At 40.8% G+C, this 144,179-nt stretch overlaps 1 protein-coding gene across 3 annotated transcripts; it reads right to left on the bottom strand.

Moving 5' to 3' along the window:
• Positions 1 to 26,466: 26,466 nt before the first annotated feature.
• Positions 26,467 to 130,331, bottom strand: Gng2 (G protein subunit gamma 2). 3 transcript variants are annotated; one of them, XM_004835539.4, is made up of 4 exons: positions 129,835 to 130,320; positions 111,888 to 111,928; positions 42,103 to 42,218; positions 26,467 to 29,858 (listed from the first exon to the last, which is right to left on the bottom strand). In XM_004835539.4, the coding sequence occupies exons 3-4, from the start codon at positions 42,187 to 42,189 to the stop codon at positions 29,730 to 29,732; spliced, it is 216 nt and encodes a 71-aa protein (XP_004835596.1). In that variant the 5' UTR covers positions 42,190 to 42,218; positions 111,888 to 111,928; positions 129,835 to 130,320; the 3' UTR covers positions 26,467 to 29,729. The 3 variants fall into 3 exon arrangements, with proteins under 3 accessions (XP_004835596.1, XP_087064224.1, XP_021117928.1); XM_087208098.1 differs by lacking the exon at positions 129,835 to 130,320 and adding an exon at positions 129,452 to 129,471; XM_021262269.2 differs by lacking the exon at positions 111,888 to 111,928 and having other exon boundaries at positions 129,835 to 130,331.
• Positions 130,332 to 144,179: the final 13,848 nt, after the last annotated feature.

Genomic DNA, 144,179 nt, shown 5'->3' with positions numbered 1-144,179 from the left:
AGAACGTGTCCTTCCATATTTTATGCCTTTGCATCAAAACTCTTGCACTTTGGGACCATTATTAAGTAAAACAAGAGCTTCTTGAACACAAGCCCTGCAATTCCGGATAGTTGATCTGATAACTGAGCAGCGACTGAGTGACAAAAAGGCAGGTAGAATATACAGAACGGATAGGCTCGACAAAGGGATGAATTGTATCCCATGAAGGTCAGAGGAGAATGGTCTGAGATTTCATCACGCTACTCAGCGCAACATACACCTTAAAACCCACACATTATTTATTTTTGGAACGTTCGCTGTAGTATTTCCAGACCACGGTTGACTGTGGGTAATTGACCCTGTGGAAAGTGACACAGAAGGGGGACAACGGTACAATGATAATGTCCACCAACTGATGTGGGTTTTTTAAATATAGTGGAGTAGTAATCAACCATAAAGAAGGATAAACTTGAGACATTTCTAGGTAAATGGATGCAACTTCAAACCCTACTCTTAAGTGAAAGAAATTGAACGCACATGGGTAAATACCGCATTGTTCCTCCGGTGTGAAAAACTGAAAGTGTAAATAGAGACCGTGTATAAGAGCACAGGTTCTAGAGTTCTAAGGCTGGGGCTCAGCTCACAGCTCTGCCGCATCCTAGCTATGTATGCTTGGTGGATTATTAAAGCCTTCTGTGTGTCAAGTCAGTTTTTGCCTGTGTTAAATGAGAATAATAATACTCCCTGCCTCTAGGATTATGAAAACTAAAGATTAAATTCACGTATGCATCATATATACCCTACATATTTTGGCTGCTATATACGTAATATGTGCATATGAATTCATGTGCAGTGGAGTTATGTGTGTTAGAGTATGTATGTGTTCAGAGTGCACGTGGAACAGTTCCTGGCACACAGTGCACAAAGTTATTTTCCTATCACTTCTCTCTCATCCTCAGAGCTTGAACCACACTGAACCCACTTGGTTTCCTCAGGGTACTGTGACCTCTCTCCTCTGCCCTTCACACTTGCTCCTCTCAGTCTAGAGCAGCCCTATTCTCCCCTCGCTGTGCCGACATGCTTCCTGGCTTCAGAGGGACATCAGGTCTCCATCTGGGGGCACCCTGGACCACCCCCTCACCAGCTTCCCTCGCTGCCTCACACTACGTGATTGTTTCTTCCTTGTCCTCACTCAGAGACCAGGAACTCCTGTAGGGAGGGGCTGATGCCTGACTGCTTTTGTACCCTGCTTTAGCACTTTCCTGCTGCAGAGCCATGCTCAGCAAGTGTTTGTAGAACGAATGCAAACAAGCAACATGACTGATGTGCGCAGCTCATTTCTGCTTGTGGACGATGACCTCAGTGGAAGGCCAAGTCATCTGTAGGAGAGGCAGGAGGCCCAGGTGGAGCTGCGTGGGATGATAGAGGAAGCCTTTCAGTTGCCACGGTTCAGAGGATGGCACCCACTTCCCATGCAAGTGTCTTTCTTGTCCCCGCAAAGCTCTGTAAGTTCTAGTCATAGCTTTGCTCCTGGCTGACTGTGATCCTGGAAGACAATTTCTTTTAACTTCAGTTTCTTCATCTATGAAACAAGGACATGATTCATTACCCTAATTGGGACCATTTTCAGCTGTACTTACTGCTGCAGCATTCTTGTTATTTCTATGTCCTTTCTGACTAACCAGTGTCCATGAGCCTCCCGCTGGTTAGTTTTGAATATCCACCTTGATTCTTACCTACCTAACATAACCATAAAGTGTCTTTCTTCTTTTTTGTTTTGCTTTTTTTGGTACTGGGAGCAAACCCAGGGCCTTGTGCATACTCAGCAGGCACTCTTCTACTGAGCTATACTCCCAGCCCTTCTTATTCTTTTTTCATTCTTTTTCTATTGTAATATTTACTAAATATTAGTCATTTACATACCTCTGATATTTCCCATACTCACATTTTACCTACATGAATTTTTTACTTAATGTTTTTATTTAAATGAGCTCATTTTTTACTTATACCCACTTTGGATGTGTTCTGAACAATATTCTTAAAAGTCATGAATTTGATATGCAACTCTAGTAGTGCATTGTACACACACACATGCAAATGCACGGATGACTGTTACAAAGTGTAAGCTTCCCCTGTGTCCTATCTAAAACCCCCTCCAGGAATGGTATGTGACCCTCCCTGTGGGGATTCCATAGACCTGTGCTGAACCTGGCAGAAGCACACGTTCTCCACCCCCATTTAGACTTACTGACTCTGAAGCCCTGAGAGTGGGCCCAGCGCACTGTGTTTTAATGAACCCCTGGAGCCATCTTGGTGTGCCCAAGACTGCAAACAGCGGTCAGGGAGCCATGTGGGCTTCCTGGGAGCTGACCTCTCCTGCACAGGCATCCCTAAGTCTCTGCTCCGCCTGCCTCTTTCAGGACCATTCCTTCCTTCCTGTTCAGACACTGAGCCCCAGGAACACACCAGCTTTTCCCGCAGTGTGCATAGCTGGATCCCTGGAGAGGCAGCCTTCATTTATAACAATTTCTTCTTTTCCTTCTCTATTGTTTTCCAACCTTGCAGGCATTGAGTTGATTAAATTCAGAGTAAGAAATAGGCCAAATCCTCTGTTGCACAGACTAATTACCTTCGCTGTCCTCCTCTGCTCTACCCAGTGAGGTGGGGGGAGTCCTTTTCCTTCTATTTTCCCCGAGCACATTCCTCTATGTTGTCATGGACCTTTCCACTGGGTCTCCCAGATGGGCGAGGCCCCCAGATGTTGGTGCAGCCACATGTTTTAAAATGCTTTTCTGGATCCTCTGACAAGAACCTCCATCCCTGGAGGGAGAAGCATAGGAACTTCTAAGCCGGTCAGTTGGCTTCAGCTTTTATGTTGCAGTGTAAGTACAACAGCTTCCTTTAGGCTTTTTATCTTTGCTCATGATTTACACTCACTTCTTTGGTGTTTTTAGCTATCCCAGGGCTTCTTACCTGGCAGGGAAGCTAAACCCCACTGTTCAATCCCCACCTCTCAAAGGAGCTTCTACTTTGCATGTCTTAGCCCCATCCTTTGGCCTCAGCCAACATGTCCAAAACTGAGTGTATCCCAATAAAGCCCCTCATTCTCTTGCAGTGCCCTTCTCAGCTAACTGTCCTAAAGTCTAGTGTACCATGCTGGAGGCCCTTTTCCTTCTCTCCACATTCACTGGGTCACCACGGCATGACAGTGACTCTTCCCTCTCCATAAAGCCACTTTCTTAGTGAAGGCCCTTGGTCTCTGTTATTGCAACCACAGCTTCCTGGCTGCTAGTCTTTTTGCATCCACTTACTACTCTCCAGCTGGAGGAGAATTCTAAATAGTAAATCAAATCATGGCACTTGGCTGCTAATCCTTTTTTAGGGGCTCTGTGCCAGCTCTGGGAGAAAGCCCCAAACCCTTTGCAAACAAAGTCCTTGACAACCTGGCCTCAAACTTCCTTTCTTGTCGTTTCCAAAACCCACTGGCTCCAGGGACAAGGAACCGCTCACTTGCCATTCCCAAAGCATGTGGGGGAGTTTTCCTGCATCCATGGCTGGAAAGTTTCCTCCATCTGAGAGCCCCTCACCTTGTCCTTTCCCAGCCTGATGAGTTCCTGTCTCCCTTTGGATCGCAGCTGTGTTCGACTCTGCGTGTTCCCTGACTTTCCCCCACAGCCAGCCAAACCTGGATGCTGCCCTCTATGACCTTCTGCAGCTCATCGATGAGGGCCTCTGCAGAGCTTCCCCCAGGAGAGGCAGGTTGCAAGGGGCTGTTTTCCTGCATGTTGGCCCCTTGTGGCCTAATGCAGATCCTCATGTCAAACCAGCATTGCTGTTGCCTAGAAAGGGCAACCATTTCCTGGCAGGCTCCCCGATGGCCGTACGCTCCCCACACCCATACACACTCTCAGATTCATAAACATAGTTCCATTTACCCCCTACAAAGCTGAAAGCCCACAGCAGGCTTGGAATTTTGTTCCAAATCCCCAGGGCACTGGCTATGCCCATGCTGCATCTACACTGGGTCTTCTAGATAGTACTCACCATCTTTCAAGGCTCAGAGCCAAAACCAACTGTTTACTGTTCCAGCCCCTTAGTTAGAATAACTTTATTAGTGCAGAGCCTCTTGCCTTGGAAGAGCAAAATTGTGTACATAAAGATATTTAATTATAGACATTTCTGGAAAGTTTCATGTCATCAATAGATAATTTATACCTGTAGATTAATGGAGATTACCTTGTGTCCTAAACTATTATATCACAATCCTCACTGCCTCCCCCATGAAAAGATCTCCCTAAATCTGACCGGAGGTTTAATAAATCAGACCTTGCTCTGCTCCTAGGGCAGTGGTGGCAAACCTATGGCAGGAGTGCCACAGTTGGCTGTTTCTTATCATTGAAAGATCTAAAAGCTTCGCCATCACTGTTCTAGGGAGACACCACCACTCTTCGTTAGGGTGTCAGCAATACACTCGGCTGTGTATCATTAGCAGGTTGTTTGGGAGCCAATGTTCAACAAGGTCTGGCTTCCCCAGGCCTCTCCTGCTTACCTTGGGGATTGTTCATTTGCATTCACAGATATTTTATTTTCTTATTAAATTCTACTTCGAAGTCGCACAGCCTCCGATGCCAATGCTGATGTACTGTGAAAAACTCCACCAGGCCTGAAGACAATACCTAAAATGACTTTGTGTCTAGATAAAATCGGCCTCTGATTTCTTCCTGGTGGCAAAGCCCGTGGCAGCGGGAGACAACGTGGTGCCTTCTGATAACTGATCAGCAGAGGGCGCTCTTGAGAAAAGAAGAACGACAATATTTGGAAGCCTCTTCCTGTCAGGGAACTAGAAAATTCCCACAGGAGGCACTGTTTAATTTTAATTATTGTAATTAATGGTAAATTCAAGCAGACTTCCACAGGACATAAGCCAGCACAGCCACGGAGTGAGGTGCCAACTGCGGGAATCCCAGCAGAGAATCTTCCCAAAATGTTTTTCAGGCTAGGATTCCAGGCCCTGGTGGTTTTGGCCTTCTTGCTGGACTCCTGAAGTAAAAGAATCCCCTGTCCCCCAGTTCTGAAATCCGTGGGATTTGTCACGCTGAAGTTCTTCAGAAATATTCACTCTGGGGTTTCTGAGAAATTGTTCCCAAACAGAAAGTTTCTGTAAGCCGGGCACTGGCAACATTTTTCTGTCCAGGGCCAGATAATAGATATTTTCATCTCTGCAGTTCTTAGGGTTTCTGTCACAATTTCTCCAATCTGTCTCCAATAGCTTGAAGGCAGGCACAGAAAATAAGACACTCATGTGTGTAGCTGTATTCTAATGGGGACTTAAGGACCCTGAAATTTAAATCCATGCAGTTTTCACATGTCACAAAATATTCTTTTGGGTTTTTTGAATCATTAATAAAGGTAAAATGTATTCTTAACTTGTAGGACATAAAAACCCCCAGCTGGATTTGGCCTGAGGGCTGTGGTTTGCCAACTCTTGCTCTAAGCCAAGCCTCAGCTCTGTCTCCAAACCTCACCGGTAACGTCTACACTTCTCTGAGACAATCTGTAAAAGCTCTTCTCAGGGACCCTCTAGAAATAGTCATTGTCCAAGAAAGATGAAGGAAGCACAATGTCTCCTTGAGGTGCTCCATAGTCTGTTACTGAACAGAGAGAGCTGTGATTCCCCAGGGTCCACTAAATTGACCGCTCTTTCCTAGAGGACAAAAATGCATTTCGTGCTGAGGGTGCCCCCCTGCTGGATTGGCACTGAGTTAGGGGCGAAAGAGGAGGCAGAGCCAGATGCAGTGGGATTTGAACCCAAACAACCTTACTGGTTGCGATTTTGCATATGTGACTTAACTTCTCTAGTTTCTGTTTTCCCCATATGTAATACAAAGGAATATTATTACGATGGGGCTTTAGGGATCTTGTCAAGAACCTGAAACATAGGGAAAAGCGTATGCCTCCATGGAAAACTATGCATTGTTTAGCACACCCTCTTTAAGATGATCTAATTCTGACTGTGGGAGCGCTGTGCCTTTCTTTGCTTTGAATTATTTTATAATTCTGAAAGCTATAGACAACTGAAAAAATGCAAAATAATTACTGCTTTAGACATCAACTAACTTCTGTCTTGTGGAAGCTCCACTGATTGTCCTGTCCTTGTGAAGGAAGCCAGTCTCGAATTCGTTTGCAAATTCACCCGTGTTTTTAATCTATAACTGTCTCTGGATTTTGACTTTTGTTTGGAATCAGTTGTACCATCTGCCAAATGAATTAAGTAAAATCTTTTTTTTTTTTCACTGATGTTTAAAAAATATTATTTTATTGGTACATTTTAGGTATACAATATAATGACATTCATCATTAGAAATCTGCACCTTTACATAATCCATCTTGGTTCTTATTTTTCCCCTTCCCCTGCCCTCCCTTCAACCCCTCCATTCCTCCCTATTTATAAAGACTTTGTTTCCATTTTTTCTTTTTCTCATATTAATTCCATTCCCTGCTTTCCTTTCCCCTACCCCTCCCACTTCCCCTTCCCCCTTGCCCCTTTTTTTCCTATTTCATATTATCTATTATACCTTTTAGTCCTTATTTACACCTTCAGTTTCTCACACTAGAGAAACTATTTGGTATTTACACGTGTGTCCTGTTTATTTCACTCAACAGTATCCCATCAATGTGCACCATTCATCCATTTAGAGACATCCATAAATGTCTCTAATGTATCATTTTTTATGGCTGAGAAGTACTCCATTTTATAAAAAAACCCACATTTTCTTTATCCAGTCTCCAGTTGATGGACATTTGGGCTGCTTCCAAGTTTTAGCTATTACAAATTGTGCCACTATGAACATGGGTGCACATATATCACTGTGGTGTGATGCTTTTAATTCTTTGAGGAAGATACCCAGCAGGGGAATAGCGGGGTCAAATGGGACTTCCAGTCCTAGTTCTTTGAGGTATCTCCATACTGATTTCCACAGTGCTTGCACCAGTCTACACTCCCACCAGCAGTGGAGCAGGGTTCCTCTTTCCCCACAGCCCTGCCAGCATTTGTTATTGGTTGATTTCATGATAGCAGCCATTCTTTCTGGAGTGAAGTGGAATCTCAGCATTGTTTTCATTTGCATCTCTCGAATGACCAGTGATGTTGATAATTTTTTCATATGTTTATTTGTTATTTCTACCTCTTTGTCTGAGAAATGTCTGTTCATTTCAGATGCCCATTTTTGGATTGGGTCTTTAAATTTGGGAGATCTGATTTTTTTAAAGTTCTTTATAGATTTTAGATAGTAGATCTTTGTCTGAGGAACAGCAGGTGAAGATTTTTTCCCACATTGTGGGTTGTCTCTTCACACTGCTGGTGGTTTCTCTTGCAGTGCAGAAGCTTTTTAGTCAGAAGAGATCCCACTTGTTGATTGTGCTAGTTCATGAGCAACTGAGGTTTTGTTCATAAAATCTTTTCCAACACCAGTGTCTTCAAGAGTTCTACCTAACCTCTGTTCCAGCTGATTCAGCGTTTCTATTTTAATATTTAGATCTTTAATCCATTTCAATTTTAGTTTAGTGCATGGCGAGAGAGAATTAAGTAAAATCTTTGACAGGAGCTCATTTAACAACTGTACGAGTCAAGTTTTTACTTTTTTGCATGAGAAAACTATCTTTTAACACACCATTTAATTGTGAAGTTGAATTCAGGAATATTTTCTGAAACCATCTGAACAGCATCTTTGGGGTCAACATAAAACATTTCCGTTTTGTCCTGTTTATCATCGACACTTTCCACTTACGTCTTTTCTAGCTATTTTGAATGATGCTCAAATTTTCCCATTCAAAAAATGCAGAGTTGAGCTAGAAGACATATTGAATTTCTTTTTTTTTTTTTTGGTACCAGGGATCGAACTCAGGACCTTGCACTTCCGAGGCAGGCAGCAGAACCACTGAGCTAAATCCCCAGCCCCAGAAGACATATTTAAAGACAGAAGTTCTCAAACTTTTTGGCCTGAGAATCCCTTTACATTTTTAAAAATTCTTGAGGACTTTCTCAAGTTAGTAGGGGTTTGGGTTATATGGGTGGTATCTATTGCCATTTGGTATAATAAAGACTAAAACAGAAAACAACTTTCAATATAAATTTTTGTTTATTTGTTTTTCTTGGTACTGGGAATCAAACTCAGGGCCTTGTGCTTACGAGGCAGGTGTGGCTCCACTGAGCTAAATCCCTGGCCCTAAATATGAATTTTTTAATTCATTGAAAATCACAATAACAGGCCTGCCCAGAGAGGAGTTGCATGGGCAGAAGGACTCCTGCCAGAGGCCCGCCATTCCATCCCTAAGTGAGTGCAGATCCTGGGGAGCAGTTGTGTAGCCCGGACCAGTGCAGCTGTGGGCAGATCCCTGCTGGGGCTCTGCCCCAACCCCAGAAGCTCGGGCACACCCGCCAAGCCAAAGGCCTGCCCAGAAAGGGGCTGCACGGGCACGTGGGCATCAGCCAGATGCTTACCATACCATTGGCCACAGCCAAGGACCCACTCGGAGAAGGGCTGTACAGGCACACAAGCAATACCCAGAGGCTCATCCTGATAACATTGATAAGTGTGAGGAGACCCTAGCCAAAGCCTGTGCAGACAACAGAAACTGGGGTGCACAACCCCCAACCAAAGGTCCTCCCAGACAATAGCTACATAGTGGCCCCAGGGAGAGGCATGCCTAGATACCATCCCAAGTGTGCTCAGGCCCCAGCCAGAAGCCCTCCTAGACAACAGGTCAGCTCAGGGGTCTAGAAGGCTACCACTCATAGAACCCAGGAATTGGTGTACTGGTGAGCAGTAGAGTAAAGGCTGCTCTGTGGTTTGCTGAGAATTCAAGACAACTGGGTGAGCAAAAAATTGCCTCAACAAAGACACAGCAGGCTGCATCTGTTGAAATGACAAGACATGCAAATAAGTCCAAACTAGACTTCCAGATCACCTAAGGGAAACTCCAAAGGGCAATGAAATGGAACAATCTGATACTCAACCACCTGGACTCCCTGAACAGGCAACTAAAGGGTAGAAAACATGAAATCAGAAATAATTTCTCAGATAACAGCAGAGATTGTGCCCATAGTACAAGACATGATTAATGAATCTAGAGTGGACACAGATAAAAAAATAGAGGAGCTGAGGAATATGATGGAATCCTAACATAGGAAACAAATGAAATCCATAAAACAGATGCAAACAGATTTCCAGGAGATTAAAAACTCCATTGAAAGTTTATGCAACAGAATGAGCCAATACAAGGATAGAATTTCAGATATAGAAGATAGGATTGCAGTTAGTGATCAGGAAAAGAAAAATTTCTTTAAAATAGTAAGGGAGGCTGGGGATTTAGCTCAGTGGTTTTGCCGCCTGCTCCATAAGTGCAAGGACCTGAGTTTGATCCCTGCTACCAAAAAAAAAAAAAAAAAAAAAAAAAAAAATAGTAAGGGACCACGAGAAATTGATCCAGCAGCTGCTAGATGATGCAAAGAAGAATAACATCAGAGTGATTGGGGTCAAGGAGACAGTGCAGATGACATAAAAAAAAATTGTTCACAGAAGTAATGGCAGAAAACTTCCCAAATAGGGGAAAAGAACTTGACATAGAGATAAGTGAGGCATATAGGACTCCAACTAGCCATGATAAAAAAAAAAAATTTACACATAGGCATATAATAGTTAAAAATTCCAGAAACCCAACAGAAAAACAAAGTTCTACAAGCAGTTAGAGAAAAGAAACAAATCACATACAACAGAAAGCCCATCAGAATCACAGCAGACTTCTCAACACAAACCTACAAGGCAAGAAGAGTATGGAGTGATGTATTTCAAGCCCTAAAGAAAAACAACCTCCAATCCAGATTGGTGTACCCAGAAAAACTATCTTTCAAAATTGATGGAGAAATAAGATAATTTCATGACAAAGAGCACCTTAGGAACTTCAAGAATACCAAACCAGCACTCCAAAAAATTTTACACAATATCCTAGGAAAAGACAATGAGGATCACAACCCCAGGAACCCCTGCAGAATGAATTCATCAGGTACAACAAGAAATTAAATGCAAAGGGGGAGAATCCAACAGAAAGAAAAAGTCGTAACAAAGATAAGTCAATACGTTTCAATTATAACCATCAATTTTTTATTTTTAGTACTGGGGATCGAACTCATGTCCTTGCACTTGCAAAGCAGGCAGCGGATCCACTGAGCTAAATCCCCGGCCCTATAACCATCAATGTTAAAGGTCTCAATTCACCATCAAAAGAAATAAACTGGCAGGCAGAATGGGTCAAGAAGCCAGACCCAACAATATGCTGCACACAAGAAACACACTTAATTCAAAAAGAAACTCATAGACTAAAAGTTAAAGGGTGGAAAACAATACTCCAAGCAACAGGAACCCAAATAAAAGAAGGAGTAGCTACCCTCTTTGCAGATCAAGTGGATTTCAAACCAACACTGATTAAGAGAGACAAAGAAGGATACTACATCCTTGTAAAGGGAACAATCAAAGAGGAAGAGATGACAATCATTAATATATATGCACCAAATACTAGTGCTCCCAACTATACAAAATAAATACTGATGGACATGAAAAACCATATAAGCACCAATACAATAGTAGTGGGGGACCTTAATATGCCACTGACACAAATACATAGATCAACTAGACAAAAAATAAACAACAAAATGTTAGAACTCAATCATACTCTTGAACAATTGAACTTAACAGATGTTTACAGAGTGTTCCACCCCACAAAATCAGAATACACATTCTTTTCAGCTGCACGTGGGTCATTCTCCAAAATAGACCACATACTTGCTCATAGAACATGTTTAAATAAGTGCAAAGGAATTGAAGTTATCTCCTGTATATTGTCAGACCATAGTGCAATGAAATTGGAAATCCATAGCAAAAGAAACTGCAAGAATTTCATAAACACATGGAAACTGCAAAACACACTTCTAAATAGCCAGTGGATCACAGAGAAAACTAAAGAAGAAATCAGACAGTTCCTACAACTAAATGACAATGACAATACAACATATCAGAATCTATGGGACACAATGAAAGCAGTCTTAGGAGGGAAATTCATAGCAGTGAATACGCATATTAGGAAAACAGAGTGTGCTCAATTACACAACCTGACGCTGAACCTCAAGCTTCTAGAAAAAGAGAAGCAGGACAAATCCAAAGCCCATAGAAGGGAGGAAATTTATAAAGATCAGGGCAGAAATCAATGCAGTGGAGACTAAGTGACCAATACAAAAAATCAATGAAGCCAAAAGTTGGTTTTTCAAAAGAATATTAAAATTGACAAACTCTTAGCCAACCTTATCAGAAAAAGGAAAGAAAAGGCCCAAATCCATCCAATTAGGAATGAAAAGGATGAAATTGCAAGTGACCCAGCAGAAATCCAGAGGATCACCAATACCTACTTTGAGCACCTATATGCCAATAAGATGGAAAACACAGAAGAAATGGACAGATTCCTAGATAAGTATGAATCACCAAAGTTGAATGAAGATGACTTAAAAATTCTAAATAACCCAACATCAATCAATGAAATTGAAAACATAATTAAAAATTTACCAACTAAGAAAAGCCCAGGTTCTGATGGCTTCACTGCTGAATTCTACAAGACATTTAGAGAGGAACTACTGCCACTACTGTTTAAACTCTTCAGTGAAATTGAAAGGGAAGCAATACTCCCAAATTCATTCCTGGAGGCAAGCATCACCTTGATCCCCAAAGCAGAGAAAGACTCAACTGAAAAAGAGAACTGTAGGCCAATCTCACTAATGAACATAGATGCAAAAATCCTTAATAAGATACTGGCAAATAGAATGCAGATGATCCGCAAGAAGATCATACACCTTGACGAAGTGGGATTCATCCCAGGGATGCAAGGATGATTCAACATATGCAAATCAATCAATGTAATACACTATATTAATAGAACTAAGGACCAAAACCATATGATCATCTCAATAGATGCAGAGAAAGCATTTGACAAAATCCAACATGCATTTATCATAAAAACCCTACAAAAAATTGGCATAGATGGACTCCTTCAATCTGATAAAAGCCATCTATGAAAAACCAACAGCCAATATCATACTAAATGGTCAAAAACTGAAATTGTTCACACTAAAATAAGGAACAAGACAAGGATGTCCACTATCACCGCTCCTGTTCAATACAGTTTTGGAAATATTAGCCACTGCAATTAGACAAGAGAAAGAAATAAAAGGAATAAAGACAGGAAATGAAGAAGTCAAGTTGTCATTATTTGCAGATGACATGATACTCTACATAGAAGACCCCAAGAACTCCACCAAAAGTCTTCTAGACTTAATAACCAAATTCAGTAAAGTAGCTGGATACAAAGTCAACACACAAAAATCAATAGCTTTCCTCTATATGAACAAAAGACTCACTGAGAGAAATAGGGCAAACAATTCCCTTCACAATAGCATCCAAAAAACTGAAATACCTAGGAATCAACCTAACAAAAGAAATCAAAGATGTCTTCTCTGAAAACTATAGCACTCTGAAAAGAGAGATTGAAGAGGATATTAGAAAATAGAAAGACATTCCTTGCTCCTGGGTAGGAAGAATCAACATAGTGAAAATGGCCATACTTCCAAAACTGCTATATAGATTCAATGTAATCCCAGTTGAAATCCCAGCAGCATACTTTATGGACCTCGAGAAAATAATCCAAAAATTCATTTGGAATAAGAAGAGACCTAGAATAGCAAAAGCAATCCTAGGCAACAGAGACATGGCAGGGGATATCACAACCTCCAACTTGAAACTATACTACAAAGCTACTGTGATAAAAACAACATGGTACTGGCAAAGAAACAGACCAGAGAACCAGTGGAACAGATTAGAAGATGCAAGAACAGCTCCAGACACACTCAGCCACCTCATCTTCAACAAAGGAGCCAAACACCCTCACTGGAGGAAACATAGCCTGTTTAATAAATAGTGCTGGAAAAATTAGGTTTCAACTTGCCAAAGATTAAAACTAGACCTATATCTCTCACCATGCACTAAACTAAAATCAGAATGGATTAAAGATCTAAATATTAAAACAGAAACACTAAACCAACTGGAAGAGAGGTTAGGAAGAACTCTTGAAGACATTGGTGTAGGAAAGGATTTTATGAACAAAACCTCAGTTGCCCATGAACTAGCTCAAACAATCAACAAGTGGGATCTCTTCTGACTAAAAAGCTTCTGCACAGCAAGAGAAACCACCAGCAGTGTGAAGAGACAACCTACAATGTAGGAAAATATTTTCACCAGCTGTCCCTCAGATAAAGGTCTATTATCTAGAATGTATAAAGAACTTAAAAAAAATCAGACCTCCCAAATTGAAAGACCCAATCCGAAAATGGGCATCTGAAATGAGCAGACATTTCTCAGACAAAGAAGTACAAATAGCAAATAAATACATGAAAAAATGTTCAACATCACTGGTCATTCCAAGAGATGCAGATGAAAACAATGCTGAGATTCCACCTCACCCCAGAAAGAATGGCTGCCATCATGAAATCAACCAATAACAAATGCTGGCGGGGCTGTTGAGAAAGAGGAACCCTGCTCCACTGCTGGTGGGAGTGTAGACTGGTGCAAGCACTGTGGAAATCAGTATGGAGATACCTCAAAGAACTAGGACTGGAAGTCCCATTTGACCTAGCTATTCCCCTGCTGGGTATCTTCCTCAAAGAATTAAAAGAATCATACCATAGTGTTATATGTGCACCCATGTTTATAGCAGCACAATTCGTGATAGCTAAAACTTGGAAACAGCCCAATTGCCCATCAACTGGAGACTGGATAAAGAAAATGTGGTTTTGTAACAAAATGGAATATTACTCAGCCATAAAGAATGAGAAACTAGAGACATGTATAGCTAAATGGATGTACATTGACGGGATACTGTTGAGTGAAATAAATAGGACACACATGTGTAAATACCAAATAGTTTCTCTACTGTGAGAAACTGAAAGTGTAAATAAGGACTAAAAGATGTAATAGATAATGTGAAATAGGAAGAAAAGGTGCAAAGGGGAAATTGGAGGGGTAGGGGAAAGGAAAGCAGGGAATGGAATTAATATGAGAAAAAGAAAAAATGGAAACAAAGTCTTTGTAGAAAGGGAGGGGTGGAGGGGCTGAAGGGAAGGCAGGGGAATGGGAAAAAATAAGAACCAAAATGGATTATGTAAAGGTGCAAATTTCTAATGATGAATTTCATTATACTGTATACCCTAAATGTACCAATGTAATTAATAAAAAACAAAAAACAAAACAAAACAAAATCACAATAACAAACCCATTATATGTTAAATTATTTTTTATGAAGAATAATTATATTTTAAAAAGAAAAAAATATATGGCAAGAAGAGTAGTCTTGTTTTATAAATTTTTGGAAAATCTTTTAAATACCTGGCTTAATAAAAGACAGCTGGATTCTTGTATTTATGTTTGCATTCAATATTATATAGCCACTAATTCCAAGAAAACTCTTTTGAGAACTGCTGTTGTGAAGTTAACTGAGATGACCTACAGATGGAAGGTGCGCTCTTTCGATGATGGATGTGCTGCTACCATTCTTAGAAGGACAGTTTGGTTTCATGAACCTTCTGGAACAGCTTTTCTGTGTGTGTGTGTGTGTGTGTGCGTGCGTGCGTGCGTGCGTGCATATGTGTGCCACAGCGACTGTTGGTCTGTGTGGGATTCCTTTGCAAGCCTGAGTGGGATTTCCGCATGTTCCTGGAGCAGGGACAGGAAATCGGTAGGGGAAGAAAATGAACAATATCTTACCTTTTCCCATGGCCCACTGGTGAGACCTTGAAACTTCATCTGCAAGGGCTTCTGTCCTGATCTTTTTCTCCGATCATGGCTTGAAGAGCAGAGCTCCTGGATGCCAGCACTGTCACTCAGATGAAACTGCTTCTGACCAGGGAGGGTTTTTGGTCTCTGAGGTGACAGAAAGTACCTTGTTAGAACAGTAGTTGGAAAACAAAAAAAATTTTTCCCTCTTGAAAGTCCTGAAAGAAATGAATACTGAATGTTCCCTGTTATAACTGCCCTTCTTGGTTTTTCTTGCACAAGACACCAGGAAATTCATGTGTGTGTCCAAGGCCAACCTGAACTTTTCCAGGTACCGAAGAACTACAGTGAAGAAAAGGTAAATATTGATGAGAAAGAGCTCACTGATTGCTTCATACCAGAGAAGTAATTCTGAGGTTTGAATTTCACAAACAATCAGCTTATTCTGTAAGAACAGATTCAGAACTTCTCCTATAACCTCCCTTGTATGTACTTGGATTCCAATTTACACTTTAAGCTAGTAAGTAAGAGGTAAGCCTTTGTAATCAAGAGAAATCTAGATTTGTGTCTTTAACCTGCCACATTGCATTCAAAATTTAGGAGAAATACCAATCTTTTAAAAACCTCAAATTTCTCATCTACAAAGTGGGCTGAATTAGTTTGAGTTTCTCTGAAAGCTGAGACTGAGTTGAGGTTCTGGATGCAAGTAGCTTATTGGAGAGAGGTGGTGAGAGTGATTCAGGAGGCAGAAATTTAGGAAGAGAGACAGCGAGGTAGATTTAAGGAGTAAAAATCAATAGAGCATATTATTGGGCTGGGTACGGTTTGACAATTGAGGCTCAGTCCTGCTAGTGTCTTTCAGAGAGACTACACGAAATGCACCTGGAGTTATTCCTCTGCAGGGTGAAGCTGAGACGTTTCTCCAGACTCCAGCCCCTCACTGGCTGAGGGCTGTCCCAGGGGCCCCACTTCCTCTGAATGAGGAGCCTGCCAGAACTCTCCACTGCAGCTGTGGCTGCCCTCAGAAGTGGGTCATGGATATGTCAGGAGGCACCAGATGTATCTGCGTCAGGAAACAAATAATGTTGATGTCCCAGAGTTGTGGTAAGAATTAAACAGGATGCTGTCTACACAACACTTAACATCGCACATGGCACACTGTTAAGTGCTCACTACATTTTTACTTTGTTGTTGCTATTATTATTATCATCGTGGTTATTTTCATTGTCTTTTCGCAACAGATGGACTACGTGCATGGCTTAGAGGTCTCCAGGAATGATATACAATCCACAGCCTGCCTCTTATTATGTTTGTTGTGATTTTTATGGGTTTTACAGGATAGCCATCTCCTGAAGTTGGGGGCAATTATTCCAGAACCCCCTGCAGATGTCTAAATTCCTGGTTACTCAAGTCCCTTGTATAAAAGTGGCACTGAATTTGGTGATGACCCACAAATATCCTTTCTTACATTTTAAATCATCTCTAGATTATTTATAGTATCTAACACAGTGTAAACACTAAGCGGATAGTTGTTATACTGTGCTATTCAGGAAATAATGGCAAGGGAAAAGTTTGTACATGTTTAGAACAGATGCAATATTTTTCCAAATACTTTAGATCTGCCATTGGTTGGATTTACAGATTTGGAACCCCTGGATAGGGAAGGCTGTCTGTACTTTTAGTTTTCCTTCCATCTGTTTTTGGTGTTTTATCAACATTTGGGGACAAGGAGAAGGTGCATTCAGTCCACTGTTCAGGGTAGAAAGTAAGTTGCTGACCATTGCTCTGGAGCAGCACTGTCCAGCTGAACTTCCTGCCAGGTTGGCAATGTGCTGGTCCTGTGCTCTTTGATACAGTTGCCTCCAGCCGCATCTCCTTCAGCCCCTCCACCTGCCAGGGCCAGTGAGATCTCCCTCCTGGGTTGAGGTGTGGCACTATCACAGAGGCCAAGGGATTTCTGGCATAAGAGAATGCCCATATCACCATGTGGGAATGTGGAGCTGCATAAGTCAGGGAGGAGAGGCTGCAGCCTTGTCCATTGTCCTGGGCATAGCCAACAGCGGAGCACTGCAAGACGCAGGGAAGGCTTCATCCTCAACTGCGTTAAGATTGGAGGAAGAGGGCCAGGGATTTAGCTCAGTGGTTTTGCCGCCTGCTGCACAAGTGCAAGAACCCGAGTTCGATCCCCGGTACCAAAAAAACCCCAAAAAACTAAAGGACACCCTACCGAGCTCCCCCGTCGCGCGGAACACACGCCAAATCAGCCCGCTACAGACAGGCAGGTCTGTGCACGCCCTACCGAGGTCCTGAGTCGCGTGAAAGACGCCGAATCACCCTGCTGCAGACAGGCAGGTCTGCCCGTGTCCTGCCGAGGTCCTGGGTCGCACAGAACACGCTGAATCATCCCGCTGCAGACAGGCAGGTCTGCGCCCACCCTACCGAGGTCCCCAGTCCTGCGGAACACACGCCGAATCAGCCCACTGCAGACAGGCAGGTCTGTGCATGCCCTACCGAGGTCCTGAGTCGCACGGAAGACACGGAATCACCCCGCTACAGACAGGCAGCCACCTGATTCCACACTACAAAGACGCAGAGGACACCAGAGCACCGGACCAAGGTACTGAGTCCCACTGTTCCCGGCCCAGAGGTAGGGGCTTCTGAGCCGTCGTCCCACTGCTCCTGGTCCAGAGGAAGGGGCTTCCCGGTCACCATCACTCCCGCTGCTCCCAGCCCAGAGAAAAGGGCTTTTGGGCCACCTTCTGTCCCGCTGCTCCTGGCCCAGAGGAAGGGGCTTCCGGGCCACCATCCCTCCCACCACTCCCGGCCCAGAGGTAGGGGCTTCTGAGCCACCATCCCACTGCTCCTGGTCCAGAGGAAGGGGTTTCCCGGCCACCAACCCTCCGGCTGCTCCCAGCCCACAGGAAAGGGCTTTTCGGTCACCATCCCTACCACTGCTCCCGGCCCCTGTCCCACCTCTCCCAGCTCAGAGGAGGTAATCCGTGCAGGCGCTAACAGCCCCCCACCCCAGTCGAAATGAGAAAACATGTAAATAAGTCTCAAAACCAGACTTCCAGATCACCTACAGCAACCCCAAAGGGAAATGACATGGAACACTCTGATACTCAACCACCTGGACCCACTGAACTGGCAACAAAAGGGGATCTGGAAAAAATGAAATCAGAAATAATTTCTTAGACAACAGGAGAAATTGTGCCCCTAGTGCAAGACACGATTAATAAATCTAGAGAGGAGCTGAGGAACATGATGGAATCCCAACATAAGAAACAAATGGAATCCATAAAACAGATGCAAATACATTTCCAGGACATGAAAACCTCCATTGAAAGTCTACACAGCAGAATGAGCCAATGTGAGGACAGAATTTCAGATATAGAAGATAAGATTGCAATTAGTGACCAGGAAAAGAAAAATTGCTTCAAAATTATAAGGGAAGATGAGAAATCAATCCAGCAGCTGCTAGATGATGCAAAAAAGAATAACATAAGACTGATTGGGCTCAATGAAGAAACAGGAGAGACTGCAGATGATGTAAAAAATCTCTTCACAGAAATAATGGCAGATAACTTCCCAAGCAGGGGAAAAGAGCTTGACATACAGATAAGTGAGGCATATAGGACTCCAAATAGCCTTCATCAAAAAAAATCTACACATAGGCATATAATTGTTAAGATTCCAGAAACACAACAGAAGAACAAAGTTCTCCAAGCAGTCAGAGAAAAGAAACAAATCACATACAAAGGAAAGCCCATCAGAATTACAGCAGACTTCTCAACACAAACCATCAAGGCAAGAAGACCTTGGAGTGATATATTCCAAGCCCTAAAAGAAAACAGCCTCCAACCCAGATTGATGTACCCTGCAAAACTATCTTTCAAAATGGATGGAGAAATAAGATACTTTCATGACAAAGAGCACCTTAGGAACCTTGTGAATACCAAACCAGCACTCCAAAGAATTTTACACAATATCCTAGGAACAGACATTGAGAATCACAACCCCAGGAAGCAAAGCAGAATGAACCCATCTGGCATGACAAGAAATTAAATGGAAAGGGGGAGAACCCAACAAAAAGAAAAACTCATGGCAATGACAAGTCAATATGTTTCAGTTATAACCATCAACTTTAATGGTCTCAATTCACCAATCAAAAGAAATAGACTGGCAGAATGGGTCAAGAAGCAAAATCCAACAATATGCTGCATACAAGAAACACATTTAATTCAAAAGGAAACTCACAGACTGAAAGTTAAAGGGTGGAAAACAATACTGCATGAGACAGGAACCCGAAAAAAAGCAGTAGTAGCTATCCTCTTGGCAGATCAAGTAGATTTCAAACCAACACTGATTAAGAGAGATGAAGAAGGACACTACATCCTTGTAAAGGGAAGAATCCAAGAGGAAGAGATGACAATCATAAATATCTATGCACCAAACACTAGTGCACCCAACTATATAAAACAAATACTAATGGACATGAAAAGTCATATATGCACTAATACAATTGTAGTGGGTAACCTCAACACCCCACTGTCACAAATAGATAGATCAGCTAGACAAAAAATAAGTAATGAAATACTAGAACTCAATCGAACTCTTGAACAAATGAACTTAATAGATGTTTACAGAGTCTTCCACCCCACAAAATCAGAATACACATTCTTCTCAGCTGCACATGGGTCATTCTCCAAAATAGACCACATACTCACACATAGAACATGTTTAAGTAAGTGCAAAGGAATTGAAGTTATCCCCTGCATATTATCAGACCATAGTGTGATCAAATTGGAGATCCATAGCAAAAGAAACTCAAAAAATTTCATGAACACATGGAAATTGAACAACATACTTCTGAATAACCAATGGGTCACAGAGGAAATTAAAGAAGAAATCAGACAGTTCCTTCAATTAAATGACAATGACAATACAACATATCAGAATCTATGGGACACAATGAAAGCAGTCTTATGAGGGAAATTCATAGCAGTGAATATGCATATTAGGAAAACAGAATGAGCCCAATTAAACAACCTGATGCTGAACCTCAAGCTTCTAGAAAAAGAAGAACAGGACAACCCCAGAGCTCATACAAGGGAGGAAATTATAAAGATCAGAGGAGAAATCAATGCAATGGAGACTAAGAGAACGATAGAAAAACTTAATGAAGCCAAGAGTTGGTTCTTTGAAAGAATCAACAAAATTGACCAACCCTTAGCCAACCTTATCAGAAAAAGGAAAGAAAAGGCCCAAATCCATGCAATTAGAAATGAAAAGGGTGAAATTACAACAGACCCAGCAGAAATCCAGAGGATCATCAATACCTACTTCCAGAACCTATATGCCAATAAGATGGACAACACAGAAGAAATGGACAGATTCCTAGATACATATGAATTACCAAAGTTGAACGAAGAAGACCTAAAAATTCTGAACAACCCAATATCAACCAATGAAATTGAAAATGTAATTAAATACTTATCAACTAAGAAAAGCCCGGGCCCTGATGGCTTCACTGCTGAATTCTACAAGACATTTAGAGAGGAACTGCTGCCACTACTGTTTAAACTTTTCAGTGAAATTGAAAGGGAAGCAATACTCCCAAATTCATTCCTGGAAGCAAGCATCACCTTGATCCCCAAAGCAGAGAAAGACTCAACTGAAAAAGAGAGCTATAGGCCAATCTCACTAATGAACATAGATGCAAAAATCCTTAATAAGATACTGGCAAACAGAATGCAGAAGATCATCAAGAAGATCATACACCCTGATCAAGTGGGATTCATCCCATGGATGCAGGGATGGTTCAATATACACAAATCAATCAATGTAATACACTATATCAATAGAGCCAAGGACAAAAACCATATGATCATCTCAATAGATGCAGAGAAAGCATTTGACAAAATCCAACATGCATTTATGATAAAAACCCTACCAAAAATTGGAATAGATGGTCTCTACCTCAAACTGAAGAAGCCATCTATGAAAAACCAACAGCCAATATCATACTAAAGGGTCAAAAACTGAAATCCTTCACACTAAAATCAGGAACAAGACAAGGATGTCCACTATCACCACTCTTGTTCAATATAGTTCTGGAAACATTAGCCACTGCAATTAGACAAGAGAAAGAAAGAAAAGGAATAAAGATAGGTAATGAAGAAGTCAAATTGTCATTATTTGCAGATGACATGATACTCTATATAGAAGACCCCAAGAACTCCACCAAAAGTCTTCTAGACTTAATAACCAAATTCAGTCAAGTAGCTGGTTACAAGGTCAACACACAAAAATCAATAGCTTTCCTCTACACCAATGACAGACTCACTGAGAGAGAAATAGGGCAAATAATTCCTTTCACAATAGCATCCAAAAAACTGAAATACCTAGGAATCAACCTAATGAAAGAAATCAAAGACCTCATCTCTGAAAACTATGGCACTCTGAAAAGAGAGATTGAAGGTGATATCAGAAAATGGACAGACATCCCCTGCTCCTGGGTAGGAAGGATTAATATAGTGAAAATGGCCATACTTCCAAAAGTGCTATATAGATTTAATGCAATTCCAATTGAGATCCCATCAGCATATTTCATAGACCTCGAGAAAACAATCCAAAAATTCATTTGGAGCAAGAAGAGACCCAGAATAGCAAAAGCAATTCTAGGTAGCAGAGACATGACAGGAGGTATCACAATCCCCAACTTGCAACTATATTACAAAGCTACTGTGATAAAAACAGCATGGTACTGGCAAAGAAACAGACTTGAGGACCAGTGGAACAGATTAGAAGATGCAGAAATGCCAGACACACTCAGCCATCTCATCTTCGACAGAGGAGCCAAACACCCTCACTGGAGGAAAGATAGCCTCTTTAATAAATGGTGCTGGAAAAATTGGGCTTCAACTTGCTAAAGATTAAAACTCTCACCATGCACTAAACTAAAATCAGAATGGATTAAAGATCTAAATATTAAAATAGAAACTCTGAACCAGTTGGAACAGAGGTTAGGTAGAACCCTTGAAGACATCGGTGTAGGAAAAGATTTTATGAACAAAACCTCAGTTGCTCATGAACTAGCACAAATAATCAACAAATGGGATCTCTTCTTATTAAAAAGCTTCTGCACAGCAAGAGAAACCACCAGCAGTGTGAAGAGACAACCCACAATGTGGGAAAAAATCTTCACCTGCTCTTCCTCAGACAAAGGTCTACTATCTTGAATCTATAAAGAACTTAAAAAGATCAGACCTCCCAAATTTAAAGACCCAATCCAAAAATGGGCATCTGAAATGAACAGACATTTCTCAGACAAAGAAGTAGAAATAGCAAATAAATACATGAAAAAATGTTCAACATCACTGGTCATTCAAGAGATGCAAATGAAAACAATGCTGAGATTCCACTCCACTCCAGAAAGAATGGCTGCTATCATGAAATCAACCAATAACAAATGCTGGTGGGGCTGTGGGGAAAGAGGAACCCTGCTCCACTGCTGGTGGGAGTGTAGACTGGTGCAAACACTGTGGAAATCAGTATGGAGATACCTCAAAGAACTAGGACTGGAAGTCCCATTTGACCTAGCTATTCCCCTGCTGAGTATCTTCCTCAAAGAATTAAAAGAATCATACCATAGTGTTATATGCACACCCATGTTCATAGCAGCACAGTTTGTAATAGCTAAAACTTGGAAACAGCCCAAATGCCCATCAACTGGAGACGGGATAAAGAAAATATGTTTTTTTAATAAAATGGAGTACTACTCAGCCATAAAAAATGAGAAATTAGAGACATTTATAGCTAAGTGGATACACATTGAGGCAACACTCTTAAGTGAAATAAAAAAGGACACACATGTGTAAATACGGAATAGTTTCTCTGGTGTGAGAAACTGAAAGTGTAAATAAGGACTAAAATGTATAATAGGTAATGTGAAATAGGAAGAAAAGGGGCAAATGGGAAGGAAGTGGGAGGGCTAGGGGAAAGGATAGAAGGGAATGGGATTAATATGAGAAAATGGAAAAATAGGAAGAAAATCTTTGTAAATAGGGAGGACTGGAGGGGTTGAAGGGAGGGCTGGTCAAGGGTGAAAAATAAGAACCAAGAGAGACTATGTAAAGGTGCAAATTTCCAATGATGAATGCCATTATATTGTATACCTAAAATGTACCAATTATTAGAATGAATAATTGATAATGTAAAATAGAAAGAAAAGGTCCAAAGGGGTAGGGGCAGTGGGAGGGGCAGGGGAAAGGAAAGACGGGAAAGGAAAAAATGATGAGAAATGGAAAAAATGGAAATAAAGTCTTTGTAAATAGGGAAGGGTAGAGGGCGTGAAGGGAGGGCTAGGAATGGGGAAAAAATAAGAACCAAGATGCATTATGTAAAGGTACAATTCCCAATGAGAAATGTAATTGTGTTGTATACCTACAATGTACCAATAAAAGAATTTAATACAAAAAAAAAAAAGATTGGAGGAAGACTAAAGGGAACCCTACCCAACTGGTGCTTTCAGTGCCTGAGGAGGTTACAGTTTCCCTGAGAGACAAACATCTCTAGTGGGCTATTATTAACTCCAGTATCACTTCCTCAGTCTGGTGACCCACCTTTGACCTCCTCTCAGCTTCCTGTGTCCTAGAACCTTATCCCTGGTAACTCCCAATGTACTTGTCCACTTTGATCATTAAGCTCTATGAAGGGAGGTGCCATGCTGTCTGCCCTCACACAAGGCCTCCAGCACAGTAGAATACCTCTGTGGGGAGGAGGTAACAGGGCCAAAGAGTTGAGAGAGGAAAGAGATTCATATTCCCTGAAGCCACTCATAGATAGCATGGAATCCAAACTGGGCCTTGAAAGATGAGCAAAACTGAGCTGTCCCATGAGAAGGGGGGTAACCTTATAAGGGCTGGAATGGGATATACTCACAGGGCAGTGAGGGAAATCTATGAGCCAGAAGAAAGGGTTTGGGAAACAGGAGAGGATTACAGGGTGGCACCTGGCTCCCCAAGGCCTTGAGAGCCAGGCAGCTGGGTGAGGACCCAATGCATCTGACAGGAGCACTGTAAAGCAGAATCCCCTGGGCCTGGGAGGGTGGTAGTACCATGATAAGTCTGGCAAAGACTTCAGTTTCCTTACTGTGAGACTGAACAAAAGTTACTCCATTTTGTAATAAGGCCCCATCTTGTCTGCTTCTGTTACACTTCACCATGGGGACGTTGAGTTCCCAGAATGTACTTGTTGCTGTTCCAAGGAAACTGCAAGTTAGCCTTATGCCTGTTATGTAAAGATTGGTTGCTACACTACCCCAACCACCAACGTCTCGCTTCTGTACTTTTGCTTGCCGAGTTCCCTCTTGTGACCCCTATAAAAAGACCTCAGTCCCTGAGCCGGGAGCCTCTCTAAGCTTGGTGCTTGGAGGGTGCTGTCTGACCAGACTAATATAGGTCTGTTTTACTTTCACAACTTGTCCGGTGTGTTCCCTCCTGGGTGATCTTTGCTGTAGTCAGCTCCTCGTAGCATTTGGTGAGGCCCATGGTCTTACACTTATGATGGCTGTTCTGCCCACATGATAGCAGTGACTCTGTCCTCAAGTCCAGGCACAGGTAAGCATGTAAGAATCTTAAGGAGTGTTCCAGCAATGCATTTAAGTTACTTTCTTGTTGCAGGAACAAAATGCCCAATACCCACAAGTTAAAGGAGGAAAGATTTCTTTAGCTCACAGTTTTATAGAGGTTTCAGTCCATGGTTGGCTGGCTGCAAGGCAGGGTGGCATGGCAGAGGAGAAACAGTCCCTGGCAGGGTAGGCAGGAAGCAGCAAGCAATGGCACACCTCCTTTTCCCTTTGTATTCTGTCCAGGTTGCAAGCCTGTTGGTTGGTGCCACCCACACCTAGGGTGGGAGTTCTGTCTTCAGTAAATCCATTCAGCCACACCCAGAACTATTAAACAAATTAATGGGCTAATCCAATACTACTCACCTTTAATCCACGTATCACACACCCATGACCTAGCCACCTCCCAAAAGCCCCACCTATGAGTGCATGAGGCTTTGGGGAGACATCTAGACAGAAGCCCTTGCACCTCTTCCTGCATGATATCCTTTTATCTGCTCTCATTTGTTTGATTTTGACAATTCTGTGGGACAAGGGAATCAGAAATTCTTATTCCTGTTTTACAACATGGAGAGGTTGGAGGACTTGCACAAGGTCACACAGAACTCTGGGGCCTAGTTCTGATTCTCTGGCTCATGCCAAAGGCCTCTTACTTAAATTGAACCAAGGTCGCCAGGTGCCACCTTTCTGTACCTTAAGGTAGAGAGGAGCCTTCCTCAACCCAGCTTTTCCTACTGACCTGAAGAAATAGTAGGAGTTCTCACAGAGGAAAGGCCAGGAGCCCATGACCCCCTTCATTAAAATAAATTCTGCCTGACTCTCCTGATTCTAAATAGAAGAAAATGTAGATTTGGAGCAGAACCGAAGGGAAAGGGATTTCCCTTGGCAAATTGTTTGCAATTTGTGGATTGAAGCTGACCCAGCTCCAATTCCCTCTGTCATTGTAAAGCGCCGTTTAAAATGTGACCAGCTCATTAAAGAAGGAGAGCTTGAGGCAGGCATTCCCCAGGGCCTCAATGAAACAGAAGCAGAGCTTCCTCCTCATGGTGCCTCAGGCTGCCGATTTGTGCTCTGTGGGCACACAAGTAAGCATGTTTACAGTGGTTTATGTCTTTCCTTAGGCATTATGAAAAACTAGTTGTCCTAAGTACTTAAATTCCTGGTCCTCAGATCACTGCTGTGCAACAGAAGGCTTGTTCTTGTCATTGCCAGTGATTCAGAGTTAATGGAGGGCCCAGCTCTACCTTTTTGTTTTGTTTTTGTTGGTGCCAGAGACAGCCCCAGGCCTTAAACATGCTAGGCTAGAGCTCTACTATGAAGCCCCATTCCTGCCCAGGCTCTGCCTTAAGAGATACCAGGTGATTCTGAAGCACGTGGTGCATGGACCACTGCTGAGAAACTGACGTCCTTGGGGTGCTGGTGTATAAATTCCAACTGGCCACAACTCCATGGTTTAAAGTTCCTGCTGTTGCTGGCACAAGTCCTGGGAGCTTCAGTGTTTACCAAGAAGGTCTGCTACTCACTATATAACTTGAGGGACATTCGGAAGGCTTGCTGGACTAAGGAGATCTTTAAGAACTGGCAAATCTAGAGTTCCAAGGATTTACCTTCTCTCGTACTTCTTTTAAACCATGGACAGCTTATTCAGAACAGCACTTTCTATATTATCATTAGTAAAGAAAAAAGTCTCCTATGGCACACCCACACCAGGCTTCTAGAATTCAGTTCACCTGTCTTCATGGCCCAGCCTGCCAGAGGCCTGAAATCTCTCTGGCCCACCTTTCTTTGTTCCCAAAGGCTGTACCTGAAACTTAAGAGATCCAGGCAGAAAGACTTGTAAAGTCTCAGGTGACTTTTCCTTTCTGTGGGACCTAAAGAAAATCAATAGATTCCTGTTTCCCCATCAATCTGAGTCATCACTTCCTCCTCGGTTAGCCATGGAACACATGGGGAAAGTGGCCTACAGGCCTTCACAATGAAATTGACTCTGTATGAAATGAATCTGAAAATTCCATTTATTAAAACAAATACATTGTCCATGTGGGATGAAAATGTGCACATCACATTCAGGTTTTTCTGCTTTAACATTTCTGCAATTCCTTTTCTTTAGAAGACACATTCCATAGATCTTTTATAGGAAAAATGTGAACAATCCTTGGGCTGAGAAACAGTAATGTATATGTAGCAATTCGTCATTGCCAGGAGCAACTAGAAGCAAATGTTAAGAAAGAAAGAAAAGTTTAAAAATCACCTAAGACAGGATGCTTGATTTTCTCAAAACTTCTTCTTCTTCTTTTTTTTTTTTGGTACCGGGGATCAAACTCGGGTCCTTGCGCTTGCGCAGCCAGCAACGAAACCACTGAGCTAAAGCCCCGGCCCTTCTCAAAACTTCTTATGTGAGCATAAGAGTATAGAGAAATGGTTTTTATTGTTTCATTTTTCCTTGGCAGACAGTCTCTTCCAAATATTATTAGCCAAATCAGATTCAGAACCAAATTCTTATTTTAAGTTCTGATTTAAGTAATACTTTATCCCAAATAAAAATAACAAATTTTAAACTGCAGTTAATATTGAGACTGTTGCAAATATTTTTTCTTTATAGAGTTGGCATTCTAAATATGTTTATTGTGTTTACTGACTAACTCCATGGCTGATTCTTCTTGTTATTATTCCACATTTTATATAGAAATTAGGGCCTTAACTAAATTGAATTTTCCTAATAGTCACCCTTAAGATAAAATTATGCTGGTGAAAATTATTGTTGATTTTCTAAAGAAGTTAGGCTCTTTTGAGCCTAAATAATATAATAAAAACTTTTCTGCTTTAATAAACACAAATACCAATAAGGTAAAACTCATATAAGGATTCTGGTATTATAACTCCATAGTGTAACACATGAAAAGGTACAAAAGCTAAAACATTTTCCCTAACTTCAGATGGGCTGTGTATTTTCTGTCCTTTCCTCCTTTTATAAGCACAACTTTTTTAACTTGTATTTGCCAAACCAGTATTGAAGGGCTTCCTGAAATTTTTAGTTCCATTTGAATTGCCCAAAAAATCTCAAGTGATGTGGAAATACAATGAGTCCTTCTGAGAGGAAGAAATGGTATGGATTGGAAATGAACTGGGCCTGGTGGTAGCTTTTGTGTAGTCATCACCGACAGTAGAGTGGCCACATACTCAGTTTATGTTTTAGCTTGCTTTAAAAATGGATTCTTAGGGGCCAGGGATTTAGCTCAGCGGTTTCACTGCCTGCTGCACAAGCGCAAGGACCCGAGTTCGATCCCTGGTACCAAAAAAAAAAAAAAAGGATTCTTAGTCGATTCCATAGCATTTCTGAGCTAACTGAACAAAACTGGGGCTCAATAAATACTCTGCCAGCTTCTGTCCACCCTCTAAGGATTGTCATCAGCAGCCCACTGGAACAAAATCCTAAGGTTTATTCAGAACAGAAGTCTTCTATTGCAGAAATGCGTTCATACATTTCAAAAATGCTCCAGTACCCTCTGTTCCCCGACCCTAGGTGTGAGCGAGCCTTAATTGGAGAAATTTGTTCTTTCATCAGCAAGTCCATAAAGAAACCGAGGAGAATATTTAGCAAGTCTGTTTCAAAATCTGTCCTTGGCATAGTAAATCTTTTTTTATTTTTTCTTTTCCTCCCTTTTAGTACTTTTTTTCTTTCATAGGAGGAAGAAAATGGTGAGGAAAGAGAGAAGAATAGAATTAATTGGGAGTTAATGGTCTTTTGGGGTTTGAAAGCAAACAGGATGTGAGAGAGGCCCTCCTTGAGTAGAAGAGACCCTGGAAAAGAGTGACACATGCTCGCGCGGGGCCACCATTTCTGAGGAGGCTCCAGCTAGAAGCAGTGAAGAATCGCTCTCAACCTCTCCTCATGGGAAGGGAGCACTCTGGATGCACGGAAGTTGTAAGTAAGGACTGAAAGACTCCAACAAGGTAGAGAAGAAAAGCAAAGATTTCTTTGAAAAACTGAGAAATGAAAAATGCAGGCCATCTCAGAGCCAGCCAGATACTTTTCCAGTGGAGCCAACTGCGGGGGCGGCACTGCTACCCAAAGAGTGGGCTCTGGGATCCTGATCCCTGGTGGGGGAGCAGCTGGTGCTCTGCACTTGGGCCACCTTCTCCGCGCTATGGGTTTGTTTCTTCTGTACTTGAACAAACGAGATTTGGGGAAAGAGGGAAGTCGCTCATACTCTCTGGCAAAGCACTTTTCAACTCATGTTGAATCTTAACTGTCCTGCTTGAGGGGGAGGTACTTGTGCTGCCCTGGATCTTGGATAAACCAAAATGCTTTGGATTCTGGAAACTAGAGAAGAGGCGCTTATGCCACGGTTAATTAGGAGGTATTTTAGGCATGGCTAAGGCTCTGAAATAATCTCAGTTTTCACACTACTGAGGTCTTTCCTCCCCAGTCTTTCTCTCTTTCTCTCATTTCTTTTCCTACTTTTATAGTAAAACAACATACTTCTGAATGGATGTAACATAGGGACATTTTCATGCAGTATTACTCAAAAATCATCACAAAGATATGAAAGCACCAGTCACAACACATGATTTACTTGCAGAATCAAAGCTATCATGTATAAATATTAGGAATAGTGATAAGAAAACACAGACAACCGGCAATTCGTTTTTGTTATTACCATGAGGAACATCTCCTTAAGCTTCTGGTGCTCATCCTTGGAGTTCAGTCTGACACAGAAGTCCACCTTATCTCCAAACTACTCTAATGAGGAGGGGCAGGGGAAGAGGGAAAAGGAAGAAAGAAAAAGAAAGGCACAAGGACTAAACATCGATGCCATTAAACCAAACTGCGGCTACACTGGACGACTCAAGCTTATCAAAGGGTATCTACAGACAATATTCATTCCGAGAAGGTCATACACATCTTAGCTCAGTACAGCTGTCTGTTTTAATGTTTATTTTTTAAATATGAAGCAGAAACGTAAGGTCTCGAGGGGGAGGGGGATAGCAGAAAAGAAGTGACACCAATTTTATTTTTATACATTCCCCTCCTCCAGGCAGGTCTGCAGAATCAGATCTCTTAAGTCAGGATGTGGCTTGGCTTTCGTTTTCAGAAAAGGGGCCAGTTCTTTAAACATGCACAGCCTGGAGTTTCACGATGTTTCTCCTTCCTCTCTTTAAATGCCGTGGACATGAGGAAGGTGCCCGCTTTGCTAGAAACTCTACGGCAATGTCCCGGGAGCCCGGAGGCTCTTCAGCCTCCTCCTGGAGACTTAAAGGATGGCGCAGAAGAACTTCTTCTCCCGAAACGGGTTTTCTGAGGCTGGGACAGGGGTCAGCAGGGGGTCCTCCTTGGCATGTGCCTCACAGTAGGCCATCAAGTCCGCAGCTGCCTTGGAGACCTGAAAAGGAGGACAGAAACAACCAGAGCTGTGGGCAGGCACAGACTCAGGAGTCTGGAGCACTCAGGTGAGGCCCAAGCTTTGGGGTCCAATAGCCTAGGCCGTCTCCTTACTCCACCACTGTGCGAGAGCATAGCAGGACACAACCACCTACACTGTCTTTCCTCACTTGCAGGGAATGAAGCCAATTATGTTGAGCTCACAGGATGCTGCCTGGAGGTCTAGAGTGAGGGTAGGGTGAGGGAGATACTCAGGGCCAAAGTCCAGGGAGACACTCCCGGTCAGCATCGTGGAAGTGTCAGTGCTGCCCTTGGACAGCCCAGAGAGTGGGATCTCCTCATTCTGGACCCCAGACACCTCACTTGCCCTACCCTAGTCCCAGCCCTGGTTGCAAGGGTGAAATAAATGAGATATAACCCCTGAAAATTATATAGGACCTGGCATGCAGGAAACTCTGCACATGGGCTAGTTACTGTGATCACTCTGTGGTTGGACCTCTCTGCTCCAGGGACTGTACTAGGGGATGCCTAAAGCCATATTGATTTTCCTCTTTAACCAAACAAATTAGGACTCATAAGTGTGTGTGTGTGTGTGTGTGTGTGTGTGTGTACAGATACACAAACTTAACCTTATATGGCACATATTTACATCTTTTTATTATATATATTCATAAATACACCAGTAAATCATAAAGTAAATCTAGTAATATATATGTCCAACCATTAATAGTAAATCTTAAAATGGATGTGCCTTTAATCACTATAATTATGACATAATATCATAACTATGACTCAAACAAAGCAGTTTACCTTTTAGGGATGCTTCACTGGAGGTTGCCAATAATTTTGGTAACACTGTCATTTCTTACAAAATTTATTCAGCTCATTATTAGGAATCACCATAGGACCTTTCTTTGATCAGCATCAACAGTGGCACATTTTCACTGCCTAAGGGGTTGACTTTAGTTTGAGAAATAAACTACCATGTCTGGGAACCAGGTGGAAGATCAATCAGAAGAATGTCACTTGGGGTCAGAAACCATAAAGTCAAGAGTCAGTTGCTTATTGACATAATACACTTGTTCTGATGGTCACTCCATTTGTTCTACATGGGAGCAACATCACTGTACTACTATCAACGTTTCTCAGAGTGACTACTGAAAACATCGTCCCCCATAAGAGTTGGATAGATTACATCATTGCTGAAACTATTCATCACCCCTCCCTAGAAGAATTGGATCTACACCGTGATATCAGACTTGACCATGTCACATGTGGCTTGCTCAGGCCAATGAAGTTCAAGCAGAGCTGACATGGATTGCATTTGAGTAGGAGAACCAGGGCCTAGTTTGTACTTCTCCCTCTACCACTTGGCCAGCTGAAATACTCATTAGAAATCCCTTCACTGACTCAGGTTTCAGCACATGGCATAGTGGCTCACCCTTGATGTGCTCCTTGCCCCAGTGCCAAGTTGATTAGACCCCAGTCACTTAAAGGTATGTTACTTTTATGATTTATTGGTTGGGCATGAAACTTGTTTCATCTTCCCTTTCCATAAACCCTTGGGCTTTTGGACTCTCTGTTCCCTTTGCCACAGACCTGATGGAGGCAATATTCCAGATGGATACTGTTCCCTCATTCAGGATTCCCAATGAATGTGACATGGTGTGGAATGGCAGCTGATCTGATTATATAAGACCACACAGTGGGTCTATAATCATAAACCTACTTTGTTCCAGACACTGAGTTAAATTTTCTCTTCTGATCTTCACAACAGTCCCAAAGTAGAAATTATTATCTGTCTTTTATAGATGAGAAATTGTCATACAGCACAGCACAATAGAGAAATGAGCTTGAAATCTCATGTTTTGCCATTAAGCCACAGCCATCTGCATATAAACTATTCAAATGTGGGGCTAGTTCCAGAGATTGAAGTTGAAATTCTTCACACAACTTTATGAAGTGCTACTATGACAAAATAAAAGGCAACAACCTGTTTTTGTCTTAGATTTCCTAAATGAAAGTGAAGGTCAGATTTCCAGACTGAATTATGACCACTTTTTTCATGCCTTTTACTTATTTCAGCAATAGTCATTATTGTACCAAACAGGAACTTAGCTGCTAAGCGGCGGAGACAGTAAGAGAGCAATATTGGAATCAATTATAGAGAAGAGCTACTGAACTGTCCATCCCTATGCATTTGCAATATTTATGTATAAATAAGTGGCATGAATTTTCTAAATCCTTTTTATGATACAGAAAGTACTATAGGGAGCAAAATTAATAACTTAGTCATTAATATCTTATATTGGAACTGATTTTGAATGGATTCCTTCTCAAGACATACTATGCATTTTATCTTTTTTCCTGAACTAGATTGCAATCTCCAGTGGATGACAGCCTAACACAATGTCAGAATCCCACTAGTAACTGGAATAACTGTTCATATTTGTTTTGCAGCACATCAGAACTGTGCAAACCATTTTACGTACAGCATACTGTTTAACCAAAACAACATTATGGGTCACAAGGCATTGTTATTTTCACCTCGAATATGTGAGTGGAGGCTTCAGCAGGTAAGTGTTTGCCCCAGGTCTCAGCTGAGGTGCAGCCAACTGTGAATCTCTGTTCCTGACTTAATCGTTATGGAGACTTTTCCTTTCTCACCCATGGTCATCTTTGTCTCTTCCTTTATAGTAAGTCACAGCAGTATTCTGCCTCGAAGATCTCTTGCTTACTCCTAAGACTTTGCACACAGCTTCTTTTATATTCCTGGGTCTCATTTTTCCATGGAGATCTCCCTAAAACTCTAGAAAATCTCTCTCTTTTCTGTCCTGTGGATTCTTCCTCCCAAATTTCAAATTCGGCCTCTTTTATTGTCACCTCTATTACAAATACCCAAGTTCAAACCTCCATCTTCTCCCTCCATTATTACTGAAATAACCACGTAGAAGTGATTAATTGGGTTTTTCAAGAGATGCACGGATAGAACTAGAGAATGGTCTGTCAACTTTGATGATAAAAAGATTATGTCTTTATTTTCACTGACTTTAAATGGAGATTTATCATTTCCTTTCACTATAAATATTGACAACCTTCTACAGTAACATGGACAGTACATGTGACTTAGTCACCAGTAGATATCAAATATAGTAATACCTTGGTTCACAAATGATTCTGTTTGTGAACAATTTGGTTGGCAAACAGAAGCATTTGGCAAAATTTTGCTTCTGTTCACAAACTCTGCATCAGGTGATGAACATGACAACGGCCATCTTCTCCCAAATTGTAGAACTAATTAAGTTCCTGAACTGAGGTACCACTGTATTTTCAACATTATAGTTATCTCATTGCATGTATGTTCATTCACTTTATTGATCTATTGTGAGACCATATGTAAGCTGTTAATAAAGGAGCATATGTAACTATATCAAATTTTATGAATAAATCGATACCTGAAATATTTACAAGATATTTAAAATATTTTTATGAACATATTCTGATGAGCTATATTTCAACACAGTTTTCTGTACAGTGTAAAAACATACTGTGTTTCCCTGAAAATGAGACCTACTCAGAAAATAATTAACCTTGAAAACTAGAGATCAAAAATGCCAGCCTCTATCCTCACCTTACCTGCCTTACAGAGTAGCCACCAAGCAAAAGAACAGTAATGGTCTTATTTTGGGGGAAACAGGGCATTATTCTGAGAAGCTTTCAGCAGACAGCTAGATGGGCCAAGAGCACAAAAAATTTAAGAATCTTAGTTCTATGTGATTTGCCTGCTTTTCCAACTGTGCCAGGAGTAGTCTCCCTACTGTAGTTAGAAAGATATTTTAAACACATATTTGAAACCCTCAATAACTTCCCATTACAGTACTAAGTAGAAAACTAAGAAAGGGCTGGGGATTTAGCTCAGTGGTTCCTCTGTCTGCCTCGCAAGTGCAAGGTCCTGAGTTCAATCCCTGGTACCACCCCCCCCCAAAAAAAACAAAAACAACAACAAAAACCTAAGACATCATAAAAAAGCCTATGGGTTCTGCCTGTGTTGTTCCTGCCCATCTCCAATTTGCTGTTGTACTATTTTTCCTTCTCAGGGTCTTCTTTAAGTTCTGAAAGCTCTAGGTTCTTTTCTGCCTGGGAGCTTCACATACCTGATCCTCCAGAACCTTCTTCTCACTTCCTCAACAGGCTGGCCTGTTCTTCCTCAGGCACTGGCAGAAAAGTCACCCGTATCACCAGCCCTCACTGATGACCTCATCCAAAGTGACTTTCCTCACTGCTCTCTCTCTGTACACCCTACTCTGTTCTCTCTGCATGATTATAATAGTGAACATTGTTAATTTGCTGTCTAATATTTCTTTTTCCCTTCAGACACTCTGCTCCACAAAATCAGGACCCTGAACTGCTTTATTCACCACTGTATCATCACTAGGAAGCAACAATTTGAAATCATGTCCCACTTATAAAAATGCAATGAATGACATTAATGCCAACATTCTATTACCTGAATTTAATCACTGAAAAATATCAAACTCAAATTGAATGAAATTCTATAAAATAAAGGGTCTGTAATCTTCCAAACTGTCCAGGTCATGAAAGTCTAGGAAGTATAAGGGACCATGTCAGATAGGACATCGGTGTGCAACACTTAATTCTGAACTGGGCCCTTTTGCTAATTTGCAGTACTTAAGTGGGGGACTCAGACTAGAATGTAGTAATGTATCACGGTTAATTTCCTATTGTGATTATGAAAAGGCAATTCCGTCCTTGTACAAAGTACATATAAGTTATTAAAAGGTGATAACTTATTCTCTAAGTATGTCTTTGATACTTACCGAAAATCTACCAAATTATTACAATTATATTAACTTTGAGCAAACTGGAGTATTATACTCAGTTTTCAATGTACACCAGAATTTAATTTTAAAATATTTTGCTTCATTTTCAACATATTAAATGAATTAGGACTGGTGCTCTTTGAACATATCCCTTTCCTCTTTAAGTCCTTTGGCATCCCTAGATATAGTCTCAACTGGCCTATAAAGAGGATTATTTCCCATTCTTCCCAATAAAATCGAACACAAGCATTTTACGGAAAAGATGCTAAAACTTTCAATTCAAATGCTGGAAAAATGTGTACTAAGTCTAAGATCAAGGATGTATGTCCTCTTTCCAGTACCAAGCATGATGTCTAACTGGCCCGTTTCTCAGTACATCATTCCCAAGTTCAATTCCAATGTATTATGTGTCAATTATCAGAAAGATAATTTAACCATTGGAAATGTTCATATTTGGTTCACTAATCCATATATATTTTTCAGTTTTGAAAATGAGCCTGTTCTTTTATTTTAAATTGTTTTAAAAAGAAAGTGAACTACGAATGCTAGCTACTTATGACCATACAATGACATAAAGCAATTGACTTTTCTTTAAAGTGATCAATTCTAGCTTTTTAAATATTACCTTTGAATTCTCATATTACAATAGTTTTATTTCACCAATCACATCCATCCTTAGAATCTCCAAATCCATATTGGGAATGTCAGGGGAATTTATGTTCCTGATGGCTTGTTATATGACACTTTTAATATAGAAATTTTAAGCTGTCTACTAAAGAGGAAGTATTTATTGAATGCCTGTGGACCCCTGCACCATGAAAGATGCAAAGTAGACAATATGATCTTTGCCTTTAAGGACTAGTATGCATGGGAAAGTTTATTGGATGAAGTTAAAATGAATTAGTAAATTTGGTCAGAATAGAAAAAGAGATTCATGAACAAAGGGGGACTGACCTGACTCTAAGGAAGGAATAGGATTTGGAAAGGCAAAAAAATAAGAGGAGGGTTGCTCCTAATGAAGAATGCAGAATAACCGGAGGGGTGGAAATGTGCACAGCACACTGTTAAAACAGTAATGAGAACCAGCTGAAACGGTCTACTGGAACTATTTGGAAGAATTGAGAAATGGTTTTGAGATTTCTATGTGGGGTCCATTTACAGAGCATCCAATGAGTTAAGAAGAAGCAATCATTTTATCTATACTCCTTAACTTTCTTTTGCTCTTATATCTACATTATTTTTCTTAATATGATCAGTGACCTTTGTCAAAGAGCATCTCTCTAGCTTCCAATAGTTCCTGGCTCCTTTCCTATCCATGTGGGTGAATTAATTCCAAGCTGTGAGTGCATACTGTGATTCATTTGAACATGAGTTGAGTCTAGTATCAGTCTCATTCTTGCTAGGACAGAGATGCCGCTCTGTGACTGTGGAATTGAGCTGAAAGGAATTCATTGAGCCTATCTGTCTCTGTCTTCATGGAGCCAGAACTGTGAGTGTTACACTGGGAGCAGTGGGGGCCATCTGCACTTGCCATATGGATCAGGCCGTTGAGAAATCCCTTCTTCTAGGGAAAAGAAAAATGTGACACACAGAGAGAAGCAGAGACATGTGCTGGAGCACTGGTGGTGACCTTCCAGTTCTCCATTCCACTGCTTCTCCAACTTCATTTCTGTTCTGGTTCTAAGACATCCTATACAAGGTATGATCAAACTGTATGGTGCAGGGTCGGGGATTTAGCTCAGTGGTTCCAGCACCTGCTGCACAAGCACAAGGTCCTGAGTTCAATCCCCAGTACCAAAACCAAAAAAACAAAATACATGGTGCATGTTTAAACTAAAATTATTACAGCAAAAGACACATTGTCATTAGTACCCTGAAAATACTGCCTCTTGACTTGAACATCATTCTTGCCACTTTCTGAAATAGTTTTGCCAGGTTCTCTTTCATGAGTGTCTTTATGAGATGTGATTAAAAAAAATACAGTGAATGCTGCTGAGTGCCATCCAGTGGAAAGGCAAGATTGTAAAAACATCACAGTGCATCCTCATCCACCTTATTCACTGAATCTGGTACCATGAAACTTCTGGGTCTTCCCAAACATCAAAATCACCATGAAAGACAAACATTTTGAATCAATTCAGGACATGGAGACGCCACAATGGTGCTACTAAAGACATGAAAGAGGACTTTCAGAACTGCTTCAGAAAGTGGCAAGAACCATGAAATAAGTGCATTCAAAGTCAGGGAGAGCATTTTGAGGGAAATTAATGGCAATGAGTTTTGTCCCGAAAAGAATGTAAATTTGAACACTCATTATAGTTTTTCAATCACACTTTGTATTTTGTATAATCAATCCTCTTTCTGCTTAAGCCAGCTTGACTTAGGTTGCTGTTATTAGATACCCAGAGAGTCCTAATGCAGTAGTGAATAAAAATGTTTGCTGAAGCCCTGCTGTCCTCTACTTCTATACATGTTCCCTGTGCTAGTGTTCTAAGGACAGCTGTCTTTTATTTCGTCATTGCTCATTGTTAGCGTGACAATTTTGCTATTTCATAAATCTAAGTGTCACAGTTCATTACCCCTTCTATTCCCCCCTGGTCTTCCTTCCCATTTTCCTTTTATTTCCCTTTACTCTCTGCCCTTGAATGAAATGCTGACAAAGAAATACAAAACAACTGGGGGCATAATTAGTATAAGGCTGGGGTTTCTCTCTCTGTGTGTGTGTGTGTGTGTGTGTGTGTGTGTGTGTGTGTTTTGGTACTGGGATCGAACTCAGGACCTTGTGCTTGCAAGGCAGGTGGTGGCACCACTGAGCTAAATCCCCAGCCCAAGCCTGAGGTTTATGAACAAATAATGGTTTCATTCGTCCAGATTTTCCAGGACTTGTGATGCAAAGGGATAAGAAACAGGAAAGTTTAAAACAAAAGCATTATTCTGATCCAGGAGGGCTACACTATATAACCTGAGTTCCTCTGGAGTTCACCTGAAGGATAGGCTATTGCTTGCTTAAAGGACCCTTAATGGCTCTACTGCCAACTGTTCCCCATTTCCTCTTATTAAAAATCCTACTCTAGGGCCAGGGATTTAGCTCAGTGGTTTTGCTGCCTGCTGCGCAAGCGCAAGGACCCGAAGTTCGATCCCTGGTACCAAAAAAAAAAAAAAGTCCTACTCTTTGTCAACTCAGACCCAGAAGATTTCCAGGTGTATGAGGTATGATAACAAATATGGTGAATGCTGCTGCTAAGTGCCACTCAATGGAAAGGCAGAGATCAGATGACCCTTAGTAACAGTGTAACAAGTTTCAACTATAATTCCATTCAAAGCATTTTAACAAGAGATGTGAACACCAGGTAAGTGACAGCTTTTTAACTGTCCAGATGTTTGTTAATTTCACTGGAGTTGGGTGATCATGCCATGTTAGGTTCTAGTTTTTTTTAAAGAAATGTCATCCTGGGAGATGAGACTTGGTTCTGTGGCTATAATCCTGAGACCAAGGTTCAAAATGCTCAATGGAAATCATCCAGTAGTCATGAAAAAAAGCACATGAATCAAGATCCAACATCAAGGTGATGTTGACTGTGCTTTTTGATGTGGGTGAAATTGTGTGAGCTGAGTTTGTACCCAGAAACACTATGGTGAATTATAAATATTTTATAAGGACTCATTAGAGCATTTAAGAAGTGATGTGTGTAGAAAACAGCCCAAGAAATGGGCAGTTTCCTCCTTCATCATGACAATGCTCTGTGTCACATACTGAACATCATTGGTTCAGCAATTTCTGTCAAATAAAAACATCATGGTGCATCCTCATCCACCTTATTCACCAAATCTGGCACTCTGGAACTTCTGGGTCTTTCCCAAAGTCAAAATGACCATAAAAGGCAAACTGTTTTAGTCGATTCAGGACATCAAGGCAGCCACAACAGCCCAAATAAAGACACTCGTGAAAGAGGACTGCCCGAACTGCTACAGAGAATGGCAAAAATGATGGGACAAGTGTGTCCTGAGCGAGGTGGGGGAGGTATTTTGAGGAAGATTAATGGCAATGTGTCTTTTTCTGGGAGAATTTAAAAAATGTAAACATTTGCTATATGTTTTAATCATACTTTGTGCACAAAGGTCTTGCTGTTTTTTGGAATAGCTCCAAGAGGTTGCCACTCTAACTGGAAAATCACAGACCTTGTACGGAAAGTAGGTGGAGAAGCTGGAATGCTCAGGAGGCTTGTGGGGGGTGGTGCTGAAGGCAGATAACCAAGCCCTAAACCAGCTTGCTGACAACTGTGTCAACACAATCACAGTTTTATCCAGAAGCTAAACTAAAAATAACCTGTCACTTTACCACCGCAGGCCTGCCTGGCTCTAAGGTGCAGAGCAAAGCTAAACACAGGCTTGCCGCTGCATTTCCAACAGTGGAAGGTGTAATGACGTCAAGGGACGATCACCTAGGAAGGCAACCACTCACCACGTCAATTTATTCAGCTAATGCATTTTATCTCTTTTAGTAGCGATTTATTTGTGTCTCTTCAAAGGGCAATCAGGATATGCTGTTGGCTTCTTTCTGATGCCTTTGGAAATTATGGTTTCTGGATATTTTATTTGTGTTGATGATATATCTGGTTCATGTTTTGGGGAAAGGTAACCATTTACTCAACTGCAGATCTTTGAGGGCAAGAATCAGGTCTATCCATCTTCATATCTCTAGAACCTAACAAGTTCTAGAAACTTAAAAAGCTCTCAATAAAATATTTTTTAGGTAAATAAATAAATGAACAGCTGAACAAACAGCAAAAACCCAATCTTGTGAGGAAGATCTTGGAAAGCTTATTCAAGGACCTAAAGAGTGGTCTGAATCTTCAAGGAGTGAGTGCTGTTAAGCGTTAGCAAGGCGGAAGGGTAGAGATGCGCAGGAGATAGAATGTTCCAGGCATTTGAAATTCCCATCAGAGGAATTAAAAGGGGTTTTATACAACCTGTAGGTGAGAGGAAGGGAGTGAAGCTGAAGAGGAGCCTTGGTGATTCTACTAGAGTTTGAATTTATTTTTTTTGGTACCTGGGATCGAACTCAGGACCTTGCACTTGTGAGGCAGGTGCGGTGCCACTGAGCCAAATCTCTGGCCCCAGAGTTTGAATTTTGTTGGGGAGGGGAGCACAGTGAGACTTCCTTTTGGGAAATTTTCTTTGGCAGCAATGTGACAGGTCATTGATAGCAGGGACAGAGTTGGGTTGAGATGGGATTGCAGAGATCAGGTAGAACACTGGACAGTCAGGAGTTCAGGTGAGGGGTGAGGAACGTGGGATCTATGACTGAAAGGTTCTTCAGTTCTCATCATCTTCCTGTCAGTTTTTATCATCCATCAAGATGTCACACCCTTTTTCGGGAACAGTAGCTGGGGCTGCTGAGGAGTAGCAGAAGATGGCAACTGCCGTGGAGTTTTGTGAACTTTTGTCTTAGCTGGGCCACCCCAAAAGGCAAGGTGGACCAAACCCTCTTTCTCCCATAAAATGAATGAATGTTCTTTTCTGATACCATAATCCTTTGACCACTTCACTTCTCTTGCCCACCTGTCACTTTGTATTTTTTTCAGCAAGATAATAAAAGGAAGAATCAAGAAAGGAGAAGATGCAGGAGGTGGCAAAGAAATAAGGTGGATGGTAGGGTGGTAAGGACTCTATGTATCCCATTCACTAATAAAGAGGAACTAAAGCTGTTGAAAGAAGAGCAGGAGTGGATTTTATCTTTTGACTCCTTTACCAGGAATCAAATTTTACAGAGGGAGTTTGGGATAGATGGAAACATGTCCCTGGATATTTGCTTGATTTATTTATGGAAAAGTAGATAAACTCTTTCTTCTCTTTCTAGGGCTTGTCTGAGGGGGGCCAGAAGGATCAAACCCCATCCCCTAGGACAGTGGTTCTCAACCTGTGCTCTACATCAAAATTAACTGAACCTTCCTGATGCTTGGCCATACCCCAGGAGATTCTAACTTAATTGGTTGGGGCATGGTTTGGGAATTGGTCCTTTTATAGAACCTTCTGGGTGATGCAAAAATACAGATGGGGTGAGAACCATTCCTGTAGATGAGGCAATAGGAAACTTTTTCTGTAAAGGACCGAAGAGTAAGTGTTTTAGGCTTTGTGGACTATGTGATCTCTGATACAACTGCTCTGCTCTGCTGTTGTAGTGTGAATGCAGCCATAAACAATATGTAGGTGAGAGTGTACAACTGTGTTTCAATAACACTTCATTAACAAAAATAGGCAATGAACCAGGCATGATGGTGCATGCCTATAATCCTAGAATTTGGGGAGGGTGAAGCAGGAGGAAAGTCTGAACCCAGCCTAGGCCACTCAGTGACTTAGGCACTGTCTCAAATGAAAAATAAAAAAAGGCTGGGGATATAGCTCAGTGCAAAGGTCCTGGGTTCTACCCCCAGTATCATGAATAAATAAATAAATGGAAACAAAAATTTTAAAAATAGGCAATGGGCTGGATTTGGTTCACGAGTTATGGTTTATGAATTCTTGCATACTCCGAAGGACAGCCGGATGGACCAGGTTGCTGAGTGAGGGATGGAGAAAGTAGGAAACATACTCTAGTTTTAAAAAAGGATTTGAAAAAATGTTTTAGTTTTATTTTAGTACAATGAGATATATTTTTGAGTTCCATTTCATAAAATGCTTCTGGGAGAGTAAAGGGATGACTGACAAAAAATTCATCTTAGCATCCTACATAGCCGTCTATTCACAATGACACTGTGGGGCCAACTTCACATTCAAAATCTGCTAACAGGGTTGGGATTTAAAGTCTTGGTTCAATATGAGTTAGCCTCAATTTATGGCAAAGCGGTCAGGTTATATCTTGGCAGTGAAAAAAAGAAGAAGTAGACTATTAACTTTCATTAAACCTCTATGTTGGTTGAATTCCTAGGGAGACCAAGTGTGACTTTTTGTATTTTGAGGGAAAAAATTTAATTAGGTACAAAGAAGAAAAGAAAAAATAATCTGCAATAGTAACTAGAAGGGTTAGACATGAAAGACAAAGAAACAGCCTTAGAGCCTGAACTTGGAGAAAAAAATGTTAGAACCCAAATAAGATGTGAGTCTCTGCAAGGTCAGGGAGATGAGCCGATGAACCAATAAGTCTCCTGCATTCTCCCATTTCCTCAGCTGGAATTTAGCCATGAACTTGTGTTTTGCTTTGTTTTTGTTTTTAATCTGATATGGAGAACTAGCTTTAATTTACACTACCACTTCACGCTAGAGAAATCTAGAGAAAGCAAAAACATACTAGAAAAATAAACATTTTTGCCTATTGCTATTTATTTCCTATCGCAACTAATCTCGTGGATACAGGGAGAGTAGTCACGTGACAGATGGCTGCGACTCACGTTTCACTGTCCTCACCTTTATCCTATCGATGTTGGCTTCCATCTTAAGCTGTTCTACCAGCTTCCTGGCTTGTGCTATGCTGGCTGTGTTGTTGCTGGCCATTGGAGCACTGGATGGGTCTTTCAGACACTCTGGGAGAGAAAACAAAGAGGAAGACTGCGTCAGAATTCATGAGCGGCCAAACATGCAAGTTTTTGAAACAGTGGTTGCAGGCAAACCCAGCTCCTCTTCCCTCTACATGTGGTTAGCACCACGTCCATCTGCCAGGCAGACTGGAAGACGAGGTCTGATTTTCCAATTCTCTATCCTTCACCCTCCTCTCTTCAGAGGAAAAAGAAAAGAAGAATGTTCATCAAATTAGGTAGAATAAGATGCACTGCTACATTAAGCAAAGAAGATATTTAAAGTATTTTAATTTATAAAATAAGTTCAAAATGGCAAGGGCGATGTTGTGTGTGGTTACAGTGGTGGCTGCCATGCTAATTGCTGTTACTGCTGTACACTGTTCTCAGAGGATGAAGCAGGAAAGAAGAGCAGAGGGATGCATGGTACATTCTACGCTTCAGGACTCAAGACACTCTTTTTGATGTTCTCTCAGTGGGCTTGAACCCCTCCCTGCTGGTTAACTGGGACATCTCAGTATTGTGCTGCAGAGGTGCTGTGACAGGAGCTTGGCTTTTCAGCGTCGCTTAATGCAGCATTGGAAATAGCTATTCCTCCCCATTGTTTTTGAAATATGGCTCAATTCACAGCTAACCTTTACTCACTATTCTTTAGGAACACATCTGCAATGTCGGGTTGGGGGGCATTGTGTAATTGTTAGGTACATCAATTAGCTTACTTGTTTTCCCAAATTAAGTACAAAAGGCTGATTCACTTTATGGACTTGGAAATGGAGCACACATGTTTTGAGAGTGGACTTCCATGCCTGTGTAAGATGATACTCAGGTTTCTTTGCTCTAACTGTGCCAAGACTACCGTCCCTGGTGTGCCTCCCACGCCTCCCAAGACTTATTCCTACTTAACTTCTCATCCTTTCTGGATACTTCATCTCACTTTAATAGTGATGTTCATCTTGGAAAGCATCCTGTTTCATTTCCCCCACATTCTGATTGGGTCTTGCTCCCGTCAAGTTGCCATAGGCAACTGCAGGACCATCTGCCCCTTAAAGTCACTGACACTCAATAGTGACGAAAAATCTGAGGACTTCAACTCAACAAGCACATGACCCGAGAAATGAGAAACATTAAAGGCGGCCTTAGTCAACACTAGCCAAATCTTGTTCTGAAGACATTATATTAAATGCTATGACTTTTGCTGGCCTTGGGACATCTTTATCTAGGGATGAAGCAGGGTCAGGGTACCTATCTCAAAAAGGAAAGAGGACATAGAGAAAACTCAAGGAAGAAAGAATAATCCATAATAAACTTTAAACATAGTTTAAGCCACCAAATTCAAGAAACAATTCTCTGTTACAATTACCAAGAAAGCAATAGCCTAGCTATACATTTTCTTCTTTCTTGATATAATTCTTCAAGACAAAAGAAGAAATTATGCACAATTTTCTGTAAACATACAAGCTTTCTCATAGAGTTACTTTATAGTGAATACTGCAAAATAAGCCAGCCAATGGCATTTGCAGGGTAAATTGGAAGATGATTAACTGTTCCCTCAACTTATTTTCAAAGGGATTGGGAACAATAAAGCGAGAGGGAAGATGGAAGGGATTTTTGAAGTCACGAAGATCCCCAAAGTGTACTTTCATGCACTTGAAGGTCAAGGGAGGGAGAAATAAATGTAAGAAAAAAAAATACGAAACTATGATTTCATCAGCATGATTAGGGACCAAATCATCTCAGTCCATAGGGAAATTATAGGCTCACAATCAAACAAACACATCTAACAGCCTAGCAGAAGTTCATAGGATCAATATAGAGTGTTGACTTAATCCAGTAGGGTAACCTAACTCTTCCATTCCTCCCAAGTTAGAGGCAGTCATGTTCTATCAGGCCCCGGCCACTGTAAAGACATTGTTTCTGCCCAACTGGAATTCAATCATCACACTAGAATGTAGATAATCAGAAGATTAGCAAGTCCTGATTGAGCCAGAGGGAGATTTGGGAGATTGGCCAGCTACTTTTCTGCCTTGGAGTCTAATCCAGACCATACAGTAACCTGTATCAGAGACCACCATTTGCCTCCTAATACTCCATTCTACTTTTTCATTAGTAATGAACTTTTTCCCCCTCTTCTTAACAGTGATCACAAAAATCCTGAACCTTAGCTGGGTTTAGTTTGCCAAAAGATACATTCGGCAACTTCCTTTGCAGCTAGATATAGTTTTCTGTGAGCTATAAGCAGAAGTGTCCTTAAGGGAAGGAGTTATAGCCCCTCTGTCCCCTCCTCCTTCTACTGACAATCTTGAGCACTCCTCAGTGAGCAGGAAGGACCGGAGTTCTCAGTGGTTGTACAAAGATGCCATACCAGCTGTGGACTTGCACCTTTTATGTGTGACCGAGAGATAAGGGCCTATCTTGTTCAAACCACTATTATTAAGAGTTTGTGCCACTGCCCAGTAGACCTACTATTACCTGATTAAATACCTCCTTATTTTCATTTGAGCATCTAGGGAAGTCTATGTCCTAATGTCTTTTCATGCTCCTTAAAAAAAAGCTGTGGGCGTCCTGAGGAGACTGAGACAGAGAGTGTGTTAGTTCTATTGCTGCTGTCACATATTTCTACAAATCTATGGCTTAAACAGTAGGAACTTCTCTTAGAGCTCTGGAGATGAGAGGTCTGAAATGGACCCAGTAGGCTAGAATCAGGTGGAAGAGGGCCTGTGTTCCTTTCGGAGGTAGAGTGTCTGAGGGGGAATCTGGTTCTTATCCTGTTCCAGTGGCTCGAGGCTGACAGCATTCCACAGGTTGTAACCCCTTCCTCCATCTTCAAAGCTGGCAAAGTGAGTTAGTCTCTCTCTGACTTGGACTGCACTTCAGCCCCCCTCTTCCACTTTGAGGAACACATCTAACTACACTGCACTCACCCACATAATCCCAGATAATCTCCCTCTCTCTCTTTAAATCACCTGATTAGCAACCTTACCTCCTCTTGGATCTGTGTTCTCCTTTGCCGTGTAATTTAATGTATGTATAGGTTCTGGAATTTGGGATGTGACCGACTTTGGGGAATGAGGTTATTTTTCCTACCATGGGAGGAGACTTCTGCATAAGCGGGGAAAAGAAGCAGGGAGGTAGAGAGGGAAAGAAGAGGGAAGGGAGAGGTGCCTAGAAATGCTGGGGACAGAAGACATCTGAAGCCTAACTGGACTTAAGAGAAAAGGTGAGCATAGGCATTGGCATCTAGTTTTAGGCAGATACATCATGAAAGTTGTTTTACTGAATGACCCAGAAAGAGTCTTGTGCCATTTTGAGAATCACTTGGTGCAAGGGTCCATAATCCTTGGGTCACAGACCAGTACCAGTTCCTGGCCTGTGAAGAACGAGGCCACAGAGCAGGAGGTGAGCATCAGGGGACTGAGCAAAGCTTCATCTGCTCCTACAGCTGCTCCCCATGGTCACATCACCACCCGAACTTCACTTCCTGTCAGATCAGCAGCGCCATTAGATTCCCATAGAAGCATAAACCCTGCTATGAACTGTGCCTGTGAGGGATCTAGGTTGCATGGTCCTTATGAGAATCTAATGCCTGATGATCTGAGGTGGAGCTGAGGTGGTGATGCTAGCACTTGAGAATGGCTGCAAATACAGATTAACATGAGCAAAGAGGTTCAACTGCAGAGACATTGTAATAAATCAATTGCTTGTAGACTCATATCAAACCCTACCAGTGAGTGGCAAGTGACAATTAAGCTGCATCTCGTGGCAGGATTTATAGTGACAAATGAATTGATGCACCTCAATTGTATAGCTGCACCTGGCACCAGCCTTTAAATCAGAATCTGTCACTTATTTTAGTCTACACATGACCACCCAATGTCTGATTTACCACTTCTAACTGTGCCTCTTTCCTGCACTACACACTTGTCTGAGTCACAGTTCTGGTAACCCTCAAGCTAACCCTAGCTAAAGTGAGTAAAAAACAATGTCATGGAGAGCTTTCTTTAAAAACAGGGAAGAACCCAATGATGACAGAGCAGAAGACCCTAGGACTGGCAACAAAAAGAAAGCCGCATTTAAAAGAAAATACCCAGAGTCCTACTTAAATCCCAGGTTCATTGCAACAGGTAATTCACATTCTCCAAGCCTGCTTTGTATAATATGTGGTCATCAGCTATTCAGTGAAGCCACACAACCGTTAAAACTGCTTCACCACAGGTAGGCCAAGCACCTACATTAAAAGACAAGTCTTTGGAGTTTTTTAAAAGAAAAACATGAACACGAAGAACAGAAGCAATTATTGAAGGCCACCACTTCATCAAATGGGTCGGCCCTCAGAGAGAGCATCATTCTTAGTAGTTGACCACATTGTTGAAGCTAAGAAGTTCTTTACCCTCTTTCCTCTAAAATGAGACCTAGTTAGAAAATAATCAGCCTTGAAAACTAGAGATCAAAAATGCCAGCCCAAATCAGCCTATCCTTGTCTTACCTGCTGTCACTATTCTCTTCCTCGGTGGCCACTCTGTAAGGCAGCATATGCGTTCACACACACACACACACACACACACACACACACACACAATTCTGAAAGGACAGCTCTAACATCACTGATTCTTTTTCTTCCATTTTTTTATTGTAGTAAAAGGCACAGCATAAAATTTATGATCTTAACCATTTTAAGGATATAGTGGAGTGGTATTAAGTATACTTATATTGCTATATAACCATCATCCACCTGCAGAACCCTTTTGATCTTGCAAATCAGATTCTGTACCTTTAAACAACATTTCGTCATTCTCCCCTCCCCACCAGCCCTTGACAGGCGCCATTCAACTTTCTGTCCCTGTGGTTTTGACTATTTTAAGTATCTCATATAAATGGAATGCTACACTCTTTCGGTATTTTTGTGTGTGTGTGTGTGTGAGACTGACTTATTAGTGTAATATCTTCAAGCTTCACCCATGCTGAAGCATATGTTGGAATATTCTTTCTTTTTAAGGTTGGATAATATTCCATTGTATACATCCACTGCATTTTAAAATTTATTCATCTTTGGTTGCTTCCACATGTTAGCCACTATGAAAATGCTGCTGTGAACATGGGTGTCTAAATATCTCTTGAAAAACTGCCACATGGTTTTTCACTGTGGTTGTACTATTTTACATTCCCAACCAACAATGCACATGCATTCCAATTTCTCTACATCCTTGCCAACACTTGGTATTTTCTGTTCTTTTTTTTTTGACAGTAGTCATCCTAGTGGGTGTGAGGTGTTATCTCATTGTGCTTTTTGCCTTGCATTTCCCTAATGACAGTGATGTCAGGCATTTTTTCATGTGCTATGGGCCATTCATATCTCTTCTTTGGAGAAATACTATTCAAGTCCACTGGGTTTTTATTGTTATTGGGGTATAGGAGTTTATATATTCAAGATGTTAACCTCTCATCAGACAAACAATTAGCAAATACTTTCTTCCCTAATGGGGTGCTTTTTCACTCTCTTGATACTGGCTTTTGGTGATACAAGCTTTGCATTTTTGTGGAGCCTGATTTGTCTATTTGCTGTGTCTTTAGTATCACACACAAGACATCATTGTGAAAGTCGGTGTTGTGAAGGTTTTGTCCTGTTTTCTTCTATGAGTTTTATAGTTTTAGCTCTTATACTTAGATCTTTGATCCTTTTTTGGGGTGACATGTGCCAAGGATTGAACCCAGGGCCTCTTGCATGCTAAGCATGGGCTTTACCACTGAATTTCATTAGATTCTGAGGCAGTTTCAACAAGAAGTATAGACACATATCAGATGTTCTTTGCTAATGTTCCCATTTCATTTTACATGTTACTCAAATTGGGGAAAGTTTATTTTTTTAAGACAGAAACAGTTTGAACCCACTAATCACTGAAACATCTCTAAAAGAAAAAAGCAAATTTCTGCTTAAAAGATCATGTAGACAAAACTTCAAGACACACATAGCTGTTATAAACAAATGACAAAAATCTTTTCAGTTAAAAAGACAAAGTGATGAATCGGCTTGTGTGTGTTGATGCACTGTGACTTGTGATACACTAGAGTTCTGCAAAGGCCAGCCTGGTCTTGAAGCCCACAGAAGACGACCCCCGAGATGCACCCAGCCCTGGGATTCACTCTTCTAGCAACTGCAGGGCAGAGGGAAATAAGGCAGATTCTAGTACTTTTGGGGAAACTCCAGATTCCAGAAGCCACTTCTCAAGTCACAGTTAGCTGCCTTAATGACCAAGGGGTGGGTACTGCTAGAGCAAGCTGCTCTGAGCCCAGCAATGGGCAGCAGCTGCCAAGTACTGGATCATCTGGCAACCAAACGATGGCACAGAACGTGTGGTTACATTGTCTGTATTTGAATCAGATGATTAGAGTGCTGAAGGTTTATGCTTTCAGAATGCTAAAAGTCTTAAAAAAAAAAAAAAAAGAAATTCTAATAATTTAATGACAATTCCAAATGGGATTCGGTCTGTTCTCCAGACTCCACATTTGACCCACCGGCCAGGCCACCCAACCAGGGGAGGTACCACCCGTCAGGGGGCATTTGGAAATGTGTGGGGGTGATTTGGGCTATCACAGTAACTGAGGGTGCTGTTGGCATTTAGTGTGCAGAGGTGAAGACTCTAATGGCCCACAGCATGCCAGACAACAGCGAATTCTATGTGTGGTTCCAAAAGCCCTCAGCACCCCCAGTGATAAATAGGAAGGACACTCCCAAAATAGCCACAAAGTCATGCATGAAAAAGTTGCTCCAAGAAAGTATTCCAGGCAGAAGGGTTCATTCTTATATTCTATAATCCTCATTCCCTTACTACTGATGAATAGTGCTATGTGCTTATAGTTCTCATCAGCATTGTTATGCTTTATGGATATTTGGATCCTGGTCATTTAAAATATAGCAGTCTCTTGTGCAATGCACTGGTAGAATGAGATTATGCTGGGTTATATTTGCCAGCAGGCAAAAAGAATACAAATAACAAAATTTCCTAGAACAATTATAGGGATTATATATGAGAGATTGGCAGAGCTATTCAAGAATGTCTTAATTATCCCACCTAAATTCCAAGGCCAAGAATAAAACAGAAGGCACTTTATTCTTTTCAACTTATGAGAGCCCCCGCCCCGAACATGAGAAATAGGCGCATTATGGAATAATAGCCATCAGATAACATTTCTATTTCTAAAAATACATTCAGTATTTTAATTTTCTTTAGGGGAAACTTTTCTGTTAAGAAACCATACATTTTCCTGTCATTTAGTTTTGTAATAAACACACAATCTCTTATTTCTGTGACACAAAGATAAATAAATGTTTTGATCATGAAATCTTTGCCTTAGAGAGTGTAGGTTAATTGTTTGGAGGATGTATTTTATTTTTTTTAATCCCTTAATGGTGTTTTTTTAAAAAACATCGGACAGACTTCCTGGGACCTTTAATTACAATTGCGTTCTGATATTTGCAGTAGCTGCTGATGAGTTTTATTTGTTTTGTGTATTTACTAGTGTTACATTTGCCATAAAATAATTTCTAGATCTAGAATTCAAAATAGAGGTTTATAGTATCCTAGTCACTTCAAAATATCTTCATTATTCTCATTTGTCAGTCATGTCCACTGGTGTTTGGTTGTTAGCTCTTTTGAAGTAGAGGACTAACCTCAAATGATTCCAATTTTGAATTTTTCAGAACTTCCGCAGTTATCTGGGTATCTTTATTAACTGCTCATACCGTAACCTAAGTTTAGTTTGTGCATTTTTGCCACTCACTTTGTTTGATCCCTACTTTAATTTATTCTGCAGTGCATAAGTGTACCATCATCAAATTAATTATATTATATATGTATGTACACTGATTAGATTAGGATATATACTAATAGTAAATTTTATGTACTAATAATACAGATTTTTATGTACTAATACAAATTTTATGAACTAAGAATAACAATATCCATCCCTTTGAAGAGTTTTAACAACCAGAACAATAGCAAATCTATGAACAGTGGCTGCAATACGAATCAAGCAGTTATAAAATCCCAGTTTGCTAGGTTTCAGGGTAGCTTTTTATCCTGCATCTCTTTCTTTCTATTACCAGTTGGTTACCTTGACCTGAAAAATACCAAAATAGCACATTGATCTCTTTCAATCAGCAAACACTAATTTCTTTCCATTCCCCAGCAACTAGGGACAGTTTAAATCAATAAGAGGTTTACTGTGAGTGCACTGCTTTTTTGTCAACACTTTCAAGCCCTGGAGCATCTGGGTCAGAATCCACTTTGCACACTTGTTCTTTCCCAATTTGGCTCATCGTAAGGATCTTTTGGGTGTCACAGTGTCAGGGTCTCCTCCCTTACCTTTGCTCATTTTAGAGCAGCAGTATAGGGGTTCGAGGTGGAGAAGGAGAAAGGGGACGAGAACTGATTGCGTGGGAAGGTGTTAGGGGATGTGTCACATCTGCAAGCATGGAAGAGCTGGGGGACAGAGGGTGTGGGTGATCCTGGACCCCAAGGTGTTTTAAAAAAAGAAAGAAAGCAAAGAAGCAGAGGGAGACAGGACTAGAGGAAGGGCAGGAGGGCACAGGAAGACAGCCACCTCTGGAATGCTTCAGGAAATTCACAGGAGGGCCAGAATGCAGAGGGCTAACAGCACGTGCTGGCTAAGTTAAAGGATGGTTTTGTGAGGAAAATAAAATGGGAACCTTTCGAGAGCTTCTGCCTCCCTCTCTCCCCTCTCCGACCTTCAGTACCTCTCATTTCTTAGAATTTGATTTTATAGGCCAGCAGCTCTGTTCTTTCACCCTAGAACCAGGAAGCCAGGAGAGTGTGAGTATTAGCATAGACTGAGAGTTCACCACGTGCTGGGAGCTGGACCACGGGCTCCAAAGCATTATCCTAGTGAATCCTCACTGTGACTCCAGAGAACCCAGAGCTATTTCCCTCACTGGAGAAAACCGAGGCTTAGATTCAGTTGGCACATCCGTGAGTAGGGTATCTCCGAAGCAAACTCCCCAGGGCAAGATTTTCCTTCAGCCTTTCTCAATTCACATTTTCAAAGGCACCAGCCAGATCCCACTCTGGGGTCTATAGCATATGCTTTGTGATTTCCACAAACATAATAGCCATGTCTCCTGGTCTGTGGATCTCTGTAGCTTCAGGGAAGACTAATGCAAATGAGAACCTGGATGGAAACTCTAAAAACCAAGGCCGCTATTGGCCAAGAGGGAAGAAAATGAACCAAGGAAACAATATATTGATTAAAATCCACTCTACTATTTTGATGCAGTTTTGCTGTGAAGTTGGCAGTCACTGAACGAGAGAGACCAAATCCAGTCTGAAGGTGCCATGTAGGTGGAGAACAGGCCGCAACATGGAGTCCCTGCCTCACTCCACTGCCAGAAACCCTGATTTGAAATGACAGCTCTCTGTGTTCCAGTAAACTGCTGTTTCGGAAAACATTAACCTCTGCAAGATTCAGCCTTCCTTTTGGAAAGAGGGTCACTGGTTAGTGGCTTTTAATGACCTTGCAGAAAAACATAGCCCTTGAAAAATGCTGACATCGAAGTCATGGATTTTGTAAAATGAAACAGAAATGAACAGGCTGAGTTGCAACTGTAAAATGACACTCAAGCTTTTGGCTTTTATCTGAGACTTGGATAAGGAATTGGTGTGAATCTGTAAATGGGAGCTGGCATTCTTAGGTGGGCTTTGTTCACTACAAGGAAAAAAGATTAGTATTTTGCAGGGGATGTGTTTGATTTTTCTTAAATATGGAAGCACATATCATGAATCAGTAGGGTTCCAATGAAAGAGAAATAATGAGCTAGTTTCCATAGAAATGGCAATGTTAACCTACTAATCGCCAACACTCGGCAACAGCAGGCAAGGGCGATCTGACAGGCAGCAGCTGTCTGCTTCCTTGTAGGCAATTACCTATTGGTTAATTAATTTCTTTGTGAGAAATCACTGCTCCAGTCCTAAATCCTTAGGAGGTCTTGCATGGTAAGCACCTCCTGGAGCTCAGGAGCCTCCCCTGGCAGCTCTTGCTTGTCACTGTGCCAATGTCCTGCCAGCTCCCAGAATGACACCGGAAGTCCACTGGCAAACAGAGAGATGCTGAGCTCCCTAACTCAGCCCTCCAAATACAAGTCGGATTTTTCCCATTCAGGTTTGGTTTTCACCCCTGCGTTTCTTGGGTATTCCCAGTGATGTGACTGACAGATGGTACAAAAGTGGAAAAACAAGCACCAGGAGACAAGAGAACTGGGTTCTAGTCTGGACAGTCACTCTTAGCTGTTTTACAATGGAAAAATCATCTACTCTTTCTGGGTACAGTTGCTCAGCTATAAAGCAGGCACTGCACACATGCTCCTGGTGTTTATGAGAGTGCACTGGGAATTATGCAATTCAGGCAGCAGAAAGAACAGGAAGAAGGACCACCACTCTTCACTGTGCAACATCTAAGTGCTGGGCCCTAGAAGTATTCCATACATAATCTGCATTCCTCACAACACAGAACATGGAAAACGAACTGTGGAGTAAAAAGGGCAAAGGGAAATATTTATAGATACGACCACTGTTGAGCAAGAACTTAAATAACAAACAAGAACTTAACAATCCAAACAATCTGTTTTGGAGGAGAGAGTAAGTAGATCCTTATATTCAATTACCCAATTTTGAAATTTCTAATTTTCTTGGGCGACCTATTCAGGAGATGGTGATTATTGGAAGATCAATTGCAATTTAAAATTAGCAAAGATTTATTGAGTGCTTAGTGTGCATGACCCAGAAACACCATGCACATGTTCCACTAAGTTTTTAAGGAGACCAGCTGTTGAGCAGATGCGACAGGGCTGCAGGCTTTCTCAATAATTCTAGGAAGGCACTTTCTTTCTACGTTATTTTCTGGAGGGAAAAGCCCACAATCCACATATGGTGTTTGCAAAGGTTTCCTGTAGCCACAAAATAAACCTGCAACCCTACCGGTAGCACCCGAGGCTCCCAGGATTGGCCGTCACCTCTTTCTCCTAGGGCTACAACCTGTATGCAAATGTCCCAGAGAGCACCCACAGTGAGCACTTCTGGAAGAGCAGTGCTACCTGCCATTACCCTTATCACCCTGGTCTTTGGCCAAACCGGCCTGTTGTCTGTCTCCAAACACAGCTCATGCCCACCCATGCTGGTGGGGATTTTGCCACATTTCTTTCACTCTCTCTTTCATACTATGTCTAGAGTCTGGCTCCAGCCTCTCATGTCCCTGAGAATCCTTTTCCAGCAGCCCCAGCAACCTTCTCAGCCTCTAGTCCACACCAGACCGGGAACCTGGGCCAGGATAACCCAAGCCATTTCTCTGGCTGCTTTTTGTCTTTTCAATTGCATGCTGACTGGTATTATTTTGTCCAGCCATTCATCTAATAGATACTTACTAAATCTACCATTTCTTCTCCAAAATAGTTGTGAATCTGTCTGTCTTCAAATAGCCCCAGTTAGGTTTCATCCCAGGGCCTTTGCACTTGGCATCTTCCCGCTCTCCAATGCTACATTGTTCCTCTGTGGTGCCACCCATGGCTGTCATTTTCTCTCCCTGGCCCTGGTTCAAAAGCCAAGTTCCCTGCTTGATTATGCTATCTAAAGTGCCCCCCTGCAGCTCCTATTATTTTCTGGCACAGCACCCTGATTACTTTCTTCAGTGCATTACAACAATCTTAAGTAGATTAGAATATACAATCAATTTTGTTTGTTTGTTTGTTTGTTTTTTGGTACCAGGGATCGAAGTCAGGACCTAGCGCTTGTGAGGCAAGCAGCAGAACCACTGAGCTAAATCCCCAGCCCTACAATCAATTTTGTTAGCATCAATCTCTCTCCTCCACTAACAGTAAGCTAAGAACAGTGACTTTGTAGTGCTCAGTAGGAACTCAGTAAATAACTTGTTAAATGACTCGGAAGGATGTAGAGAGTGTCACCCGTGCCTCCCACCCTACGCCACCCGATGCAGACTCCCACATGCAGACTGGCCACAGTGGCTCTTTTGGTAGCAAAAGGGCCAATGTAGCATGTTCCCTAAAAGTATATAGACTCTAACTCTGCCTCAGCTGGCCCTTGAGCACCCCTACATTCTTGGGGCAAAATATAGTCCAAGACTAGTGGACCATCTTCCTCCTCACCGTTTCCTGGTTACTGGGATTAGGTGCAATCTTGGTTGGTTTTTGGCGCCATACAAACCTCAGTGACTTTTCCCATCTGCAAATTTACACAGATACTCTGTTGGAAAGCGTGGATGACAATCTGGCGCTGAAAGCTCCCCTGTCCTGTTGGCCCCTCAGCCCATCCAGGCCCCAGTGGGAGGCCACAGCCCCTGAAAATGCAGCAGTGCAGGCCCTGTCTGCCTTTCTAAATTAGTGTTAGGGAGAGCAGGCAGCACAACTCCTCCTACTTCCCTTTTTCAAATGCTTTTTTTTCCATATAAGAGAAACACATGGCTATTTTTAGAAAACTGACAAGTACAGAGAGGCAAAAAACAAAAATGTCCTATAGTCCTACCACCTAGAGACAACAAAGGTAACCTCCATGGCAGTTTTTCAAATGTGCTCTCCCAAGCCAGGGGGATTGTATGGGGATTTTTCTGTGTGTATTGCCATGCTGGGAAAATGATATTATGAATACACACAATCATTCACTAGGTCCTGTGGAAATGCTGATCTTTGGGATGACTTCTCATTGTCTGCACAAGATTTATTCTCTCCACCCTCTACTTCTTTTAAAGAATAAAGCTATTTTAATTTTTTCCCATTACTTGAGTGTCAAATTTTATATTACATCTTTAAAGGTGACTATACACCTCTAGTGATAGATAGCATGCAGCCACCTTTTATTCTTTTAATCAATACTGTTTTAAAAATTCCTTCTCTAGGTACAAAATTGCCATGTCAATATCCTTTTATTTATAAAATAGGAGTAGAGAAAAAGGGTAAGAAATAAAAAACGAGAGGACAAGTGGTAGCTTCTTTCGCAGTGTCACTGAGTTACGGTGTAGATAACCACTGCACTCAATGACTCGGAAATGCTTGGGATTGGTGGCTGAAACACCAATAAAAGGATCCTCTCACCAGGACAGTTGTTTGTCTTCTCCAGAGGGTGAAAGAAATAGACTTGAAGTGCTAACTTGGGGACCAGATGTTGATCTTACACAAACAGGTTGAGCATTCCTAATGTGAAAATCGAAAATGCTCCCAAATCTGAAATTTTTTGAACTCTAAGAGGATATTGCAAGTGGAAAATTCCACATTCAGCCTCATGACACTGAAAACACAGGCTCCTCATAGATAGCATGCTACACTGACACCTGCACACCTGTAAAGTTTAGAGTGAATTCACAATGGCTGAGCTGTGGAAGTGGCTTTGATGCCTATCAACAGACAGAGAAAATGTGGTATATATGCACAATGGAATATTATTCAGCCATAAAGAAGAATCAAATCACGTTGTCTGCAGGAAAATGGATGGAACCAGAGACCATCATGTTAAGTGAAATAAGCCAGACTCAGGAAGTTAAATATTACATGTTTTCTCTTAATATGAGCAATCTATAAATAAATGAATGAATACATAAATAAAATGAGAGAGGGCCGGGGATTTAGCTCAGTGGTTTCGCTGCCTGCTGCGCAACTGCAAGGACCTGAGTTTGATCCCCGGTACCAAAAAAAAAAACCCACAAGATAAAATGAGAGATGATAGGAAACTAGAAGGTAGGCTTTCAGAGATGGAGACGGACATTAGGAGGAGAGGGAGCAAAGGGAAAGGAGGTAAAAATAATTGAAATATGTTAGGGTATGTGCCAATGTACCACATGAGTCTCATTATTCTGTATTATTAATAGTACCAATAAAAACAAACAAAAAACTGAGGCAGTGCTGGGGATTTAGCTCAGTGGTGCCGCTGCCTGCCTTGCAAGCACAAGGTCCCAAGTTCGATCCCTGGTACCAAACCAAACAAAACTGAGGCATACTAAAAATAATCTCTAATGTTATGTTCACACTAGGTATATAAAGTGTATATAAAACAAGTGAATTTTATATTTGGACTTGGGTCCCATATCCAAGATATCTCCCCCCACCACCACCAATATTCTACAATCTAAAATCCAAAAAAATACAAATTCTAACACACTTCTGGTCCCAGGGATTCTGGACATTCAGGATAAGGGATAGTCAACATGGACTATTTATATATTTATGTTCACCCCTTTATAGGGTGTAGCGGGAGGGTTTGACTCTTGGGTATATGTGGATCTGAGGCCACCACAACTGCAGACTGTTTAAGGAGCTCTTTAACCATCTTTCCTACTCACTCTCTCCTTTCCTCGCCTACCCTCATAGAGCAAGGTCCCCAGTACCAAGAGCCGTGCTGAGAAAGCCAAGCCAGTGGCCCTGACTGACCTTGCTTCATAGCCACAGAGTCGATGCAAGTACTTACATCCGAGTTTCACAGGCCCCAGAAGCTGTCTTGCTGGGCCATCTATCCATAAGAAGAATATCTCTTATAGCCACTGATTCAATACACTTTTAATCACATGTGACGCGGGTTTACAGAGTTCCTCCCAAAGTACAAAGCCCAGAGTGGTGCTGTGTTTGGTCCCATATTGGCGACTCCTGAGGGCTCATGAAAGGCGACCCTCTCCAGTATGGGGCGTGAAGATCTTTCTAGGCATGAGCAAGTTAGAAAAAAGCCTCTCTGCAAATTTATGCCATGGACCCCTGGACAGGGGTTAAACAGGGGTCAACTGTGAGACATTTGAAACCCACTGAATCACAACCCTTATTTCCCAGACCAAAACTAGGAGGGGTACAATGATTACATACATTAATTGCCTTAGAGATCCCAACTATAGCAGAGTCTGATCGAGGACTTCAGCCCAGGTTTAAGACACCTAGTTAGATGCACTTTTTTCTGTTTGCTGATTTTTTTGACATCTTGAAGCAACCCCCCGCCCCCCTCCAGAAGCAGTAACGAGGTTCAGACTCCTCACTAAATTGTCTTTTCTTTCCCTACAAATGTATGGCCAATACTAGAGAAGCCCCATTAGGAGAACAGAGGGGTGGGGTCAGTGAAATAAAGCTAAAACCCTACTTCCTCTGCTGTCTCCTTGCCTTCCAACAGTGATCACCATGCCACGGAGTGATATTCTGATGTACTGAGATGAAAAGAACTGGCCTGGGTTTTCCCACCTTAATTTTTGCACTGTTTTCCCAAGTCTGTAAAAAGCCAGCTAATTTGATTACAAAGGCTGCCTGATTAGTGTGTGCATAGTATTTGCTAAGCAGGTCTCTGCACTTCAATAAAATAGGCTTAATGTTACGTGCAGGGAGAAACAGATAATTGTGTGTGGCTCTCCAGGGAATTTTTTAGAGGACATTTCCTTTTTATAAATGTGGAGTCTTGTGATGGGAACTGAAAGGGAAAGACAGAGGGGTGTGGAAGCAGCAGAGCTATTCGAAGGATGCTTCAAGAGTGCACAGTCCTGGTGCCCCAAGGTACCAACCTGACGTTCAGGAGGAGGAAGAGCTTGTCCTGGCGCTGGAAGTCTGCACTTGAGTTTCAACTTTGCTGAACAGTCGTGGATAGATCACCCCCTCCCCCCGAGCTATAGATTCCCCCTCTGTCAAATGAGAGACTGAGGTAGACGTCTGCTGTTTCCTTTCTAGTTCTTTTTGCCATTTGTTCTGGAGAACTCATGCAAGTGTATTCCTCTCAGTGTGCCAGGGACTCTCTCAGAACGGGTAAGTTTCAGCTCACACTCAAAAATTAAAACTCCAGGAAGGACAGTGGATACAAGTGCAGAAAAAGTCAAAGACCAGGCCTAGCCACCTCTATTTCTGGCTTGAACATTTTAATAGCATCCTGTCCTCCCTGATTTTGCCTTTGCCTCTTTCAGTGCACACTTCATACAGCAACCAGAGCATTCTTTTTTAAAAAGCTATGTCAGAATGATGTCAGCACTCTGCTCGTAATCCTCAGATGCATCCGTCCTCACTCAGAGCAAAACTACAAATCCTTTAAGCGGCCCTCCAGTGCAGAATGCTAAGGTACTCGGGCATCCCCCTGACACCTCTTCTGCTATTCCCTTCTTGTGTTCTCTGGTACAGCTATGTCAGCTCGGTGTCCTTTGAACATGGCCAGTATACTGCTGTCCCAGGGCCTTTGCATCTCCTCAAGCCTCTGTCTGCAATATTCTTCTAGCTTGCTCCCTCATTTTTAGGCAGATGTCTAATCAAACATCCACTCAGTGGCTGCCCTGGCCTTTTTGTGTAAGAGAGTACCCTTCCTCCTTGCAGTTCTCATCCTATTTTGTGTTCTTTCGTGGCTCTTATCCCCACCTGACAAGCATTTTTTCTTTATTTTAATTGCCCGTACTGCCCACAAATATTAAAGCTTCATGAAAACAGAGAAGTAGTCTTTTTTCTTATGGTGCAACTGCTGGTGGCTAGAATTGGGCCTGGCTCCTGGTAGAAGGAAGCGATGAAGAACTATTCTAATAACTAGTTGTACTATGCATAAAAAAATGAATGAGTGAGGTACACATAATTCCTCTGTCTAAGTGTCATTGTTGTTTGCTTCTGTTACCCGTTTGTAGATGGGCCTTGAAATCTGGCACTCTGGAATATTTTTTTTTCTTTAAAAAAAAAAAAGCTTACTGGAATTAAATTTTAAAATAGGTTTCCTATTTGGTCTTTCCAAACATTGCTTGTACCTACAGGTTAGGGGATTTGATGCTAACTTTACATGATGATTCTGTGCTGATCTGTTCTACTTAATTCAGGCCACAAATACAGAATGATAAGGCTTAGCAGTGAAAGGTTACCATCAAGGACTCATATTATATTTTCCTCTGTTTTGGGGAAACACCTCTGAGGCAAAGCAGAAACAGATTTGCAGTTGAAGAAACAACAGAGAAGTCAGGTGACCCTAAAATCAGGTGACCCTCATGGTCAATGACGGTGAAGGAAGCTGATTCTCCGGTCCCTGAGAACTAGTACTTGCACTAGAAAACCTCAGGAAAAAAAGAATCCTTTTCCTGGCAAAGTCTTCCCTGGGAAAATGACTGATTTCCTTCTCAAGTATGGCCGGGGATGGAGCTCACATCTGGAATCATTTTGCTCATGCTGGCTACGAATTAGGCTCATAGTCACTGTGTCCCCTTATCACCAAAGAACAGGGCAGGATGCAGCAAGTCAAGCAAAGCTGACTCTGCTAAAAGAATAAGGATTCTGGCCAAATCTGTACAGTGGATTCACCAATTATACCAAAGGAAGCATCCACCGAAGGATCAGAAAACCAATTTACGCTCGGTTAGAGCATCGTTCACTTGGCTGTGAGCTATTCACTGTGTCATACATGCTGAGATGAAGATGAACAGTCACTTCACAGTGAGGGGGCAGCAGCTGCTGGTCTGTACAGTACTGCGTCCTGAACTTCTAGACAGATGTGTTCCTCCGAGTGAATTTAAAATTAGCACGATGCATTCTTTTCTGGCTGAAAAGAACAGATAGCATCCTCGTAGCAAATAGCTTTCCAGAGGCACTGCATCTTCAGTAAAATTTGCATTTCTGTCAAAGTGGCCCCAGAGCAGCCCACCTCATCACTGTCACCAGCCTCTTTTCTCAATGCCAGCCTGATATCCTCTTTGTGTTTTCTGCTCTACCAAGGACAAGGGAGCAAGGGATTTCCTGTGGTACATAGATTCACTCTTATTTCACCCTAGAGAATATTTCCATGAAATATTCTAAACCCTAACTGAGTAAGAAGGAGAGGTTCCTATTGCTTTTAGTTTTAACACTCGTATATTCACCAACCCCACCCACTGGCACTGCATCACTTTTGGCTTTAGGTATATAAGGCTCATATTTATGAGCATGGCCTGGTGTTCTTTCTTTATCTTTTGCCTTGGAGAAGCAAATACTGCTGCAGCTGTAGAGGATTCTGTAATTGATGGCGACTGGTTTTCAGAAGCCCTGTGTCCTGAAGGGCAGCTTAGGGCCTCTGGCTTCTCAGCAGCCTCACAGTGTTTTCATGTCTTCAGTAAATGTTCGGTGAGTCACACAGGTATGAAATGCAGCCATCATCTGGGTAGATGGGGATGGGGTGACCGGAGTCCATCCATGGCCTACAGCAGCAACTCTTTAAATGAGCTAGAGAGCAGCAATAATCAGCCCTGGAGCTCAGCCACGTTCATCCCCAGGCTTGTCCCTGCAGTGACTCCCAATTAAGCGATGAGCCTGCTTCATTTTACTGAGCTCTCACTCATACTTTTAGTATATGTGCTGCCGAAGGAAGCACCTCACTCATACTTTTACATTATGATATGATCTGCTAAATTTCAATTCCCAGGATTTGGTCTTAAAAACCTTAATGCCAGTAATACCTCTTTTCCCTATAATATTTCTTATTCCCTTTATTAACTTTCCCACCCTTTTTATTAGTATGTGTTTACAACACATAGTAAGTACATTCTTTGCAGGAAATTGGTGTGTCTACAAACCTCTTGGTCCTGCTTACTTCTTCCTCTTCCCACCACTCCCTCCTGTACTCCCCATGCTCGGATCCCCTTCCCATTCCCAGTACTTGTTATTCCTGAGCTCCACATCTACCCAAATGACAGAACAGGATAATTACTAAAAGCCTTTTGAAATTCCTACAATTTCTGGTGAGAACAAAAACATACACTGTATACAACAGGCTGTGATTCAGTTCACACCAGTTACTGCAGTGGTGCAAAGTCTGGGAAAAGGCCCACACCAGAGAGGGGCTTTAGAGGAGACTTGGTGTTTCCATTAGGCGTTTTGGGGTCAGGATAACCTAACCCTCAAGATTCTAAACACATGAGGAAACTGGCTGATCTTTTCTTCTCGCTCTTTGCAAAAGACTTCATTTTGAAAATTTTCAATCTTCCTTCACATAACGGACTATTCTTCCTAAACACCTTGATGGGCTCATTTCATCGAATTGGGTAACAGAATGAAAATCTTGCCAGGGTTACTCCCCTTTCAAGCTCAATGGAACTGAGAGATTTCAGGCTCACCTACTTCAAGTTTCAGGCATTGCTAGGAGCCAGGACAGAACAGGGAAAAGGACATGACTGTTTCTGAAGAGTCTGCTCTCTACAGAGAGAAAAGACAAAGACAAACCCAGAGACAGGTGACTTCAATGTGGTTCTGCTTGTACTAAGACAGAAGAAAGCCCAGGGCACTGTTGGAGCATGTAGGAGGTACACCCAGACATGCCCTTTTTCCATAGAGAAAGAAAAGTTTAGTTTGTGGCACTAGTGTGAAATATAGAGATGTAATGACATGTAGCTCACGGCACTCCCTCAGAACACAAGCATGTGATCCTTCAAGTCATACCGAAAGGCCAACAAAATGTTTCAAGAGACAGTGAGAAAGACCGATGAGCTTACTTTAAATATGTGGCAGGAGTTGACATTAGAAGCAGAAAATGAAGATATCCAATTTTCCAGCTTTGGACATGAATGGAAACTCGATCCTTGGCCACGTGACAGAGATGAAATGGAAAGTTAGAATCATAATTTAAGACAGTGATGAGATGAACGAGAGCTCCCTGGCTTCGGGTATAGAATGCTCACCACAGTAGCTGATCTCAATTGAACTACAGAATCCTACTTTTAAGAGCGAACCTGAGGGAAAGGAAAAATTATGAGAAAGAAAGAAAAAAATGGAAACAAAGTCTATATAAATAGGGAAGGGCGGAGAGGATGAAGGGCACATAGGTAATGGGGAAAAAAATAAGAACTAAGACACATCATGGACAGGTACAAACACCAATGATAAATGTAAATGTATTGTATACCTAAAATGTACCAATTAATATATAAATAAAAAAAAAGAGAAAACCTGAATTTGAGGAATTTCAGTACATTTAAATTGGGGAAAGGGAACAGAGTGAAGAAGCCTAGTGACTGCAATGTAAAATGACATCAGCTACAGATAAGCAATAGAAATTCCATCTCAAACAAAATTATTTTTCATGTTGCTGCTCTTTGGCTCCCATTTAAATGGAATTATCAGGGCCAGGGATTTAGCTCAGTGGTTTTGCTGCCTGCTGCGCAAGCGCAAGGACCCGAGTTCAATCCCTGGTACCAAAAAAAAAAAAATGGAATTATCTGACCAAACTAAAGATCAGGGGAAGCAAAAAAGAAGATAAGCACAGCTCCCCAAAGAAGAGAAAACTCTTAATTTTACTAATAAACTGTCTGGGTAAAGGAACTACTTGGAGCAGGGTTAGCAATTCCTTTCAATTAAGATAACAGAATCTGCCTGTGAGCAAACGGCATTCTCATGTGTCAGTGGTCACGGTGGACTGGACGAAATAGCTCAGCCAAAGTTGGTCCAAAGCTCATTTTAGAGGCAGATAAAAACCTTTTGTTTTTGCTATATATGGTTCGATCTTAGCCTGTAATTTCTATGGCTAGTTTAGAAAGGAGGAGAAGGAGTGTTTTTAAAAGTTAAAGTCGAAAACCCGCTATTTTTCTTTGCTCTTTATGGCTCCTTTCTAAAGAAACTTAAATGTGCCACTATGAAAGCTGGGTGTTAGAAGCAAACTTAATGCCACACTGATGATTTCAGGAAACTTAGAAGACAGGAAAATGACAGGATCAGATTGAGAACTCACTAAATACCACTTCTTCAGGAAAATGGACACTTCTGAAAACAAATGGACATTTAACCATGACACGGTTCAGATCTTTGTTCTGCTTAGAAAAGTGAAACAAGAACACCTTGGAGATCTCTTTGACCCTATGTCATCCTCATCTCTCCAAGTGCATTTAAAGCTCCCAAATCAAGCCTTGCACAAGAGAATTTGGGCGGTAGGCTCCAAAGAAGGGGTGTCCTGTGATTTTCAGATGAGCCACTTCTGAGAGCATTGTGATTAACTTCTCCTACGATGGCTAAGACATTGATGGGGAGAAAGTACACAAAGGAGGCCCAAGATCCACCCTGTTGTATAGCCACACTACTACTGGATCCCATGCCTCATGCTAATGGGCCACATTCCTGGAACATGCAGTCTCAGTGTTGTCAACTGTAAAATGGGAATATTAAAGTATGTGCTCCTTCGGGTTGTTGTAAGGATAAAACAGTCTATACACAGTGCTTGGTACCAGCTTAACAACTGCTGCCAGCCCTCAGGATGATGGACAGAAGAGATGTGGTGCTGCTGGAAGTGGAGCCAGGCCTCACATATTCTGAAAGCTAAGTGGGATCAGCATTACCTTCAGTTATTTCACACTGCTGACAGAGCCTTGCTGTATCCCCAGGACTCCATTTTCCTCAGGAGTCATCTGATAATTCAAAGTGAATCTCATGGACAGGCTTTCCGCTTCACCACAAGCCATGCCGGGAGGACCTGTTTCTACTATGGGGTTCCTTTGTTGGGCTCAGAGGAGCTTGTTCTCATGCCGACCCATTTCTTCCCTCTTTGTTCTCTGCTCTGACCTGTGGTGCCTTCAGGTACCAAAATGTTCTGCTGAGCTAACACGCGCAGGCCTGATCTTAAACGTATTGGATTTCAAAATTACTGCTCCCTCTGTTCTTCTTCTCCATCTGCTAACTGATCTCACTGAAACATATTAAAAAGCATGATTTGAACCACTTATCTCCACTACAATGATTAATAGTGACAATGGCTGGTATTTAAATGGTACTTCATAATTTAACAGGGTTCCTCCATGTGCATGATGTCATTTTGACTTGATGGCCATTCTACCATGTCTAGGCAGGTCTAATCATTCTTATTTTCACATTAGGAAACTGGAGTTCAAATGAACTTACTGGCTTATTCGAGATCACAGAAGTGGAAAGTGAACCTTGGTTAGGAATCCAATATTTCTGATTTGATCTCTGACGCCAATTCAAAAAGAAAGTTAACTCATAGTAAGATGTGAATAACAACAGCTTATACCTATCAAGAGACATGTGCATCTAAACAGAGAAACCTAGAAAGGGTAATGAATGTATAGAGGCTGGGGATTTAGTTCAGTGGCTTTGCTGCCTGCTGTGTAAACGCAAGGACCCGAGTTTGATCCCTGGTACCAAAAAAAAAAAAAAAAAAGAAAGTATAATTACAGAAGAAAGGAGGGGGTGGGGTGGGTATTTAGGTATTTGGAGCAGACAATTCTTTCAATATTTGTTGCCCATTCTTGCTGACTTGCATGGCCAGCCTTAAGCTCGTATCTGCCGAGTTGAGAGAGAAGATTCCAGCCTGAGTTGAGACTGGGTGCTGGTCCTGCCACAAGCAAGGGTTGTGTTCCATTTTTATTCTGTGCTCATATGCATTCCATGTGTACGTCACTGTAAAAAACTTAAATACAATAAAGTGAAACCTTTACCATAATAATCTTGGCAGATGGTTGTGGTTTCCCAGTTTAAGGTGCTAACGTGGTATGAAATCCATTTAGTTTGCCAAACAAAAGTCTTTTCATTTAATTTTAAATCAGATACACACAGCATGGGAAAATGTATATGCACGTGGAGGAAAGTAAAAGTAATCGTTTAATTTCACAGCTTTGAAAAAGTGCTTTCCCTCCACAGTTCAGATTCAAATTTCAAATCTTCTGGGAGCTTGGCTGCCCTTGCATCAAGACTCAAGGGGAAAGGTGGAGACCTCTCCCCTTCCTGATCCGCCTGAGGGTTTCCACCGGAAATGGGACACACTCTTGACCACGGTACCACTGTGTAAACAACAACAGAAAGAAATCTGACAGGTTTCAACCATTTCCTCCTTAATGCCTATTATTTTCTCTGCTCAGTTGTTATTTTCAAATAAGGATATTGTGTGAAAAAAATAAAACCACCCTGTCCATGGAAAACTATAAAGAAAGTTATTTGCCAGAAACACCCCCCTGCTGACAACCGTCTGCTTAGAAAGGGAGCTACTGCGTTTTCCAGAGTCAATTCTGCGAAGCGTCTACACCGAGACCCCTGAGCCCGAGCAGCTCTGTCCCACAGCCTTGGGAAGGAGTAGTTGCAACCGGTGACTGGGCTCCATTGAGTCCCCAAACCCCTGCTGCTCAGGAAGCGCATACCAGTGAGCAGAATGAAAGGGGCTTTTATAAGCAGTTGTTCGTTATTTCTTAAACAGACTCCCACATAAAGACTGTTTTGTTTCTTACTCTTGAGGAAAAACTGAGCTCCTTCTGAAGTCTGTGGAAGGGGAGGAGAAGCTGAGGGGAGGAGGGGGCTCAGGAGAGGTGGGCCCAGGCCAGGGACAGAGTGGGACTAGTGGACGAGGTCAGAGTGGCCTCTCCTTTTCTGAGGGGAAAGCGGCATTGTCCCATGACTGTGGGCTCAGGGCGAGGGGGGTCTGCTGGTCAAACTGCCTGGGGTCTTCTCTGCCAGAAGAGCAGCCATCCACAGCCACGAACATCTGGAAGAAACTCTAACGCTCTGCTCCTCAGAAAAATTTCAGGGAATTAGGTTTTCTCTAAGTATATCGAATTTTCTTTTTTGCTTTTCTTTTGCCCTTACCCAAAGGGCTACATTTTCCACTTGATAAGATTCACAGCTCCTTTCCTATCATACTCTCCTAGTTTGTCACGAGAAAGCAGTTCTCTTTTCTACAGAAGCATAACCTCCAAAACTACTGCAGACACCCCAAAATCTGTGAAGTGGACAGCAAAAAGCTAAAGTTTTATAATTTAACTTACTTGGTTGTCATATGATTATGCACACACACATATACAAAGATATACAATAAATTCTCATTAATTTATTGTTAATTAAATATTTAATATCAATTTGTCATGGTATAGTGAAGCTCAGGTGGCACTGTTGATGACAGAAATGCTAAAGAAAATAGTACCCCAAAATGGTAGTAATTTAGAGATTTAGTTAGGTACATTAAGAAATAGGGAAACTTGCTGATTATTGCAAGTTTGTATGAGCTTCATTAAAGCAGAATTTTTGCAGCAGCCAGCGGAAGTTAAAGCTTATGCATTTTTTTCATTAAAATTTTCATGATTTGAAAAATCCTCCCCAAGTTTAATTTATGATGTCTCATCATATTACTTTAAAAAGAACAAAAACTCATTGCATTAAAAGCACTCGCCTTCAGCCTCTCTGGTAATGGCATTTATTTCTGCTGCTTTATTGTCCTGGCTGCAGGTGTAAAAGCAATAGGAAGTAACCCCTGGTTTAATATCCTGTGGGTACCCATGTGCAGGGGCTTAATTACCTGCCCGTACCCTAAGGAAGAGGGTCCCTGCTGGCATGAGATAAAGCATCTATGGTGGTGGCCTTGTTCTAGCAATAAAAAGTTGCACCTTTAAAACATCTGAAACAAAAGGAGATTTGGTAGGAACTGCAGACATGTGAATGCTTCAGTTCCACACATTATAATGGGTGACCAAAGAGTACAGAGAATGATTAAATTTAAAAGAACTTATTACAGGAAAAGACACATTGCCAAGACCATGGGAAAAGTGTGTTTGAAGTGAGGGGAATGTTCTGAGGGAGAATAACGGCAAAATGTCTTTTACTGTAATACATTTTTATTTAAACATTCACCATATTATTTGATCACACCTCATTAAACAAATGTTTATGACAATTTCTGTCAACTAAGAACATTATAGTCTGTCCTTATCCTCCTTATTCACCAGATCTGTCACCATGTGACTTCCAGCTCTTTCCCAAAGTCAAAAATGACCATGAAAGGTCAATGTTTTGATTTGATTCAGGGCATCAAGGCACAGTGAAAACAAAGGTGAAAATAAAGACTTGAAAGAGGACTTCCGGAACTGCTTCAGAAAGTGGCAAAAATAATGGGATAAGTACATTTGAAGCAAGGCAGAGTATTTTGAGAGAGATTAACAGCAATGTGTGTTTTCCTGTAATAAAATTTTGATCTAAACATTCATTGTATTCTTTGACCACACCTCACTGAGAAAATGTTTACAGCAATTTCTGTCGAATAAAAACATTATGTTATGTCCTTATCTGGCTTATTTGCCACATCTGCTGCCATGCAACTTCTGGCTCTTCCTGCAAATCAAAATGACCATGAAAAGTAAATAGTTTGAATTGAGGCAGCCAGGACAGTGCAAGTAAAGACACTCAAGAAAGACAACTTCTAGAACTGTTTCAGAAAATGGCAAGAAGGATGGGATAAGTGTGTCCAAAGCAAGGGGGATTATTTTGAGAGGTATTGAAAGCAATGTATCATTTACAATAATACATTTAAAAATTTTTTAATATTCACCATATTTTTGATCATACCTTATATTCTATTTATGTATTAACTTGTGCATTCTGTCCCTTTGTAATCCAGTCCTTAGGGGATATGACCTTATCTCAGGGACAGGAACAGTAGCAAGGCAGGCACTACTTTAAGTAATGTACCGAGTGGATTTTTCACAACACTTTATGATGGGTACTAATATTACCCCCTGAGGCACAAAGTGGTTAAAAAACTTACTCAGTGGGGCTGGAGATTTAGCTCAGTGGTTTCGCCTCCTGCTGCGCAAGTGCAAGGACCAGTATTCGATCCTTGGTACCCCCCCCCCCAAAGAAAACAAACTTAGTCACATACCTAGCAGGTGACAGAGCTGGGAACTGAACTCTTGCAATTTGGTTTCAGAGTGTACTTTTTTTCACTATACCCAACAACCTTTTAGGACTTTGAATCTAAAAGGACCTCAAAGATTCTCACATGTTAACTTCCTCACTTTAGAAGAGAAACAACAAGATTCAAAGAAGTTAGATCACTCATCCAAAGGAATACAGCTAGTTCTTGGCAAAGTCCAGAGCAGAACAAAGATTACTCTAATACTAATGAAATGTATAAATGCACATCCCTTCCCCTCCCTGAAGAACTCAGATCCTCCTACACAGTCCATTTTCTGTGTTCCCAGAGCCCCAGTGATGGCCATTTGTCAGACCTGCAGAAGTTCTTGATGTCATGGTTGAGCAAGATTGCTGTTGGCAGTAACGCAGGTAAAATTCAGGGTTGGGACATTCTTATTATCTCCACTACACAGATCGAAAGGAAATTTAGAACCATCCATGAGACATTACTCTAAGAGCTCAAAGTCTCTGGTGTTCACCTAGACCTTTCATTTACAAATTTTATCAAAGGTAATTCTTTCAAACTATTTTCTCGCATCCCATGCCTGCCCTTTGAAGTACTTCTCTATCACAGTTTATAATTGTATACCCAATTTGTTTTATGGCTTGTATCTCAACATTCCTCCAGAGCCTCATATTCTCATAGGTGGGGCTTTTGGGAGGTGGCTGGATCATGGTGTGTGACACTGGGATTAAGGGTTTGTGGTACTGGATTAGTCCACTAATTGGTTTAGCATAGCTCTGGGTGCGGATAATGGGAAGGCCCACCCTGGTTGTGGGTGACACCACCCAAAAGGGCTTCTAGCCTGGATGGAATGAAAGGGAAAGGGAGGCCTCCTGTCTGCTCTGTCAAGGACGATTTCTCCTCTGCCATCTCCTTGGCCATGCCACCCTGCCTTGGAGCCAGCTGACTATGGACTGAAACCTCTCCAAACTATGAGCCATATAAACCTTTCCTCCTTTAACTTTGGGTGTTGGGTATTTTGTCTCAGCAAAGAGAAAAGTAACCAAGACCTTGTCAGTTTTAGTTCCTGTCTCCCCAGCTAGACTGTAAGCCCCAAGACAGGGGCCACATCTGTTTTGTGTACAAATACCTAGAACCTGATGCCTACTGGTGAGAGGTGTTCAACAAAAAATTTGTTCAATGAACTTATTCCAGAGTCTCAGCAACACAGTTTAAAAGATGACAGTAGGCAGCTCCATGTTATGCTTAATAAACATCGATTGTGCAGTGGTCATTATCTTTACCCAGTCATCGGACCATATCCATTCCTAGGGCAGGATGATAATCAGATAAAGACTCAATCAGCAGAAACTCAACTGGTTGATAAACCTACCTTGCATTCAAGGTCCAGGAACCTACAAGGTACCTAGAGGTGAGACTGGCTATGGTGCTAAGTTTTAATCATCAAACTAAGTAGAAGAAAAAAGATCAGTCTAAAGCATCTAAACTAAAGACTGTGTTATGGATAAATGTCAACTTACCCACAACACGATTTTAAGTTCTGAGGGTCACTTAGAGTATGAGCAGTTTGTTACAGGACCATTCTTTAAGGTTCTGCTGGAAAGAACGATTTTTGTTTGACATGTTCACTAATTACATGAAAAGAGCTACTGTATTTCAAAAGATGCCAAGAAATGAATTATTTTTCTAATACCTTAAACACTACTCTTACAAACCTGAGCTCCTATTATTGCATTGTTGTCACTTGCATTATCTACAAAGAATAGGTTTGAGTAAAATTAAACATCATTCCAATCACTCTGCAATAAAACAAACTAAATTAACAGAATTTAAATTAATGCACTTCTCTTCTAGCTGAATTACAAAAACCTTTCTAGTTTCTAGTTCTTTGGTGAAGATATATAACAACATTTTCTCAAAAACAATTTTTTGTTTTTTAATGCTTTCAGAAGAAGATGTTGGGAACAGAGTCAAGTCAGTTTGTGTGCCTAATAATAAAATCTGCTTTCGTTCTACTCTATAGCTGGTCTCCAAGTAAAAGCTGTCTTACTTTTGTTTTTGATATCTTAGCATATTTATTTATTTAGGTCTATTGAGAAGCACAAGTCCTTGGGGAGAGAGCCAGAAACACAAAGAAGGGTGCTCTCATGGCGGGCATGGCAGAGGTCAACGACTGCCCTTTTATTTTTAGAAAATACATTTAGAATCAACCTGTTGCCTCATCTGATTAAGATGAAACTAAAAAATCCACTCCTCTTTATTTAATGAAAGAGAAAAAAAATTATCTTTATAGTTTTGTTTTTGCTTTTTTTTTTTTGGTACCGGGGATCAAACTTGGGGCCTTGTGCTTGCGAGGCAGGTGGTGGAACCACTGAGCTAAATCCCCGGCCCTTCATAGTTTTGAGAAATGCTCCCAGTTGAGACTTAGGTCTACATAGAAACAACTAAGAAGCAAAATGAGCCAACAGCTGCCCCTTACAATGAAGCACTTTACTAATTGCACAACATCTTGGCGACACAGCCAAGGTTCCTAGATCACAGCCTGCGCAGGTGTGTTTGTCCCTGTTGAATCAAAATGCTTTGGAGGTCGTTTCTGCCCTGCTCTTTTGCCCCATGACTTCTGCCTTATTATCCCATAGCTTTTGTCTTCTCCCCTTTTGGGGGGATGGGGCAGAGTTTGTTTGTTAGTTTTTAACGCAGGGTATCTGATGACTCTAACAAGGAAATAATCAACAGTTCAGATTGTTTTGTGATTGAAATAATCATGACTAAATAGCTAAATGGTATTTTTTTAAAGCCTGATTCTTACTTTCAGGGAACAGCAAATCTCCTTTGATTAATCCTAAGTACATTTAATCAGAGGAAATTTGGATGCTGCTGTCTGCTGGATGTTAAAAGATAGAAAAGACACGGTTCTAATAAAGTCGGCACCAGGCTAAGGTTCCGGCTCTAATCCCCCAGAGGACATTACACGTCGCAGAAAGAGCACAGAGGCGACTGCAGCAGGAAGGCAGCCAGTCATGTCACTGCCTCCTGATAAATGGGATGCAGCTTTCTCCTGCTTTCTTTCCTCCCAGGGCTCAGCAAGTACAGCTATGGAAAAACTGTTTCTTCCCCACCCTTCTTTCTGACAGTGTCTGGATTATACAGAGAAGTGTGGTCACTGCTGGATGCTTTGACTCCAGTGTTTGGGGACTATTTTTTCCTACGATGGGGAAAATTCCAGAAATGGGATACCATGGTTCGGGGGTGAGGACCAGATGAAGATGTGCTCCCAGGCTTAGGGGCTACCAAAGGCTTGGCACGAGTCCCCCAGGGCATGGGTTTCCTCCTCCTCTCTGGCTTTCAGCAGGCTGTGCCCCCACATGCCCAAGCTGTGTCTATAAAATCAGATCTCCGTGTGCCATTATGTGTCACTAAAACATAAATAAAATTGTAAAGTCAGACCTCCATCGCTGGGTGAGGAATGGTACAGGTTTTACTTCCTTAATCCTTGCAGCCAGGGACCCCTGCATCTCACCCATTGGCTGGTGGTCTGCCACTCCTCAATCCCCAGTGGCCAAAACTTTCTTCCTTGAATCTTGTAAGGTTTGGGTTGAGCAAGGTTCAAAGACGGTAGATGGCCCTGGAACGGACACTGTTTACAACCTGACACCCGCTGTTCTGTTAGGCACACCACATTCCTGGGACCCCTACCCCTGAGCTGGTCCAAGGAGTTCCAGGCCACCCTCCACACCGCGGGCTGCTCCCTCCTCCCTCCCCAGCCACTGCTGAAGCTCTGCCAGCTACAAATCCTCTTTTCCCAGGAGACTGTTTAATTGGATTCATTTCCATTGTTTTTTATCCCCAGAATTATTTCAGCGGAGACATTGCAGCACTTCAGGTGCTCTAACATTGGCATCCTAGAGACCGAAATATGAACTAACCCAGCACAAAACGGCCCCTTGTGGGAAGCCAATGTGCCTGTTTTCTCCCCTAGTTCTGCCGACAGTGCACTGTTCTCAACTATTCCATCTACCTCCAGGGGGTCGATAACAGACGCGTTCCAGTACGCACTCAGTTTCTGTGTTTTCTTCTAGCTAAAATAATAATAGAGCTGAAATACGGCTTTCCTTCTAAAATTGGCCCTTGGTTAGACGCTATCAGCTACTGCTCCATAAAAAGAAACCAGACTCCGAAATGAAATGACTACGTGGATAGAATGATGCACAGTTCAATGCCCTGAGTCAAGGGTCCCTGGCGCGTTTGGTGCCTGCTGTGTGTGGTGCGCAGTATGGTGTGGTGAGGACAATAAAAGGGACACAGAGGGAGAGGCCCTGTTCTCCAGGAGCTCGCCTTGGAGGTTAACTTTTATAAAAATCCTTCTCTGCTCATCCTATCCATTGCATTTCTGATGGCTCCCTCTCTGAAAATGACAGAATCTGTAGGTTTATCTTACAACAAATACTGTACCTGTCACCTACTGCCACCATCTCAGGAGAGCCATCCATCAGTCCATGGCAATTCTGCAGGGTACTTCTGCCTGGCCAAAGGGCTCAGCCTCCGTTTCCCAAGCTCTGCTAGAGTGACTGTTAACTCACACAGGTAGGCAAGGCGAAGTCTCTGCTCCTTACAAACTACTAATTTAGAGCAAGGCCACTTTTTCCCCTCAAACAGCATTTTGTCATAGAACATGTTAAAAACATCAATTTTCTTTTAAGGAGACACAATTAAAGGGCCTCAAATTTATAAATTTTTTAAAAAAATAAAATCTCTTTAACTGTAGGAGAGAACATTTGGTGTCTTACGTATCATATTTACCCATTTCCCCTCTTAGTTTTCCATTTACCCCAAGTTCAATTTGCTTTCTTACTGCTTCTTTAAACCTCTCAAACCAAGAGATGTAGGGAGGGGAGGAGGGGAGAGAGGGAAGGGGATGTAAAAAGAACCAAATGTGTTATGCACATGTTCCAGAGCTCCAGGATAAACGCAATCATTATATACTGTGAACATGTATTAATAAAAATAAATTTAAAAAATAAAATAAAAACCGTATACACACAAAATAAACACTTCCTGGGCCCTTAGAGCAGCCTGCATGTCTTGTGAGCTCATTTATGCTCTTCGTTCTATTCATTTTAACTGATGCAGTAACAGTTTACAAGAAATAAAGCACATTTATATTAAAGTCTTTCAAATTATTACACTCAAAAGCATCCTTTTCCCTCCTAATGGAGCAGAGGTGCAATATGATAAAACAGAAATTTCTAGACCAAAAGTTGTCATTCTTGTCCTTTGAGGATGATGCTCTTATTCTAAGAAAAGAACGAAGGAGATGAAAGGGAGAATAAGGAACAGATAATTGAACTGATTAATACACTGGAGCTCTGCACACAGCCAGTGTTTCTTACTAGCTGAGGGAGAGTGATAAACACTTTGGATTAAATAGTTTTCTGAGGAGGTAAAGGCAAAAACAAACTCCCACTTAAAAAGAAATGCTCTTGAAGTTAGCTTCAAGCGAGGAGTCATGAAGTGACAGGCTCTTTGACCCTTCCTGATGGGGTGGGTGATGATTAAGCATGCTACCTGGGCAAGCATTGTCTTGTCCTTTCCCTCCATTTTCTTGAGAGAGACCCCAATCTTATCATCCTCAGATTTCTCCCAAAGCTATAATTAACCAAGTGACTCTGAGCAATATTTAAAGACCAGTTCAAGCCTGCATTACACTTAAAACAATAACCACAACAAACCACTCGCCAGCTGACATCTGACAAGCCAACTTACCTGAGGGGATCAGCTCAATTGACATGTCATCAGCAAAGATCTCTCTTTGTTACTGGACCCATCAGATGGGCCCGCAAAGGAACTCCCTGAGACTGGTTTAATTAGGTATTTCACTTACAAATGAATTAATTAATTAGAGATAAGTACCTGAAGCACATTACTCATGTGGTCTATTTAAAGCTTTAAATAGATGAAAACGTTGGACATCACAGTGCAACCAGATCGTCTTACAGGGGACTTAACACTCAAGATGATTTACCAAACCTCTTGCCAAAACAGTTGGTGTTTGTTCTAATCCCGGCCCCCACCCTGGGCACCATTAGCACAGCAGATGCATCGAGAAGATTCGGGGATAAAGGGGGATAAAGGATATGGTTACTGTGTTTCTTCACCAGTATTTTTTCAGATAAATGAAGTTTCCCAAGATGGCAGTTCTCTCCAACTCTGCCTTGGTCTGATGTGTCCATTTTATGTCACTTAATGACTCCTCTCCCCAGCTCCTAGCTGGTTTAAGAGTGGTGACAGATATACATGGGCCAAAGTGGAATTACCTCATTCTTGAAAATCAGAAGATGATCACAAATTAAGTACCTTCTGTGAGAAGCAAATAAACACAGAAAACCCTTGAACTTCACACTGGACACGGGAAGTACCACTGGCTGCAGTATAATATCTAGCTTAGAGGTTGATGGTTCTCCCTGGGTGGTGCCATTGGCCTCATATTAGACTCACTGACATCTTAGAAGAACGAACCCAGCTGGTCACCCTGCAGGGGGAAACTCTCTCCCTCAAATGCTAGATTGGGTTACTCGCACAGTTCTGTTTTGGGACTTTCACCCTGGGTACTTCTTAGGGTTCGTCTGCAGCAGCTCAGCCGTAAGGTAAGCAGACAGGACTCAACTCACAAAAGGAGATCTGGCCTGCAGGAGGTATTGGGTGGGTACCATGGGAAAGAGCTCTGGGCAGCCTTCACTAGCAGGGCAGCTGTGGCAACGGCAGAAGGTGACAGGCTCTCTCGCCCAACTGGAACCAGTGATTGCTGAATGTCGTCATCAGGATTAGGCTGAGTCACTGGAATCAGTGGATTTTGGGGTGAGGTAGGGGGTGGGTGGGTGGGTGGGGGTCACAGTCCTGCCTGCCATACAAGGGAATCTTGCTGCTGTCTTTTCCCTATTACTGCAGAGTGCCTGGATGCTGCAACCCATGCGTCAGCTCCCTGGCATGGTTTTGTTTTTTGTGTGTTGTTTCCTTGAGATGGGAAATCACTCAGAAAAAGCTAAAACAAAGATTTAGGTACAAATAACTCAAAATATATTTAATTATTTAGAAATGTAAAGTTAATGATATTCTTTTACTAAAATACATGCATGTATTTACTTGCATCTACTGTATATATTCTATATTTAAATGTATATGCCATTTGTCTATATGCTCACATTTTTAGTAAAATATATGTATGTTTGTAAAAGAAAAGATTTAGGTAAAACTATAGGGGGGGTCACTATTGCTGCCGGTCCTTGAACCTGTAATAAATAGTAAGGTTCTGCCTTGAAAGGGATGTGACAACTGGACGTCCAGGGTGAAGTATCAGGATATCTGCTACCCAGTTTCAAATGGTGGGGAGACACAGAGGGACAGAGAAAGCAGAAGTGGCCACTGGTACGTCCAGGTGGTCGGCATATGGGTGTTTGTTGTTTTATTACTTCAGCTTTTCCATATGAATGTTTACTCCATTACTTCTTCTGTCCTCTTGAGATAACAATAAACGCTAACACTTGTATGTGGTTGAAAGGTGAGTGGGAAAGCTCTGAGCCCGCTTGCCCCAGTTTGAGTCTCAGCTCTGCCACTTACTATGGATGGGATTTGGGGCAAATTACTCTATCTTGGTGCCTCCATTTCCTCATCTGGAAAGTGGGGAAGATGATAATAATAATACATGCCAACTGGGATCTTGTGAAGATTAAATAAGCTAATATATGCAAAGCACTGAGATTGGTGACAACATCAGCTTTATTTGCTCATTTACTAAGACTTTCTACGAAAGTCTTTTCATGCTTCCATTCCTTCAATCCTAACAAAAACCCTAGAGGAGATATACCCAGTTTTACAGAGGAGGAAAATCAAGCTCAGATAAGTTCATTAAATTCCCAAGACTCCCCAGATAGTAAGCGGTGGTGCCCGGATTTAAACTCGGGCAGTTGATCTCACACACACACATACAGGTTTTATTAAAGTCTCTGTGTTAATACCTGGCACCAAGCCATGTTACACTTTTTGTTTTATATTCTTGCAAATGCTGAAGCCAAGCAGCAGGGCGGGCAGCACCCATAGGCCCTGAGCCTGTTCCCAAGGCCCCAACCACATTCCCTCTCAATCCCCAAGGGCACCCACTAGGCAAACCCTGAAGCCAGTAACACAGTTCACCACCATACACTTCTTTGTTAAGTAATGGCTGGGCAGACGCTGATAGCAGTGACGCATTTCAGAAGTGCAAAAGCTCCCGGCAGAAGGGAGGGAAAGTAGGTTGTTCTGGAAGCTCTGCCAGTGAATTCCACGTAGACAGTTGACCCATATTATGTCACTTAAGTGCCATTTGGAGGCAGGCTGTCATGGGCTTTTTACAACAAGGAGCATTTTAGGGTAACATGGATATGGATCCAGGATTGCTGTATGTGCTGGGCCTTTCCTGTTAATTCAATTAATAGGAGCAGGCAGGAATTTTGCTGGAATCCTCCCAGGGGGCTGAGAGGCAAAGTAGGGAACAGCCTTTGCCATCCATGCAATAATGGGACCCAGCACTATGATGTTCAGCCTGTGCAGCCCAGGCGGGCAATGAGGGCCAAGAAAATGTGTTCCATAGAGTCCTTGGGAGCTTCCTTCCATCCAGCCCAATGACCATATGTTCTTCCCCGCTTCCATACCTGCCCTTCTGAAAGTTTCCACATCATAAACTCTTTTTAAAAACTGCTCCTTCCAGCAAAATATGTAGACACGACCTGGCTCCTTTCCCGGCCCCATGTCTTGCAAAGAATCCCTGTGGCCACACTGACTTTTTCAGTTTCTCCAATAGCCTTTCCTCCCTTAGGACCTTTGCATGCATTTTTTTTTTTTTTGCTTTATTAACTTTATTTTCAAATGCATGCATTTTATTAATTAATTTTTTTCTGCCTGCCATGATTCTCCCAGGAGCTCCTTTACTGGCTAGCCTCAAACTCATCCTTTAGATCTCTATTTTCCTGACTCCCTGAAATATTGCCATGTCCCAGACACTATTACAGTTTGTAAGTACGTATCTGATTGTTGTCTGTCTCACCTCCTCGCTGGACAGGAAGCTCTGTGATTGTGCCTAGTTTTGCTATTGATTATACACAGTACCTAGGACCTCCTATAGCTCCTAGCCTTGGCAGGTAGTCAATATTTATTAACTGTTGAATAAGTCCATAAATGAATGAATTCTATTTTTTCAGAGTCCTGGTCTCTCCCACTGCTGTGAAATATTAACTTGCTGATACATTAGTGGCAATCCAGATGCATTGCTTTTCTCAGACAATGTGTGTACTGTTTAAGAATCCTGAGACTGGGATATCTGTCAAAGCAGCAGCGGGATTTTTCTGGAAGGCTGGAAATGGGTGCCCAGCTGCTGGGTCGAAGTGAGAGAAGCTGGCTTTTTACAAGCCACTTACCCTCACTTCTAGCTACCACTGCCTGCACCACAGAACTGAAAGATTTGTGGAGGCGTCAGAGTTGATCTCAGGAGGTGAGGAGCTGGACCCACAGCCCTGGTGTGCATGCTTGGGGCAGTGAAGCCAAGCTGGGCTCTGGAGCTGCCTGCAGCACTCTGGAGGGTGTCACAGTCTAAGAATTGACCTCAAAGGATCCCCTGCTGCTTCTTTTGGTTTTCAATTCTTCTGCCCAGCACATCATGCCTTCCTTAAAGTCACAGAGAAGCATTTTAAAGTACAGTGATGCTGACCCTAGAAGGCAGGTGTTATTGGCACTTTTGTGACCAATGGAAAGAGTATAATTAGGCTCAATATTATGAGCAAGAATTCAGACTATCTAGTAAACTTTTAATACATAAATACTTTCATTCAAGAATTTGGTTCCTGCAAATTTACTCTAAAGAATTTTCAAAGGGGATGCAAAGATATACACACTACTATGATTCTTATTTATCCAAAATCCAGAGGAAAAAAACTCAACTATCCAACATTAGGGCCTGGTTAGATAATTCTAACAACATTATTCTATTTGCCACATTCAATGGTATCTAGTAAAAAGAATAGATTTTATATAATGACATTAAAAGATATCCACAATATCCTTTTAAGTGCACAAAGCAAGATTTAGAATACTGTAAAGTTTTAAAATAAATATCTCTTAGAGCAATATATAAATATGTTAGTAACTGGTTAAAAGGGGGTTTACATGAAATTTAATTTCTATATTATACTCTGGTACTTACTGTTTATAAGTGTATTCTACTTAAATATATTAAGGTACATAGATTGTTTTCAAAATATGATAAATCATTATTTGTAACTTGATCAAGAGTCAGTCTTTGGGCAAAGCATTAGACTTACACAGGATGCAGCCAGCTACCCATGGTTTCTAGAGGAGCTGGTTGTCTGGACCTGGAGCCTGCCTCCAAGAGGGCCTGCAGTTCATCCTGCTCCCGGTATTGGAATTTACATCCGGAGTGGCCCACAAAACGTGGCACAAATGATGCTAGCCTCCTTCTCCAGTTAGGCTGTAAAGGACTCTGGCTTCTGTCTTGGGCTCTTTCGCTGGGATCACTTGGTCTGGGGAAAGCTGGGTCATGAGCAGTCTATGCTGTGAGGAGCTGAGGCCTCCAGCCAACAACACATGAAGGAGCCTGGAACCCTATCCTTGACACCCCATTACACCTCAGTTCACAGCAGCTAACACAGTCACAGCAGCCAACATGGTCACTGTAGCCTTATGAGAGCCCCAAACAAGAGCTACCCAGCTAAGCCACCCCTGGGGTCCTGGCCTGCAGAAACCTACATAGTAAGTGTTCAGTGTTTTAAAATACTAAAGGGTGTGCTTGTTAATACAGGACCAATCAACTCTCTAAGTTTTAGTGCCTTTTTATTATTATTATCTTCTATTTTTTGGTACTGGGGATCAAACTCGGGTCCTTCTGCTTGTGAGGCAGGCACTGGAACCACTGAGCTAAATCTCCAGCCCAAGTGCCTTTTTCTCAACCTGCACAATCTTTACACTAAGCTTAGTCTTACACTGTTTGCTCCAACTGCATATTTGTAAAAGCAGCAACTAAAATTAGCTAGGGTTTGTTCTGTCCTCAGAAGGATACCACTAATGATGAAGGCAAGGGACAGAATCCTAGAGGGGTCACTGGGATCATAGGAGCCAGGAACTGATTTGGTTATCGTACATTCAAATTAAACGTCCTGTGCTTTGTAAAAGACTTCTGCCTTTTCTCTCTGACCTGGTGTTACATGACTGAGTGGGACAGTGGTTCAAATTAAATGTCACGGGAAAACCTGCTAAAGAGAAAAAAACAGAAGGACTGAACACTAGAAAAAAGCTACTGTTTTTTGCTAGGAGGGATCTCTGATGAAGAAGTAATGGACACCTTTTGTATGTACGTTTGATTTTGCTTGACACCAAGTGCAGAGAGGGGAAGAGGTCTCCTTGTAGTAAAGATCCCCTCTGCTATTTTTGTGGTGTGTTTGGACTCAACAGCCTTATTTTCAATGGTTTTGAATCCAGCCGTCAGCACCTGTTCAAATAATTGTTGGATGGTGTTTCCTTTCTGTTTAAAATGGTTTGCACATGTATTATACATTTTTTTGTATAACTGGAAAAAAATGTGTGCATAAATCAGCACTTCAAAAATCAATGAGAAGTCAGAGAGGCATGCCCGGCATGACTGGAGGGAACCAGTCTCTCCCATTACACCATCGACCCGCTGCCAGCTTGGTCCTGGAGACCTGGTGGCAGTTGCCAGGCTGAGTAAGAGTTAGGAGCTGCTGCATTTGTGCCTCCAGCACAGCTTAATAACACAGACAGGCATGGAGTCTGCGTAAAGGGTTCTCTAACAGGCTGCAAGCAAAATACATTCCACATGACAAAGTTCTCTTTTCACAGATACAGGTACAAGGTGGTGTGATAGGTCAGATGCAAATTCATCTACAAACACTTTGCACTTAGTAGCTTTCTCAAACAACAGATATTAAAATTCATCTTCAATCAGCTAATATACCGAGACTTGCAAAATTTAAGTGAAAAGTAAAACTTCTATTAAAACATTGGGACCTACTGTTCTAGAAATACTACAGAGAGAAAAAACATTTCCCATTCTCTGTTTGATGCAATCCCATTCTAGTTCAGTTTACCTACCGCATACACCAATTAAACTAAATCACGCCTTATGCATGAATTTACTTTTACAGAATACACATTTTAAACAGAAAGAAGAGCAGACTCATTATATACCTCAATAAGTGTGGTACAGAAAATGCACCATGACATAGGTTAGAAAAATTAGTATGAAAGAGTAAAATAACAAAGGAAGAGGAAAGAAGAGAGCTGAGCCCCTGAAAGTCAAGTGGAAGATAAGGCAGGAGTAGAAGAAACTCTTACCTCAGGTGGGAAGATCAGATTCTTGCCACTTCCATGAAATGAAGCAACATTGTCCCCTGAGTTTACTGGCTTAGAGCAGTGAAGGCCAATGCTCCCGTCTCAGGCCTCTGCCATATTTGATGGCAGCCTGCCAAGAACACCTCTGTCTCCATGGGTAACCTAATTCTATGGCATATTTTGTTCCATTCTTTTTGAGCTTGCCTATGACTCACATTGAAAATAGAAGGATAACTAAAATGGATCCAACATCCCTATATTTATTTTTATTTTTCCATTTTTTTCTATTCCTACTTTATTTTTTGACTGACACATGGAAGTATAAAAATTGTATGTAATGATGAGCTATCACATGACTTTTCCCATTTTTTGTCTCAGTATGTGTTTAGAACAGTTCAGCTAACTAGGTAGAGAAAGTAGGCTAAAAATTTTACTGCAGTTTTAACAGAGATAATTACCATTTTTATTTTATTTTATTTTATAATTTTGCTTATGTGGCAAATACAAAGGACAAAAACCCCTCCAAGACTGAAAACCACAGCCTACAATAAAAATTTTAAATAATTAAGCCATGTTCTGCTATCAAAACTCCTTCCAATGAAATATCGAATCCCAAATGTCTGGGAAGCAAAACCAGAATTTTCTAAAGATTGGGACCACACCAAAATGTAAATAATTTTTTGGGAACAACTACTTCCTGTCCTTGGGTTGGGAGTGATAGAGGAGGCAACCAGGCAGGAAGTTGACCAGCTGTACCTCCCTTGACCCCTCACACTCACAGGACAAGGGGTTTACAATGAAAAATAGGAAACGCGATGCTCTCAGGCAAACATTCGCTAATGCAGATGTATGGGGTACAGCTCTGTTAAAACCCAACACACCGGCCCTTGGTGCTCTGTGTGCCTCCGGGCCGCTGGAGAGCGGGCGGCCACAGGAGTGGTGAAAGACATCTTGTACACCGACGGCACAAAAGTGCTCTCTGCACAATAATACACTTTTCAAAGAAGCAGAGCTTATCAAACACTTGTCAAGACAGAGGTAGGGCAAAGGAAATTGTACTTGAAGCCTTCAATGGACAGGGAAGCAGGTAACATTAGAGTCTTGATGTTGTACACGTTTTTGTAACACGAGTGAGTCCAAACGCTTGAAGCTTGGTGTTTCATTTAAAAATCATTTTCAGGGCCGGGGATTTAGCTCAGTGGTTCCGGTGCCTGCCTTACAAGTGCAAGGACCCGAGTTCAATCCCTGGTACCAAAAAACAAAATAAAACTCAACTAAAAATGATTTTCATCACTGCAGGTAGTCCTGCTCTTCCTCTGTTTCTTAGAGGGAAAGCGGGTGTAAGTGAGCAGTTATGGCAGCTTGAGAAGCCCGGGCATCCATACGGTCAGGCTTTGGTTGCCTTAATTATTGGGAGTGGGTGGGCTGGGCAGTTCATTATCCCAGTAACATTCCCTGTGATCTCCAGAGCAACAAGCAAATCTCTCTCTGTAAGGAACTCTCTAACAGAGGCTGTGCAAAATAGGAAAGCACTTGTATCGTTCTTCCCTCTTCTGACAATCAATTCTTCTAAAGTTTTGAGGCAGAGGCTAAAATTCATTTCCCAGGCTCCTTTGCAACTGCAGTACAGGTACATCTCTTAGGCTGTTATTCAAATTCAGAACTAGAAATTGTGATGTGGAGAATCAGGGATGATGGATGTAGGTGTGATGGCAGCCACTTTGGGCTTTCAGAGACAGCTGTGGCAGCAATTACAGTCACAGTTTTTGAGGACCCAGTGTCAGGTTTTGGCTGTATGTGTGCGTTGTAATGTCTGCATCCAGCATGGTGCCTTCTGGGGATCACCTCTGCTAGTGAATGAATATTATTTCTTACTCCCCATCCTCCATCTTGGAAGATTTTCCAGCTCTCTCAGAGATTCTGTGAGCATTACATGTTCCCTTTGATAAGTCCCATCCATGGTAAAGTTCACCAATTTGGTTACTACTACTTGTAACTAAGAATGTAGTGGCTAGGGCCTGGGAAACAGAACACTGTTCCTTCTCTGAAGTTTGAGTCTTTGTTAGTCCTGGCAGAAGCTCTCTAATTAGGATTTGGGTCACAGCCACCAAGTGCCTATTGGAGTGCTTCCCAAACCATAGAACTGGGAATAGTTGTCACTGTCTGACCTTGCAGCAACACAAGGCAAAATATTGTGTACATCTGCAAAAGTGCCTGCCATCTTCTTAGGATTTACTGTGCAGCTCTATGCTGCTTGAATAACAATATTCTTGTTGGTATTAGAGGAACAAAGGGAATGAGATCTGAAAAACTCCACAGAAGACAGAAAAGTCGTGGCAGTAGACTGAACTAGAACTGTTTGTGTTCACAGTCACAGGAGAGCTTAAAACCATTACGCTAACCTAAAAACAGATATCGTTTTCTATCTTGTCCAAGATTTTGAATACCACTAATTATATTTCATCAGATGTAAACAGTCTAAGTCCCCACTCCAGCCTAATACATGCAGTGATCGAAAAATACGGTGCATGTTTAAATTTTTCTGAAAATGTATTGCAGTAGAAGACACATTGCCATTAATTTCCTTCAAAATACTCTCCTTTGCTTCAAACATATTTATCCTATCATTTTTGACACTTTCTAAAGAAGTTTTTAAAATTCAGACATTCATTGTATATTCTGGTTATCCCTATATAGTCAAATCTCATTATGTAAGGTAGATATGTTCTATATAAAGTTTTTGAAGATATCCAGGATTGCATGTAGAAGAACAATGGAGTTCAGTTCCTAGAGTCTCTGTCACAGTATTTTGTGAACTGATCAACATCCAAACTTGTGCTATGTGCGTTTCTGTTTAAAGACGCCTTCTTTAACATATATTGCGGATTTATTTCCATTGAACTTGGGGCCAACAGCTCCGTATCTCACACCTGAGCAAAGCCTGTGGGATGCACATCTTTGCTCCATCAGACACCGCCCCAGCCTTCTTACACTCAGGAATACTGGATAGCACTTCCAAGTCACAACTGGGAACCAGTTAGCAGTGAGACTGTTACCACCACCACCACCACCACCAAAAAGCATGAAGATGCATAAAACACGATACTAGATAGACCATGAAAAGAATACTTTTTTAAAGTATGAGAGCAGAAACAAAAAGGCAGACTGTCACCTCGGTTTAACCTCAGCTGGGAACATGGATACTGGAAAACTGAATTTTTTGCTACTCTGCAAAAATCTGTGAATAACCACAGAAGTGCATGAGTATCCATTTGGGATTACAAAGACAAGCTTGCAAGCAGGTACAATCACAAAACACAGGATCTTGAAATAATGAGGATCGATTATACTTTGTTCACAGAAACCTGGAAACTTCAAAATAGTTTTAAACACTGCTATTTCGTACTATCACTTCGAACTTACATGTCATAAATCTGTAAGGAGCGAGACAATAATCTTGAGGAGGAAATAATCTTCAGTTTTGGGGCAGTGAATGTAAGTTAAGTTTTAATGTGCTAATGATGATTTATAGCAACATTCTACATTAGCAATCTGTAAGGGAGGCTCCTTTTTATTTAATATTTCTTGTGCATACAGTAGCAAAGTAACTTATTAGAAATTAGAATTCAACAGCTTTGTATTTTAGGTACTCTCTGCTGTCTATTCTATTTTCATTTGATAGATGTGCTGTTTTTAACATGGTTGGAAACAATATACATATTCGTCACTATGTTTTCTAAACTTCTCTGTTTTCTCCACAAGTATTACTATTTCAAATAGGTGCATAATATTCCACTGAGTTGCTGTGCATTTGCTACTAAAATAGCTATGCTCTAAACAGTTTTCTTTCTTGATTCCTGAGGATAAATCCCCAAAAAGGACTGACGAAAGTGAGAGTCCCTGATATCGAAGAATAAATTAAGTAGGTACTTCCAGAGAGTGACAATAAGGTTTTCTGTTTCCCCAATGGTGCACTAGCATTTGATTTGATTTTTAAAATTTTTTCTAAATTAATAGAAGTGAAATTATATCTCTTTATCGTTTTAGCTTGCATTTACTTAATTACTGGTGCGGCAAAAGAACTTTTCATATATTGATTCAGTTGTTCATTTAGTTAATTAACATTTATCAAGCGGCTATCAGGTAGCCAGGCCAGGAGCCACTGTCTTCATGTTGTAACTTTCCCTCTGTCTGTTACTGCTTCATACAAATTGCCTATTAAAACAGTCTGCTTATTAGATGTTTGTGCCATCCTTTTAATTTAAATAAGCACTTCATATAAATTTAGACAATACATCTTTATTATATTGCTGATGTCATTTTTCTTAGTTTTGATGGTTTGGTTAAATACTGTCAATGTTTATACATCCAGAAATAAGAATCGGGCTGAAAATGAAAATATTTAGCAACTGTCAAGATAAAATGCCAGTCTATAATGTATTAAACCAAAACTATTGAACCAATGTCTGTTTAACATTCCTTTTATCTGCTGAATTAACCATAGGCTGAAATAGCCCTAAGTGATATATTATGGGGAAAATACTTTGCCAGAATATTCTAGACATTTTCAAATTTGTGGACTTTTACCAATTGCCTCTGCAATCTTTGTTGGTGGCTGTGGACTGGCTCAGTGATGTCCCTGTTCAGACCACCCGAGAACAACATCAACGGCTTCACCGTCCCACTGTCAGCCAGGGCAACTGCAGGACCTTCGTCACAGTGGGGCACACCGCGGGCTCCTCACACTGGAATACATCTGGATGCTACTACCTTACCAAGCACCTACTGCTCATCGATTCTCACCATACCCTAAATACTGTCCCCATTGCTACATGACCCCTGCCTGTCGCATTGCCCCTGACAATGCTGAGGCAGGTGGAGGGCTGGTGCACATACAGTGGCTGCCAGGGTGTGGCCTCTGTTGACACTGGTCCCAGGCCAATTACCTCCCTCAGGGAGACTGATGGGTGGGATCATGAGATACCTTCTCATCTCAATGAAGAGATAATTTCTCTTTACTAATGGGAGAAAACATTTCACAATGTTAGCACCCAGTGCAGCTAGCTCTTGGTATGCAGCAGCCCTAGCTACCCCGACATAAATGCTTTCTGTAAAGTGATCATTCCAAAACACTCTTCCCATGGGGTTATTGTCTGCTCTGACCGTGGGTCCTCAGCGCTTTCAACTACTTTGCATGGTTAACATGGCAGCGTGTGGGACGTCACTGTATCATGTTCTGCACTGGAGTTTTGCATGCGCTGAGAATCCAACCTAAATAAACAAAACCCACAGCCAGCTGCCAAGACCATTTAAATGCCAGTGGGCACATTTACATCCTTGCTTTTCTTCAATCACAAACACTGTGCTACTCTTTCTGGCAATTAGACAGCAAATAGATCCAAAGCCTCTTTCAGGTCAAATCATTCCAGGTGGAGAGAAGCAGACAGGTGAAAATTCTCTCTGTTTTCCATCACTGCCTTCTTGCAGAGAACATGCAAATGAGGAAACAGGATTGCTTTCTGGGAGTAGAACTGTGAAGTCTGTTAAGAAACATTTTCCAGAGCTCAGAAATGAGGCAGAAACATTACTGGGCACCTTTGCAGTGTCCTACTAGAGCCAGGTGCCCCTGACCCTGTGGGAGAACAGAAGCTGCATGCGTTGGTGCCCAGCTGCAAGCCCGGAGCTCTGGGAAGCTGAGACAGAGTCTGAGACCAGCCTAGGCAAATTAGCAAGTCAGTGATACCCTGTCCCTAAATTAAATTTTTTTTTTTTTACTGGAGATGAACTCAGGGTGAAGGCCTCATGTTTAATCCCCAGTGCTGAAAAAAAGAATTAAATATAGAGTAGGGCATAAACTCTGTAAAATTAGAATTTTACTGGTAGCGGATTGATAAATTACAAATTATTTTGTCTGGTAGATACACATTATTTGAATGAAAAAATAATCCCAAAGTTTATGGTTTTATTGCCCTGTAGAACATTAACTCCCCTTGTATGCAACTGGGTAAGCTCATTTCTGCATTCTCTTTTATTGACTATATATTTCAGTCTCTCATATTCTTTAAATCAGGGGTTTTACTTGATGTTTCCTCTAATGAGTTAACTAAATCTTGAACATGTACACGTTACATATTTGTATGATTCATGCCCTTAACATTTTCAAAATTGACTGACAACCCCAATATAATAGATTGCAATGGGGATTCGCAAACATTGTTAGCGGAACAGAATTACTTCCAGATGGGTCAGTAACTCTATTGAATTAATTTCATGAAGTGTCAAGGAGGAAGAGACAATAATGGAAGCTTCAAATGCAAATGTCCATCCATCTAAGTACCGAACAAGGGGAGGTAGGACTTAGTTGACTGGTATATACCGGGCACTGCATGTAGGTACCCTACCCCATTTCACCAAATATACAAACCATGTAACTAGTCCTCTTTTTTTTCTATTTCCACACTCACTAAGTAACCCATAGCTATAAGTGAATTTCTTTAGACCTTTTCTTCCTATTTCACAATATCAATTATACATTTGGGGGAAATGGGAGGGATAGGGGAAAGGAAAGAAGGGAAAAGAAAAAATATGAGAAAAGGAAAAAAATGGAAACAAATTATTTGTAAATAGGGAAGGGTGGAGGGGGTGAAAGGAGGGCCAGGAATGGGGAAAAAATAAGAACCAAGATGCATCATGTAAAGGTACAAGATCCCAATGATGAATGTAATTGTATTTTATACCTAAAATGTCCCAATAAACTTAATAAAAAAAGATATAAGTGAATTTCTCCAGCAGCAAGGTGATTCACTGTTCAGACCAACATAAGTAACCCATCTAGTTACTAGTTTCATTTTTCATGGTAAATAAATAAATTGGTAGTGGCATGTGGTTTTCCATTCCAGTTCTTTGTGGGAGCTGACAGCATGTATCTATGTTATACTTAAATCAACACTGGTTCTACTACCAGATCAAGTTTCTGGGCCTGCTGGCTGTGGCCTATCATGTCACTTGCCCAAGGGAAATGATCAGCCAACAATGTCAGGTTGTGGACACAGTCTTGTTCCTTCATTTGTTTTTCATTTCCAGTGCCTTGTGGAGCAAGACTGCTGTAAAATCCAATAAAAATATATCACTAAAAAAAAATGAAACAAGCAAGTTCATAGAAAATGAAAACCCACAATTTTCACGATTAGATTCAGTGGAACCCAAATTACTCTATCAAACAGAAGTCTCTGTTAAAAATGTAGAAGCTTCTAAATGCTTACTCTTGATTTAGGTACTTGACTCGGATCCAAGAGCTATACTTTATCCGGGACTCTGTTAGAAAGGCAAGTTCTTGAGCCCCATCCTGCAGCCACTGAAGCAGAATCTCTGCTTAGGGTCCATCGAGCTGCATTTAACAAGACCTCCAGGGGATTCTGGTGCATGCTGAATCTTCAGAATCACTCACCAAAAATAAATGTAAAACAGGAGTCACAATTTTAAATGCCAAAGAGGCCAGTCCTACTCAGAAAAACAAATTTGATAAGATGAAGATTCTGTGTTTCCCAGAAAAAAAGACCTAGCCAGAAAGTAACCAGCCTTGGAAACTAGAGATGAAAAATGCCAGCCCCAATCAGCCTGTCCTTGCCTTACCTGCCTTACACAGTAGCCACCGAGCAAGAGAATAGTGATGGCAGGTAAGGCAAGGCTGGGCTGATTGGGGCTGGCATTTTTCATCTCTAGTTTTCAGGGCTGATTATTTTCTGACTAGGTTTTATTTCTGGGGAAACAGGGTCAAAAGGAACGGTAATTCCCCAGGAAACTACAGACAAATGTTCCAATAGAAGCATTGACACACACACAGCTCTTTGGTCATACATAATTCCTACTGGCCAGTGTGGAACCCAAGCTAGTACTTTTTATAAATGTTGATTTAATATAATCTTAGCTTTGCTAAAATAATGAATAGCTTTTTCCTGTCAACTGTTTAAGGTAATATTAAATTGGTAATATTATACACTAAGTTAGTAATATCATATTTTAAATTCTAAGTGGTTGAAGATTTATCCTTGAGCTCTCTATTCTATCCAATAACCTATGCTTCCCTTTCTCATTCTATTTATGTCCCACCATTTTGAACTGTAAGGCATTTTAATACATTTTCAATGTCTAGTGAAGCTGATCTTCCCTGATTATTTCTTTGATTGTTTGAAGTTATTTTTTTTTTTTTTTTAATACTGGGGATCGAACTGGGGACCTTGCACTTGCTCGGCAGGCAGCGGAACCACTGAGCTAAATCCCTGGCCCTGTTTGAAATACTTTTTATGTTCTATAAGGTGCCCCATTAATATTTCCATTGAAGTTGTTATGTTGGCTATTAGTTAACTTGGTCATGGATAAGAAAAAAACAGACTCATCACCAAGTTAACTAACAGTTAATCAAGTTAACAGTTTCAGTGGAAATATTGACAGAAAACCAGACTTAGGGTCTCCACTCCAGCCCTGCTGCTCGATGACTGAGTTTGGGGGAAATATGGACCCTCAGCTGGACAGTGGTTTCAGCAGCGGTAACCTCTCAGGCCTGCTGTAAGAATGAACAAATAGCAGGGTGTGACTCCACACACCTGTAATCCAAGCACTCGGGAGGCTGAGGCTGAAGGATCATCGTGAGTTGGAGGCCAGAAGGGCTACATAGTGAGCTCAAGGCCAACCTGAACTATGTAGCAAGACCCTGCCTCAAAAAAGCAACATTAAAAAAGAATTAATAACAACATGCTGATCATGTGACAAGCTGCAGATGCTCCAAAAAGTCACTGCCCCTTTCTTCACATTTCCATTTGCAAATATCATTGAGCTTTTCTTTATCTAATTAACAGTTACCTCTATTTGAGGGATGAAGAATACAACAATGTGTATGTAATACATTCCTCCCTTTGCACTTGTTTGCTATGACCTAATGATTTTCAGTATAGTTTTTATTACCATTGTCTTTGGGTAAGTTGTGTTATGGTCACAGGTTTTGACATGTATAATGTCAGAATTTCTAATTTCTCAGCTTTTACTGAAAGTTTCTATATGTTCAAGTAAAAGATATATTTGTAACTTTTATGTCTCAGAGAAAAAGCACTTAATTTTCATAAAAGAAAAAAGAATTAAATTGGACTACATCAAAATTATAAATGCTGAGCACCGAGGATCACAGTTAACAAGGCGCCAAGGTAACCTGTGGAGTGGGAGAAAATATTTGCAACTCTCATATTTGATAACAGGATAATATCCAGACTATATAAAGAAGTCCTAAACTTGACAACAAAAAAACCCTAAACAACCAAATTTAAAAAATGGAAAAAGAGCTTGACTCGAAATTTCTTCAAAGATTTGTAAATGACCAATAAGCACATAAAAAGATGCCCAGTGCCATGACTCATTAGGAAAATGCAAATCAAAACCATGAGGAGATATCACCTTATTCCCAATAGAATGGGTACTATTTAAAAGAAAAACTAGCCTGGCCCGGTGGCAGACGCCTGTGATCCCAGCATTCAGGGAGGCTGAGGCAGGAGGATCACATGTTTGAGCCCAGGCTGGGCAACTAACTTAGCAACTTAGAGAGACCTTGCCTCAAAATCAAAAATAAAAAAAGGGCTCAGCAGGAAGGCCTTGAGTTCAATACCCAAGACCAAGAACAAACAACAAAAACAAAAAAACTCCAGAAAACAGCAAATATTAGTAAGGGCATGGAGAAATTGAAATGCTTGTGCACTGTTGATAGAGTTGTAAAATGATACAATTGTTATAAAGACCAACATGGTGGTTCCTCAAAAGGTTAAAAATAGAATTATATGATCCAGCAACTCCAGTTCTGAGTGTGACCAAGAGAATTGAAAGCAGAGTCCTGAGCACACCCGGGGTCACCACAGCATTATTCACAACAGCTAATGTTTGAGAGCAACCCAAGTGTCCACTGAATGGGCAAATAAAGCATGGTACATTTGTGCAACAGAATATCACTCAATCTTAGGAAGAAAATTCTGGCACATAATACAACATGGGTGAATGCTGAAGACATTATGCAATGAAACACAATCCATTCACAAAAAGGCAAATACTGTGCAATTCTACTTACAGGTACTTAGTCAGATTCACAAACACTAAGTAGAATGGCAGTTACCAAGGGCCGGGAGGAAGGAGGAACAGGAAAATACTGTTTAATGAGAACAGAGATTCAGTTTAGCAAAAATAAAGAATTCTGTAGATGGATGGTGATGAAGGTTACACAACAATGTGAAATGTTCTAAATGTGCGCTCAAAAATGGTTAAGATGGCAAATTTTATGTCATTGGTATTTCACCACCATTTTCTTAAAAAGTCTCACAATTTATGTTTTCTTTCCTCTACCTTTAATTCTGAACATAAGTGATAATTCTTCTTATTGTTGTTACCATTCTTATTTCAGTTCCAGCTGAGGGCTGGACTGAGGACAGCCTGAGCCCCAGATGGGGACCGGTTCAGAGACCGTGGGGCATCAGTCATCAGAGAACGGTGGAAGTTGGGGAGGGCAAGGCCTCTCAGGAACCGACGGGCAGAAATGGGTTGGGAGGGGGGAAGTTAGTGAGTTCCCCGAAACAATCCCTACTGCAAATTTGTCAAATGAGTTCCCCCAAATAATCCCAATTGCAAATTTGTCAGAAGGGGTCAGGACCAGAAGTATGTTGTAGAGACAGGGTGGCATTCGAGGATAAAGTCTCACACCCTGGGGCATAGGTCCTTCAAGATGCCGTCCAGCGTTGAGATGGGTTTCTAGACAGCTCAACAAGACACAGTGCGGTCTGGAGACTGGATCACAGCTGTCCTCCCTCACTTCCAAATCTCTTCGCTCAAAACTATCAGAATCTGAGGGCATCCTCAATCAGTAATCTAGACCATCCTTCCTATTTTATTTCTACCAACTCCTCACGGTGTTGCAGTGGGTCTGCCCAAGGGGTGTGACAATGGCCAAGTGCGGAGATTGACTGTCCAAGGAGACCCAGTGGGTGACTTGGTCCTAGGAGCAAGCACCTGGGAAGCTCTTCCCTGGCAGGGGCAGAGGATCCTTCATCTCAGAGGCTATGAAGCCTTAGAGCTTGAGGGTTCTGCCATGCATTGCACATTCGTATTCAGTGCATATCCTACAATTTTTAGCTATTTTTAGTTCAAAGTATGTTAGTGCATATCCTGTCATTTTTAGCCATTTTTAATTCAGACAAAGAAATTTTCCTGGTCCTTTGTGGCTGTTTTATTTGTTCTACTGGGCTTTTGCTAGAGCTATTATTTAAACAATTTTCTTTCTTTCTTTAATGGGTGGTCTTGTCAAGCTTTGTTTTGTGTGACTTGTGTCTCATTTTTTATTACATGAGGTTGAGGAAGAGTACGAACAATGAGAACTGTCTTTCTCCTGGCCAAGTCTGTGCTGTCCCTTCCTATTCCTGCCCCAGTCAGACCCTAAGTTAGTGCTTTTAGTAGCCCAGCCTGAGAGTAGGATTTGATAAGGAGACCACAATGGAAGGGTACCGGTGCTTGGGGCCCAAGTGTAAGGTACATTGAGGGTTGGGGCAATATGTGAAAATCTTTCTTGAGCATTCCCAAATGAATGACAATCTTGCCTGGATAATTTTTTTCCGTAAACATAGCTGCAGATGTTATTTCTTTTCCTTGGAGAGCTCATGGTCTTCAGTGTGACTATAGCTGAATTCAACATTTGGAATGTCATCTGGCCTTTCCAGATGTTTCAGGATTTCTTCCTCACTGAAGTTTGAAAATGTTATAAATAAATATCTTGGCACCTTTTTCTGGATGGTAATTTTATACATAAAAGCCAAATCTTTAATCACTTCTGTCCATACTTTATACCTTAAATTGTTGACTCTTTAAAATGTATTTCTTTTATCCCTCTTTTTAAACTAATAAACATTTTTATTTAGAAAGTATTTTGTGGCCCTTTTTATATTCCTCACTGTTTATTATTTCCTCATAGAATAGCTGAATGATTTTACTGAAGGCAAATATCCTTCCATCAAAATACCTCTCACACTGTACAGGTTTGTTGTCACTTCTGCTATTCTGAAATAGAAAAGCTTCTGAAATGTTTTTCATAAGTCTGTGAAAACTCATTTGGTAGCAAAACCTAACCTGACCAACCCAGGATTATTTGTCATCTTTTCTTTTACCTACTTAGTATAAATATTGAAAAATTTTGCTGCAGAATTACTATTTTTTATTACTTAGTGCTGCCTCAGAAACTATTAGGAGTGTTGCTTAATATATTTTATATATAAAGTATTAATTTCATGAACTCTAAAAAATTCCAACTTCTGAAACATTTAGCTCCAAAGGTTTTAGATAACAGATTGTGGGTAAACTAGAAATAATGAATTAATTAATATAGTATTCCTTTTATTTTTAAGTTAAGATAAATGCTCTGTTTCAGCAATGCTTGGTCTTGGATCAGCTTTCTTTTCACAACTTTACCTCAGCCATTTAATTTTTTATTTGATGCTGTAGTTAATAAATATCTGCCTAATTAACTACTTAATAATTCTTCTTGTAATTGCTTCTTTTTTTAAACTACTTTTGGAAACACCTTTAATTGTGATGTTACAAGTTTTACTACATGGCTTTTTGGTTTTTGGCTTTTATCTTCTTTCTTCTCATTTAGCAATAGTTGAGTATTTTTTGGAATTCTGATTAAGAATTTTTGGCTGTGTTGTGTCAGTTTTAAACTTTGCTGTTGTTTTCCTATTCTTACACAGTTTTCTGGAATCACAACTTTTAAAAATTAGTTATTTTGATATAAATAAAGAGCAAAATAGAAGATAAAGGAATAGGAAATAGGGAAAAGTTCAAATAATTGTCCAAATTTTCTATTTCATTGTTTCAAAAATATTTCAATACACATGCTTGTTTCATTTATACTACTTGTTTCTCTCAGTTCACTGAAAAAAAGTTTTGTGCTATTATCTGTTCATTTCTGTTTTGTAAGAGAGAGCCTTTTGTCCATGACTTGTACTGAGTAACATTTGGCTATTCTTTTAAGATTATGGTACACAATGTATTAGCTATTGTTATTCTCTAAGTTTTTGTTATAAAATATTTTATGGAAGTAAGAAGAATACTTTTTATATTTTATTAATATCTACATATATTACATTATATAAAAATTTAGTTATTTTGAAAATTCTTCTTTGATTTCTGATATGGATGTTGAGATTATGCTGTTGAAGATTTTCATTTGAGACATTTTCATTGGCATTTTAATAGACTTAATAGGAAGAAGGCCATCAGCCTCCCAGAGGTAACAGTATTTCTCTTTATAACTTCTAGTTTGTAGAAATAAGTACATAAAAGTTTCTGTACATTATTTTAAACTGATGATAAAATTCCTCCAATAAGTGATATTCCTCATCTGCCACTAGCACGTCTTGAGGTTTTTATCTTAAAATCATCCTCTGTCCAACAAATAGGATGATGCTTCAAAGAACACTTAAACTTCAATATGTTAGTTTCCTCAATTTGCTTTTACTTTTAACAAATTTTAGCGATCTAGAACTAATAGAAGAAACAACATGCAAAATTACAGGGCGCTCTCACAGAGCTGCCTTCATCAGTAATGACGGTGACCCACAGTAGCAAAGTTGAGATTGGAGCAAGTGGTCCCAAGTTCTTCCTTTAATATTTCTTAAGTCCAGCTTACTACATCTATCCCCGCAGATCTGAACTCATGATTCTTCTGTGTTTTAGTATGAGAACATGTTTTAGCTTATATATTTTTATATTTATCTTAGATCCAGCCATTTTACTAAATGACAACTCCAAAAGAAAAAGAATTACTTTGTATACTGAGAAATGCATTTTTTAAAGCTATCATTCCTACTTGAAAACCATTACAAAATATTAAAAGATATGAAGCAAGACTTGAACCAGAAGGTATGTCTTTTGGATGGGGAAAAAAAGAGAATATAATACATGATTTTAATGCAGTTGTAATCAGAACTTCCAGTGGTTGTTTCTTCCTTCTCGGAAGATAACAGAATGAGTTTAAAGTTCATATGGAAGAGAAATGCCAAGCAATATTAAGAAATGTTGGAAAAGAAAAAAAGCGACACAGGAAGCGTAAAGCACAGAGACTGATTCAAGTATATGCGGGAAAGAATATATGACAAGGGTGGCACTTCAGTTCAGTACAGTTCTTCTTTTTTTAAAATTATGCTGTCAGATGTGGCAACACATTTGGAGGAACCGTTATATTCATACCTCACATCGTATGCAGAATATATTGGCTTTTCATTACTACGATAAAATCCTGGGAGCAGGGCTACTTTATTTTTAAAAGGAGGTTTGTTTTGGGTCACAATCTTTGGAGGCTGGAAGTTTAAGCAGCATGGCCCAAGTTCTGGGAAGTGCCCTCCCCACCCCATCCTGATGCACGTTTGTCCTCTGGTCTTTCTCTCTTTTTTATAATCACTTCCAAAGCCCTCACTTCTAAACACAACAGGACTGTTTCCAATACTGTTCACTTTGAGAATTAAACTCCTCCATGAGTTGAGGGGGACAAACCATACTCAAACCACAGAAGTATATTCCAGATGGATATTGTGTGTGTGTGTATATGTGTGTGTGTATATATATATATATACATATATGTATATATTTTTAAAATATTAGAAGAAAAGCAAGGAGGATAACCATTACATTGGAGAGAAGAAATGTAAGGAGCAAGACAAGAAACCAAAAAGCCATGAAAGAAAAGATAGACATATATAACTAAGTTATTAAAACGTCAACAAGAAATATGGCAAAAATACTATAAATAAAAACCAAAGAAAAATGATAGTGAAATAAATAACTACATCATATAAACAAAGTACTATCATTAATAAACTAAGAACTCTGCAAATTGAAGGACTCTAATAACTTTATAGAAACACAGGCAAAGGGTATGAAATGACAATTCAAAGCAGAAATGCAAAAGATCAGTAAAAACATATGAAAATACATTCAACCTGACCAGAATTCAAAGGAATGCAAATTAAAACAGAACACTATTCTTCACGCAATAGAGGGGTAATACACAGAGATGACCAGAACACAGAAAGCAAGCTCAGGCTGGCTAATGGGAGTCTGAACTATCACAATGATTTTGGAATGAAATATGACAATAAATTTTAATTGAGACATATGCCCTTTGGCTCCACAATCCTCCTTCTGGGATTCGACTAGACTGATCTTGGTGTAAAAGGATCAGCCAGTCAAGCGAAACAGCCACAGCCAAAGGAGACAATATCAATGTTACTGCATAGAAAAGAATGGATGAAAACTGTGCAATCGCTAACGTGAATGAGTTAGATTTGTACCTAGCAGCTAGATGAGTATTGTGACATCTGTCTTATAAAACATAGTTGCATGGTAATGCTAATATTTAGAAACTCCCCAGACAATGGCAAGTCAGGCATGTGTATGATGAACTATACAAAATCGCTGATATCCAGCAGCTTTTGATATAATAATAGGGTGCTCTATTAAGATTTTACCGACCCTACACTTGTTCCACATTCATGAGCATGAATAAAAATATGGGATGTTTTCCGAAAATACAAACACTGATACCTGGGAGAGGGGAGACATAAGGGAGGGAAGGGGAAGAAATAAACTTTGTCTCCACCCATCTTTGCGCTGTTTTCCTCATACAAACAAAAACATGCTACAGTACTTCTATAAATTAAAAATATCCAGTAAAAGTACAATTCAAAGAAAAATAGAAAAAGAAATAAGATGTTCAGGCTGGTTTTGGTTGAAAATATATATCAAGGTAGAATCTCTGGCAATAGTCCATTTGAATTTATCAAATGGAATAAATTAAAGTCAATTATTTCTCTCTCTTGTACCGAGATAACTAAAAATGGTATCCTAAGCAATTATTTATTGTTTAAAAAAAGAATCACGAATATATCTGCAACAAAACTAGTAAAAATTAAAATTCAGAGAACATCAAGTGTCGACAAGTGAAACCATAGGAACTCTTTAACACTGCTAATGAAGAGTAAATTGGTGTGATCATTTTAAAACAATTTGTTATTCTAAAAGGGTTGGATATTTGCATATTCTATGACCTAGCAACTGATCTCCAAAGTGTGTGTTCTAGAAAATCTTGGTGTGGACAGAGACCTATGCAGAATGAGCAGAACAGCTTTGTTTATCAGAGCAAAAATGCTGGAAACCACCCAAATGCCCAAAACAGTAGAGTGTATAAATACAGTGTGGCGTATTTTCCAGAGTGGAAGAGTGATACTGATACACTAATTAATAGTAGTGATAATGAATGAATTACCTTTACAAACATCCACCTGGATGAATCCCAAAACATAGTTTTGGGTAAAAATGCAAGCCATTAAAAAAAAAGCACGATTCAATTTATTTAAAGTTCAAAAGCAGGAAAAGCTAGATAAAATAAATAAAAGCAGGAGAACAATAAGTAAAATATCTAGATTATGCCTTTCTAGAAAGAAGCAGAAAAGAGAATAGGATTAGGAAAAAGTATATTAGGAGTCTTTAAAAGTAGTACAGAAGTTCTTTTGGCTGGAACTTCCATCTTCCACTAATTTGCCAAAATGTGAAAGAGAAAAGAAGAGAGGAACCTGGCATATGTTCCCTAGGTCTTTTAGAAAACATGGGGTTGTTTCTTTGGGCACATATACCTGAATCTGCAAAAAGGGCAAGATTGTAGAAATCAAGGGAATGGGTACTGTTCCATAAGAATGCCACAGAAATGTACCATGGACAAACTGGAAGAGTCTACAGTGTTACTCAGCACCAAAGAAAAAGGTCATAAAAAGAAGGAAGCCAGAGAGAAAGGTGCCCAGGTTCAGCTGAAGCACCAGCCTGCCCCACCCAGAGAAGCACACTGTGAGAACCACCAGGAAGGGCCTGGGACGATGGAACCTACTCTCTATGGAGTAAGCTGAGGATGTACTTCTGCTGTTCAGTACCTACCTAGCAGCTAAGGTGTTCTAGGCCCTGGGTTCAATACCTAGTGCTGCTTAAAAATGAAGAAAGATCCTCTGAATTGTAATGATGAGGTGTGTAGTGCCCTCTCCCCAGAGAAATTAATGCTTGGAGTAGATTCTCAATGTACCCAGTTGTGCCATGTCTTTATTCTTCGTATGCAGTGTTTTTGCTGGAAGATGTGAGGTATTGTGCAGCAGTTGTATACCCAACTGGGCAGGTTGGGTATTTATGAAATATCTAAATTGGCTTGAAGACAGTTCCTCTACGTCATCACCAGAAAAAGACATATGAAAATAAATAGAGGGCATTCTATAGCATTACAACTGAATGAATTGCTTAAAGCACTCCCAAATAAATAAATAAATAAATAAATACTTAAAAGTTGGGAGAGTATGTGCACTTGTTTTAGTAATAGTCTTTATATCTGTGTGTACATACATGGATTCTTTTTTTTTTTTTTTTTGGTACCAGGGATCAAACTCGGGTCCTTCTGCTTGCAAGGCAGGCGGTGGAACCACTGAGCTAAATCCCCGGCCCAGTGCATTCTTTTAATGTGTGGCATGTTTCACACATACACAGAAGGAAAAAATTCAGTTCTATGTGTATTCATACCTACAAAGCCCACCCTCTAGCTGGAGCAGCCACTTAGCTGTCTTCCAGGTATATTTTGTGCTGCAGATGCTTAATACAGAAATGAATGGATAGATTTCCAGAGTAATAATACTCAAAGAATCAGCCACCCCTTTTTGGTGCTGGGGCAAAACAGAAAGTTATACATTTTGTAGTGTACCAGAAGTTGGAGAATAAACCAAAAACTCAAGCTAAATGCACATACTGCTATAAAAGTTTTCAAGTCATCTTGGAAAAAATAACTTTCTAAAAAACAAAGGTGACATTTCTGAGCAGAGTTGCATCGGTTTTAATTTTGCCCTGTATTAATGACATATTTCATTTACCTTAAGGTTTAAACTAAATAACACCAAAACTCGAACCTTGGCTAGTAAGATTTTCAAGAACAAGGGAAAAAAAAAATGCCTTTTTTCCAGTATATACCATGAGAATCCAGGAAACTTACTGGTATAGACCAAGTGGGCTCTATTTGCAGGTATTAAGATGTTGGTCCTGGTGCACAGCAGCAGAGCTGCTAAAAGCATACTAAATAGGGCAGTGTTTCACCAGGTGAAGGAAGACAATTAGAAAGGGAGGAAGTCTGTTCTTATTCCCATCCACCACAGCTGCCTGAAACTCAATACTCCCCTACTGAATCAATGAATCACTGCTCATTCTGCTCTGACTTCTTTTCCTTTTCAAGCACTATGCTGAATATTTGGACTTCTACTTCACTCAGTTCTATCTACCGCTGTTAGAGGAGTTTGATAAGTAATCTGATTGAGCTAAAATGCTTTACTGACAGGATATCCTGTATCTACTTAACTAAATAAGGCTAGAGGAAGGCTGATTAGACAATCTGAATGCATGTTATTTTTAAAAGGAAAGGAAAAGACAAAAAAAGTCAAAGTAGCCACAGACCCTTTATCATCTCAAGTAAACTAAAACAATACAATACTGAAATACCTCATGTTTGCAAATACAATTTATTTGCAGATGTCACATTTATATTCCTCTTGCTGGAAATTTCCACTTTGTGCTCAAGACCCAGGAATGCAGGGGCAGCACAACCAATGAGGTAAATAGCTTTATGTGTTTCTTTAGCAAATGAAAAAAAGGGAAATTAAATTAATTGCTGTTCTTGAACATTTTTTCCTAGCTTCATTGAGATGTAATGCAATACCATAAAGTATGTCTTTTAGTATATCCACAGTTACACATACATCACCACTATTAAATTTCTAAACATTTTCATCATATCAAAAAAAGAACCATACCCATTCTGGAGATTTCAATAAATGGAGCCACATAATATGTGGCCTGGTGTGTCTGTTTTCTTTCACTTAGCAAAAATTTTTCAGGGTTCATCCATGTTGTAACATGTGGCAGTACATTATTCCTTTTTATGGTGAATAATCCATCATATGGAAAATAACACAATTTCGTTAAACCATCCATCAGAAGGTGGACATTTGGATTGTTTCTTACAGGTTGCTGATTTATTATAAAGAACAGAAACAAGCCTAGGAAGCAGGAGAAACTGGACTTCAGCTCTGAACTCAGTCTAAACCAGGGATGAGTAAACACAATCACTGTTAATGCACTTCTACTCAATTCTTCTTTTTTTTTTTGGTATTGGGGATCGAACTCAGGACCTTGCACTTGTGAGGCAGGCGGCGGAATCACTGAGCTAAATCCCTGGCCTCCTACTTAATTCTTATAAGTTGCACTACTCCTGGGCAATATTAATGGAGAGGACGGTTGTGTTAACATGGAATTATGAAAACATTTTTGATATACTATTATAAGGAAACAAGAAGGGAAATGTAATTAAAACATAATTGAGTAATGCTTACTAATAGGTGAGCAAACTCAACTACAACAGAAGACTACTTACCAATAAAAGGAATAAACAATTGATGCACATAACGTAGATGTCATGATGGGATGGGGATGAGATTTTGTTAAGGGACCTGAGGGAACTTTGGGGTGGATATGTTCGTTATCTTGATTGTAGCAATAGTTTCATAGGTATATGCAGTAAAAGTTCACCAAATCATACACTTTAAACATGCCATGTATTATATATCAGTTATATCGCAATAAAGAGGTATTTTTAAGAAACTGCATCTATCCAATCATCAAATTATGTATGATAAATATGTGCAGGGTTTTATCTATGCCTCAAGCTGTTTAAAAAGGGCATTTATAAACTCCCAAATACCCACCTGATACTGGATGGAAAACATTCCTTTCATTTTGCACATAATTTGGTAGTAAGTCAAAATATGCTTGTTCTGCACATGAGGAGAGTTGAGGTAGGGAGTCCAGTAGCTTGCCAAGGGGCCCGCAGTGTTAAGCCAAGGTGTGTCCTTTTTTTTTTTTGGTACCAGGGATTGAACTCGGGTCCTTGCACTTGTGCAGCAGGCAGCGAAACCACTGAGCTAAATCCCCGGCCCACTAAGGCGCGTCTTACTGTTCCCCTTACAGCCCCACTCATGCCAGCATTTCCCAAGTAAAGACATTTTCTGATCCACAGAAGAGGTTTATCCTGTAGGGTGGCATTCCACATTTGTTTTTCTGTTGACTGTCAATTTTTGTTGCCACAAACACTTCTCTGATTAAGAGGATTTATCTGATTTAGCTGACTTATTCATTTTCACTAGATCAGAGAGGTTAATCTAGATTAAATCAAGACAAGTAATCTTGGTCTCCAGGTCAAAGGAGTGAAAATAATTCATCGGGAGATTAAATTTAAAAACTGGCCACTCAACGCACTGGCCAGCAATACCTCTCTTTGGGATAATAGTCATTCCTTTGATTATGGGTGGTCCAAGGATGGGAGCTAGCTAATGTTGCTCTACAGTGCCCCACTACTTTTTGCAGCAAACTTGAACTATAAGCAGAGGTTGCCATGTACCCTCTGAATAGGGCAAGTGTGAGGATATCTCCTCCCTGGGTGCCTCCCCCTGGTCACTTTTCACCGAACAGCTGAGCTCAGTCTGAATGCTACCATTGGGTTTGGGTCCATCTGAATATGGGCCGTGGCCTTAAGTAAACTTAATAATGAAAACATGAAGTTTGGCTGACACAATTTTTTGTAAGATGTTTATATTTTCAGGGTCAGGGAGAAGTGCTGCCATTTCTTTCATGCAAGATTTTCATAATGAAGATTAATTAGACTTCTACTTGCTTGGTCAAATCCACTCTCCAACCTGTTCCACCAGGCTCTGGGTCCCAAGAGACTAAACTGCATGGACTGAGTACCTGCCTTACTTGCGCTTGGCCTTCCAGTTGGGTTTGGCCAATGGGGAGCGCAAGCAGATGAGAGAGAGAAGAGTTGTTCAGGCTGTGTTTTCTGGGACCTCTGCCCCCAGGGGCCACAGCTCCATGCAGGATGTCCTCTCCCTGTAACTCTCACTGCTTCAAGGCAAAGGATGGGAAAGAGCCCTGGAGAACTGCACACTTTCTCACAAGTCCCCTACACACTGCCCACAGCCTTGAATAGATTCTCTCTGTTAATTAAGCCCTGCTAAAATTAACCAACTTGAGGATGCCAAACGTCGCCAATACAGTTGACATTTTCTGAGGGAGGAGCCAGAGAATGCCTTATTCAGAGTGGGAACTTATTTGAAGTCCTCAGTTTATATGAAAACACCGAGCTGCACGGTGTTGATACCAGGCAAAGGTAAACACCAAACGGCTAGGTGAGGTGTGGAACGAGGTAGTCAAACTGCACTGATTCATCCTCAAACTGATATGCACTGGTGATTGTGTAAGGTGAAGGCACATGCACAGACACTTAGGAGAGCCGTGAGAGGCATGGTTACATTTCACAGAGCTAAAGTGCGAGAAATGTAAAACATTTTCAGGTTGAGAGACTGTGTTTCTTTATGCCTATAAATCATATTCCCATAGCCTTCAACCTTCTTGCATATGCTATTCTACTTAGATTGAAGTTTTCAATCGCTCTTTTCATTCTAACTATCACATATAAGGAAAAAGATGCTTGCTAGAATAAAAACTGACTAAATGGCAAATTTAAAATTTCGGAGAGGTACCATCTGTTTTTCCTCATTGAGAGATATTATCATATATAGTGAAAAATGTTATAAAAGTGAAGTGTTGCTTCTTGTGTCATGAATAAGTTAAAATCTCAAGTAGATTTTGGCTACTCAGAGCTTACAGCAAAGACGTCTTTTTAAAAAAGATGAATCTTGATCCAGTTAACCCCAACACAACTAACTTCCTCCCACCAGAACCACCTCAATTGTATCATTTCCCGCTGAAGTACAAGTAGAGAAGCTGCTCTTAAGTTTTATTTTCTTCCATGATTTTTCTCTGATAAGTCCAAAGTGCTACTTGGGGGGAAATTGTAAGTTCTTTTAAGTAAAAAAATCAGTGTTGAAATAGTAATCTGATGCTTTATTTGTTTGATGTGTGTGTGTGTGTATTTGTGTATAAGAGAGAGTGAGATAGAGAGAAACAACAGGAAATAGAAAAGAGAAAGTCATTAAATTAGCCAAAGCCAGCAAGGAAATATCCTTATATTTATTATGAGTATCTACTAGAACTTACGAGTATCTGAAAGCAGATCTGAAAAGAAAATCTGGGGAACTCTGCCAAGTTTCATTTATTTCTGCCTAAAACCAGATGGCTCTCACAAAGCTCTCTTCTTATTTTCCAAATGAGTGGTGCTTTTGCTTGTTCAACTTTTCCTAACTCGGTGTAACTGTAATGAACCAGTGAACAATACCATCTTACGGTCATGTCACATTTGACGATTTACAAGGAGCTTTCCTATTTCTTATCTCAACTGATGCTTACAATAGTTCGGATGTAGTCAGGGCAAACATTATAAACCCTATTTTCATATAGGGAAACTAAGGCCTGGAGATACCACTGAAGACTTTTAGTAACCACTTGAATTAGCTTAGGCAAAAAATGGAAATGTATCGACTGGATTCATGAACTCCAACTGTTACTAGACATGTTTCAGTTCCTTTGTCCACCTACATGTTGTGCTCTCTCTCTTCCTCCTTTCCTCTGCCTGCCTCCCTGCCCACCTGGCTCTCTGTTCACTGGACTTCATTTTCTTAGCAGACTGGAACACGCCTTGTCTGATTCCTACTGCCTTGACACCAGGGAAAATGGTGCTGGACAGAAGCTGGAGAATCCAGAGGGAGAACCACTGGCCCCTGCTGGTCACACTCCCACTCTGTGAACCACCCTTGTGGTGTGGGGATGAAACTTTACGGCTTCTTGAGCTTGGGTCAAGTCCCCACTCCTGTGCCCTGGACAAACAAACAAAATGGGAACAGAATAGCCCCTGGGGAAACTGAGGACAGAGCCAGCCACCTTCGTTTGGGCGCTGCCTTAAATAACTTGCCTACCAGGCCTGGTCAGAAGGACGAAGGATCCAGACCTCCAGACTGTGCCCATCTCGGTCCTCTTCACAGTCTGTCACCACAGAACCACGGAGACGTTGCTAAGCCTCTCTCATCCTCGCGGTTACTAATGCACTCTGGGAAAAAAAACTTGGCTTCTAGTCCTGATCCTGTCACTGGTCAGCTGTGTGACCATGAGCAAGTTCCTTAACCTCTGGGAACCGCAACTTCCTCTGTTGTAAAATAAACAGTTCCTGCCTAACAGGGTCATCATAAGGGTACAGGGAGATAATGTACTCCAGATGATTTGAAAATCACAAAAGAACTCCATGCAGGGCTGTCGTTTCATATGTAAATGTCATGGTGGCTGAAATTATGCATTAGCACTCTTCAGTGGGAGCGCTCATGCCACCAGCCCTAGGAATTAGCATCACTTTGGTTTTGACAATTTCACTCTTTCGGTTTTAAAGGCACATTTCAAAAAGAACCATCAAATAGTGTTTCAAAATTAAAAGGCTGAAGCTTCTAAACAGATGGTTCAATGGTGCTTAATGTATTCACCTTTTCAATAGGGATTAACCAGGAGATGGAGAATTTCTGGAACACACACAAGAAACTTAACATTGGCTGCCTCTGGGGAGTGAGGCTAGAAGTTGGTGTTGGAAAAATACCTTGCAATTTTTATTTATGCCTGTCTTTACTACTTGAATTGTAAAATGTTTACATATATTCTTTTCATACTAAAAGGAAACTGATGAAAAAATTAAAATCATTATTATCACTGAAAAAGAGGGTTGGGTGCATAAAAAGCTTCTAAAAATTTCTTGCTTATTGCTCAAACCAGATATTTCTAGTTACCACCTAACTAGTAAAGTAAAATTAATATCACTAGAATAAAACCTAATTTTCTTCTGGGTCTATATGCATTTTTTCATGAAACATACTGAGAAATGCTCATTTCTACCTGCTGAGGACATGAATTTAAACTTTTATACATTCATACATCAAAAATGAAATCTAGGGCCAGGGATTTAGCTCAGTGGTTCTGCCACCTGCCTTGCAGGTGCAAGGTTCTGAGTTCAATCCCCAGTACCAAAAAAAAAAAAAGAAATCTATCTTCTTTATTTCCAATTATTAAACATAGTGCACGTGACCACCTTTCAACTATATGACTATTTCCATGAGCATACTTCCCAAGGAACATCAGGGATGCTGGGCTTTAAGGAACCACACTTGGGCAGCTGAGGGAATGTGTGATATTTTCTAAGAAAATAAAGGTTACATGGTGGCATATGCCAAAGCTAAAAGAGATATGTAGCATTTTTAAAAAATTATGCCATGGTTATGAACTTTGAATGCTGTGCACAGGCTAAGTGCTTTGCTTAATTATGTCTCTGTAGAAAGGTTGCCTCTAAATCTAGATGAAAGTTAAAGCCCCAATCTTTCATAATTAAACCAAGGATTGCTTTTGAACCTCTGTGCCTCATCTCTTGAAACAAGTCCTCATCAGGTGATGGTCGTTGGGATAGCTAAGGAGATATTTTAATAAAAGATATTACTATATATGAAAATCACCTCTTTGATCATATTTCATTAAAGTTATCACATCTGGATTCTTTACATTTTATCATTTCCAATTACAGTATGCTACTATAGGCTATTAAAACCTTTCCAATCTAGTGGATATGATCTCTATCCCATGATACATAGAAGGAAGTCCAGTGTTTTAATTGTTAAACTTAAAAGTCATTGTGAATAACTTTGCCAAGAATAGCCCAGCCAATAATCTAGTAACAAAACCATATATCTTCAAAACAATTAGTATCTTAACCACAAAGATGTTCCCTTTTCACCCCTTTGGCATTTCTTTATTTAATTCTACACTGAAGATATGTATAAGTCCAAATATCTTCTTCTGGTAATGGAGCAGAATAGAACAATAATTTAGGTCTAGAAATTTAACATAAGTGCATTCAAATGGGTACAGACTTCTTCCAGAATTTGGAGGTAGAGAGAAGCAGCTTTTTTTTCTCCCCCTCTTGAAGTTTAATCAAGAACTTGTTTGTTTTTTAGTTAAAATTCACATAACATAAAATCAACCATTTTCAAGCATACGGTTCAAAGGCATTTAGTAGATTCACAAAGCTATGAAACTATCACCTTTTTCCAGACACATCACCCTAATCAGAAACCCTGAACCTGGAGGAAAGTAGTCTTTTCGATCTATTGTTTATACTTACATGATAATTTCTCTTTGGAAAAGACTAAGTGAATCTGGGTTTGAATTACAGCGCAAGGATTTGATCTACTTTAGTTTCTTGTGGAATTTCTTGATTCACAAAAGTCAGTAGAGGTTTGAAGTTGAAACGATCCTTCCTTCCTTCTTTCTTTCCTTCCTTTCTTCCTTTTTTCCTTTCTTTTTTTTCATTCTCCTTCAGTGCTAGGGATTAAATCCAAGGTCTCTTGCACGCTAGGGAAATGATCTACCACTGAGCTACCCTCAGTCCTGTAAAATATGACCAGCATTGGAAGTCCTAGAAGGAAGAAACCCCAAATCAAAGTAATTTACAACAGAAATCTGGATCTTACCTTGATGGCTGATAGTGCCGAATCTTTCCCAAGGGGGGAAAAATAATTGAAAGAGAATTCCTTGGATCTACCAAGTTTGGATCTACCTTGTTTGATCTTGGATCTACCAGTTTGAAAGAGAAAATGATGAAATACATTAAAAAAAAAAAAAGACTGCCAGTTCCTAAAAGCCAAATGACTATTCTGGGGAAGCCAAGTTATTGCTCTTTCAAGTACAATTAGCACTTCTCTTTGCTTAGTCCCAATGGTTTGGAGAATAAAAATGTCTAAACAGAAGGCACAGAAATTTAAGGGATGAGGCCCTAAAATCTTCAGTATCCATAGTTTCCCAGCTGGGCTTTGTTATGGATAATGGACAATGACACCGGGGAAAGATACACAGGAGGCAGAGAGGACGGGCTGAGCAAGTGTCTTTACTCAGGCCTGCATTGTCAGTTTAAGAAGCCCAGGTTCTATCACTGGGCTGTCAGGAAGCATGGAGCTTTTCTTGTTTGGTTTTAAATTTTGAGACAAGGTCTTGCTCAGTTACTAAGTTGCCCTGGCTCGACTCAAACTTGCCATCCTCCTGCCTCTGCCTCCTAAAGTGCTGTGATTATGGCTGTGTTCCATGGAGTTCTTAAAGCCAAATGCAAGTCCGAGCCATTATCCACTCTAGTCCTCTCCCCTTGGGCATAGAAGACAGTCTTCCTAATAATTATCTCTTCCTAAACCGCCTCTGCAGTTGTGTGTGTGTGTGTGTGTGTGTGTGTGTGTGTGTGTGTATGGGTATTTAATTTCTTCACACCAAAGGCAGGATTAAAGCCAAGAGAGCTCTGTGTTGCCCTGGCCAATGAGGGTTTTATAACCTCATCTATGCTGACACACTGAAAAAGATTCAGGGAGGACTAGCGGTTATTAAATCTTTGATCATCAGAGGCAACATGCAGAAATGCGTTGGTTACACTGCATAACTGAGAGGATTTGGCTCCGAATCAGCATCTGTAATTTCATAAACATTGCTGGCTCTTCTTAGCTCTAACTCTCAGGGTTTTTTTTTTTAAGATAACTTGGACCAACATGTATAGTTATCTCTTGGTATTCATAGAAGATGCAAAATTTGTGATGCTCAAATCCCTTAAATTATATGACATAGTGTTTATATAAAACCTGCTGTACATCTTCCTATATACTCTTATTATCTCCAAAATATCTCCTACAATGCACATGCTATGTACGCAGTTGTTATACAGTAACAACAGTTGTTTGGGGAATAAGGACAAGGAAAAAAGTCTGTACATGTTCAGGGCAAAAGCAATTTTTTTTCCAAATATTTTACATCTGCATTTGGTTGACTCCATGGAAAGAGAATTCATGAATGTGAAGGGCTAACTGTATACAAAGCTAGAGTTTGTCAGAAGAATTGGATTCGCCACCATTTTCATCCCAAACCATGGTGGTTGTCTTCATTATTTAATTCAATTAAAATTTCTATTTTAACAATTCATCAACATGACATGGGACTATTTTCCATTGGAGCATTTTGTTAGACACTTTGGGTCACCAACTATCCTAATACCCTAGGATTCTCTCAGTTTTAGTATTGAAAGTCCTACTTCCCAGGAAACCTCTCAGTCTCAGGCCACTCAGGACAGTTGTTGCCCTATGTTTGGACTTCAGGACTGTGTTGGTGGAGTATCTAAAAATGGATAGAAAGGAGAGATGCAACAAAAGCAGCTAAAAAACTGAAAACCTGCACCAAAAGCCTCTAGCCACATTCCACTCGAAAGATGGTTTTCAACAATAACTCAATAACCCAATGGTCTACTTTATTCACCAGGCAAGAAATGGTTTCCTGCTTTGGGGGATGACGTACCTAATATATGGAGAAAATTAAACTATGCCTAGAAATAGGCTATAATAACGCTACATGAGTTTCTGAAATATTGCATTATTTTACCCCCGTTTCCACATTTTAGAGCCTAATAAATAATGCATACTATGACAGGCAGACATAACAGCATAAAATAAGAGCCTCACTCTTCTTTGGTTTTATTCAAATACCTTGGAACCTCTGTGCTGTAGGCAGACTCTCCGGAGTTGAGGGAATGCCAAAAGCAGCAAACTCCACAAGCCACACCTGTAGTACCAGAGAGTCTGGCCAAAAAAGGACCATTGGAGTCCAACCTGTCCACTTGCTCCGATGCCAAATACTCCAAGAAAACCAAAAAGCCTCAGTACCTGGGCCTATACAACGGAAATTACAGAGTCAAGACAAGAACTTGCTTCATTAATTTGGGAACTCAAAACCTTCTCAAGTCTGTATAATTGAATGTTACAAGATCCTATCTCTACTACCTGAAGCATTCCTTTCTGAACAATTAGTCGCTTTACTTTGTAGCAGGCAGTATCATAGCCCCCAACTAGGTCCATGCCCTAATCCCCAGAACCTGTGAAAGTGTAACCTTATCTGGATAAACGGACTTTGAAGATATGATTAAACTCAGGACTTTATAATGAGGAGATTATCTGGGTTTATCCAGGTGTGCCCAACCTTGTCACCTGGGTCCTTAACAATCAGAGAACCGTCCTGGCTGAGTTCAGAGGGAGAAGGGGATGTGACCAGGACAAAGTACACAGAACTACAATGTTCCTGGCCTTGGCCTGGAAACTGGAGGGAGGTGGCCTGTAGCAGTTGGGAAAGATGAGAAAATGGATTCTCCCCAAAGCCTTCGAAAAGCCAGCTCTGTTGACACTTGGCTTATAGCCCAGTGAGATCCCTATAGAACCAACCCACAGAACTGTCCAATTTGTATTGCTTCAAGCCACTAAGTTGGTAATGTGTCACAAAAGCAACACACAACTAATACAGCTTCCATTGCTGCTACAGTACAATTTGCATGATGCTTAGCAGCTTCTTCAAATCTCAATATTTCATCATTGCTTACCTCATGTTTAATTTGCTTCTCTATGCAGACTTAACAAATAGGTTTAGTGCTAGACCAAATATACTCAGAATCCCTGGGAGTACAAAACAATACTTCCTTTCACTTGTCCACTTTGTTTAGTTTTTTTCTTTAGTTTGTTAAGCACAGCAAAACCACTTACACCCAGAACCACTGAGCATAACCAAAACTAGTAATTTTGCATGAAGGAAAAATGCTTTTAAGGGGATAGAAAATGCCAAATAATTTCCTTAAAGTTGTGTGGTAAGAAGCAGTAGTTCTCAGTGTCTCTCTAAGGCATTCTGTGTATCACAACGGCCAGAAGACACCTTCTTTGAGCCAAAGATGAGTCCCAAAGACCACAGTGAAAAATCACCCCATCAACATATCAGCAACCCCCACTGAGAAACCCTTCGTGGATCAATTTGGAAATTTTCGGTCCACTGAGTAGCATGAAAGAAACCAACACGAACATCAGAGAACATTAGATACTTATAAAACAGCTCTTGTTATTAGCAATATTGGGGTAGAATACAGGGATGAATGATACTAAGTCTTTATATTCAAGTAATGTGATTATACGATATAAGAAGTTATACATGGTGTTAAAAGCATACACACAACAAGGGTTTCTTCTAATAAGCTCTAGACCACAGATTCTCAACCCTGGCTACATTTTGAAATCACCTTGAAGCTTTAAAAACTGCAGATGTCCAGGCTTTTCCCCTAAAGATTCTGGCTCAGCAGGTCTGGGGAGAGTCTGTGTCTCCCTGCTTTTCAATGCGTCCCTGGAGACTGGTGATGTGCAGTCACCATCTGCCCAGTGGAGAACAGCCTGTGGGACATGCCACGTGGATGAGGTCACTCCTCAGATCTGAAGCTCATCTTCTCTTCCCTCCTGATTATCACTCCATCTAACTTCCCCAAAGAGACATCTAGGAGTTATTCTGGATGTCTTCCTCTTCTCCATGCCTCATGTTCACCAGCAATTCCATCAGCCCTTCCAAATCCAGCCCATCGTTTATAGACACAAGATCCTCACTGCTCTCCTTTGCATGCACCCTGCTACGTAAGAAATTGTTCTTTCACAGAAAATCCTGATTCCATGACCCTTGCTGCCTCCCACTCAGCAGAGACCCCGGGACTCTTGGTCATGAACAGCACTCAGGGTTCTTTCCAGGGTCCCTTGGTTGGCCTCCCAAGTCAACTCTCCTACTTTCTGGCCACACCCTGGCCACTCTAAATCTCTCAGACTGCATGATGCACTTTGGGGCCTCTGTCTTCCCTGTGTGATTGCTTATTCTCAGAGCCCTGTTTTCCTTTCTTCTCTGGCTGAGGGTGCTCCATGGCATGGCTCACATGCTGCTCCGCCCATGGCATTTCCCTGCCCCATGGCCACCAAGCCAGCCCTGATCTCCTGCAACCACATTGGGTGCTCCCCCTCACACAGAGGCCTCCTGCTGGGCCACATTTTCCTTCCATGATGCTAAGCAGCTCTGGGGCCAGGCCCGTGTGTTTCTCATCTTCAGATTCCCAGCATCTGGCCTTCATTCTTTTGTTCATTCATTAAACAGTTTTATTAAGTATATAACAAGCACCAGACATGCTGACTATGTGCTGGAGGCAAAATTTCTAACAAGTCAAAAGCCATGTCTGCTCTATGAGCTTTTCTTACCAGGGAGGCCAATTCATGCAGAAACACGATAAAAGAGAAAGGCTCATCTGCTTGGAGGGCTCAGAAGACTTGTGTTAGGTTGTGTTTGCATAGTGCCATTATATTAAAAACTGAACAAGAGTCAAAAGCAGCTTTCAAACATTGTGTTGTTTTGAAATTGTGGCATCTAATGTTTACGTTTAACTCTTCCAGTTGTATGCAGTGTCTTTATTTCTTCTGTCAGTGTGTCGCTGATGGATAACCTTATCTAGAGATGTAAGTTCAGCTCTGAGCACCTTGTAAATATGAGTTAAAGATAATTGGCCGTCTTGTCCTAAGGAAGATCTGTTGCCTAATTAGGGCTAAATAAATATTTGTGGAATGAATGAATAAATTAACATTGCCAACAAATTGATTAAGTCCAGTACACTGATTCAGCTATAAGCAAGTTTGACTTTTTTTTTTTTTTTGGTACCTGGGATCGAAAAGTTTTACTTTTTCTTAGCGTTTTCTATGGCCATGAAACAGTCATGTTGGTAAAAATCAGAAATCTAACAATCAGGGGCCAGGGACGTAGCTCAGTGGCACTACGCCTGCCTGGAAAGCACAAGGTCCTGAGTTCAATCCCCAGTACCAAAAAAACAAAAAACAAACAAATGGAAAAAGAAATCCGACAATCAGATTCAACCTGCCATGCAGTAAAAATCTTGAGGAAAGAAGAGAGGTGAGTAGGAGTATAAATAAAACAATACTGAACCTGAGTTGATATTTGTTGAAATTGCATAGTGAGGATACACAATTTTATTATATTATTATCTCTCCTTTGGTATCAGCTGGAAATTCTTCATAATGAAGTTAAATTGTAAAAGGAAGGTGGGGTGGGGAACCTGTCATTGACTAGAGGGAAATGTTTGTCTTGGTTGAAGCAGATATCCAATCTGTCTCAGGATCCTGGTGACCTTTCAAGTCTACCACCAGATTGGAATGGCTTTAGCTATGTACAAAGGCTAAGCTTCTTCCAGAAGAACCCCACCTGCAACAGGCGGACCTTTTGTTGTTGTTATTGTTGTTGCTGTTGCTGTTCTTTCAGAAAAGTCAGCGTCCAAGATCTGTGATCAATGTGCAAGAGCAGGGTTTCCCTCCTCTGATCTAATCTTATCTGAGCTTCTGTCTGCACAGGCTCTGTCCTCCATGTCTACAACCCATTAATCATGTTTGGTGCCATAAGGATGCCTTGTTAAAGCAGCAACTTCAAAGGTTTTCCGGCTCAGATTTTATAAGATAATGGGAAAATCTGGGTGAAAATCCAATTTTAACTATCATTAAAGAGAATTTTTTTCTTTAAATCCCAAAGTCACATCAACATTTTAAAGACTCTGTGTTTCTCTTCCTCAAAACATCACATGCTTAAATGCTTTCATCTATAGAACTGCTTAAGATAGTTTTGACCCCTCTTGAAGTTCTGCTTAAAGATGATCATAAAAGAAGAAAATATTTAGAATTCTTACCTCGCCAATTCCCAAAGCCTGAGGCTCACTGGCAGATCTGGCTGTTGAGAAAACAGAGATGAAAATGTATGTTTTAAGAAAATGCAAAATAGCATAATATATCAGTCCAAACGAAGGCTCTGTAACCAAGCTTGGAGGTAATGGTAGTATGGTTCTAAGGGCAGGGGATCTTACGGGTTCACATTTTGGAGTCCAGAAACATTTTGTGATCTCTTTTTAAGAAACAGATACAGTATGTGAAATAGGAGTCCTTTTCTTTGTGAAATTCACTGGCTTGCAAGAAAACACGAACTCACAAAGGCTGCATAGTAATTTAGGGGAAGCAGAGTTCTTGATGACGGAGATCATGTACCTGGACCATGAGAGGAACAAGAATGAGCTTTCCTCCTGACCTAACCTGATTTGCTCCTCCAGGACCAAAGCTGAAGAGATGCAGAGCTCAGGCGTTAGGGATGGAGTTAGAGTACATACTGCTTGTGTGTATCTGGCAGGTCAGGACAAGTTATTGGTTAGAAAAGTCACCCATGGCTTCTGCAGGCACTTTAGAGATGCAAAGGCATCCATACTTTTGGACACTAATGCCCCCTGTGAGTGTTGAGCAGTTAGCTGAACTTTGCCTCATACCCAGTGTGCCTCATGTACGAGAATGAGAAGGTTCCTACATAAAGGAGCTTCTTTCCTCTTGAAAATTGACAGTATGCCCAGCCCAAAGGAAACTGCCAAAGACCCAGGGGCCACTTCACCATTCTTATTTTGTTCTGACTCAGGATCAAGAGCAGTCTGATTGAGGGTAGAAACCAAATTCACACTGGGTCCCACAACCAAATGAACATCAGTGTCTCTGGAAATCTCACAGTGCTTGAAGCTGGCAGGTATGTTTCAGTCTAGACCCAATGAACTATATTCCCAGACTACTCTAGAAGGTCATATGTTTTAAAACCAGCCAAAGTTATTTAAAAAACCATTATCTCATGATTAATCACAGCAAAGGGAAAGAAAATAAGCCAAGGGCAAAAAACAACCTATTTTCAGAGAATAAGCCCCGGGAATAACAAGGACTAAGTGGGACTTGCAAAACAAGCCTGTTCAAGGGTGTATACACATCAGCACTCATGTGTATTATGCCTAGTAGTATCAAGTGGCACAATCTCTCTGCCAAGAAGTTTGGCATTACTTATCAAGAGATTCAAATATGTCCCCAAACATATTGTAGCAATTCTACTCCTTGACTTTAACAACAACAACATCAACAAAAACAAAAAGTAGATAAAGAATGATTACCACAGGGTTGAAAAGAACCTAATTATCAAAATACAACTTCCTAAATTAAACAGAACTTCACATAATAGAATAAACAACAGATACAAAAAATGTAAATGATGAGGAAAACACAAAAAACACGTGATATTAAGTATAAAAGAGACAAATATAAAATGTCATAGTGTGACCTCAATTGATTTTCAAATACTGTATATAAATTTATGTATGCAGTAGTCCCTCCTTCCAGAAGTTGTACTTTGCTTGGTATCAGTTACAGTCAAATATTATCTGAAAATATTAAATGGGAAATTCTAGGAATAAATAATTCCTAAATTTTAAATAGCACCCCACTCTGAGTCATGTGATGAAATCTCACATATTCTCCCCTGGCCAAGACATGAACCACCACCCTTGTGCAGAGTGTCCACACTGTAGATGCTACCCACCTCAGAGTCACTTGGTAGAGGTCTCAGTTATCACATCCACTGTTGAGAGATATCACATTTTGTGTTCAAGTTACCCTTCAAGGTGGCCTAACACCATATCACAGTGCTCATGTCACTCCCTGAATCATCTCATGTCATCACAAGAAGGGCAAGGGCAGTATTATGAGCGATTTTGAGAGAAAGACCACATTCACATAATTTTTATGACAGTATATTGTTATAATTGTCCTCCTTTATTTATTTATTTATTTATTGGTACTGGGGATTGAACTCAGGTTCTTGCGCTTGTGCAGCAGGTGATATCCTCCTTTATTATTGTTATCTCTTACTGTGTTTAACTTATAAAATAAGGTAGGAATGGTATGAATATATAGGAAAAGACATAATATATTGAGGGTTTGGTAGCATCTGCAGTTTCAGGCATCCACTAGGGGTTGTGCAAGGCATCCCCAAAGATTAGGGGTACATGATGTTTTTCTGCTGTATATTTTCCATGTACAATACTTTTCTAATGTATTTTTTCTATTTTAATATATACTATTTTCTAATGTATCATACATATACATGCTAACATAACATTTTATATATTATACAGGGATAAATTATGTGCCAACATAACATCTTCTAATTTGCATTATATGTGTATCTTTCTGATACGTACATATTTTTCACAAAACAGTGAAAGAAAATACATCAAAATGTAAATAAAATATTGCCTTTGTTTTACAGGGCAATGAAATCGGCAGACATTGTTACTATGCCCCAGATCTGCTCTCCTTTTCTTCCATGTTTTTAATAGATGTCTAAGCTATGCACATACACGCCAAAAGTAGCTATTTGTTTCAGCCTCCCTTGCTGCTAGGCATGTGGCTCTGTGATCAATATCAGTGGGACAAAAGCTAAAGTGATACATGTAACTTCCGGGTAATGCCCTCCCCTTCCACTTTTCTCCCTTCCTGCTGGTTATAGTAGGGTCTTCATGGAAAGCCACCTTAGACTATGAAAGCAAAAGAAACACACTGGGAAAGAATCACCGATATGATTGGAGAAGGCCGAGTCCCTGCTTGGACTTGCAGAGTAGAAGTATCTTAGCAGAGGCAACCCACCTCTGGATTGTTATGTTAGAGAGAAATCACTTCTAACTTTTGTTAGCCACTGTAAAATCAGGCCTCTGCAAGATGCAGTTCAATCAATAACTACTAAATGGGACCATTCCTATATTTTCTTTAAAATTTTCATTATATCCCAAATTTGCAATGAACGACTTCCATGATCAGAAAAAATTAAGTTTTTTTTTAAACTAATATGAGAAAATTAAACCCAAAATGAAGTTTGGGCAACAGAAGCCTCCTTTCCACATATGAGAATGAAAATAAAGTCTATAGAAGTAGTTATGTCACACAGCAAGACACATCACACACACACACGCGCACGCGCGCGCATGAACTAAAGTTGATAAGATCCTTTAATCACACCTCACTTTATTTCAACTCTTTTGTTTTGTTTTGTTTTGTTTTGGTACCAGGGATCGAACTTGAAACCTTGCGCCTGCAAGGCCGGTAGCAGAACCACTGAGCTAAATCCCCGGCCCTATTTGAACTCTTTTGAAAAAATATTTTTAGTAAGGAAAAGTTGTCTCAATGCTAAATAAAACCTGCTTTAAAATCTACTTGAAATATCCTCTAAGAATAAAAGTTCAGTCAATATATTATAATTATACACTTAAGAGGAGATCCAGACTTCTTGGGACACCGCCACCCAAGGGTGCGCTTCGATTTTATTTTCCCTGGCACGATGACAGATTCAGCAGACCTCCCAAACTCCCCTGGTCTCCTTGGCGACCCATGAGTCTGTGTAATAAGATGGTTGTTCCAGGTAAAGGAGGAGTCATATCCAGTCCATAAACCAAAGATGCAGGATCCACTTGTGAATCAGATCAGAAACAGTGATCTAATTACAACCACCCTCTGAGGATCATTTCAATCTGCAGCAATGCTGTGCCGATGGCATTTGGCACCTGTTAAAGGATCATTAGAGCCCTGTTCCTGCTCACTAGGTTGACCTCAGAGACTTGCAAGTAATTACGTATCAGGTAAAGAAACTATTTTCCCCTTCTTCCATAGAGAATGCCAACTAATCCTTTTCTCCCCGTGAAATGCAATGCCCAACAGTAACACAGACAGCTTCTGTTCCATAACCAAGGCAAGATGCCACAACATCTTCCCTGCCCTCTCAGGATGACTGTCAGTGTGCTCTCAAGAAAGCCTTCAACTCCCCTGCAACAGGCAAACCGAGCTGACAGTCAAAGCTCTGAATTGTCCGTTTCTCTCCTCTTCTCCTCTCTACAGAAACATGAGCAAGCCAACACAACAGGCCTGATTACCATGGTAACAGCATGCGCTGTGATTATGAGTGTGTTTGTTTTTCAAAATGACTCACAGATTGTTCCCCCAGAAGCCTCAGATACACGGGTTTCTGGCTGGTTTATAAAATCCACCTAAAGTTTCTTTGTACATTTCTTGTTCCTGTTAGCATATCTGGTGTGATGGACAGAAATCCATCAAATCAAATACAGTGTGTCCTTCTCCTTAAGGAGGAGAAAAAAAAACCCCAGAAAGAAATAGACAAAAAACCCACTTGGTTCCTTAAACACTCCAAGATTAATCGTGCTAAACCTCAGGTTTGTAATGAATTTGAGTTTGTACACTAAAAATAATTCATCTGTTCCTAATTTAAATAATTAAAGTATTTCATAATGTAGTTTTAGAGATCCAAATGAATTAATCAGGTGAAATAAAATCTGAAGTAAATATCAAATAAAATAACCTAAATCTAGGAGCACAAGGTCACATGTACAGTCTTACAAAAGAATAAATGTGCCAGGCACGGTAGCACATTGCTATAATCCCAGCAACTCAGGAGGCTGAAGCAGGAGGATTGTAAATTTGGGACCAGCCAGGACAACCTAGTAAGACCTTGTCTAAAAATAAAAACTAAAAAAAAGGTCTGGGGACATAGCATTCTCTGGGTTCAATCCCTGGTACCACAAAATGAAAACAAAAACAAAACAGAATAAATATAAATCTTAATACCGAGATGTTTTAAAGCCAATGACCAAAATGAAGTCATTTATTTTCAAAACTTGAACATGAAAAAGTCCAGAGAGTTGGAAGAAGAAATGTGAACTACTTCCATGTATTTATTCACTAAATCTTCTTTGAGACTCTGTATGTACCACTGTTTATAACTGAGCATCACAAGAGGGGGCAGGGAGGACTGCAGTACTCCCTCACTGTGGACAAAGGCCACCACAGGCGTGGCTCGGGGCCTCATCCTCTCTCAGAGGGATCCTTGTCCTCAGCTCAGGGCCCCTTCTGGACACAGCCCTCGGCCACACCTGGTCATCACTGGTGGTCACACCAAGCTGGAACTCAAGTTTGACCTTGGTACTACTGTAACTCCTTCAAAGAAGTTAGGCTGGTAATCCTAGTATGTTGCTTGCCTCTATGTGAACTGGAAATAAACCTCATTTTAAAAGAAATTTAAATGGGAATTATTTACATAAACCTATTAAAGTTAAATCTCATGATTCTAACACATAATACAATCTTATACCCACACACAGAGTCATTTAAAATTAAATCAGACACTCAAGCTTAAATAGTGCATGGTTTTTCTTATATACAAAACCCAAAGTGCAGATAAATTAAAGAGCAAAATAAAAGATAGATAGGTCTTTTGCACATGGGAAGGGTCCAAGAGATGCAGGGAGGGAGATGGAAAGGAAGGGGTGGAAAAAAGAATTGGAGCAATCGTCATGTACTGCAAGCATGCATTAATAAAAATCAAGATTAAAGGGCTGGGGATTTAGCTCAGTGGTTCTGCCGCCTGCCTCGCAAGTGCAAGGTCCTGGGTTTGATCCCCAGTACCCCCCCCCCCCAAAATCAAGATTAAAAGATAAAGTAAAAAAAAAAAATTACTCTCACCATTCAAAGAGGTACATATTTTATGTACTGTTATGGATAATACATTTTTTCCCTCTGGAATTTAAAGAGAAAACCAAAGTAGTCAGGTTAAGCTAGATTCTGCCGAGGTAACAACCCAGTTGAAGACAGCAGAACTTGTTTCTCGCTCTCATATCATGTCCACTGGAGCAGAGGGGAGACTTCTTTGGTGTTCTCTTTATTTAAGACCCCAGCTTAAGAGGGCAGCCACCACCACTGTCCTGTACCATGCCCAAATGCCAAGGATGGGCTCACCGCCGGGCTCTTCCGGCTTCTTCCTGGAGGAGACACAGGGCTCTGCTGCTCACATGTCATTGGCCAGTGCAAGGCACGGGGCGGCACCCAATGAAAGCGGGCAGGGAAGTGCAAGCTTATTATGAGGTGGGAAGGAAAACTGGAAATATTTAAGGCCAAGCTCGTGGATTCCTGAAGGAATGGTGCAAGTCCAAGACTAACTTCACTAAGTCAAAACATCAACATCTGACTGTCCCAGAGAATAGGTCTCTTTGTTTGATTCCAAACTCCAAGATCTGAGAACCTGTGATTAACTCCAGGCAGTAACAATCACCTCTGCTAAAAATTGATAAGAACTCCTTGGATAAAATAAAAGATAATCGACTGCAGATTTGCAGTAACAATGACAATTACAGGAACAATAGCTACACTTCTTGGATAATTACTATAATTCAAGCACCACGCTAAATAAATATTTTACGTATATAATTTTCTCCAATTTGTGAAGTAGGTATCATTATTATTATTTCCCATTTTATAGATGAGGAAACAGGCACAGAAAGTTAAAGTCACTTGTGATTCTGACTCCAAACCAATGTCCTTTAACTACTTTGCTCTCCTGTGTATTATACCTTAGAATATTACTTGTCTACACTACTATATTTTAGTATTATTTTAAGACATAATAAAAGAAAGATTGGATCTGTTTTTTCTTCTTTTGCCTAGGAATTCTCACCTTTTCTTAAATTTGTCCTATTTTAATTTAAAAGGCCTTAGAACTGTTCAATATCAACTTTTTTTAAAGGAAGAAATGATAAAACTCTTAGTGAAATGGTTTAATACCCTTATGTGGCATATTCCCAAATACAACCAACATTCATGAGGTTTTAAAAAATGGCAAAGAATCAATTCATTTCTCAAAAAAAAATTGAAAATGACAATGAGATTTTTCTTCTCTTGATTAAGTTTTTTTCACATTTTTTTCTTGATGGTTCTACAGAGATCAGATAAATACCCTTCTTACACAGAGCTCTGTTGGCAAAGCCTACAAATTAACTTTACTTTCTTGTTTAAAAATGCAAATGTAAGAGTAGGAGGCACACAGTCATTTATGACAGAAAAGTACTCCTACCATTAATGCTTAGTCTGCAATGATGAAAATGCACAGAAATACACCTTAGAGATGAGCAGTCAAAACACTATAATGACAGGAATTCCACTGAAATCTCCCTTTTTTACTATTGTTGTTTCATGTATCGCCTCTGAAATATAATATCAGAGGAGAAGTAGGCAGCATGGGAAAGTACAATACTAATGGCCCTGCATGCATCGCTTCTGGAGGTGGAAAGTGGAAACCTATTATCTAAATAATGCATAATCAGAAATCCCAGAGATTATTCATCCCTCCCTTACAGGTGCTGTAATCAACAAAATAGATGCCTCTCCAGAGAAAACAGGTTTTCATGTGAGTCTGACAGACTTTAGTCACAGGATCCTTGGTCTCTGGGAGCTCATTACTCAGCCCAAGGTGGATTTTATTTAGATCAAATTGACTTAAATGACCAGTCAGGAAGACTCAAATTTAATTATATATATTCTTTTACATTACTGAAATGCAGGGCTGGTTGTCTAAATTAAATGCTGTCCCTACTGCTTTTTTAGGAGCTGATGTATTTCCTTCTAGAATATTCTATTTGGAAGGTTATTCTTCACATTGTCTCAATTCAGCCTCCTGTGTTTTCCTCCTGAATTCTTTCTCCATCCTACCTCAATCATCACTACCAAGAAAACAAGTTGTGTGTGTGTGTGTGTGTGTGTGTGTGTGAGAGAGAGAGAGAGAGAGAGAGAGAGAGAGAGAGAGAGAGAGGGAGAGGGAGACAGGGACATTGAGGTTCTTTTAAAGGGAAATGCTGCATGGGAACTATTCAATTCAAACCTGTGTGGTCTTGGTAAAGCCTTTTTAGTCTTGGTATCTTTACTTGTAAAGTAAGAATAGTAATAATAGAGGCGAACTCTATTGGCTGCCTATGCAGTGCCATCTAACCCTCCTTTCTTGTTAATAAAACCAGACTTTCTCCTGGGGTCCAGGGACCAGGTTGTTCAGAGAAGCTGGGTGCTCCACTGCCTTAGGAGGAAGCTTAAATGACCAAGCACAGTGGATCCATTTACCTGGTCACTAATACATAAGGCATGTGAGTTGGGGAGGGAATTCTGCTGGAGAGAGCTGTTCTGTCCCCTTAAAAAAAAGTTGTAAGAGAAGAATTTAGGCTCTTTACTGTGGTTGTAGATACTGAAATCTATCTGCCCTTCTGAAACTGTAGTCATCTTCTCAACATAGCCAAGGCAGCTGGCCTAACAGTAAATCTGCTGAGCATGCCATAATGGCAGGAAGGAAAGAATTCAGGTTACTAACAACATTGTCCAACTGCTAAAAAACTAACTTTGAAAGTGCCCTCCCTTAAGGTCTTGAGATAAATTTCCTATTGTTTAAACTAAGTCAGTAGGAGATTTTCTTTTTCTTTTCTTCTTACCAGCAGCCAAAAGTAATCTGGTAGAAAATTATTGTTCTCGCCTGAGAGGATTATTTTAAAAACTCATTGGAAACAATAATGTACATGGAGTACTCAGCACAAATTGAATTCTCAGAAATGCTGGTTCCCAACTTAACTTTTAAAACTTGCTAATCTTCAAACACGAGTGAGCACTTTACTCTGGTTTGAATGAGGCCTCTGTGAGGTTTTCTCTGGTTCCCACAAACAGAATTAAGGGCAGAAATAATTGCTTTCTTTTCTCTACTCATCTATGACATAATACCAATTACCTAAAGTTATTGTTTTCTGGGTTTTTTTCCTTTTTTCTAAGGCTATTTTAAACAATAAGAATGGTATTTAATTCAGACAACAAGACCCATAGAGCAGATTGTAGTGTAGGAAATACACACACACACACACACACACACACACATTTTTTAAACAGAGTAGTCTTCCTGATTGTGTAAATCAATTTTATCTACATAAAATCTAACCCACATGAATTACACAAAAGAATGGCTACCTAGTTTAATTGAAAATCCACCTTCTATAGAGGAAAACATATTTTCTAAATTATTGTACACGTGATTAAAAAGGGTGAATGTTTAATTTTTTTAAAATTTACAATAAAATATACATTGCAATTGATCCCCCTTCAGATACTCTTCTCACTTTGAACACACTCATCCCATCATTCTTGCCACTTTCTGAAGCAGTTCTGGGAGTGCTCTTTCATGAGGGTCTTTAGTTGCACTGTCTGGCTGCCTCAGTGTTCTGAACTGATACAAAATGTTTACTTTTCATGGTCATTTTAACTTTGGGGAAAGAGCCAGAAGTCACAGATCTGATGAATAAGGTGGTAAGGACATATGGTAAGGCCTCTAGGAGCCGCCTTTCCACTGGATGACACTCAGCAACAGCATTCACTGTATTTTTTTATCGCACCTATAGAGATACTCACAGAAGAGCTCTTACAGAACTGCTTCAGAAAGTGGTAGCAATGATGGGATAAATGTGGTTGAAATGGGGGGGAATATTATGAGGGGGGTTCGTGGCAATATGTTGTATTAGAATTCATTTCTTAAATTTAATTGATCAGTGTATTTTTCGATCAGTCCATGTATGTGCAGAAGGTCACATTTCCTCTGAATTTTATTTCATACTTACCTCAGAAATGCATGTGTACCTCCTGCATGGAAATAACCCCCAGCCCAGTTCATGTACTTGTGGCTGACTCCTCACCATCAGTTAGGTCTTATTAAGTCAAAGATCACCGTGTCAGAGAGGTCTTCAGGGATTACTGAGCAAAGCTGAAGTCCTCATTTACCCCCACCATCATATGCAGAGTCTTTATCATTCAGTCTGTTTCTATCCTAATCCACCACAGTGTTTGTCACTACCTGATATGTTCTTTTTGATTTTTTTTTTTTTTTGGTACCGGGGATCGAACTCAGGACCTTGAGCTTGTGAGGCAGGTGGTGGCATCACTGAGCTAAATCCCTAGCCCCCTGATATGTTCTTATATTGTAATTTTTTTCTGTTAAAGGGTTCCAATTCTGGCTGATTGTGACTGAGTCAGTCCAGGGTGAGGTTGGGATATAGACACTTTTTTAAAGTACCCTTCATGATTTCTATTGTGCAGCTACATCTAAAAATCACGAGTTTATGTGTTGAGTCTTTCTCAAAACTAGAATGTAAGTTCCAAGAGAACAAAGAACTGATGTTTGTTCTCTATTGTCTCCCTGGCATCTTGACCGGCATGTGGCATATTGCAGACATTTACTTCAGCCTTGTGGACAGACAGACTAGCTGAATTGTGATTATTTCTGTATTTGTTTGTTTTCTCCAGAACTCTGTGGGCTCCTACAGGGCAAGTAGTAGGTCTACCTCACACTGCATCCAAAAAAAACAAAAGTCAGTTGCCAGACATGGTGCGCATGGCTATGATCTCAGCACTCTGGAAGGCTGAGGCAGGAGGAAAACAACTTGGAACCCAGCTTCGACAACTTAGCAACTGAATGAAATCCTGTCTCAAGATGGAAAAAAAGGAAAAAGAAAAGAAAAGGTTGGAGACATGGCTCATTGTGAAGACTCTGCATTCAATTTCCAGTTCCCAGGGGAGGGTAGAGAGTTATTCAAGAAGTTCATTAAATAAGTGGGTGATAAACAAACTGCATGGTGTGCTATGAATTTGACAAAGATAAAGGTAAGACCAGATGTGGCTGCTGTCCTCAAAGAGATTGCCACATGTTAAAAAGAAGGAAAAAGGTTCAGGGATTTAGCTCAGTGGTTCCACCACCTGCCTTGAAAGCACAAGGTCCCAAGTTTGATCCCTGGTACCAAAAAAGAAGGAAGATGAAGGGAAAAAATGCATATATATATATATATATATATATATATATATATAGTAATGAAAGAACAGGAGATACAGAGAAGGCAAAGATTGTTTCTAATCAAGGAAAAAAAAGGAAAAAACACAAGAAGGCTTCACCGAAGAGGGGGCCATTAGAATTGAGCCCTACAGCAGGACCTGCTGGAGGTTATTTTAAACAATAGGAGGTTTGAGCTAAGACACTGGGTATCAACAGAGAAGAGCAGACATGTCAGAACCTATTTCCAATCACAGGGCAAAGGGTTCTACAACTTACTGCAACTCAGGATGCTTGGGGAGGAAAATGGTGGAACTGAGGAATAAGAAGGGGAGGTATTCGACATCATGGAATTAGGTAAGGAGCTGGTGTTGAGGAGTCCAAAAGGCACTGGTGGGCAGGATCCTGGCTGTGTGAATTTACCCTTTGGTGGACGGTCTGGTGATTGTGTGGACACGTTGCTGTTCAATCTTACAAGTAAATGAGTGGTCAGGTAGAGCATCAGTTAGGCCTGGCACACACAGCAATGACTGAAATCATAAGAAAAGATGTAGTGAAGGGTAAGGGAGAAATGAAGTGGCCAAACAACCCAATTTTGAGAATATAATTGAGGGAGTAGGTGCTGGAGGGAATGAAGAAGTTGTCCTTTTAAGAGGTAGGAAAAAAATAAGAGAATTAGTAGAGATTTATAAGTCAAGGGAAAGCATTGTTGGCAGGAGGTTTGTTTCCCTTATTTTTAATTAATTCCTGGTGCATGGAAAAATGAAGCATGTTTAAGGCAAAGAGGAAACAACCAATGAAGAGAAGAAACTAAATATGTAAGAAAGAGATAAAGTTATTGTCAGAACATAATCTGTTAGAAACTAAGCAGGAATAGGATGGAGAGTACGAGTAGAGGATTTGCTGTTGAAGGAAAGCCTATGTTAATTTGACCTAGAAGGGAAGAAAAAGAAAATGAATAATGCAATGGTCTAGAAATTCCTGTCCCTGAAAGTCATTTTGTTGGAATTTGATCTGCAGGGTTATATAGGAAGGTGGGGCCTCTGGGGATTGTGATTAGGTCATAAATGAGATCGGTGCCCTTATAAAGGAGATCCTAGGGGGCTAGCTAGTCCTTCAGGCATAAAGACACACAGTAGGCACCATCTATGAGGAACAGGCCTTCATCAAACATCTAATCTTCTGGGATCTTGATCTTGAACTGTGAGAAATAAGTTCCAGTCTGGGGTGATTTGTTATAGCAGTCTGAATGGACTAAAACAAATGAAAATAGAGAACTCTTGAAGTGATGAGAAGGAAGTTGAGGAAGCATGCAATACATGGTTTCTTGGAAAATGAGAAGGTGAGATCATCTGTAGTGCACAAAAGAAGCAGGGACTGGGGTGGAACTGTTTTCAGGAGAGTGGGGAAGAGTGGAAAGTGGGATTTCAAGCAGCAGCAATGGCCCTGCAGAATGGGTGATGGGTCTGGATTAGAGCCCATCAGCCAGTTCCCAGCCCCTCTCTACTATCTAAGTGCTGTCCACCTAAGTGAGGATCTGGGGGCCACCTGAACCCCAAAACCAGGCTAAATGGGGGACAAGGCAAAGCCAGGGGAAGGGAGGAGGGGACACGAGGCTGGTCTTTTACCACCTTTCCAGGAAGGGACCGACTGTTTATACATACGCACCAAGAGATAAAAGGACTGGTCCTGTCTTACCTCAAACTTCAGTACAGAGTGCTACCACTTCTAAGAAACATGTTTCCATAAAAATTTGGTAATTGAAGATTCTCTTTTTAAAGATTTAATGAAGACCTCTAGAGCTTATCTAAAGACTGACTTCCATTAAACAGAATTTGTTCTATTTAACATAAAGGGTTTTCAGGAACCACATATATTTCTACTACTCTTCCTGGAAAATTTAAACCTCTATTCCACTTTGTTATCTTTACACTGGAATAAATTTGGACACACAAACTCCATATTTAATAGGGTATTACATTTAAATTTACCGTCTTTTTTTCAAACAAAATAATTCAGTCTTACAAACAATTTTAAGAGTGACAAGGTTGGGCCGGGGATTTAGCTCAGTGGTTCCACCACCTGCTGCTCAAGTGCAAGGACCCGAGTTCGATCCCCGGTACCAAAAAAAAAAAGAAAAAGAGTGATAAGGTAAAAAGACTTCCTTTATCCATTTACCCTCTTATGGAAGGAAGGGAAACAGAGTGGGATTTGGGAGCTGAAGTAGTAATGAACTAGATGACCCTAAATTCCAGGTCTACTCCATTATCTACCATGAGGGGGTGAGAGAGGATGGGTCACCCCAGGTCATTTTCAGTTCCACCGTTTTAAAATGTCCCAGGCCAAGGACTAAGTCTTTTTATTTTATTTTTAATTCACAAATAATGATTGAATGTATTTATGGGGTATAATAGGATGTACATGTATATATTGTAGAATGAGCAAATCAGGTTAATTAACATATCTATTACTTTGGGGGCAAAGTGTGACTATGGCTCTGTAACTCTCTTCTCCCACCTGGGCCTAGTAAGGTGAGCTACCCAGTTGTCATAGTGATTGTAGAATTATAGATTTGCAAATTAAATACAATTGAGGATCATTACCTCCAAACTGCCATTACCCCAACACGGAGGCCCAGAGAGGATTCCAGAAAGTTAGCATCAGGAGCTCTTCAAACCCTGTGAGGCCAATGGCTGCCTCCCTACCACAAAGGTCAGATATTCTAGAGTCCCTCTTAGTCTTTACACCCAGCTCTCCTTGCAGGCACATCTTGGCTCACTGGTTTGGGAATTAGGAGTGAAATCTGTATTCCAAAGGTTATTATTATTATTATTTTTTTGGTACCAGGATCGAACTCGGGTCCTTGCGCTTACGCAGCAGGTGGCAAAACCACTGAGCTAAATCCCCGGCCCCCAAAGGTTATTTTTAAAAGTGAAGTTTGAATTAGAATTGGATTTTATTCACAGAAACTTTCTTAGAAACTCATTTCTTGTTCAATTACAGTAGCCCTTCCACATGGGTAATGCTCACCATTTTAAAAAAAAGAACAATTTAGTACTTTAGCTTTCCATTTTTTTCTGACTCTGTTATTAGGTGTTTTTTTTACATCCTGAGTACCTTCACTAATGAGTGAGATGGACCCGAAAGCCACTGAAGTAATAGCCTTCCAGTGACATTTTGGTGGTAGTCTGGTCCATGACTTTAGCAGCAAGGTCACTCGTGTGACTGTCCACAAGAAGGGCTGGAATTGTAAGATCAGGCTTTTGACATTACCAATTAGCAGGACCTAGGCATATTTTCTTACTTTTGCCTTTTGATTTTTCACCTTTTCAGAAAAGTACAAATTTGGGCAGGGATGGGGCATATACAGATAAAATACAAATATTATAATCATAATCCAATGACATAATGTTAAGAGATCCCACCATTTAAAAATATCTCCTCAAAAACAATTCGATTAGAAATCAGTGAAGGACTTGAATAGACATTTCTCCAAGAGGGGATATCAAGGACCAATAAGCACATGGAAATTCACTCAACATCACTAATCACTAAGAAAATGGAAGTCAGAGCACAATGAAAGACCACTTCCTATCCACGGGGATGGGTATTGTCCAAAACAAACAGAAAATAACAAATGCTGGTGAGATGTGGGAAAACTGCAACCCTTGCACACTGGTGGTAGAGATGTAAAATTGTGCCAACTGCTGTGCAGAATAGGATGGGAACCCCTCAGAAAGCAAACATAGAATTACCATATTCCAGAACTTTGGGATATCCAAAGAAGTTAAAAACAGGAACTCTAGCAGATATGTGTATATCTGTACTCACTGCAGCATTATTTATAATAACCAAAAAGTGGTCCAACTGCCTATCAAAGGATAAATGCATAAATAATGTGTGATACATGCAGACAATGGAATATTGTTCAGCCTTAGAAAAAAAAAAGAAGGAAAATCTGACACGTGCTACAACATGGACAAACTTTGAAAACAATCCCTGAAGTGAATTAAACCAGTCACAAAAGAATAACTACCGTATGATTCCACTTAGACAAGGTACTTGGTCAAATTCATAGAGACAAAGTGGAATGGTGTTTATCAGGGCCTTGGAGGTGAGAAGATGAAGGAGTTCCTGTTTCATAGGTACAGAGTTTCCATTTTGAAAGATTAAAAGAGTTCTTTGGTTGGATGGGGTGACTAACACAACAATGTGATTGTAATTAATACTATCAAACTGTCCACTTAATAATGATCAAAATGGGAAATTTTATGTTATGCATATTTTTTCACAATTGGCTGGGCATTTAGCTCAGTGGTTCCACCTCCTGCCTTGCAAGCGCCAGGTCCTGAGTTCGATCCCCAGTACCAAAAAAAAAAAAAGAAAGAAAAGAAAAAAAGAGTTAACCTCACAATAAAGTCTCCTCTACCCTTAGAGGCAAAGATCAAGAATATGCTAACTTTTCTTTAGGCCACCAAGGAAAGGGGAAAAGAAATGGCCCTTGAGTCTCTTTTATGTAGCAGGCAACTGCTTATCTATACACAAAAGCAAAAACCAAGCCAAAAAAAATGATGTACTACTGATCCTTCTTTACAATGAGCCAACTAAGGTTCATAAATTAATTAATGCACCGGGTCAAGTAGTAAGAAGCAGAGGTAGCAGTCAAAGCTGGATATGCCTGACTTGGAAGTCTGTGTTCTTTTAACTCCCTGGTGTTCTTTTCTTCTACCCACAGTAGTCTTTTGTGAGCAGGCTTTCTGCTTTGACTACAGAGCTTTTAGACTTAAAAGTTGGGTCTGCCTTCTGAAGTCTCCTAAAAAAGTCAGCCAAACAAGCACACCCGCTGCATGCCCACCATATGAGGGCCAGGGCTGGCCGCGAAATGATGGAATCACGTTCCCATTCAGCCACTGGCCATATGGTAGGGAGAAAGACACAATTAAAATTGCAGTTGACTCCCTCAAAAGCCACTGAATACTCTGAGCAATAGCATTATGTCTTTCAATATTCCATATGGTCAGAATAAGTGAAAATCGTCTCATTTTGTAACGTAGGAGCATATTCATCTTTCCTCTAAACATTCTACCATCACAGTTACTGATGTGCTATTACTATCTGCTTCAAGCTAGAATTTAACAATTAAGGAAATGTTTTGTGCTGTACAGAAAATAGGCACCTCTTAGTTGTTTTCAGAAAGATAGCAGGGGGCCCTCTTGACTCTACTGCACCTATTGGCCAAGGTTTTATTTTCTTACTCTTGTGTGAAACACACACAGAGGAGTAACGCACATTTTTTATACCTCCCCAAACAAAGCAGGGTGTTGGCACTGTCTAGTGACTACAGCCTGTACACGGATCAGTACCAAAGTCCAGCCCAGATTCCCAACGATCTACCTCATTCAATGCCATGCAGTTTGGTTATGGGCCTCTGTGACCCAGCCCAAGTCTCCTATCTGGGACGATTATCTTTACATATTTCACTGGAGGATGCAGAAGGAAATGAAACTGTGGAATCTGAGACATGCCTTGTTTTGCCCATAGCTTTGAATAAATTCAGTGAATCCTTCAGCTGGGCTCCATGGTTTCAGTACCAGTAGTACTTTTTCTCTTAGGGATGGTGCAGGTTTACTTTAATGAAAAGCCTCGTAAAAAATATAGACATTTTTCTTTAGTATCGATACAAGCTTCCTGTCTCTGAGAATGCTACTCGACAAATTTTAGCCAGCCAGATCAATATCATAAAGATGGTACAAAACAAAATAAAATGAAAACAACAACAACAACCAAAATCCCCCAACCCTATGCCCTTAATAACTGACAATGGGGACCATCCTGAAGGTATATGCCTTCTTAATTGGTATATTTGCTCTTTTAAAACTTGTATTTTAAGAATTTATGAGCAATCAACATAATGGCATTTTATTGCTTTTACTGCACTATAAGCAGTTTTCTTTCTTTCCTTTCTAAAATTATCTTCTTTCATTATTAAAACCCAAGAAAAATCCTTTTATCAATAACCATTATTTCTTAACCACACTTTTTGTTGAAGATACAAAGCTTAATTTTTTAAAAATCATGCTGCGGGAGGCTATTAAACAATTACTTCTTCATATCCTGCCAAAGGAAACCTCACAATCTCAGCTCTAATCCGTTAGACCTATTTATTGATCATTCATAAATATGAACAAGTCAGACTCTCATTAAGAGCACCCATTGCTCTGGAAATTAAACAATAATAATTCTGCCTGGATTGTACTACTCCGGTCTTTCTACAGCATATACAGGTAAGGAAACAGCCCAGTTCACTTTTCCATTTTGTCCCTAATGAAGTTAACATACACCTTGACTGAGGGATGAAATAAATCCACAACAACAGCCTATCCACGCAGACATCAGTTACCCTCCCTAGACTGCCACGCTCCTTGGAACAAGGATGCAACTTTAGGCTAAGACCTACTGGCAAATGGTAGCTGTTTCTGAGGTTTCCCTGAAGACAGCCACACTGAGCTGAGGGAGGAAGACACCGTTTTTCAAAGGTAAATACTGTCCCTCATGTATGCAATTCCAGTCTTTGTTTAAAAAAAGAAAAAAATCTCAGGACAAAAGGATTTAACCCCCCACCCCAAAAAAGCCAAATCACAGCCATTATGTTGCAAAGCAGAAGGCAGCAGCGTGGTAGGAAAGAAAGAGGGAATGCGCTTAACATTTTCCACCACTTACAACCCTCAGCAAGAGGACTGCGACGCTTGGGTGACCGGACCCCAGCTTCTCAGCTGCAGCTGATCTCAATTGAGCCCTGTTTTCCTCTTCCAGCAGAGCTAGGCAAACCGCTTCTCACATTCAGCCTGCTTTCCTGGTAAGTCACCAAAGCTAGGCACAGAGGAGGATTTTTGTTTTAAGAAAACGTGTCACAGATGTAACCAGCATTCTCCAAAGCTCTTCTAAAAGAGCCTATCCTAATTACCCCCCCCCCCCATCCTGAAGCAATGCACCCAGCTTTCGGTACAAATCTGCCCTAAAATAAAAAGAACCCACAGGCACTGGTCAACTTTTTCTCTCTCTCCCTCAATGAGAAAGGAGCAGCATGAAAACGTGTCCTTTACCTCGGCTCCCCGGCTTGGTCAGAAGAGAGCGGCTTCCCCTGGCAGAGCTGCTCTGGCTTGCAGCGAGCTCCAGCCCAGCAGTAGTAGGAGTCGCCCACAGAGCCGGCGGGCGGCGGCAGCGCTGTGTGTATGTGTAGCGGGCGGCTGCAGCCCAGGGACTAGTCCCCACCCAGCTTTGTCTTTAATCATAGTTCTTGGTACAGGAAGCAGCGCATCTCCCACTTCCTCCTCTTCTCGGTAGCTGCTAGCAGCATTCTTCGTTTTCCTCTCATTCCATGTCAGGGTTTACTCGTGTGCTTTTGCCTGCTCGGGGGTACTGAGGGTCATTTGACTGTCATCCTCTTGACCCCTTTGTTCCAGGTCCTTCTGATGCTGCCTGCCTGTGCCTTCCTTCCTCTTCTCATTCCTGCACCCTCCTTGACACCCAAGCTACCTTCTGAGCCTGAACTTGGTTTCTTGCTGCTCTTGTTACTGGTTCTACTATTATTTGTATTGGGTCTCTGGCCAGGCTCTGGCCCTGAGAGCCAACACCAGCCTCAACTGCACCCTCCGATTTACAAAGGTTCCTGCCTCCCTAGCTAGGAGCTTGCTGTTGGCAGCTTCTTGCTGCAGAGTTTTCCTCTGTGGCTGACAATCCAGTAGCTTCATTTCTCCAAGGTCCTGCTATCGCTCAGCTTTTACTTAATCCACATGCTCAGAAAAAGGCAGCTCTGGCAAGCATTTTTGTGGGTCATAGGAACCAAACCAAGTCCTGCAATCCAGAACATAATGCCAGCAGATTTGCTTAGATGGAAGGAAAGAGGTGATGGCGAAGGCTGTGGTTTCCCAGCCCAGAAATAGGACCCCCTCCCACATCCAGGTAGGACCCAGAGGACCCTGATGGCCCTCCAGTCCCTTCCTTCATTCTAGAAGGTAGCATCGACATGGAGAAGGGCAGAGCTAGCAGGCAGTCTGTCTGCTAGAGTGGGAGTCCAAGCTGTCATTCCTGACTTTATCAACCTGGGCAAATTATTGAACTTCCACATGCCTCAGTTTCTTCATCAGCGAAATGGAGATGACGAGGGTCATAGCCCACAGCAGAAATCTGAGGATTAAGACCGGACAGAGATGCTGAGAATAGTTCTGGGAACATAGGAAGTATTCAACACATTCTAGCTCTTATTATTTTTAGAGGAGGTTGAAACTCAGAGGTGGCAAGTGACTCGTGCAGTCAGTGGTCAAACCAGGATAAGTGTTTGGTTTTGCAATTCCCCATGGTTAGTATATCCACGATTTAGCCCTGAGCCTCTGGTCCATTATTCAACTTGTGAGTCATTTCCTCTAATACTAACAAGGTACTTTGGGGAAGCTAAGATTTTTAAAAAGGAATGGGAGCAAGGGGATCCTTGTTCTACAGATCAGGCAATGCTGTGGAGTTAAGAAACTCCTTTGGAATCAGAAGCTGACCTTCCCTGGCAGTAGAGCCCATTCCCAGGTCAACTTCCTGTGTCTAGTCCTTCCTTGACCCTCCAGGAAGTACACTGATAGGAAATGTGAGAAATCTAGGGCTGATGCAGGATAACTCACCCAGTGAGCCTTCCTAACACACCTTAGGGACCACAACACATTCTCTGGCAGGTACAGAATTTAATTTCAACAAAATGTTCTGAGACAGTCCCGGGATGAGCTTTGTTTTGATGTAATGTTCCATGAACAGAATTGGCTTATTTTTTTCCTAGAAATCGTTCATCAGTTAGGACCTGATGTCGTTTCACTAATATCTGAAAATTGCAAAATGGATTGTTTTAAGATGAAAACCAAGGAGCTACTTTTGAACCACCAGCAAATAGAATTATAGTATTGGAGGAAGATTTGGTAGAAATCCAACATAATGTGAGTTACCTCCCAATTACAAATCCTGGTGCCAAAGGTTACATGTAAATTTAAATATACATGATGCCAAATGTAAGAAAAAGGAGAAGCATGTTATTCATGGTTGGAAAGATTATGGAAACTGGAAACAAGTTTTGGTTAATTTTAGACCAATGGATTCTGGCAATAACTCTGGATTCGAATAGATTTTTTTAAAATAGCTCTCACACTTTCTCTCACTCATCAGAAAGTGGTTGGTACTTATCTTTAAACCTACACAGGAAAACCTCTTTCAAACCATAAAATCACCAGGAATTTGGCCTGCTGTCTTCTAATCTGTTCTTCCATCTCTGGTCATAAAACCCACACTAGGTTAATCTGGCCTTTCCTGGGAGGTGCCAACCAAACTCTCTTCTAAGCTAAAAACTAGGTTTTAAGTTTTTTCTCTTCCTGTCATTAACCTCTGCTTTCAATTCATCCTAATAACCTCTTTTTCAGGAGAGAAAAGTAAAGAGTAGAGGTGTAGATTGGCCAAGAGAGAAGATTAATCCAGTTTATAGCTCTTAATACACACATGGTAAGTACTAAGGCTGCAAAATGTTCATATTTTAGAAAAATGATAGACTTTCATCTCACCATTATAAGTTCACACCATCAGTTATTAGACATGGCCCTTTCCTACGTGCATTAGATCAGTGTCAAGACAAAAGCCTGTAAAATAGTTTAACATTCTTCAAGGGCCCTGTTTGCAAGCTTTAACACCTTGTATTTCTTACATCTACTTGGTAGAAGGTTGATAATAATAAAGAAGACATAATTTTGACCTGGTGTCTGACCTGTGTTATCAGGTGTTCTAGCTGGATGTTCCTTGGAGTTCTCATGTTTCCTAGTCCCCAAATTATATACATTTACTTTTATCCAAAGCCTAGTCCTCTTTCTATATTCTCCATTTTAAATAAAATTAAATAACGAAACACATAAATTAGTTGCCCACAGCAGTAATAAAGTAATTTCAGACCGTGTTCTGAATCAGGAAGCCTCTGTTCCCAATCTGATTTGTAAAGTTCTTCATCTTTTCATTGCCCCCTTCCAAATCATTTCTTTGCCTGAACACATCCTTGCTCTTTCCCTTGCCACTGTCTTATTTCCTCAGTGATTTGGATTTTCTTGTAACAATGCAAGCTTCCCCATTTTGCCCTCCTCCCTCTGGTCTCTCTCTAAGCCATTCCCGCCAGAAGTAGATTTTTTAAAAGAAGATTTGATCCCAGCACTGCTCGGCTGGAATCCTCCACTTTCTCCTCACCCCATGGCTTATGGCATACAAAGCTTTCTGTGTCTGCACTCCAGCCCTCATGCCTGTTGTCACCCGACCCCAGCGTCACAGAAGCTTTCTCATGAAGCTCTGTTCTTTTCTCCTCTGCCAGTTGACATGTGCTACTGCCACTGGGAAGCATGCCCTTGTTCCCTCCTCCATTGTGTCTGCTGGTAAATCCCACTTATTCTTCAAGACTCAGCTTTTCTCTCATTTCTCCCTTTGGAGCACGTGGTAACTTGCCTCTATCTCCACCCTACACCAGCTGTTCTAATGATTTGCTCTGTGTCCATCTTAGCCATTAGTAATTGGGCTTCCAAGGCTAAGGTCATGTTCCATTCATCTTTGCTTGTGTTTGCTTAACTAATGTAGTGGGTAGATCACAAATGTTTGAAAACAATTGAAAGAAATTTCAAAACTGCTTTTGTATTCCTTCGGGGGCCCAGAAAGGGGGGAAAAGGAAGTCTAAAATGAGAAGTTGGTCGTGAGGTAAGAAACAATAGTCTTGGGCCGGGGATTTAGCTCAGTGGTTCCACCGCCTGCCTCACAAGCGCGAGGTCCCGAGTTCGATCTCTGGTACCAAAAAAAAAAAAAAAGAAACAATAGTCTTATATTTCTTTTAAAACATTTATTCATTAAGTTTATTGGTATACTTTAGGTGTACAATATGATGACATTCATCATTGGGAATTTGTACCTTTACATGATGTATCTTGGTTCTTATTTTTTTTCCCCTTCCCCTACCCTCCCTTCAACCCCTCTATCCCTCCCTATTTACAAAGTCTTTATTTCCATTTTTTCCTTTTCTCATATTTATTCCTTTCCCCTACTCCTCCCACTTCCCCTTTTGACTTTTTCTTCCTATTTCACATTATCTACTATACATTTTGATCCTTATTTATACTTTCAGTTTCTCACACCAGAGAAACTATTTGGTATTTACGCATGTGTGTCCTATTTATTTCACTTAAGAGTATGGCCTCAATGTGCATCCATTTAGCTATAAATGTCTCTAGTTTCTCATTCTTTATGGCTGAGTAGTACTCCATTTTATATGAAAAAAATCACATCTTCTTTATTAAGTCTCCAGCTGATGGGTACTTGGGTTGTTTCCAAGTTTTAGCTATTACAAACTGTGCTGCTATAAATATGGGTGTGCATATATCACTGTGATATGATTCTTTTAAATCTTTTGGGAAGACATACAGCAAAGGGATAGGTGGGTCAAATGGGACTTCTAATCCTAGTTTTTTGAGGTATCTTCATACTGATTTCCACAGTGGTTGCACCAGTCTACACTCTCACCATCAGTGGAGAAGGGTTTCTTTTTCCCCACAACCCTGCCAGCATTTGTTATTGGATGATTTTTTTTTCTAGTAGTGGGGATCAAACTCAGGACCTTGTGCTGGCAAGGCAGGCACGATGCCACTGAGCTAAATCCCCAGCCCTGGTTGATTTCTTGATGGCAGCCATTCTTTCTGGAGTGAGGTGGAATCTCAGTGTTGTAGCTCTTGAATCAGTTTGCATCTCTTGAATGACCAGTGATGTTGAACATTTTTTCATATGTTTATTTGCTATTTCTACTTCTTTGTCTGAGAAATGTGTGTTCATTTCAGATGCCCATTTTTGAAATGGGTCTTTATATTTGGGGGGTCTGACTTTTAAAAATTCTTTATAGATTCTAGATAGTAGACCTTTGTCTGAGGAACAGCTGGTAAAGATTTTTTCCCATATGTCTCTTCACACTGTTGGTGATTTCTCTTGCTGTGCAGAACCTTTTTAATAAATGGGATCTCAGTTGTTGATTGTGCTAGTTCATGTGCAATTGAGGTTTTGTTCATAAAATCTTTTCCTACACCAATGTCTTCAAGAGTTCTTCCTAACCTCTCTTCCAGCTGGTTCAGTGTTTCTGTTTTAATATTTAGATCTTTGATCCATTTCGATTTTAGTTTAGTGCATGGTGAGAGATACAGGTCTAGTTTTAATTTTTGGCAAGTTGAAACCCAATTTTTCCAGCACCATTTATTAAAGAGGCTATCTTTCCTCCAGTGAGGGTGTTTGGCTCCTTTATTGAAGATGAGGTGGCTGAGTGTGTCTGGAGTTGTTTCTCCATCTTCTAATCTGTTCCACTGGTCCTCAGGTCTGTTTCTTTGCTGGTACTATGCTGTTTTTATCACAGTAGCTTTGTGATAAAATCCTATATTTCTTTTTTGCAAACCCAGGAAACCACACTACATGCACACAAAATTCTCAGTATTTGTTATATAGGCAAACCTAAAGAAATCTGGGGCAATTTCTGATCCCATATTTGCCCCAAATTGCTTATAAAGAAGCACAGTCTTGCAACAAAAAAGTAATTTAAAAACTTTAAAAGACATGGAAAATGGGAAAGAAAGCTATTCTTTGCTTGCATCTGGAGAGGCTTTAAAGAGGCCAATTTGTAAGTGAGAATCCCTTCTCGAAGCCCCTTCTGCACTCGCTAGTCTTTGTCACCTGACAGTTGTCCTAGAGCCCAGAGCCCTGAAAGTTCCCTCCCCTTCAGCCAGCTAGTAGTTCTTTAGTATTTTGATTGCCTTCTCTGGCTAGGCCGTCTCTACTTCTCTCAATCTTGATCTCTTTCTTTCTCTCTCTGTTCTCATTCTGTTGTCACAAAGCCACTCCTGTGTGCATGCTTGGGAGGTGAGAGTGCAACAGGAAGGTGAACCCAATATACCATACTAACGCATCTCATCCACACATATATATTGATCCTGCCTGTCAGGACTCACCTAATTCTACATAGCAGTGAAGAATAAATAAGTGGCTAATGAGCTGTTACTTGGTCATAGAAAAGCCACACTTCCAGGCATTCTTGGATCAGCTAAAGGGAGTAGAAACTCTTCTAAAAAGTCCTTCAGCAAAGTATCACCAGGCTCTGATCTGCATTTTGCAGGATCGTTCCCTCCCCCAGACATCTGAGTCCACCCCCAGGTGTTAGGGTCTGAGGAGACTGAATCATAGCTGGTTTAAGAGTGAAGTGGGGGATTTAGCTCAGTGGTTCTGCCACCTGCCTCACAAGTGCAAGGTCCTGATTTCAATCCCCAGTATCAAAAAAAGAAAAAAAAGAGTGACAATTTGACTTTTTCATTTCCTATCTTTATTCCTTTTATTTCTTTCTTTTGTCTAATTGCCGTGGCTAATGTTTCCAAAATTATATTGAACAGGAGTGGTGATAGTGGACATCCTTGTCTTGTTCCAGATTTTAGCGTGAAGGATTTCAGTTTTTGACCATGTAGTATGATGTTGGCTGTTGGTTGTTCATAGATGGCTTTTATCAGATTAAGGTAGAGACCATCTATTCCAATTTTTTGTAGAGTTTTTATCATAAATGCATGTTGGATTTTGTCAAATGCTTTCTCTGCATCTATTGAAATGATCACATGGTTTTTGTCCTTGGCTATATTGATATACTTACTGTATTACATTTATTGATTTGCAAATGTTGAACCATCCCTGCAAAGGAATAAAGATAGGAAATGAAGAAGTCAAATTGTCATTATTTGCAGGTGATGTGATATTCTATATAGAAGTCCCCAAGAACTCCACCAAAAGTCTTCTAGACTTAATAACCAAATTCAGTAAAGTAGCTGGATACAAGGTCAACACACAAAAAATCATTAGCTTTTTGGTACACAAACAATAGACTCACAGAGAGAGAAATAGGGCAAACAATTCCCTTCACAATAGTATCCAAAAAACTGAAATACCTAGGAATCAATCTAACAAATGAAATCAAAGATCTCTTCTCTGAAAACTATAGCACTCTGAAAAAAGAAACTGAAGATGACATCAGAAAATGGAAAGACATCCCCTGCTCCTGGGTAGGAAGGATCAACATAGTGAAAATGGCCATATTTCCAAAACTTCCATATAGATTCAATGCAATCCCAATTGAAATCCCAGCAGCATACTTCATGGACCTTGAGAAAACAATCCAAAAATTCATTTGGAACAAGAAGAGACCCAGAATAGCAAAAACAATCCTAGGCAACAGAGACATGGCAGAGGGTATCCCAACCTCCAACTCAAAACTATACTACAAAGCTACTGTGATAAAAACAGCATGGTACCAGCAAAGAAACAGACCTGAGGACCAGTGGAACAGATTAGAAGATGCAGAAACAACTCTAGACACACTCAGACACCTCATCTTCAACAAAGGAGCCAACCACCCTCACTGGAGGAAAGATAGCCTCTTTAATAAATGGTGCTGGAGAAATTGGGCTTCAATTTGCCAAAGATTAAAACTAGACTATATCTCTCACCATGCACTAAACTAAAATTGAAATGGATTAAAGATCTAAATATTAAAACAGAAACACTAAACTGGCTGGAAGAGAGGTTAGGAAGAACTCTTGAAGACATTGGTGTAGGAAAAGATTTTATGAACAAAACCTCAATTGCACATGAACTAGCACAAATAATCAACAAGTGTGATCTCTTCTTACTAGAAAAGTTCTTCACAGCAAGAGAAACCACCAACAGGGTGAAGAGAAATTTTTGTGGGAAAAAATTTTCACCAGCGGTCCCTCAGACAAACGTCTACTATCTCGAATCTATAAAGAACTTAAAAAAACCAGACCACCCAAATTTAAAGACCCAATCCAAAAATGGGCATCTGAAATGAACAGACATTTCTCAAAGAAGTAGAAATAGCAAATAAACATATGAAAAAATGTTCAACATCACTGGTCATTTGAGAGATGCAAATGGAAACAACACTGAGATTCCACCTCACCCCAGAAAGAATGGCTGCTATCATGAAATCAACTAATAACAAATGCTGGCAGGGGAAAGAAGAACCCTACTCCACTGCTGGTGGGAGTGTAGACTGGTGCAACCACTGTGGAAATCAGTATGGAGATACCTCAAAGAGCTAGGACTGGACCCATTTTTGACCTAGCTATTCCCCTGCTGGGTACCTTCCTCAAAGAATTAAAAGAATCATACTACAATGATATATGTGCACCTATGTTCATAGCAGTGCAATTTGTAATAGCTAAAACTTGAAGCAGCCCAAGTACCCATCAACTGGAGACTGGATAAAGAAAATGTGGTTTTAATATAAAATGGAGTACTACTCAGCCATAAAAAAGGAGAAATTAGAGACATTTATAGCTAAATGGATGCATGTTGAGGCAATACTCTTAAGTGAAATAAATAGGACACACATGTATAAATACCGAATAGTTTCTCTAGGGTGAGAAACTGAAAGTGTAAATAAGGACTAAAAGGTATAATAGATAATGTGAAATAGGAAGAAAAAGGGCAAAGGGGAAGGAGAAGCTGGAGGGGTAGGGAAAAGGAAAGCAGGGAATGGAATTGATAGGAGAAAATGGAAAAACAGAAACAAAGTTTTTGTAAATAAGGAGGGATGGAGGGGTTGAAGGGAGGGCAGGGGAAGGGGGAAAAATAAGAACCAAGAGAGATTATGTAAAGGTGCAAATTTCCAATGATGAATGTCATTATACTGTATACCTAAAATGTACCAATAAAATGAAAAAAAGAGTGAAGTGTTGGAGACAGAACTGATCTTTCTAGAGAAAGCAGCTGGCCTTCACTAATGACAAATGTTGGTCAAGAAGGACATGGCATGCGAGAAGCGAGGGCCAAGTCTCCTTCAGGACAGTGTCAGAACCAGTTCTCCGGTCCTTGAGGCTCACTAAGAGACCAAATGGGACAGTGGGAATGGAAGCCTCTCAGACTTGTCCCTGATGTGAAAGTCACACATATATACAAAGGGCGACCAAAAAGTACAGTGTATGTCTAAATTAGAAAAAAGTCTAATACAGTAAATGACACATTGCCGTGAATCTCCCTCAAAATACTGCCCGTCGCTCTGAACACACTTAACCCATCATTCTTGCCACTTTCTGAAGCAGTTCTGAAGTCCTCTTTCGTGCGTGTCTTCCCAAGGCGTGGGCAAAACTGAGGTGAGTGCTGCTGCCAAGTACCATCCACCAGAGAGGCAGGCTCACAAAAATGTCACAGCGTGTCCTCGTCCACCTCACTCACCAGACTGGCACTGTACAACTTCTGGCTTTTCCTCAAACTCAAAATGACCACGAAAGGGAAATGTTTTGAATTAACTCAGGACATCACATCAGTCACAACTAAAGACTCTCCCGAAGGACTTTCAGAACTGCTTCAGAGAGTGGCAATAATGGGGAGACAGTGTGTTCAAAGCGAGGGGGAATACTTTGTGGGGGTTCATGGCAATGTATCTTTTACTGTAATGATTTGTTATTTAAATACAGTGTATTTTTCGATCACACTATGTGTTCCATATAGACAGTCCTGGGGAGGTTATCAGTGATGAATAAATTCAAGAAACATGCCTTCCTAACAGCTTATGGGAAAATGAATACTTGTTTGTTCTGCAGCAGGGCAAGGGTGGGGTGAGGAGATGAGGTTGGATGGAAGGCGGCTGCAAGAAAGCTGACGGTGAAACATGAGGCCTCACTCACTCAAAAAGATGTTAGACCTGGAGGGGTTTAGGAAGGCAGGAGACGGGCTGGAAGGAGGTAAGAAAGAGGCCTGGCAGCCCGGATGAGGATCTCAGCAGTTGGGCCAAGGCAAAGACACAGGCAAGGGCAAGGTGCTTCCCAGGCAGACCCGCTGCCTGTGCCTGAAGCTCTGGTCTTCTCCTAAGTAGGAAACGTTTCCAACACTCCCTCCACGAGCAGAATTAAACATGAAGCTACAGATGGGTCAGATGAAGACATTTAAAGCAAATGCATCCTTGCCATAAAACAGAAGTGCTAATTCTGCAAAAATAAAACTTGTCTGCTCTTAAAAGAGTCTCAGAAGATCAATATAGAAATTCAGGGACAACAGGAAAGGAGCAAAAGATCGAGAAGAGGGAGTCAGCCTGCAAGTGTTGCCGAGGTTACAGAACATCGTGCACTTGCAAGGCCCTGAAGAAACCGTCCTTTGAAAGGAATGTCAGAACAGAGGGATAAAAAGCAGGACAGTTAATATCACACAAGTAAGTTATTTTAAGTGTCCTGAAAGAAAAACTACACAATAATAACTTCAGTAATTATCAGGCAGGGCAGAGAGACAAGACTGGGGTTTCCCATGCCAGCTATGGAGATCAGACAGGGTGATCAATTTTGACAGTAAATTGGTTGGCAAGAGAGGATGGGAATTAAAGGAAATGTTTGAAGGCATTTTGTCTTTGTTGATTTCCCTGCTGTCAAGAGAAACAGATTTTCACAGATTTACTTATGACCTTGGTCCCCCACCTTCCCCTGCTCTATTTTTGATCTATGTCTTAAAATTCTTGCTTTTGATCTATGCTTTAAAAATCTTGCTTTTTGATCCATGCTTAAAATTCTTTTGGAAATTTTCTATGACACACAGAACCATAGGAGTTGAGGGGGAATTGGGCTGTGGGGTGTTGGCTGGGGATGTGTCTCCTGATCCAAGGCCTCTAGACTCCGATAACTGGACTCAACACCCCTGGAGGGCCAGGCTGGGTCTCCTATGCCTGCTCCCACGGCACCCAGCATGGTTCCTGGCAGGCTGTAGACACTCAGTACTTGTTGTTTAACTAAAGCTGAATCTAAACACTTAGGCTCAGTGTTGGAAAGTCAGGGGAACTGCTTACTGTTCTGAAAATACAGACACATACATTTTCTAAAATCAGGTAGAATTCTTTTTTTTTTTTTTTTTTTCTTTCCCCTTCCTTCCTTCCCCCTCCCCCTTCCTAGTTCCCCTTTCCACTTGAATATTTTCACAATATCTGTTATACATTTTAGTCCTTATTTACACTTTCAGTTTCTCACACCAGAGAGACAATGCGATATTTACACAGGCGTCCAATTTACTGCACTTAAAAGTATGGTCTCAAAGTGTATCCATTTACCTAGAAATGGCTCAAGTTTATCCTTATTTATGGCCAAATAGTATTCCTTTGTATACAAAAACCACCTCTTTATCCATTCATCAGTTGATGGGCATTTGGGCTGTTTCCAAGATTTAGCTGTTACAAACTATGCTGCTATAAACATGGGTGTGCATATATTGCTGTGGTAAAAATCCAGTAGAATTCTAAGAGAATGAATCGACACCCACCAGGACTGCCTAAAATAGTATCAGTACTGTCCTTGGGAATCAGAAAATAAGAAGAGGATGTGGCAAAGAGGAAAATGTGACATTGATTTTGAAAACGGAAAGACCCTAAAGTTACCAACCAAATGATAATATTAAACCAGAAGGAGAACTCTGTTTTTTCTGGGAGGAGAATGGAGTCCTACTGTATATAGAAGGGTCTTATAATGTGCTGTCAGTTGATTGCTCTTGGAATCTGTAAACTTGGAAGGTAAAGATGAAAAACACTTGGTGCAACTTTCCATGAAAATGTCATTTTGCCAAAATGACTTCAGTTACTTTAGTAAGAAAGTATTCAACATCCTTTAAGTCTTATTTTTATGATTCCACAGGGGAATTTCTGCAGAGAACTGTGTGGTATATAGTATATTTGAAAGTCTTGAATTATTGACTTGACAAAAATAATCTATCAGATTCCCTAGCAAGTTACTATTTTCACTTGTCCAGTTTTCTAAATGAAAATGGCCGGGCGAGGAAACTCCTCCTCCCCAAATGGCTCTTTTTCACCTTGGTTCTAGCTCTTCTCACGTGGCACTGTCGCTGCATGTTTACCTTTCTCCTCCACCACGCGTGAGGCCTCAGAATGCACAGGTAATGTCGCAGCCTGAGCTGTATCTCCCATACCGTACACAGTGCTAGAACCTAACAGGTCCAATAAATACTGGTGCAATAAATACTGCTGCGCTTAGGACTAAGACAAGAACATGGCCAGCAAGGTATAGAGATTCATGATAGGAATCATGCCAAGTACAAGTAGATGTATTTGTAATTTTTAAAACATTAATAAAGGCCTATTGTATCTTTTTACTGCAGCAAATTGTTAATTATACGTTCCCATGGATGATTTTGTCTTTAAATGAAAAGAGTGAGTTGTATACTCAAGACCTGTTTGGCTTTGATTCCTCTCCATTTCAAAATCTCCAAATTTACACAGACCACACCCGAGCTCTTTGTTTACTATTAAAATATTTATATACCTTCCTCATGACTCTCTGCCCCCATACTTTTCCATCTGGAAAGACTTGTATTAACTGAGAATTGACCATGTGGATGGATGTGACTAAAAGAAACCCTACGAAAACTCTATAAACACACTGGCACCAAACTGATAAGAGAGTGAAGAAATAATATCACCTGCACCCTTATTTAAGGATTGCCTCAATAGTTTTATGTCTGAAAGAGGTGGGAGGAATAACCACAGATCATACAGGCAAGAGAAAAAGATATTTATGCCCATAGCTGAGAAGATACCAGCAGAGAAAAATAAGATCCCCAGGAAGAAATTAAAGTGTTCAGAATTGATGGATTTGCTTAATCTATTAATAGCACTACATATTCCTATCTTATTCTGGAATAATCATCTAAGGGACCCCTTCAAAGACCATCATCTGCGACAGTCATCAGATGGGAAAATAAGGGCCTTTCTACCTTAAATTTCTAGGAAGGTAACTGTGCTTATCTTGATTGGCCAGGGTCCCGATGGTGTCTGGTATATACTATTCATTAAATCTTTGTTAAATGAACGATTCCCCCAAATAACAGACTCTCACTATCCCTACCTATGATAAAAGGTAACAGGGGTATGTGGTTCCACCAGAGGCCCACTTGTGTAATGGGTTCCACAGGAAGCAATGTTTCCTCCTGGGCTCTGTTCTCCTCCTCCGACCATCAGAGAACATAGTCAGCAGCCTTGCTTCATGTGTGCCGTAGAGGACAAGACATTTCCACAGGTGTTCTGGGAAGATTTCAGGAATAAACAGAAAGGGGAAATAAAAAAGAAGATTAGGAGAGAAGAACTTACTTTTCTCATGAGGGCCAGTTTTTAAATAAGATCTCTCATAGGAGACCTCAAATATGAGCCACATAAACAAAAGAAAATTTATTGTATTTGTATTATAAAAGGAAGACCTATGAAAGTTTGGATTTAAAATTTAGAGGGTAAAACCCAAACCCAAACAAAGCCTCAAATAAAAATAAAATTGGCTAAGAAGGAAAAAAGGACCAAGCAGAAATAGTGTTGTTTGCGAAGCTCTCAGAGGGAAAATCAAATTCACTGACTAGTCTTACTCTTTGGCAGGGAAAGGGTGGGACACACTTTTTAGTTTAATAAGGCAGGTGCTAGCCAGGCGTGGTGGTACACATCTATATTCTCAGCATTCTGGGAGGCTGAGGCAGGAGGTGGCAAGTTCTAGCCCCTCAGTGTGAAGGCCCTGCGTTCAACCCTTAGTACACCCACACCCCAAAACGGTGGGGGTAATACAGAAATTAGCTATTTAAAAGCATTAACTTTTTCTCTAACATTGGGAATAATTTGTATGTTCAAATACCCAAATATTTACTGGACACTTACCAAGTGCTAACAGGAAACAAAATAGAATAAGTCTCCTATTTCATGGAGTGTATATGATAGTGGGGGAATCAAAAAATAAAATAGCTAACAGATAAATATGCAATATGTCAGGTAACAGTAAAGCCTGGGCAGGGAAATAACACAGTGAAGGGGAACAGAATGGCAGGTTTGCAGGCAATATTTTAAGTAGGATGGTCATGGAGGTGTCTGGCTATTCTCCAATTTCTCTTTGGTCTGCTCCTTCTCCCGCACTTGGCCTTTAAAATGTGTCCCATGTCTATGGTGTCTTCAAGATGCCCCCACTTCTTCCTGGTTTCTGCTATCCCTGCTGCTGCTGTGTGGTCTCTTCCCACCCTGACTCGGATAGGTCTGCAACTTACAAACCCAGGCAGCCAAGGTGGCAGTGGGGTCTTCAAGGTAAGGTCACAAACGGCACCTTGGGTTCCACCTTGCCTGCTTGGGTCACCCGCTGAGAGGGAATCCAGGTGTCATGGGTTGAAGACACGCTAGCAGCCCCATGCAGAGGCCACATGGACAAGGCCATAGGTCTCCTGCCACAAGCCAGTGCCACCTGGACAGCCTTGTAGGTGGAAACCTTGGAAACAAACCCTCTGACCCAGGTAAGCCTTCACCAGCTGACTGTCTTGTACCGAGGAATGAACTCGGGACCTCAAACAC

Source organism: Heterocephalus glaber, unplaced genomic scaffold, assembly GCF_053883595.1.
Source record: "Heterocephalus glaber isolate CG9 unplaced genomic scaffold, H.glaber_assembly_v1.0 deba00000901, whole genome shotgun sequence".
In the NCBI taxonomy this organism is placed as follows: domain Eukaryota; kingdom Metazoa; phylum Chordata; class Mammalia; order Rodentia; family Bathyergidae; genus Heterocephalus; species Heterocephalus glaber.
The sequence above is the reverse complement of the archived record's forward strand: the minus strand, read 5'-3'. Positions and strand labels throughout refer to the sequence as shown.

What these genes read in the sequence shown, in the direction of transcription:
- Gng2 (XM_021262269.2), bottom strand. Translation starts at nt 42,189, where the DNA reads ATGGCCAGCAACAACACAGCCAGCATAGCACAAGCCAGGAAGCTGGTA. An exon ending in CCAACATCGATAGGATAAAG is followed by an intron (nt 29,859 to 42,102) that starts GTGAGGACAGTG and finishes CCTCCTTTTCAG; the next exon opens with GTCTCCAAGGCAGCTGCGGA.